This window comes from Oncorhynchus gorbuscha, linkage group LG12 (assembly GCF_021184085.1).
Source record: "Oncorhynchus gorbuscha isolate QuinsamMale2020 ecotype Even-year linkage group LG12, OgorEven_v1.0, whole genome shotgun sequence".
Classification (NCBI taxonomy): Eukaryota; Metazoa; Chordata; class Actinopteri; order Salmoniformes; family Salmonidae; genus Oncorhynchus; species Oncorhynchus gorbuscha.
In genome coordinates this window covers 53,029,567-53,141,240 of record NC_060184.1, presented here as the reverse complement: position 1 = coordinate 53,141,240, position 111,674 = coordinate 53,029,567, and the positions used below count along the sequence as shown (strand labels likewise).

At 41.8% G+C, this 111,674-nt stretch overlaps 1 long non-coding RNA gene across 1 annotated transcript; it reads right to left on the bottom strand.

Moving 5' to 3' along the window:
• Nucleotides 1–26,953: 26,953 nt before the first annotated feature.
• On the bottom strand, nt 26,954–94,778 carry LOC123990339. The gene is made up of 5 exons (XR_006830634.1): nt 94,495–94,778; nt 30,623–30,724; nt 30,233–30,493; nt 27,111–27,407; nt 26,954–27,028 (listed from the first exon to the last, which is right to left on the bottom strand). It is a non-coding gene; the product is annotated as an uncharacterized LOC123990339 (long non-coding RNA).
• Nucleotides 94,779–111,674: the final 16,896 nt, after the last annotated feature.

Here is a 111,674-nt window from a genome sequence, read left to right as displayed (position 1 = left end):
TCAGAGGGTGCGAGTGATGTTGTTAGAGTAGCCTACATATTGCCGTTTCCTCTTCAGAGATCACTGGTGCACAAGTGATAGGCTACAGATCCTTGCAAAAGTATGCACCTCCCTTGGTGTTTTTCCTATTTTGTTGCATTACAACCTGTAATTTAAATGGATTTTTATTCAGATTCCATGTAATGGACATACACAAAATAGTATGTCTTCGGTTGCAACACTCGCTACCAAGTTCCAAACGTACTCTGGAATTAACATTAGCACAATGACTGTTCGTTGGGAGCTTTATGAAGTGCCTTTCCATGGCCGAGCAGCTGCGCACAAGCCTAATATCACCATGTGCAATGCCAAGTATCGTCTGGAGTGGTGTAAAGCACGCCACCATTGGACTCTGGAGCAGTTGAAACACGTTCTCTGGAGTGATGAATCACACTTCACCATATGGAAGTTCGATGGACAAATATGGGTTTGGTGGATGCCAAGTGAATGCTACCTAACCCAATGCATAGTGCCAACTTTAAAGTTTGGTGGAGTTGGAAAAATGGTCTGGGGCTGTTATTCATGGTTCGGGCTAGACCCCCTATTTCCAGTGAAAGGAAATCTTAATGCTACAGCATATAATTCTTAATTTTTGTTTTCAAATTCACAAGTTCTCATGTACAACTGCGACCTGGCCAAGATAGAGCAAAGCAGTGCGACATAAACAACACAGAGTTACACATTGGATAAACAAATGTACAGTCAATAACACAATAGGAAAATCTATATACAGTGTGTGAAAATGTAGTAGGTTTAGGGAGGTAAGGCAACAAATAGGCCATAGAGGCAAAATAATAAAAATTTAGCAATTAAACACTGTAGTGATAGATGTGCCGAAGATTAATGTGCAAGTAGAGAAAGAACAAAAAACAACAACATGGGGATGGGGTAGTTGGGTGGGCTATTTACAGATGGGCTATGTACAGGTGCAAAAATCGGGGAGCTGCTCTGACAGCTGATGCTTAAAGTTAGTGAGGGAGATATGTCTCCACCTTCAGTGATTTTTGCAATTCGTTCCATTCATTCGCAGCAGAGAACAGGGGGGTGACCAGTGAAATATACCTGCTGGAGCACGTGCTACGGATGGGTGCTGTTATGGTGACCAGTGAGCTGAGATAAGGCGGGGCTTTACCTAGCAAAGACTTACAGGTGATCTGGAGCCAGTGGGTTTGGCGACGAATATGAAGCGAGGGCCAGCCAACGAGAGCATACTGGTCGCAGTGGTGGGTGGCACTGTGATAGACTACATCCAGTTTGCTGATTAGAGTGTTGGAGGCTATTTTGTAAATGACATTGCCGAAGTCAAGGATCAGTAGGATAGTCAGTTTTATGAGGGTATGTTTGGCAGCATGAGTGAAGGATGCTTTGTTACGAAATAGGAAGCCGATTCTAGATTTCATTTTGGATTGGAGAATGCTTAATGTGAGTCGGGAAGGAGAGTTTACAGTCTAACCAAACACCTAGGTATTTGTAGTTGTTCATATATTCTAAGTCAGAACCATCAAGAGTAGTGATACTGGAAGTGTGGGAAGAGGGAAGAGATCGGTTGAAGAGCATGCATTTAGTTTTGCTTGCATTTAAGCTGTTCTGGACCAGATCCGACTGTCTTTTTGATGTACAAAGTGAACGTCGTACGGTCCTGTGCCTTATAGTTCAAGAAAGCCCCATCTGTATGCTTTCCTCTCCCACTGTCTCAGCAGAGCTGACTTGAAGTGTCAGGTTTCAGACTTCGTATTTGCATAGGGAGTGATGTGTCACATTTTCTGGCTTATCCAAACAAAGAATCGATATTCTCTTCCTCTGAGCCAGTGAGCCTAGGAAACCGCATATGGATGGTGGCAGTCTAGCAAATCCATCTCGCTGTGAATACAACTTTCCCGAAACGGATATTTGGACCACCACCCAGGACAATGGATTTAATCCCAGTAGCCGACCCAAATCAATTGCATCGCAGAAGGGGCAGACGGAGCGGCCTCCTGGTCAGGCTCCGTAGACATGCACAACGCTCACCACTCCCGAGTATGCTACTCGCCAATGTCCAGTCTCTTGACAGCAAGGTAGACGGAATTCGAGCAAGGGTTACCTTCCAGAGGGACATCAGATTTTGTAACATTCTCTTTTTCACGGAAACATGGCTCACTCGGGATATGTTATCAGATTTGGTACAGTGGTGACATTTGGTGTCTTCAAGCATCGCACCAACAGAAACAAACATCTCTCTGGTAAGAAGAAGATTGAGGGTGTATGCCTTATGATTAAAGATTTGTGGTGTAATCATAACAACATACAGGAACTCAAGGCCTTATGTTCACCTGACCGAGAATTCCTTACAATCAAATGCCGACAGCATTATCTACCAAGAGAATGCTCTTCGGTTATAATCAAGGCCGTGTATATCCCCCCCAAGCAAACACCTTGACAGCTCTATACATAGAGCCCTGAATGGACTCTATGTATACTGGAAACCATATATTCTGAGGCTGCATTTACTGAAGCTGGAGATTTCTTTTTCAGATTCTAATCTGAAAACAAGGCTCCCTAAATGTTATCAGCATATCGAATGAGCGACTCGAGCTGGCAGCATTCTGGATCATTGCTACTCTAACTTACGCAATCCATACAAAGCCCTCATCCGCCCTCCTTTCGGCAAATCTGACCACGACTCCATTTTGTTGCTCCCTGACTATAGACAGAAACTAAAGTCAGGAAAGGCCCGTGCTCAGGTCTGTTCAATGCTGGTCTGAGCAATCGGATTCCACGCCTCAAGATTGCTTCAATCACGTGGACTGGGATATGTTCCGGATAGCCTCAGATAATTATCCTCTTGAAACTAGCAATCCCGGATCTGGGATCGTAATCATAGCCTCAAACTAATTAGCATAACGCAGATGACATAAATACCCCTAGAAACGTTTCCTATTCATGAAAATCACAAATGAAGTGAATGAAATATATTCAAACACAAGCTTAGCCTTTTGTTAACAACACTGTCATCTCAGATTTTCAAAATATGCGTTACAGCCAACGCTAGACAAGCATCTGTGTAAGTTTATCATGGCATAATGCTATGCTAGGCTCTGCTGGCAGCAGGCAACATTTTCACGATAATAGAAAAGCAACCAAATTAAATAATTTACCTTTGAAGAACTTCGGATGCTTTCACTCAGGAGACTCCCATTTAGATAGCAAATGTTCATTTTCTCCCCAAATATTTTTTTTGTAGGCAAAATAGCTCCCGTTTGTTCATCATGCTTGGCTGAGAAATCGACCGGAAAATGCTACCACTAAAACGCCAAACTTTTTTCAAAATTAGCTCCATAATATCGACAGAAACACGACAAACGTTGTTTAGGATCCATCCTCAAGGTGTTTTTAACATATATATTCGATAATATATCCATCGAGGCAATTGCCAGGTCGCAATTTTAAATGAGAACTTGTTCTCAACTTGCCTACCTGGTTAAATAAAGGTGAAATAAAAATAAATAAATAAATTGGTTTCTCATAAGAAGCGATTGGAAAAATGGCTATTTTCTGCGGGAGACACCATCTGACCACTTGCTATATATGGTCCCTTACGGTTATTCTTCAATGGAAATGCGTAAAAAGATGTCACAATGCTGTAGCCACCTTGGGGAATGCATGGAAAATGTAAGCTCATTCGTATCTCATTCACAGCCATATAAGGAATCATTGGCATGAGGCGGTTTCAAAAAATGCTGCACTTCCTGGTTGGATTTTAACTGGGTTTAGCCTGTAACATCAGTTCTGTTGCACTCACAGACAATATCTTTGCAGTTTTGGAAACGTCAGAGTGTTTCCTATCCAAAGCCGTCAATTATATGCATAGTCGAGCATATTTTTGTGACAAAATATCTTGTTTAAAACGGGGAAAAAAACATTTAATAGCGCCCCCTAATGCTTAACTGGATAATAACATTTATGTATAAGCTGACTCGGCGAGCAAGTTTATTAGTAAGTGCATCGTTGATGTTGTACCCACGGAGACTATTAAAACCTTCCCTAACCGTGGATTGATGGCAGCATTTGCCCAAAACTGAAAGGCAAACCATTGCTTTTAAAAATGGCAAGGCAACCGGAAACATGACCGAATTCAAACAGTGTAGCTATTCCCTCCATAAGGCAATCAAACAAGCTAAGCGTCAGTATAGAGACAAAGTACACAATTCAACGGCTCAAACATGAGACGTATGTGGCAGGGTCTACAGTCAATCACGTATTACAAAAATAAAACCATCCCCGTCGCGGACACCGTCTTGCTCCCAGACAAACTAAACAAAATCTTTGCTCGCTTTTAGGACAAAGCCTGTGGGCTCTCCTTCACCATGGACTATGTGAGTAAAACATTTAAATGTGTTAACCCTTGCAAGGCTAATGGCCCAGACGGCGTCCCGAGCTGAGTCCTCAGAGCATGCGTAGAATAGTTGACTGGGGTGTTTACGGACATATCCAATCAATCCCTATCCCAGTCTGCTGTGCCCACATGCTTCAAGAGGGACACCGTTGTTCCTGTTCCCAAGAAAGCTAAGGTAACTGAGCTAAATGACTATCAAGGATCATATCACCTCCACCCTACCTGATACCCTAGATACACTCCAATTTGCTTTAACCCCCCCCCCCCCCCCCAATAGGTCTACAGACAACACAATCGCAATCACACTGGACACTGCCCTAACCGATCTGGTCAGGAGGAGTACATTTGTAAGAATGCTGTTTATTGACTACAGCTCAGAATTTAACACCATAGTACCCTCCAAACTCGTCATTAAGCTTAAGACCCTGGATCTCAACCCTGTGCAACTGGGTCCTGGACCTTCTGACTGGCCGCCCCCAGGTGGTGAGGGTAGAAAAAACAACACTGGGGTCCACAAGAGTGTGTTCTCAGCCCTCTCCTGTACTCCCTGTTCACCCACGACTGCGTGGCCATGCACGCCTCCAACTCAATCATCAAGTTTGCACATGCCACTACAGTGGTAGGCTTGATTACCAACAACGACCAGACGACCTACAGTGAGGAGATGAGGGCCCTTGGAGTGTAGTGTCAGGAAAATAACCTTTCACTCAACATCGCCAAAACAAAGGAGATGATTGCATAGTTCAGGAAAAAGCAGATGGATCGCCCCCCTATCCACATTGACGGGACAGTAGTGGAGGGGTGGAAAGTTTTAAGTTCCTTGGCGTACACATCACGGACAAATTGAAATGGTCCACCCACACAGACAGCGTGGTGAAGAAGGCACAACAGCACCTCTTTAACCTCAGGAGGCTGAAGAAATTTGGATTGTCACCGAAAACACTCACAAACTTTTACGAAAGCATCCTGTAGGGCTGTATCACAGCCTGGTACGCAACTGCTCCGCCCACAACCGTAAGGCTCTCCAGAGGGTAGTGAGGTCTGCACAACGCATCACCAGGGGCAAACTACCTTCCCTCTAGGACACCTACATCACCCGATGTCACAGGAAGGCCAAAAAGATCATCAAGGACAACAGCCTCCCAAGCCACTGCCTGTTCACCCTGCTATCATCCAGAAGGTGTGGTCAGTACAGGTGCATCAAAGCTGGGACCGAGAGACTGAAAAACAGCTTCTATCTCAAGGCCATCAGACTGTTAAACAGCCATCACTAACATTGAGTGGCTGCTGCCAACACACTGACTCAAATCTCTAGCCACTTTAATAATTAATAATTGGATGTAATAAATGTATCACTAGTCACTTTAAACAATGCCACTTTATATAATGTTTACATACCCTACATTACTCATCTCATATGTACAGTATATACTGTACTCTACACCATCTACTGCATCTTGCCTATGCCGCTATCGCTCATCCATATATTTATATGTACATATTCTTATTAATCCCTTTACACTTGTGTGTATAAGGTAGTTGTTGTGAAATTGTTAGATTACTTGTTAGATGTTATTGCACTGTTGGAACTGGAAGAACAAGCATTTCACCACACTCGCATTAACATCTGCTAACCATGTGTATGTGACCAATAAAATTTGATTTGATTGTGATTTGCTACTTTTGCAAGGCACTGTACATGACCAAAATTGATACTGTTGCAAGGCACTGTACATGTGGACACCTGCTCGTCGAACAACTCATCACAAAATCATGGGCATTAATATGGAGTTGGCCGCCCCTTTGCTGATTTAACATCCTCCGATCTTATGGGATTGCTTTCCACTAGATGTAGCAACATTGCTGCTGGGACTGGCTTCCATTCAGCCACAACAGCTAGGCTAGGGTCTATTTTTCTCATTGTCTGCCTGACTGACGTGCCCAAAGTAAACTGCCTGTTGCTCAGGCCTGAAGTCAAGATATGCATATAATGGGTGACATTGGAAAGAAAACACTCAGAAGTTTGTATTAATGTTAAAATAATGTAGGAGACTATAACACAATAGATATGGTAGGAGAAAATTCAAAGAAAAAAAACAACCAGAATTTATTTTGTTTTTGAGAGCCCATGCTCTTAAATTGGAAAGCATACAATGGGGCATATGCAATTCCAGCTCCCAGATTGCAATTCCGATGGCTTCCACTAGACGTCAACAGTCTTTTCAAGGTTTCATGCTTCTAACTTGAATAATGAAGAAGAAGTATGAGTTTTAGTATGAAGACACCAGTTTGGAAATCTGCGCACCTGCTAATTTTGCTTTCCTATTGAACATACTTCTTTCCATTTAATTTCATTTTAGGGTACCTGGATATAATTAGAAACGTATTTTGACTTGTTGAAATAAAGTTCAGGTGTAGTTTTTCGGATTCCTTTCTCTGCATGTTGAATGAGTGATTTACCGAAATTGATGGGGCCAACTAAATAGACTTTTTAGGATATAAAGACACTACATGTTGTAGCTTGGACCCTTTGGATTGCAAATCATAGTAAGATTTTCAAAAAGTGAATTAATATTTAGTCACTATTTGTGAATTTATGAAACCTGTGCTGGTTGAAAAATATGTGGGGCGCCTTCCTCAAACAATCACATGGCATGCTTTCGCTGTAAATCCTATTGTAAACAGGATGATACAGTTAGATTATCAATAATTTAAGCTTTTAGCCGATATAAGACACTTTGTATGTACCTAAATGTTTAATTTCCATATTTTTTCTGATTATTTATTTGAATTGCATGCCCTTCCATTTTCACCAGAAGTTGTCGACAGGTGTCCCGCTGGCGGAACGCATAGCCCTAAACACATTGAATTGAAATTGTATCATTGTTCTGTACTACGAAAATACAAAAATCACGTCGAGACACACATTTTTGAAGTTTTGAAATCAGTGGAATTAGAGTATGATATCTAAAAATATGGAGAAAACACCTGTCTCCGGATTACATCTTCAGACTAAGGGCAACCATGGTATGGCATTCCTGACAGGGAGACACATCCATGATGCATGTTGATGTATGCAGGTAGGATAGTTTAGTGTTAGCTAGCTACATTTTCATGTATGACACATTTCTAATTTTGACAGAAAGTGGTTTCATTTCAAGCTAAAGTGTACTGTTAGCTAGCTAGCTAGACAATGTTAGCTGGCTGGCTCCCTAGCTGAAATGATTTGTTTCCCAGAGCCATTTAATTTTCTAGTTAAAGTCTAATTTTAGCTAGCTAAGATTGTACATGGTTGGTTAGCTCCCAGCACTGTGGCATTGTTTCCACTTTCTTCATTTTTGTTTAACTAGATAATGTTAGCTGGCAGGCTCGTTAGCTAACGTTGCATGAAGTGTGTGAGCTTAAATGTTGTTTACCTCGTTAAGTTCATTGTTTACCTAGCTAGCGAGCTATATGTCTTAAGCAAAATTGTAATGTTAGCTAGCTAGCTAATGTTAGCTGGCTGGCTCCCTAGCGGACATTATTATTAGTTTCCAAGAGCTGTATGCTCCTTTTCTAGTTAGAGCCTAATGTTAGGCATTGTTGTCACTTTGTTCATTGATGTTTGACTTGCTAAAGTTAGGTTTTCTGGCTCGTTAGCTTACATTACGTGACGTGTGTGTGATCTTAAATGTTGTTTACCTAGCTAGGTTAATTGTTTACCTAGCTAGCTAGCTATATGTCAAAATATAAAGTGTACTGTTAGCTAGCTAGCTAATGTTAACTGGCTGGCTCCATAGTGGACGTTATTATTTGTTTCTCAGAGCTGGTTGCTTTTCTAGATAGAGCCTAATATTAGGCAGTGTTGGCACTTTCTTCATTGTTGTTTAACTAGCTAACGTTAGCTGGCTGACTCGTTAGCTAACATTACCTGACGTGTGTACAACACCAGTTGAATATGGCCAGTGTCAGTAAATGTCTGCAAAAAAGTGTAATGAAATTGTTGCCAGCAGAGCTGGTGTCACGCCCTGGTCAAAGTATTTTGTGTTTTTCTTCATGTATTTGGTCAGGCCAGGGTGTGACATGGGTTTTTGTATGTGGTGTATAGCTTAGTGGGATTGTAGCTTAGTGGGGTGTTCTAGGAGAGTCTATGGCTGTCTGAAGTGGTTCTCAATCAGAGGCAGGTGTTTATCGTTGTCTCTGATTGGGAACCATATTTTGGCAGCCATATTCTTTGGTTGTATTGTGGGTGATTGTCCTTAGTGTCTTGATGTCCTTACTCTGTGTTCGTTTGCACCAGTTTAGGCTGTTTTGGTTTTCATTACGTTTATTGTTTTGTTGAGTTTGTGTTTTGATTCGTGTTACGTTGTTTTATTAAACATGGATCGCAATCTACACGCTGCAGTTTGGTCCGACTCTCCTTCACCATATGAAAACCGTGACAGCTGGTTAGGCTGTTTTCATGTTTTCCCGACGTAAACAAATCATCGGCCAGAGCATCAAGTATGTGCTCCGAGAGCGAAACAAGATGGGTGGGTCTAAAGCTTAATAAGAGGGTGTGAACAATGCTGAATGGGTGTAGACAAAGAAGAGCTCTTCACTAGAAACCATAAATATTCAAAGGCGATTTTCTCAAAAGTGAGTTTACAAGTTGATCAACTATCAAAGTAGAATGAATTTCCCATTGTTCCTCAAATGCAGTGTATGATATATGATTTCTCTACTTTTATCCAATGTAAAAAGCACCATTTTCCATTTTGCTACGTAAGACCGAATCCAGCCTGTGAGTCACAATTTAGAATGAATTCAGTCAAGGAGCAGAAGGGACATTTTCACTCATCCTCAACTACTGAGGACAGCCTAAATATGGGTCTTAAGCATGTGATGTACTCTATTTGATGTGTGTATGTATATATTTGTGATATGTTGCACATCAAATCAATTGCATGTGCTCTTGCTCTGAATTTGTTCTCAATTGATAATATTGGAAGAAAAAGTACAACAAATTAAAGATCTGTGGGGCCCTCTGAATGACTATCTCAATCCAAAGTGGCCCCCTTTCAACAAATTGTGAGTAACACTGATGTAGGGAATAGGGTGCCATTTTGGACACATCCCCTGTCCCTCTGCTGCATCCATGCCTCCTTACTGCTTCCTGTATTTAGTTTTTCTGATGTATTTGAGTATCCTGTGTTTTTGAAGCTTTAGTTTAAATGTAACTGTGCATTTTGAATAATTCAGTCTCGTGGACTGCAAGCATGCATGAAATAAATCAAATCATGTGTGGATAGGCTGTTTTCACAAGGAGGATGTGAGCAATGGTGTAGCAATGGAACAAATTGAAGCAGATTGTTTATACTGTGACACGTTAATGAATTCTGAAGTCCTTGTTCTCATGCCGATCATGAGAAAAACAAAAACAATTGTATCATCTGAAAATGATGTGATAATGTATTTTATACTGTTGACTGCATGACTTCTTAGAGGGAAAAAACTCTCATCCCCTCACTGGACCATGAGTGAAATATAGCAACAGATCTGGAAAGACATTACATATGATATTGTTTCACAAATAATTTCATGTCACATTAGGTGTAAAACCGGATATATAATTGAATGGACACAGTGAGTCAGATGAGTATACATTCTAGCACTGATTTCCCACATCAGTGTTTAACATTAGCAATCTGTTCACTCTGTGGTATTTTGTAATATGAAATGATCTCCATAACTCAGAATAAATACAAATAGATGAGTTTATAAAATCTGTTGTTGGCATCCCATATTTTACAGGTAGTTAGCACTGAGAAGCTGAAGTAACTTTGCTGAAGGATGCTGGGCTAGTGGCATATGCAAAATCATCCTCATCTCCCACGATTACGCTCACCTCCAGGACTGGCAGGATAAGAAAGCTGATAAAATTCTAGTCATGCTGTCTTATCGCTGCTACAATTAGTGATTTATAACTTCAACATTACCTTGAAGATGACATCTCCTCAATGGAGTCTATACTCTAGTTCCATTATGTCCTCTTGCTATTTTTCTGTTGCCATGGTCATACACATCCTCCAAAATTACCCTTACATTCACACTTGCCATTTTGATAATTTAGCACACGCATATCCATAATGACTTATTCCCTTACAACTACATTTCCACAATGGCATCCATTGTCTACTACCTTGATGTCCTTTTGCTATTCTTCTGTTGCCATGATCATACTTTATCCCTCCTTCAATTCAACCTATTCTCTGCTTCTGATTTAGCAGATACAGTGCCTTGTAAAGTATTCATCCCCATTTTTATTTGGATTTCATGTAATGGACATACACAAAATAGTCCAAATTGGTGAAGTGAAATAAAAAAAAAAATATTAAATGTATTAAATGTAAAACTGAAAAGCGGTGCGTGCATATGCATTCACCCTCTTTGCTATGAAGCCCCTAAATAAGATCTGGTGCAACCAATTACCTTCAGAAGTCACTTAATGAATTAAAACTTGTGTGTAATCTAAGTGTCACATGATCTCAGTATATTTACACCTGTTCTGAAAGGCCCCAAAGTCTACAACAACAGTAAGCAAGGGGCACCACCAAGCAAGCGGCATCATGAAGACCAAGGAGCTCTCCAAACAGGTCATGGACAAAGCTGTGGAGAAGTAAATATCAAACTTTGAACATCCCACGGAGCACCATTAAATCCATTATTAAAAAATGGAAAGAATATGGCACCACAAAAACCTGTCAAGAGAGGGCCACACACCAAAACTCACAGGCCAGAGATGGAGGGCATTTTAATCAGAGGCAACAACGAGACAAAATATAACCCTGAAGGAGCTGCAAAGCTCCACAGTGGAGATTTAAGTATCTGTCCATAGGACCACTTTAAGCCGTACACGCCAGAGAGCTGAGCTTTACGGAAGAGTGGCCAGAAAAAAGCCATTGCAGAATAAACAAACACATTTGGTGTTCGCCAAAAGGAATATGGGAGACTTCCCAAACATATGGAAGAAGTTACTCTGGTCAGATGAGACTAAAATGGAACTTTTTGGCCATCAAGGAAAGCCTGTCATAGCCTGTCTGGCACAAACCCAACACTCCCCGAGAACACCATCCCCACAGTGAAGCATGGTGGTGGCAGCGTCATGCTGTGGGGATGTTTTTAATTGGCAGGGACTGGGAAACTGGTCAGAATTGAAGGAATGATAGATGGACCATGCCTGGCCTGCTGAGGAGTAACAGACTCCATCCTAGCTGGAGGGGTGCTTTCATCTTATCTACGAACATAGACAGGGCACCAACTCCCTGTGTAACTCCCCTGTCGAACAGACAGACAGCAGGATGTTAGCCAGCCTGCCAGCTTAGTCTGGCACTCACACAGTCAGTGTAGTCAGCTCAGCTATTCCCATTGAGACCATGGCTGTGCCTCAATCTAGATTGGGAAAAACTAAACATGGCGGTATTCGCCTTAGTAATCTCACTGGAATACATACCTCCTCCATTCCTGTCATTATTGAAAGAGATTGTGATATCTCAAAATAGGGCTACTTAATGTTAGATCCCTCACTTCCAGGGCAGTTATAGTCAAATAACTAATCACTGATCATAATATTGATGTGATTGGCCTGACAGAAACATGGCTTAAGCCTGATGAATTTACTGTGTTAAATGGGGCCTCACCTCCTGGTTACACTCGTGACCATATCCCCGGCGCATCCTGAAAAGACGGAGGTGGTGTTAACATTTATGACAGCAAATGTCAATTTCCAAAAATAAAAATGACTGCATTTTCATTTTTGAGCTTCTTGTCATGAAATCTACGCAGCCTACTCAATCACGTTTTTATAACTACTGTTTACAGGCGTCCTGGGCGATATACAGCATTCCTCACTGAGTTCCCATCGGACCTTGTAGTCATGGCAGATAATATTCACATTTTTGGTGACTTTAATTGTCATGTTTTGTCATTTATTATCTTGTCTTGTCCCTGTGCTTCCCATTCTATTCGTTTCCCTCTGCTGGTCTTATTAGGTTCTTTCCCTCTTTCTATCCCTCTCTCTCCCCCTCCCTCTCTCACTCTCTCGCTCTCTCTTCTCTCTATCGTTCCGTTCCTGCTCCCAGCTGTTCCTATTCCCCTAATCAATCATTTAGTCTTCCCACACCTGTTCCCGATCCTTTCCCCTGATTAGAGTCCCTATTTCTTCCTTTGTGTTCCGTTCCTGTCCTGTCGGTTCCTTGTCTAGAATTCACCGTGCTGTGTTTGTGTATCGCCCTGTCGTGTCGTGTTTTCCTCAGATGCTGCGTGGTGAGCAGGTGTCTGAGTCTGTCTGGTTCAAGTGCCTTCCCGAGGCAACCTGCTGTTCACCTGCTGTTCAAGATCGAGTCTCCAGTTTGTCCTCGTCATTTCGAGTGAAAGTTGTGTTTTTTGTTTGTATTTACTTTACTGGATTAAAGACTCTGTTTTCGCCAAGTCGCTTTTGGGTCCTCTTTCACCTGCATGACATTAATATTCACATGGAAAAGTCCACAGACCCACTCCAAAAGGCTTTCGGAGCCATCATCGACTCAGTGGGTTTTGTCCAACATCTCTCCGGACCTGCTCACTGCCACTATCATACTCTGGACCTAGATTTGTCAAGTGGAATAAATGTTGTGGATCTTAATGTTTTTCCTTATAATCCTGGACTATCGGACCACCATTTTATTACGTTTGCAATCGCAACAAATAATCTGCTCAGACACCAACCAGGGATCATCAAAAGCCATGTTATAAGTTCTTGGACAACCCAAAGATTCCTAGATGCCCTTCCCGACTCCCTCCACCTACCCAAGGACGTCAAAGTATACAAATTATTTAACCACCTAACTGAGGAACTCAATTTAACCTAAAAACAAAAAAACATTTGTCATGAGAAACTATCTCCCCTGGTATACAGAAAATAGGAATGGAAATGGCGCTACACCAAACTGGAAGTCTTCCGACTTGCTTGGAAAGATGGTACCATGTAGTATCGAAGAGCCCTCACTGCTGCTCGATCATTCTATTTTTCCAACTTAATTGAGGAAAATAAGAACAATCCAAAATGTATTTTTGATACTGTCGCAAAGCTAACTAAAAAGCAGCATTCCCCAAGAGAGGATGGCTTTCACTACAGCAGATATTCCAGCTAAACTACTGAAAGCTGCTTCCTGTGCTTGGCCCTCCTATGTTGAACATAATAAATGGCTCTCTATCCACCAGATGTGTAGCAAACTCACTAACAGTGTTAGTAATAAAGCCTCTCTTGAAAAAGCGAAATCTTGATCCAGAAAATATAAAAATGATCGACCTATATGAATCTCCCATTCCTCTCAATTCTTGGGGAAAAAGCTGTTGCGCAGCAACTCACTGCCTCCCTAAAGACAAACATTGTATTCAAAACGCTTCAGTCTGGTTTTATACCCATCAAATCACTGAGACTGCACATGTGAAGTTGATAAATTACCTTTTAATGGCATCAGACCGAGGCTCTGCATCTGTCCTCGTGCTCCAAGACCTTAGTGCTGCTTTTGGTACCATCGATCACCACATTCTTTTGGAGAGACTGGAAAACAAAATTGGTCGACACAGACAAGTTCTTGCCTGGTTTTGATATTATCTGTCGGAAAGATATCAGTTCGTCTCTGTAGATGGTTTGTCTTCTGACAAAACAACTGAGATTTCGGTGTTCCTCAAGGCTTTGTTACAGTACCAATATTATTTTCACTATATATTTTACCTCTTGATGATGTCATTCGGAAACATAATGTTAACTTTCACTGCTATGCGGATGACACACAGCTGTACAGTTCGATCAAACATGGTGAAGCCCCAAAATTGTACTCCCTGGAATCCTGTTTTTCAGACATAAGGAAGTGGATGGCAGCAAATGTTCTACTTTTAAACTTGGACAAAACAGAGGTGCTAGTTCTAGGTCCCAAGAAACAAAGATATATTCTGTTGAATCTGACAATTCATATTGATGGTTGTAGAGTTGTCTCAAATAAAGCTGTGTTACTCTGGACCCTGAACTCTTTTTTGACTAACATATCAAGACTGTTTCAAGGACAGCTTTTTTCCATCTATTGAAAAGATCTTAAACCTTCTGTCCAGAAACTATGTAGAAAAATGTATCCATGCTTCTGTCACTTATAGGTTAAACTACTGCAATGCTCTACTTTCCGGCTACCTGGATAAAGAACTAAATAAACTTCAGTTAGTGCTAAACACGGCTGCTAGAATCTTGACTAGAACCAAATGTTTTATCATATTACTCCAGTGCTAGCCTCTCTACACTGGCTTCCTGTTAAGGCAAGGGCTGCTTTCAAGGTTTTACTGCTAACCTGCAAAGCATTACATGGGCTTGATCCTACCTATCTTTCCAATTTGGTCCTGCCATACATACCTACACGTACGTTACGGTCACAAGACTCAGGCCTCCTTGCTGTCCCTAGAATTTCTAAGCAAACAGCTGGAGACAGGGCTTTCTCCTATAGAGCTCACTTTTTATGGAATGGTCTGCCTATCCATGTGAGTGACGCAGACTTGGTCTCAACCTTTAAGTCTTTATTGAGGACTCATCTCTTCAATAGGTCCTATGATTGAGTGTAGTCTGACCCAGGTGTGTGAATGTGAACGGAGAGGCACTGGAGCATGAACCGCCTTTGCTGTCTCTGCTTGGACGGTTCCCCTCTCTCTACTGGGATTCTGTGCCTCAAACCCTATTACAGGGGCTGAGTCACGGGCTTGCTGGTGCTCTTCCATGCCATCCCTAGGAGGGGTGCATTACTTGAGTGGGTTCAGTCACTGACGTGATCTTCCTGTCCGGGTTGGCGCCACCCCTTGGGTTTGTCCCGTAGGGGAGATCTTCGTGGGCTATACTCAGCCTTGTCTCAGAATGGTAAGTTGGTGGTTGAAGATATCCCTCTAATGGTGTGGGGGCTGTGCTTTGGCAAAGTGGGTGGGCTTATATCCTGCCTTGTTTGTCCCTGTCCGGTGGTATCGTCGGACGGGGCCACAGTGTCTCCTGACCCCTCCTGTCTCAGCCTCCAGTATTTATGCTGCAATAGTTTGTGTCGGGGGGCTATGGTCAGTCTGTTATATCTGGATTATTTATCCTGTCTTATCCAGTGTCCTGTTTGAATTAAAATATTCTCTCTCTAATTCTTTCTTTTCTCTCTCTCTCTTTCTTTCTCTCTCTCTCTCTCTCTCTCTCTCTCTCTCTATCTGGGAGGACCTGAGCTCTAGGACCATGCCTCTGGACTACCTGGCCTGATGAATCTTGCTGTCCCCAGTCCACCTGGTCATGTTGCTGCTCTAGTTTAAACTGTTCTGCCTACGGCTATGGAACCCTGACCTGAACCCTGACTTGTCCCAGGCCTGCTGTTTTCAACTCTATAGAGACAGCAGTAGCGGTAGCGATACTCTGAATGATAGGCTATGAAAAGCCAACTGACATTTACTCCTGATGTGCTGACCTGTTGCACTCTCTACAACCATTATTATTATTTGACCCTGCTGGTCATCTATGAACATCTTGGCCTTGTTCTGTTATAATCTCCACAGAAGAGGACTGGCCACACCTCATAGCCTGGTTATAGCCTGGTTCCTCTCTAGGTTTCTTCCTAGGTTATGGCCTTTCTAGGGTGTTTTTCCTAGCCATCATGCTTCTACACCTGCATTGCTTGCTGTTTGGGGTTTTAGGCTGTGTTTCTGTACAGCACTTTGTGACATCAGCTGATGTAAGAAGGGGTTTATAAATAAATGTGATTGAATGATTGATGGCGCTAAATATAGGGAAATTCTTGAGGGAAAGCTGTTTCAGTCTTCCAGAGATTTGAGACTGAGATGGAGGTTCACCTTCTAGCAAGACAATGACCCTGAGCATACTGCTAAAGAATCACTTGAGTGGTGTAAAGGGAAACAATTAAATGTCTTGGAATGGCCTAGTCAAAGCCCAGACCTCAATCCAATTGAGAATCTGTGGTATGATTTAAAGATTGCTGTACACCAGCGGAACCCATCCAACTAGAAGGATCTGGAGCAGTTTTTTCTTGAAGAATGGGCAACAATCCCAGTGGCTAGATGTGCAAAGCTTATCGAGACATATCCCAAGAGACTTGCAGCTGTAATTGCTGCAAAAGGTGGCTCTACAAAGGTTTGAATTTGGGGGGTGAACAGATACGCAAGCTCAAGTCTTTTGCATTTTCAAAGTGGTAGGTATATGGTGTAAATCAAATGAAACAATCCCCCGAAAATGTATTTTAATTCCATGTTGTAAGGCAACAAAATATGAAAAATGCCAAGGGGGTGAATACTTTCGCAAGGCACTGTAGCTAGCAGCAGAGAGTAGCATATAAAACTACTTTCAGAACAACTCAATTTCCGCAATGTACCTTTCCACTTTCCTGTCTGACTAGCAGTGACAAGAGACTGCCAATCCTGTCTCACCCATTAATAAGAGGGTTGCAAATGTCCTCGCTATGGGCTGCCAGAATTCTGCTCTTAGTATTTTCTTTGAGAAGTCATATACAGATAAATCAAATCAGGAAGTATCGAACTACACTGTTCTTTCACACTGGCTGCTCTGACAATGCAGGAGACAAGCTAGGAAAGAGTGTGCATGGCATGTCTACTAGTGGAACAGAAGGTGGCTATGAAAGAGACTTCCCTTGCACTGCATATAGAGAGAGAGAGCATAAAGAAGAAAGATGTGGAGTGACTAAAAAATAGATAGAGGCTGGGTTTTGTGTTGTATGAGACCTCAGAGATACAGTGCCTTTTTTGTATTATGTTGAATGATGGCATTCCAGCCTGCCTGAAAAAAAGTACTTTTTCGTTATTTTGATTTGCATAGATACAGTGCTTTCTCGAAACTATTCGGAACCACATTTTCTTACGTTACAGCCTTATTCTAAAATGGATTAAATCAAAAGAAATGTCCTTGGCAATCTGCACACAATAGCCCATAATGACAAAGTGAAAACGTGTTTTTAGAAATGTTTGCAAATGTATTGAAAATAAAAAACTGAAATACAGAAGTATTCAGACCCTTTGCTATGAGACTCGAAATTTACATCAGGTGCATCCTGTTTCTGTCAATCATCCTTGAAATGTTTCAACAACTTGATTGGAGTCCAACAATGGTAAATTCAGTTGATTGGACATAATTTGGAAAGGCACACCCCTGTCTTTAAGGTCCCACAGTTGACATTGCTTGTCAGAGCAAAAACCAAGCCATGAGGTTGAAGAGATTGTCCATAGAGCTCCGAGACAGGATTGTGTCGAGGCACAGATCTGGGGAAAGATTCCCAAAAAATTCTGCAGCATTGAAGGTCCCCAAGAACATTATTCTTAAATGGAAGAAGTTTGGAATCATCAAGGGTCTTCCTACAGCTGGCCACCCGGCCAAAATAAGCAATCGAGGGAGAAAGGCCTTGGTCAAGGAGGTGACAAAGACTACGATTGTCAGTCTGACAGAGCTCTAGGGTTCCTCTTTGGAGATGGTAGATCCTTCCAGAAGAGCTAATCTTGGTCTAATGAAACCAAGATTGAACTCCTTGGTCTGAATTCCAAGTGTCACATCTGAAGGAAACCTGGCACCATCCCTACGGTGAAGCATGGTGGTGGCAGCATCATGCTGTGGGGATGGTTTTCAGCAGCAGGGACTGGGAGACTAGTCAGGGTTGAGCAAAAGATGAATGGAGCAAAGTACAGAGAGATCCTTGAAAGCCCTCAGGACCTCAGACTGGGGCAAAGGTTCACCTTCCAAAAGGACAACGTCCCTAAGCACACAGCCAAGACAATGCAGGAGTGGCTTCGGGATAAGTCTCTGAATGTCCTTGAGTGGCCTAGCCAGAGCCCAGTCTTGAACACGATGGAACATCTCTAAAGAGATTAAAATAGCTGTGCAACAACGCTCCCCATCCAACCGGACAGAGATTGAGGATCTGCAGAGAAGAATGGGAGACACTACCCAAATACAGGTGTTCCAAGCTTGAGCATATTACCCACAATATTCACAGCTGTAATCGCTGCCAAAGGTGCTTCAACAAAGTGCTGAGTAACGGGTCTAAATGCTTGTGGAAATGTGACATTTCAGTTTTTTTGTAATAAAAGCTGAAATTTCTAGAAACCTGTTTGTGGTCTGTCATTATGGGGTATTATGTGTAGATTGATGAGATTTTTAAAGAAAATATACACTTTAGAATAAGACCTAACAAAATGTGGAAAAAGTCAAGGGGTCTGAATACTTTCCAAATGCACTGTAACTAATGTAAATCAAAATAACAAAACTATTGTTTATTTCATGCTGGCTGAAATGCCATCCTTCAACATAATTAAAATAATAGGTACAAATATTTTGTTTTACCAAGATCTGGGAGAGATGTGTTGTTAATCCATGTTCATGTGTAACCTAATACTGTGTAATACATATAAAAATATTATAGTACATTTTTGGTCAAAAAGTACACTTGGCCCAAGCCAGAACAGCCCACAGCGCAGGAGCCTATCTTCTGTTTTTGTAGCCTAAAACAAAGTACACTAATAGCCTTACATTAATTGGGTTTAATTTCCACCAATTCAGTGCCTTTTGAGAGTGTTACGTGGTCCAAAAAACCATTTGATTTCACCTAATTTTAACATTCTGTCGTAAAGAGCACGTAGTCAACTTCATAAAAACATGTTTTGCCACCGTGAGTTTAATATAAAAGAAAATGACAATAGTAAGTGCCTTACGATAAGTAACAAATAAAGTAACCGGGTTGACAACAGTGTTGATGATTTCATCTTAAATCAATCATAAATCCCCTTGTGACAGAGGGAATGTAAATGTGTTGTGTGCAACAAGTAGGGGCAATTGAATGTAAGCTTCACAAACATTTCGAGCCTGTCTATCTATAGGCAACAGGGTTGACATGTTATGCTCAACTCGCTCAGTGTTCCAACAGAAATGCCCAAAAATAGTAGAAGCAGCGCATCTGCTTTTACATTATGATTTGACCATGAGATGTTCTTTTGTTTCTTAAATAAAAAAATAAAAAAGTTATGTTTTACCATATTCAAATGTCAGTTCACATAACAGGGTTGACCTTAAAATGAAGGACAGGTAATTATTTAAATTAAATAAATAATAATCTTCAGAAGTGATTTTGTCAAAGCAACAAAATAACTAGAAGCTCTACAATGATGGTGAAAACTCAGAAATATTGGGGTTCAGAGGGTTAAAATATTCCTAGAAGTCACAGAGGGTGCAAGGAGGTACACTTGTTTCATATTGAAAATCTGATTTATTGATTTTCCCCTGTGGTCTATGAACTTAAAAGGCACTTTTTTATGACATGCTTTTAAAATTTCATAGGGACACATGCTTAAAATATCAAAGGGATGCAGAAGGCACTCTTTTTTTGGAACGACCCAATTATTGCCTATTGTGCCATAGTTTTCTGTCAAATGTGCTTCCCTGATTATGGGTGAATCCTGTATTAACCACAGAAGGTACTCAGGTGTTGTCGGATCCTGGATGTCTATCACTGGCTTAGAGATAGACCCCAGAGGGACCTCCCAAATGGTGTGTGTGTGTGTGTGTGTGTGTGTGTGTGTGTGTGTGTGTGTGTGTGTGTGTGTGTGTGTGTGTGTGTGTGTGTGTGTGTGTGTGTGTGTGTGTGTGTGTGTGTGTGTGTGTGTGGCACAGACTATGCCTGCTGGGAGGGTTAAGGCTCCTCACTCCTACACCAGATGCTTTCTCTGGCTGAGGAATATTCCACTGGAATAACTCAGGCTTTTATATTTTGATATGTTGCACATTATCATTCACAGCCTTGATTCTTATTGCCTTCAGAGACTTAGGGAGAGTTTGCCTCATACTGTCAGATAGCTAATAAACTACTGCTATAGATTTGTCTTGGAAGAAAATGACACAACATTATTGTTCAAGTAAATTAAGAGTAAGACAGCTCCAGAGTTGTGTCCTCGGCTATAAAAGCGTTGCTTGCAGACAGAGTTCACCTCTGGTCCTTAAGCCACTGCAACCCTCCAAGCAGCATGAAACTTAATACATAGGTTCAGTCCCAAATGGTACCCTTTTCCCTACTTAGTGCACAAATTTTGACCAGAAGCCTATGGAAAGTAGTGGACTAGTAATTTGGGTTACATTTGCAACAAAGCCACAGTCACCAATGTGGTAGCCCTATACAATGTGTAAAAAACAGCTAGTGCCTCTCCAATTACATAAGGAAATGAATCATCCAAATATTTATCAACAGAGAGCATTCTTTTTAATTAGCAGATACAAGTGTTTATTTTATCATTTGGACCGCCTGCTAGTCATGGTGAGACATCTCTTTCGGAGATGGTGCCAAGTAATGGCTGCTTTTTTTCCATATTAAACGGGAGGAAAAGACTGAACATCAAACAATGATGCTAAAGTAATGAAGACAGCTACTGTATGTCACTGCATAGCAACTTCTTCCCTCGCTTTGAAGACAATACAGCGCCACTGACATGGCCCGCTACCAAAACATGCGGACTCTCCTTCACTGCAAACGACGTGAGTAAAACATTTAAACGTATTAACCCTCGCAAGGCTGCAGGCCCAGACGGCATCCCCAGCCGTGTCCTCAGAGCATGCGCAGACCAGCTGGCTGGTGTGTTTACGGACATATTCAATCAATCCTTATCCCAGTCTGCTGTTCTGACATGCTTCAAGAGGGCCATGAATGTTCCTGTTCCCAAGAAAGCTAAGGTAACTGAGCTAAACAACTACCGCCCGTAGCACTCACTTCCGTCATCATGAAGTGGTTTGAGAGACTAGTCAAGGACCATATCACCTCCACCCTACCTGACACCCTAGACCCACTCCAATTTGCTTATCGCCCCAATAGGTCCACAGATGATGCAATCGCATCCAGACTGCACACTGCCCTAACCCATCTAGACAAGAGGAATACCTATGTGAGAATGCTGTTCGACCAGCTCATCATTTAACACCATAGTACCCTCCAAACTCATCATTAAGCTCGAGACCCTTGGTCTCGACCCCGCCCTGTGCTACTGGGTACTGGACTTCCTGACGGGCCACCCCCAGGTGGTGAGGGTAGATAACAACAACTCCACACCGCTGATCCTCAACACTGGGGCCCCACAAGTGTGCGTTCTGAGCCCTCTCCTGTACTTCCTGTTCACCCACAACTGTGTGACCATGCACGCCTCCAACTCAATGATTAAGTTTGCAGACGACACTACAGTGGTAGGCTTGATTACCAACAACGACGAGGCGGCCTCCAGGGAGGAGGTGAAGGCCCTCAGAGAAAGGTGTCAGGAAAATAACCTCATACTCAATGTCAACAAAACAAAGGAGATGATCATGGACTTCAGGAAACAGCAGAGGGAGCACCCCCCTATCCACATCGACGGGACAGTAGTGGAAAGTGTAGTAAGTTTTAAGTTCCTCGGCGTATACATCACGGACAAACTGAATTGGTCCACACACACAGACAGCGTGGTGAAGAAGGCGCAGCAGCGCTACTACCGATCAAAATTTCAGACGCCTCACAAGGCCTCAACTGGCAGCTTCTTTAAATAGTACCCACAATACACCAGTCTCAACGGCAATTCCAGGTTTGCTGGCCTTGTAGGCAGAGTTGCAAAGGAAAAGCCATTTCTAAGACTGGCCAGTAAAAATTAAATATGAAGATTGGCAAAAGAACACAGAAACTATAGAGGAACTCTGCCTAGAAGGCCAAAATCCCGGAGTCACATCTTCACTGTTGAAGTTGAGACTTGTGTTTTGCGGGTACAATTTAATGAAGCTGCCAGTTGAGGACTTGTGAGGTGTCTGATTCTCAAACTATACACTCTAATGTACTTGTCCTCTTGCTCAGTTGTGCAAGGGGCTTCCCAGTCCTCTTTCTATTCTAGTTAGAGCCAGTTAGTGCTGTTCTGTGAAGGGAGTAGTAACCAGCGTTGTACAAGATCTTCAGTTACTTGGAAATTTCTCACAAGGATTAGCCTTCATTTCTCAGAAGACGAATAGACTGACGAGTTTCAGAAGAAATTTATTTGTTTCTGACCATTTTGAGTCTGTATTCGAACCCACAAATGCCGATACTCCAGATACTCAACTAGTCTGAAGAAGGCCAGTTTTTTTTGCTTCTTTAATGAGCATAATAGTTTTCAGCTGTGCTAACATAATTCAAAAAGGTTTTCTAATGATCAATTAGCCTTTTAAAATAATAAACTTGGATTAGTTAACACAACATGCCATTGGAACACATGAGTGATGGTTGCTTATAATGGGCCTCTTATGGAATATCTATATATGCACAGAATAAAAAATCAGCCGCTTCTAGCTACCATAGTCATTTACAACATTAACAATGTCTACACTGTATTTCTGATCAATTTGATGTTATTTTAATGGAAAAAAAATGTGCTTTTCTTTCAACAAGGACATTTCTAAGTGACCCAAAACTTTTGAAAGGTAGTGTATATAGATAAAATTGAGTACATTTTTATATTTTTTTAAACTTTAAACAAATATGCAGGCCTAATATAGGCATTGGTCTCTCCCCTGACTTCATACAGAGAAAATAGGACCTGTGGCAGCCAGACAGATAAGTGCAGTGTACAACCAGACAACTAATACATGAGTGTGCTGGAGAAATACACTCATAGATCACTGCACAAGCTATAGTTCTTTCCCTCGAAAAACAATAGTCAATTTATGTTTCCCCTCCCTACTCCTCGTGTCACGTTTGCTTTATTTTTGTATACACATCTTTATTGCCCCAGCCAGATGACTGGATTGTGGAGATCACGGCGGGTAATTCATCATAATGCGAGATGGCAACATAAGTGTCCTAGATGGCTGCTCATACATCATTGCCATGTTTGCCTGTGGATGATTACATCCACAGGTTCCAACAGACGGGGCGCAGAGGGCCAGTAGAGTTGAATGTGTACGGGCATATGTGTGCATGTGTGTGTGTGTGGGCGAGCGTGTGTGCATGTGTGCGAGCTTGCGTGCGTGCAAGCGTGCTTGTGTCATGTCCGAGGTGCAGGAGGTGTTGATTTGTGCCTTATTGCAGGAGATCCAGCAGGGGACACTAGAGAGAGCAGGGGAGAGAGGAAGTATTGTTTTCCAACACATTGTTACAGTAATGTTTTATCTATGTAGACACATACAGTAATTGGAATATTGATGGGATCATTCACCCAAACATTTCCAGATTTGGATTAAATGTTGATTAGACGGATAAACCTGTAATAGGCCATCTTGATAGCTATTAGGGTATTTTGGGGGGGGGGTACATTTGTATTCACATTGTAAATTAAAATATTTCTAAAGAACATGGATTAAAAGTATTGATAGTGGAAATGCCACCACATATAATTGTATTTCCCAATAATAAGCAGTACTTAAGGTAGTTCCAAATGGGTAGAAAGAGGCTCTGAAGGCCACCATGGACACGTCTAAAGTAAGCTGTATTTGTATCATTCATGCAGCAATCAAAAAGACACTGAAGACACTGATCCTGCGTGGTGCATCATTTTCACTGGAAGGACTGAGAGCTAGCTGGCTTAAATTTGACAGACTAATTACGTTTCTCTTGGCTCTCTTCCGGCGGAGACATCTCTCTGCCTGTCTTTTTATGGGTGATTGTTTGCTGATCTTTCTCGCAAACTCATTGACTATTCACAAATAATTGGTTTCCTTCTAAAGAAAAATCCACAAATGTGACTTTGTTCAAAGAATTCACTGTGTGTGCAGACAAACTCACCCCTTTGTTCATTTGCAGAGAGCTAAGAAGACCTTCTCAGTGTGAGGGCACACTGAATGTCTAAACGTTTCTCATTGCTACTAGTCTTCGAAGAGAGCGAAAAGTCCCCAGAATTGAAAAAGTATCATGCAAATGATATCAGACACTCTCCAATGCTCTTTTCAAATGTCGGACATAAAGAACTCCTGTCAGTTTGATCATTCAGGAAACGCAAAGTAACAAAATATATATATATATATATATATATATATATAAAAATATATATATATATATATTTGTTTCTAAAGTTAAGCTGCTCTCCTCTTTATCCTCATTTACATTGGCAGTTCTCAACAATACTCTAAAAACCGCAATGGATGGCATATTAAAAGAAACTGATTGGTTGTTTCTAATGAGCTGTCATAGAGCTTCCACTGTAATCCCCTCAGCACAGCCATGTAGCACAGAGATTCTGCATTAACCTGTTGATGACAGGATTTAGGTCACTGGGTGCTAATCCTGAATCCACATATTACCCATCATGGCCTCATGTAAAAGGTGCCCGTGTTAGACCAGAAGAGGCTGGTGGGTGGAGTTATAAGAGGATGGAATCATTGTAATGGCTGATATGGAATGATAATAATAATAATACATTTATTATCTATAGCTCTTTTATTACAAACAAGAATCTCAAAGTCACGCTGAACAGAAAAAAAATGTAGGGTTAATGGTCTTCCATTAACCCTATGTCTTGAGGCAGTTCAGAAAGGAATATATGGAATGGTATCAAACAGATGGAAACCACGTTTGACTCCGTTCCATGAATCCCATTACAGCCATTACAATGAGCCTCCCACCAGTCTCCTCTGATGTAGACCTATAGTAACCCAACCGTCACTTGCGTAAAAAAGTTTTGAAATGTTCTTTTGTGCTCTTAAAATTTTTATTTTGACAAAATGTGTGTTTACCGAGGGCAGTATTTTTTTACATATACTATGACCTATCCTTTGAGTTTCCATAAGGCAAATTGTCCAGTGTTAAGTCAACACTGAAAGAGTGGGACCATATACACACTGGAACCAGTGTTAAAATAGCAATGCCATCGCTGAGCCATCTTTCATTTTCCATTGGTTTTGCCTTTATTTTCTGCACACCTGGTTTTCATTGTCCAATCACATGTTCATGTATTTAACCCTCTGTTTCCCCCATGTTTGTTGTGAGTGATTATTTCTATGTTCGGTTCTGTCACGTTCTGACCTTTATTTCCTTTGTTTTGTCATTATTTAGTATGGTCAGGGCGTGAGTTGGGGTGGGCAGTCTATGTTTGTTTTTCTATGATTTGGGTATTTCTATGTTTTGGCCTAGTATGGTTCTCAATCAGAGGCAGGTGTAATTAGTTGTCTCTGATTGAGAATCATACTTAGGTAGCCTGGGTTACACTGTGTTTGTGGGTGATTGTTCCTGTCTCTGTGTTTGCACCAGATAGGGCTGTTTTGAGTTTTCACGTTTCTTGTCTTTGTTAGTTTGTTCATGTGAAGTGCTTTATTAAACATGAATCAAAATAACCATGCTGCGCTTTGGTCTGCCTCTCCTTCAAGTCAAGAAAACTGTTACAGGTTCCTGATGGCTGGTTTTTCAATGGGTGCTTTTTTCACTGGTGTGTAAATATTACCGTTGTTTTTTTTGGTCAAGTGTATTTGTTTACCTTGTGCATTTATTGTTTGAGTAAAGTACGTTGCTCACTCATTTTACTCTCCTGCGCCCAACTTAATGCACCAGCTACCCTCACCTTCTGACAGAGACATGATTGTTGTGTTCATCAATTTCCAATCTTACGAGCTTCACCAAGTGAGATCCAGTGTGAATATGTTATCATAAATACATGTAATAGTGATGGTGAATCGAAACTTCCTGACACGTTGAGGTTTTCCTGACAATTCTGTTAAATACATTCATTACTCAAGGCTTTTATCAACACTTTTGACCTGCTGGTTAAAATAATTTACATTGACCACGCACATACCTTGTGCTTGCTTTTGTTGCCTTTTTTTCCTTGTCTATTTTTGATTTAATAACTGATTTGATCACTTATGATTTATTGACTCAACATTTATTGAATACCTTGCTTTAAACATGATTGCAATCTGAATTGTCCATTTATTTGTTTTTTTCCAAAATTCATTACAGTTTACAATGTTAGACAACTTCCATTATTAATTTAAAATGACAAATATAAGTAAACAATTCAAATTAGGCAAAGCACATGGTCATCCAAACAAAAGCAGTCAATCAAAAATCTGAAAACTCTGTCAGTCAATCAGTCCATTAGTCTGTCTGTCCACAATGTGTTTGTGTGTTTATGTATGGGAGGGGAATGGGTGAGATCTGGGCTGGTAGTTGCTAAAAGGAATTGGTACTTGTGGTTGTTCGGTGCTGTGTCTAGGGTTGGTGCTTATGTTGTGGCTTGGACCGGGACTGGAGGCCAAGGATTGTTGCTGGATGTGGTGCTGAGAACCGAGGAAAAACTGTTCGCTGCTCTGGCCCCCAAATGGTGGAACAAACTCCCTCACGACGCCAGGACAGCGGAGTCAATCACCACCTTCCGGAGACACCTGAAACCCCACCTCTTTAAGGAATACCTAGGATAGGATAAAGTAATCCTTCTCACCTCCCCCCCTTAAAAGATTTAGATGCACTATTGTAAAGTGGCTGTTCCACTGGATGTCATAAGGTGAATGCACCAATTTGTAAGTCGCTCTGGATAAGAGCGTCTGCTAAATGACTTAAATGTATGTAAATGTAAAAAACAGGAACCGGGAACCAGGAACCGGGACTACTGCAGGTGCTGGATCTGGGTCTGTATAGGGGAGGAATGACAACCTGAGAAGCAAGCAGACATTCTAGGGAGCCACAGACCCAGAGGTCAATGGTGGTATTACCCTGTGGCCAGCTCACTCCAGGTGAAGATTTGATCTTTGGTCCCTCCTTCGCGCCTGGTCTGGTGGTCTGTTCCTGGGACTGGCCATTGGGATCTGGATTGGTGCTGGGACTAGTGTTGGATCTGCAGAGGGGAGGAAGGAAACCTTCGGAGCGAGCAGACACACCTAGAAGCACAAGACTCAGAGGTCAGTGATGGGACTCCCCTGTGGTCTGCTCGATCCGTGCATTGGTCTAGAGAGTTGGTCCTTCCTCCGCGCCTCTTCTGGTGTGGTGATGAATGGTTCCCGGTTCTGGTTCTACGTGTACAGGAAGGAAGGGGGAAAGGGATTGAGTGGGAGCAGGGGGGTGGGGGTGGTATATCCATCGGCCTAAGCTGGTGTTGGAGAAGGAGCTATGTGGCGGAAAGGCTAGACGCTGGAAGACAGAGGGAACAATGGATGGGGCACAGATCCACCTGGCCATGGTGAACTCACAAACAGTTGGTAGGTGTGTTCAATGCCTAAATGGGGGCAGATCTTTGTACGTACTTTGTGGCAACTATAGATGGATTCCCTAGTGGGGAGGCAACTATGAACAGCCATAAGGGCAAAATCCTTCTGTTTGGAGTGTATTCTCAATGTCATGGTGATGGGTTATTGGGGGAGATGCCCATGTCTGGTGTTGGCTATGCCATTGCAGATTTGGAGTGCCTCTAGTGGGTCATTTGTGTTGGGTGGTTCTTGGCTATTCACTGATCTAGACATGCCTCCCCGCATACTGCCTGTTGAAAACCTGTATAGTCTTGGTTATGAAATGGGAGATGCTGGGAGGGGTGAAGGTGTTTCGGAGGGTCCGAGGGGTCTGGACTGAGGCTGGCTGGTTTGCTGCTGTGTGGGATCAGGGGCCGGGAGGGGTAAGGGGTGTGGATCTGAATTGCTAGGGAGCATGCTGGAGAAGTTAGGGGCAGTATGGAGTATTCAGATCCCTTCCCCTTTTCCACATTTTGTTAAGTTACAGCCTTATTCTAAAATGTATCAAATTACAGGTTTTCCTCATCAGTACCCCATAATGACAAAGCGGAAACAGGTTTAGACATTTTTGCAAATGTATTATAAAAAAAAAAAATACCTTACTTACATAAGTATTCAGCCCCTTTGCTTTGAGACTCGAAATTGAGCTCAGGTGCATCCTGATCTTTCAACTTCATTGAGTCCACCTGTGGTAAATTCAACTGATTGGAAATTATTTGGAAAGGCACACACCTGTCTATATAAGGTCCCACAGTTGACAGGAATTGTCCGTAGAGCACCGAGACAGATCTGGGGAAGGGCACCAAAAAATGTCTGCAGCATTGAAGGTCCCCAAGACAGAGTGGGCTCCATCATTCTTAAATGGAAGAAGTTTGGAACCACCAAAACTCTTCCTAGAGCAATTGGGTTAGAAGGGTCTTGGTCAGGGAGGTAACCAAGAACCAGATGGTCGCTCTGACAGAGCTCCAGAGTTCCTTTGTGGAGAATGGAGAATGTGGTGGAAATTCTAATCAATTAGAAGAAACTCTTTAAACAATTAGTCTTCAATAAGATTTGCAATAATGAAACTGATCAACCATACACTCTAAGGTGGGGTGGAAGACAGAGCTCAACGAATAATGTTGGGGCACAGCTTATATAGCCAAACTTCTTGTGCAAGCAAATAACATTTACAGTGGAACAGTCACTTTACAATAGTGCATCTAAATCTTAAAGGGGGGGGGGGTGAGAGAGATTACTTATCCTATCCTATCCACACGTACACATACCTATCAAACGTGACGAAACTGGGGTGCAATTGCACCATTTGTAAAGTGTACACTGCAGCAACAGCTGGATATTCTAGTCTCTAGTGAGACCAACAGGTGTCAAAACAACAGGAACCACTCTAGATGCATTTTTCTCTAAAGTCTGAGGCAGTGCTCTTAGCAGCTCGCCTAGAGTATTCGTGCTAACACACACACACACACACACACACACACACACACACACACACACACACACACACACACACACACACACACACACACACACACACACACACACACACACACACACACACACACACACACACACACACACACACACACACACACACACACACACACACACAAGAAAGTTCCAATAAAACAAGCTTATCAAACCATTAAAGAGGTCATTCAATACTTTGTATAGGTGCATAAACATAATGAGGTTGGCACCGATTTGTCCCTCACAAGAACTTTCCAGAAGGACAACCATCTCTGCAGCACTCCACCAATCAAGCCTTTATGATAGAATGGCCAGACAGAAGCAACTCCTTAGTAAAGGGCAAGACAGCCTGCTTGGAGTTTTCCAGAAGGCACCTAAAGGACTCTGACCATGAGAAGCAAGATTCTCTGGTCTGATGAAACCAAGATTGAACTCTATGGCCTGAATCCCAAGTGTCACGTCAGCAAAATCCCTACGGTGAATCATGGTGGTGGCAGCATCATGCTATGGGGATATTTTTCAGAGGCAGGGACTGGGAGACTAGTCAGGATCAAGTGGAAGATGAATGGAGCAAAGTTCAGAGAGATCCTTGATGAAAACCTGCTCCTGACTGCTCTGGACCTCAGACTGGGGAGAAGTTTCACCTTCCAACAGGACAATGACCCTAAGCACACAGCCAAGACAATGCTGGAGTGGCTTCGGGACAAGTTTCTGAATGTCCTTGAGTGGCCCAGCCAGAGCCCATACTTGAACCTGATCGAACATATCTGGAGAGACCTGAAAATAACTGTGCAGCGATGCTCCCCATACAACCTAGCAGAGCTTGAGAGGATCTGCAGAGAAGAATGGGAGAAACTCCCCAAATACAAGTGTGCCATGCTTGTAGAGTCATAACCAAAAAGACTTGAGGCTGTAAAGGGTCTAAATACTTATGAAAATGTGATATTTCAATTATATATCTTTAAAAAAATAAAAACCTTTTTTTGCTTTGTCATTATGGGGTATTGTGTGTAGAATGATGAGAGAAAAAAATAAGAAAAAAAAGCATTCACCCCCCAGACCTGGCTTAGAATCTGATCGGTTAAGCAAATGTGTATGTCGTAGTCCTGTATGGATTCATTGTGAAACTGTATTGTAACTACCTTGGATTCTGTTTTGGTGAGAAGGTATGCTCTGAGAAAAGCCCATACATCTCTGGAGAACTACCCTGCTGAATTCCAGGTGGGTACTGTTTTCAGGTCTGGTGGTAGTAGTTGTTGCTGCTCCCAGGTGATTGGCGGCTCTGTCCTCGGCAGCCTCCTCGTTTGGGATTAGCGTTAGCCTTACCACGTCACATTGCTCATGGGATCATCTAGGTCATCTTGTTCAGCTGGGTGTTGGTGGTTTTTTGGTCTGTTCCGGTCCTGCAGAGGAAGGGAGAACAAACCTCAGAGCGGGCAAACACACCTAGAAGACTGTGACCCGTAAGTCAATGGAGGGACTCCCCTGTAGTCTGATCGCTATAGATGTAAGTTGGTGTCTTTGGTCCTTACTCCTCTCGTCTAGTTCTTGTGGTGACTCTGCTGTCTGGTCTGCGCCAGGTGGTTGGCAGTTTGCTGGTCCTAGTCTGGTCAATTGTGGCCTGAGGAGGGCAGCTGAAGAAAAAAAAACTAAGTCAGAGGAGCAGGGAACAAGGTTCACCTCAAGGCCTTCGCCAAGTGAGTTAGAGTAGATCTCACAAATACCTTTTATGCTCAGTGTAACATTTATACAGGGCACATCAGGCCTGCAAGTAGAGTTGCAAAACAGCTGTATTTTTCTCATGTAGCAGGATAAAGGTTGTTTCTGAATGCAGATAAATGTTACGTAAAATAACTATATTAAACAAGACAAGATTGGAAAAATTGAGAAAGGTCAAATTTACATTTACCTGTTCTCAGAAAAAAATATGCCTTTCATATGACTGTTCTAATGAACAGCAATCTAGTGCACAACGACACCTTGTCATGTATCACAATTTGCCTCACTCTCTCCAACACTTATTTCAAATGTGATCACACGCAAAGTGTTCTAAAAACACATGTTTTCTAGTAACGTACGGTCAGGGTAGGCAGCTCATACCCTATAAAATGAATGAAAAAGAACTGCAATGTAGAATCTATGAACATACATTTTAGCAATAATAATGTATTTTTCTGCATAATGAAATTGATTTCTGAACTAAACTCAACAAAAAAAGAAACATCATCTCACTGTCAACTGGTTTATTTTCAGCAAACTTAATTATCATGTGTAATTATTTGTATGAACATAATAAAATTCAACAAAATTCAAAACAACTGAAACATAAACTGAACATATTCCACAGACATGTGACTAACCGAAATGGAATAATGTGTCCCTGAATAATGTGGGGTCAAAATCAAAAGCAACAGTCAGTTTCTGGTGTGGCCACCAGTTGCATTAAACTCCCTGTGATCGTTCGGGACGCTAGCGTCCCACTTCACCAACAGCCAGTGAAATTGCATGGCGCCAAAATCAAAACAACAGAAATCTCATTATTAAAATTCCTCAACCATACAAGTATTTTACACCATTTTAAAGATACACTTCTCGTTAATGCAACCAAAGTGTCCGATTTCATAAAGACTTTTCGGCGAAAGCAGAACATATCATTATGTTAGGTCAGCAACTAGTCACAGAAAGCATTCAGCGATTTTACAACCGAAGAGAGGTGTCACAAAAAGCAGAAATATAGAAAAAAAATGAATCACCAATCTTTGACGATCTTCATCAGATGACACTCCCAGGACTCAATGTTACACAATACATCTATGTTTTGTTTGATCAAGTTCATATTTATATCCAAAAACCTCAGTTTACATTGACGCCATGTTCAGAAATGTCTTCAAAACATCTGGAGAAATTGCAGAGAGCCACATCAAATAACATAAATACTCATCATAAACTTTGATGAAAGATACATGTTTTACATAGAATTAAAGATAAACTTGTTCTTAACCTCTTCAACCTATGGGGGCGCTATGTCATTATTGGATAAAAAGACGTGCCCGTTTTAAGTGCAATATTTTGTCATGAAAAGATGCTCGACTATGAATGGATTTGACAGCATTGGAAAGACAAAACTCTGACGTTTCCAAAACTGCAAATATATTATCTGTGAGTGCCCCAGAACTAATGTTACAGGTGAAACCAAGATGAAGTTTCATACAGGAAATGCCCCAGATTCTGAAGGCGCTGTGTTCCAATGTCTCCTTATATGGCTGTCAATGCGCCAGGAATAAGCCTGCCCTTTGTGTCGTTTCTCCAAGGTGTCTGCAGCATTGTGACGTGTTTGTATCATTGGAAGAATTGACCATAAGGTCAATCATATCATTGGAAGATTGACCATAAGAGACTACATTTACCTGGTGTCCCGCCCGGTGTCCTGTGTCGAAATTATTGCGTAATCTGTAGGTCAACACAACACAAATCATATTTTTTTGTAAAAACGGAACATTTGCTATCTAACTGAGAGTCTCCTCATTGAAAACATCTGAAGTTCTTCAAAGGTAAATGATTTTATTTGAATCCTTTTCTGGTTTTTGTGAAAATGTTGCATGCTGAAAGCCAGGCATAAATCCTATGCTAGGCTATCAATACTGTTACACAAATGCTTGTTTAGCTATGGTTCAAAAGCATATTTTGAAAATCTGAGATGACAGTGTTGTTAACAAAAGGCTAAGCTTGAGAGCAAATAGATTCATTTAATTTCATTTGCGATTTTCATGAATAGTTAACGTTGTGTTATGCTAATGAGCTTGCGGATAGATTTACACAATCCTGGATACAGGTTTTTTTCGTAGCTAAATGTGACGCAGAAAACGGACCGATTTGTCAACACAAATAATATTTTTTGTAAAAATGGAACATTTGCTATCTAATTGAGAGTCTCCTAATTGAAAACATCTGAAGTTCTTGAAAGGTAAATGATTTTATTTGAATCCTTTTCTGGTTTTTGTGAAAATGTTGCCTGCTGAATGCTAACGCTAAATGCTACGCTAAATGCTATGCTAGCAATCAATACTGTTACACAAATGCTTGTTTTGCAATGGTTGAGAAGCATATTTTGAAAATCTGAGATGACAGTGTTGTTAACAAAAGGCTAAGCTTGAGAGCAACTAGATTAATTTAATTTAATTTGCGATTTTCATGAATAGTTAACGTTGCATTATGGTAATGAGCTTGAGGCTGTAGTCACGATACCGGATCCGGGATGGCTCGACGCAAGAAGTTAATGCAACCGCTGTGTCAGATTTCAAAAAAGCTTTACGGCTAAAGCATAACATTCAATAATCTGAGAACAGCATTCAGCCACAAAATTAAGCCATACAGTTACCCACCAAAAGTCCTAAATAGCTTTATAAATCTTCTCTTACCTTTGCTGATCTTCGTCGGAATGCACTCCCAGGACTCCCACAAGCAATGTTTGTTTTGTTCGATTACGTCCATATTTATGTCCAAATACTCTTTTGTTTGCGCGTTTAGTTCACTATTCCAAAGGCACAATGCGCGAGCGCAAAATCCAGACGAAGAGTCAAAAGAGTTCCATTACAGTTTGTAGAAACATGTCAAACGAGGCTTACAATCAATCCTTAGGGTATTTTTCATAATAAATCTTCAATAATATTCCAACCGGACAATAGCATATTCATTACAGAGGAAAAAGAGGGAACGGCGCACCCGCGTGACTGCGCAGTAAACAACTGATTGGCCTCAGCCTAGTCCACTTGTTGAAACAGCTCTTATTCGACAACCTACCACAATAGAAGCCTCAAACAACTTTCTAAAGACTGTTGACATCTGCTGGAAGTGCAATCTGGCCCCATAGACACAGCATATTGGATAGGCAATCACTTAAATGAAACTACAAACCTCAGATTTCCCACTTCCTGGTTGGATTTGTCTCAGGTTTTCACCTGCTAGTTCTGTTATACTCACCGACATCCTTCAAACAGTTTTAGAAACTTCAGAGTGTATTCTATCCAATAATACTATTATTATTCATATATTAGCAAAACAAAACAACAGCAATCTCATTATTAAAATTCCTCAACCATACAAGTATTTTACACAGGAAATCACACACAGAACAAGCAGTATGGCTGGTGGCATTGTCACTTATTCACAACAGTATCTCGGACCTGCCTGGTGTGTTCCTAGTTCTTCATGATGCTCTCTGCGCTTTTAACGGACCTCTGAGACTATCACAGTGCAGGTTCCTAAAGAAACTGTTGCTATGGTTCATATTTGCACCTTTGGTTAGTTGAGGAGTTCTTGGAGGAAGGAACCTTCAATGATTCAATGTATACTAAACAAAAATGTTTACGTAATAGAGTCAGTAGAAACATGTTGGTCCCATGTTTCTTGAGCTGAAATAAAAGTTCCCATGTTTAAAAAATGTACCATATGCACAAAATCATACTTCTCTCAAATGTTGTGCACAGATTTGTTTACCTACCTGTTAGTAAACATGTATAATTTGCCAAGGTAATCCGTCCACCTAACAGGTGTGGCATATCCAGAAGCTGATTAAACAGCATAATAATTACACATGTGCACCTTGTGCTGGGGACATTAAAAGGCTACTCTAAAATGTGCAGTTTTGTTATACAACACAATGCTACAAATGCCTCAGGTTGAGGGAGCATGCAATTGGCATGCTGACTTCAGAAATGTCCACCAGAGCTATTGCCAGAGAATTGAATATACATGTTTTTTTTTTACCCTCAGTCGCCTCCAACACATTTTTTTGAGAATTTGGCAGTACGTCCAACCGGCCTCACCAGCGCAAACCTCCAGCCCAGGACCTCCACATCTGGCTTCTTGACCAGAAGGATTGTCTTCTGACGAGGGTGTTGAACCTGGCTCGCCAGTGGGTGGGTCTATTCCTTACCAGGCTTATCCATTGCTTCATCCCTGCCCAGTCATGTGAAATCCATAGATTACGGCCTCATGCATTTATTTCACTTGACTGATTTCCTTTTAATATTTAGTATTTTGCACGTTGCATTTACATTTTTCTTAAGTCATCTGTTCTGTTTTATTTTTTTTGTCACATATTCAGGTTGAATGCTGTTTTGCAGCTTCAATGAGGCTAACATAATTTTATGACTTCCTCAAGAGGCTTTTCAATTCTCAGAGTTGGAAAACCTACCACTTTCATAATGTTTGTAATAAGCTTATCTATTTACTATTCTGAAGTAGGTCCAGTTAAATGAGAGATGGGATGAATGGTAGCCTATCCTAACTTCATGTAGGCCTATAGGCTATTTCGTAAGTATGAAACCATCACAGTTATAAAATATTTATTCTGCAATGATCATGGTAATGAAATAAATAGGAAATAGATGCCCATCTCTAATTATTTTTGAATGCAAAGATAAAATAAAGAGATTTTCACTCATCTCAGTAACGGCAAATTATTGCATTTTATTATTATATTTAGCTGCCTGTTTTTTGTTGTGAATAAGAGTGTCATATTATATTCCCCATTTGCAGAAGGCTATTAGGTTACTTTTGCCTTCATGTAATGCAATACTTCAACCACTCAAAACTGTGTACGCATGGTTTAAAGTTTGTGTGGAGGAAAACGCATTCTCAAGTCAAGTTCAGTTTTTATAAATTCTAACTTTTGCGTGAAAACTTGTGCACGCACATTAAGGGGTCTATTTTGTACTTATGATCGGTTTATAAATGAGGCCGCTGGACAGCTCCTCAGCTTTTAGTTCCAGCATGACCTGACACAGACTGTCCCAAGGCAACACAGTTACTGCAGCTGGTCCTCACCGTCAGTCACAGCAGCATCCATTGAGAGGTAATTTTCTGTGCTGAATCGGATAAAGACATACAGTCGAAACCAGACCTATCAAGAACGACTCTCATCTCTTGCCATCATCTCCATCGCATGTCTTACTTTTAAAACTGAGGGCAAACAGGGAGAAGTTTTACAGTCACTGATGTCTTTACCCAGAAGGATAGATGGATGGACTTGCGCCCTTGCGCATTACATGTAGCGCTGACTACAAGGCATTTTGTGTGTGTAGCGCTATCTACAAGTAGGCCTACTTGCTGGCATTTGGGCTGCTGTCTGTGCTGCTGAAATGCTCCTATTCCTGCAGAGCAGATGTGTGGGGCACAAGCTATAGAGTACCACACTATGAGTCATAATACCCATTAAACTTAGCGGTCAAACAAGGAAATGGTACCAATAGTTTTTTCACAATTCATTTTTCCCATATGGGATTTTAGAAACACATAAAATAAGGGCCGTGTTTTGTGTAGGCTTACCCTGGCAAGAAGTTTTGACAACCATGTAAATCTCTCTCAGACAAGGTGACTTTTATCAATATATACGCCTGTATTTACCCCCCAAAAATGAAATGCTAATTAGCTGCTGATGTGACTAGCGTAAAGAACTACAAATGCAATGATGATCTGGACGAGACTGCCGAATCGAGGCAAAGTTAAGAATCTCTGGATTAACTATCTAATGATAGCTAAATGTAGTAATTAATAAATTGGCTACCTTTCTTTAAATGGACAATTATGTGAACTGTCTTGTGCAAAATTGACACAATACCTGTTAGCAAAGAGATGACGAGCAGGAGCTTGCAGGGATTTGGAGTCTTGCATGATGCCTACTTTGATGCAAATTAGCATTTTTCGAATCTGAGAGCAAATACTGCCGAATATATTGATGAAAATCACCTTGTATGAGATTTATATGGTTATCAACATGTCACACAAGGGTACAGTGCCTTACAAAAGTATTCATCCTCAGAGTTTTGCCTATTTTGTTGCATTACAACCTGTAACTTCAATAGATTTTTATTTGGATTTCATGTAGTGGACATACACAAAATAGTCCAAATTGGTGAAGTAAAATTTAATAATTTTAAACGGAAAAGTGGTACGTGCATATGTATTCACCCCCTTTTCTATGGACCCCCTAAATGAGATCTGATGCAACCAATTACCTTCAGAAGTCACAAAATGTGTTAAATAAAGTGTCACCTGTCTGCAATCTAAGTGTCACATTATCTGTCACCTTATCTCAGTATACATACATACACCTGTTCTGAAAGGCCCCAGAGTCTTCAACACCACTAAGCAAGGGGCACCGCCAAGCAAGAGCCACCATGAATACCAAGGAGTTCTCCAAACAGGTCAGGGAAAAAGTTGTGGAGAAATACAAATCAGGGTTGTGTAAAAAACAATATCTGAATCTTTGAACATCCCACGGAGTATCATTAAATCCATTATTATAAAATGGAAAGAATATTGCACCACAACAAACCTGCCAAGAAAGGGCCGCCCACCAAAACTCACAGACCAGGCAAGGAGAGGATTAATCAGAGAGGCAACAAAGAGACTAAATATGTATTATTTTACCTTTATTTAACTAGGCAAGTCAGTTTAAAGAACAAATTCTTTTTTTCAATGACAGCCTTGGAACAGTGGGCTATCTGCCTTGTTCAGGGACAGAAAAACAGATGTTTACCTTTTCAGCACAGGGATTTGATCTTGCAACTGTTCAGTTACTAGTCCACTGCTCTAACCACTAGGCTACCTGCTGCCTGTTACTGAAACCCTGAAGGAGCTGCAAAGCTCCACAGCAGATATTGAAGTATCTGTCCATAGGACCACTTTAAACTGTTCACTCAACAGAGCTGGGCTTTATGGAAGAGTGGCCAGAAAAAAAAGCATTGCTTATTTTTTTCTTTAAGTAAACAAAAGGCATGTGGGAGACTCCCCAAACATATGGAAGAAAGGTACTCTGGTCAGATGAAACTAAAATTGAGCTTTTTGGCCATCAAGGAAAACACTATGTCTGGCGCAAACCCAATACCTCACATCACCCCTACGAACACCATCCCCAGAGTGAAGCATGGTGGTGGCAGCATCATGCTGTGGGGATGTTTTTCAACGGCAGGAACTGGGAAAGCGGTCATAATTGAAGGAATGATGAATGGTGCCAAATACAGGGAAATTCTTGAGGGAAACCTGTTTCAGTCTTCCAGAGATTTGAGACTGAGACAGAGGTTCACCTCCCAGCAGGACAATTACCCTAAGCATACAGCTAAAGCAGCACTCAAGTGGTTTAAGGGGAAACATTTAAATGTCTTGGATTGGCCTAGTTAAAGCCCAGACCTCAATCCAATTGAGAATCTGTGGTATGACTTAAAGATTGCTGTACACCAGCGGACCGATCCAACTTGAAAGCGCTGAGGCAGATGTGCCTTGAAGAATGGGCAAAAATCCCAGTGGCTTGATGTGCCAAGCTCATTGCTGCAAAAGGTGGCTCTACAAAGTATTGATTTTGGGGGTGGGTGAATAGTTATGCACGCTCAAGTTTTCAGTTGTTTTGTCTCATTTTTGTTTGTTTCACAATAAAACATTTAGCATCTTCAAAGTGGTAGGCATGTTGTGTATATTAAATGACATATTTTAATTCCAGGTTGTAAGGCAACAAAATAGGAAAAATGACAAGGGGGGGGGTGTATACTTTCGCACCTCACTGTAAGCCTACACGAAACACAGCCCGTATTTTAAGTCTTTAAAACATTCCCTATGGGAGAAATTCATTTTGGAAAAAAGTTTGGAACCATTTCCCTGTTTGACCATTAGGTTTTATGGGCATTAGGACACATCCACTGTGGTGCTATATTCGGGCCTGTGAATGTGTGAGTAATGTTTGGGCTGATTACCAGCTGTTGTTTGATGGTAAGTTGTGGTTTCTTGGTGAAAATACGAAATGATGATTTTCTGTAATGGTTTGCTTGTTTGCTCACTCTCGGTTGGTCCTCAGCGAGTAAGCTTTGTGATGATCACACATTATCCAGAGATGGCCAGTAATTCTGTTACATGTATTTGAAATACATATTTTAATAATGTTTTACTTAACCCGGCAAGTCACTTAAGAACAAATTCTTATTTTACAATGACAGCCTACACCAGCCAAACCCTCCCCCTAACCCAGACAATGCTGGGCCAATTGTGTGCCACCCCATGGGACTCCCGATCATGTCTGGTTGTGATACAGCCCAGGATCAAACCAGGGTCTGTAGTGATGCCTCTAGCACTGAGATGCAGTGCCCTAAGACCCCTTCTCCACTCAGGAGCCCTGATTGCCTCTGAGTATTTTTAAATTTGAATTACAGTGGGCTGAACTACACTTTAATGTATTTTGTATTTTCAAAATACAAAATAGTTTACTCTACCCTTTTTTATTTAGTGGTCTACATTTTGTGCCCCTCTGTGTACTTTAAGATAAGACTGTGATGTTATCTCACCTAGCTATCTTAAAGATGCACTATACAGACATCGCTCCGCCATTTCCAGGTTGCAAAAATTAGAATAGTTCCCCTACTTTCAATTTAGTGTAGAGCAGGGTGTCCCAACTGGAGGTTTTATTTGGCCTGTCAAGTGTTCTGAGCAACCAATGCATATATTTCTATGAATTTTATTTCATGGTTGGACATAAGACTGAAAACACCAGCAAATCACCATCAAATTTTAATTTTGAAAATCTGTATTGTAAGTATTTCCACACATAATAGAGAGACGTGATCGTATACAATTGTATTCAAGGTTTGAAATGATTATGTTTTAGTCAAATAATATATCTGTAAGGGCTTCTTGCAGTCAATTTGCAGTCTATAAATTATTTGTAATTATGTTCAGGCCCCCAGACCATGCGCTCAAGAAAATAATCAGCCCACTGCTGAATCTAGTTAATGACCCCTGATGTAGAGAATCATTGTACCATCTTAACAGCTGTGAAATATACTTTCCATAACCAAAAATACTTTATTTCAGCTGTTTGAAGCTGGTATACAAAACCCGAAAAAACTAAACTTAAGAATGGGAAGCATAGAAATAGTGCATGTAGAACAGATCTACCACTTCTTAGACTTTCAACGATAATGACAGATCTATAACATAGATTTCTATGTGAATTTGGTTGGTTCGCCCAAAAAGTTGCATATTGCAGCTTTAAGGTTAATGCACTAACTGTACATTTCTCTGGAAAAAAGCATCTACTAAGTGACTAAAATGTAAATATAAAAATGTGCAATTGCAAAGTTTGCTGCGTAATGAGCTTTGCCCAGAAACAAGGCCGAAAAGAATACCCATTATGCTTTGCAGTTCATTTTGGTATGTTAATTTTAACATTTACATTTTGTTAATTTAGCAGACACTCCTATCCAGAGTGACTTGCTCATTGAAGGTAGATAAACAACAACGTATCACACAGCAAGAAAAGCATTTTGTAATAGGTACTGAATGTTGTTGCTATTCGGAACTACTATTTGCTAATATATTTTCGTATTTTAAAATACAAAACACAAGTATTTTAATTAAATACATTACAAAATACAGATATTCTGTAGTCTATTTTGATACATTTGGTCTTTGTGGTATTTTGTATCTGTATTTTGTATTTGCGTTTTGTAAGTTTTGACCATCCCTGTCATCATCCAGTGGTGCAGAGCAGGGTTACCCAAACCTGGTTCTGGGGTCCTCCTGTGGGCACGTTTTGTTTGTTCCCTAGCATTACACAGCTGATTCAAATAACCAACTCATCATCAAGCTTTGATTATTAGAATCAACTGTGTAGTGCTAGAGCAAACCCCTAAACGTGCACCCGGGGGGGGGGGGTATATACAGGTGAAAGCCATTTATACACTTGTTCACAGACTTCATCACTAACTATTGTATCCTCCCAACTGGTGTTGATCACGCAGTTGTTTGCCTTTTCCCAGTTCGAATCTCTCTTCATCAAAGTCAGGAAGGAGTTACTGTTTGCTTGCTGCCATACGAACTCAGACCAGAGATTCATAAAGGCGGATCTAAAAATGTAATATCTTATCTACAGTAGATTTATGCATCATTAACGATAGGTCATTTTACATTTGAAGTGGATAGTTATGTTTATCATTGCCCTTGCCAATCAGGGTAATGTCTCTTCGGCTTCTCTAGATTTTCTCCTCAGTCAATCATCTGGGTCTGACAGGGCAACATACTGTACGTCTGATGACATAAAAATTCTGACACCCTGAGAATCTCAATGTGTGTCCCCCACATGGCACCCTATTCCAATTTAAAGCTTCATGTTCCTCTGAGTATACATCACTGACAATCTGAAATCGTCCACCCACACAGACAGTATGGTGAAGAAAGCGCAACAGCGCCTCTTCAACCTAAGAAGGCTGAAGAAATTTGGCTTGGCCTCTAAGACCCTCACAAACTTTTACAGATGCACAATTGAGAGTGTCCTGTCGGGCTGTATCACCACCTGGTACAGCAACTGCACTCCCCGCAACCGCAGGGCTCTCCAGAGGGTGGTGCTGTCTGCCCAACGCATCACCGGGGGCAACCTACCTGCCCTCCAGGACACCTACAGCACCCGATGTCACAGGAAGGCCAAAAAGATCATTAAGGACATCAACCACCCAAGCCACGGCCTGTTCACCCCGATATCATCCAGAAGGTGAGGTCAGAACAGGTGCATCAAAGCTGGGCCCGACAGACTCAAAAACAGCTTCTATCTCAAGGCCATCAGACTGTTAAATAGCCATCACTAGCCGGCTACCACCCGGTTACTCAACCCTGAATCTAAGAGGCTGCTGCCCAATCTACATAGACATGGAATCCCTAGTCACTTTAAAAATGTTTTCAACTGCTTTACTCATTTAAAATGTATATACTGCATTTTACTGTATTTTAGTCAATGCCACTCCTACATTCCTCTTCCTAATATATTTTTTTTCATAATTCCATTCTTTTACTTTTATATTTGTGTTTATTTCTGTGAATTGTTAGATACTACTGTACTGTTGGAGCTAGGACCACAAGCATGTCTCTACACCCGCAATAACATCTGCAAAATATGTGTACAGTATGTGACCGATACGATTTGATTAAAGTGCACAAAGAAACTAGAGAACTATAAAGGCAATGGGGTGCCATTCGGGATGTAGACCATGATACGATGAGGGAAGTAATTTATTTCCAACTGTATATGAGCCATCACTCTGCGACCTCCTGGTCATTAGTGACTGCATGCACTCCTATTTTCATACTAACCATCCTTTTCACTTTGAGGCCAAATCACATTTTAACAGCCGCAACAGCAAAAAAAAATAATCCTGGACTGAGTTTATCAAGCCAAGAAAATAAGCAATATAAAGGGAGTTTGTGGACAAAAAGTAAACAGATATGCACACACACGTACACAAACTCTGGGGTATATGTCGTTGAGGGGGAGAATGGAGTGCCTAGAGCAACATGTTACACAAGAGGTAGTATCTTGGGGACCTACAGTTACAATTAAGTCTGAACTACATTACTGAGGAAAGACAGGTGGTCAGTGACCTTACAGTACACAGCAAATGATCCAGTGTTAAATCAACACTGAAAGAGTGGGATCATATAATGGAACCAGCATTATATTAACACACTGCTTTGAGTGAAACTTATATGATTTTTTCCCAGAGTACCTTGCCTTTCGATTGAATTGTAGATGTACCGCCCATGACTATATTTGGTAGGGACAGAGATGTTTATTACATTCATGAATGTTTTATCCTATAAACTTCACCAATTGAGATTCTAAGTCAATTTGTCATCCTTAAAAACATATATTCTTTAAAGGTCTGGAACAGTCATTCTTATAGCCTTTTGAGTAACTAAAAAAAATCACCCATAATATTTGTTTTGGATTGAAATGCTCAACATTTTAAGATAAAGAATTTCTCTCCCATGGCTAACTACCAGGAAGTTAAAAAAAACAGGCTGAGAGGGCGGGGAACTTATATGCATGAGCCACCTTGACTGACAGCTTTTTGAAACACCTATGTCAAGCAACTTGGATACAGTGAGCAGCATTGGAGTAAATTCAGCTAATTTAGTGATACACAAAGTAACTCAAACATTGAAATTACATCAATGATGTCAAATGTTTCTTGCAGGGTTGTCAGGTTTATCAAAAAAAATACCCAGAAGGCCTGAAAACCTAGCCCACATTTCTTTACACAAGCTAGAGAGGAGTTGCCACATTTAAACAATATTTTTTTTTCCATAATGTTATCAAGCCAATTAAGAAGTAATATCGACATAACTTGTAATGAAGTTTGAAGCAAAAATGTGGTATTCATCAAAATAATAATTATTTCGAACTATGACATGACGTAATAAACTAATTTGAATTTGTAGCAAGTGAAAATATAATTTTCCCTTATTAAACTCGCCAGATCATTCTCCATCAATGACTGTTGATTTAACTCATTTGAATGCTATGATTAAATAAGCAATACGGCATCAGGATGTATGGTATTTTGCCAATATACCACGGCTATGGGCTGTTCTTAGGCAACACAGAGTGCCTGGATACAGCCGTTAGCATTGGTATATTGGCCATATATCACAAACCCCGGGATGCCTTATTGTTATTATAAACTGGTTACCAACGTCATTAGAACAGTAAAAATACATTTTTGGCATACCCATGATATACTGTCTGATATAAAACATATTTCAGCCAATCATCATTCAGGGCTCGAACACGGTTCCTAATTATAACTTTTTTGCGCATGTGCTTAACTATAGATAAATCCAATGGGAGAGTTTGAGTGATGAAAGTTGGACAGCGGATCTTGAAAGCATCCAGTCAACATTAAAGGCTTGAACCCGGTTTATAATTGTAAATAACCTGGTTTATAATTGTAAATGAATACCTTTTGCGCATGTGCATAACTATAGATAAATCCGATGGGAGAGTTTGAGTGATGAAAGTTGGACAGAGGATCCCGAAATCTCTGAACAAGAAACACTTGGATGAACTGAAAAAACTAATGTTAGACTATTTCTGGCAATTGTGCTGTTATTATATGCCAAATGTTAAGATCACAAACAGACAAAAATGATCACTTTCTGAGATTGACTAAAATCTGGGTTTATGAATGTAATTCTACTTTGTCATGGTTTGCTTCGATAGATACAGGCAGACAATAGTCCCTGATAGGCTTGCATCTTATGTCAGATAGTCTAAAGTATCCTAGGTAAAATGTAGGCAAGGTTTAAACTGAACGATTTAGCAGCTTGCATAGTTCAAATTAACAGACTAATTTAATCAACATGAATAGCTTGGCGATTGCAAGGTAACAAGTGGTTGTGTTTCCCAATAGCCTGCTGGAATAGCCTTCCATCAGATGCAAATGTATCACCCAACAAATTTAATGTCAGTTTCATTGAGGACTTTTCACCATAACAGAAGCACACGAAGGAGTTCCAAACCTTCTGTCCCGCAACTTCCATTTCAAATGTACACTCGTGCATAAGTAAACGTTAACCCATAAGTGTCTACACCCAGTCTAAGCCAGGGGAAGGGGGTATACTAAGCTATATGGAATCATTTAGCTATTTGATTTAGAATTTTAAGACCCCTTGAAGTATAAAAAATACATATATTTTTGGACTTGCTTTTATTAACCCATACAAATGCATTGAATAACAGATTCACTACATGGAACATGTTCTGAAGTGTATGTCCTATACCTTTCCCCCTTCCTCCCTCTAAACATATCACTCTCGCAGAACCAGACCAGAAGCAGGAACCATTAATCACCACACTAGAAAAGGCCAGGAGGAAGTACCAGAGCTCTAGACCTATGCCTGGAGCAAGCAGTCCACAAGGATTATCATCACTGACTTCCGGGTATTGTGCTTCCAGCTGTGTCTACTCACTCCTCAGGTGTTCCTTCCTTCAATCTGCAGATCCAGCAGCAGACCAGACCCAGTTCCAGTACCAGACCTAGTCACAGCACCAGAACACACAGGAAGAGGCGCGGAGGAGGGACCAAACACCCAACATTCACCTGGAGCGAGCGGACAACAGGGGTGTGCAACATTTGACCTCTGGGTCTAGGGCTCCCTTGTCAGTCTGCTTGCTCCTCAGGTTTCCTTCGTCCCATCTGTAGATCCAGTACCAGACGAGGCGTGGAGTAGTGAGCAAAGATCCAACCTTCAACCAGAGTGAGCAGGCCACAGTACCAGACCCAGCACCAACCCCTGGTTTTCCTACCCTGGTACCAGCACAATTTCCAACCCGGACCAAACACCAACCCAGGTTTTCCCATCCCAACCCCAAATCCAACCTTGGACACAGCACTGACCTACCAGATCTGCCACCTTTATCCAGAAACTACAAGCCCAGGCAACATCCCTTCCCCTCCTCCAACACAAAGACAGAAACATTGTAGACTGACTGACAGACTGACAGATTTGTATATTTTGATTGATGGATTGCTTTTGATATTTTTTTTATTTGATTTGATTGGATTACCATTTTGTTTGCCAAATTTGAATAGATTAATTATTTAGAATTTTCCATGATGGCTGAAGAACTAGCTTGCCAGTAACTAGCTAACACCACACACAGATGAAAGGGGAAACATATAAGTATCTTTGCCATGGAGTAAAAGGTTCAACTTTAAAATCATATTACCTGACACCCTACAGTCAAACTTTGGCACCAGTAGAGTAGACATCTAACTATATAAACCAAGCCCCTGTGCAAATACGACCTTCTCTGATGTTGGTTACAAGGCAAGTAACGACTTGTAATTAACATTGGAGAAGGTGTATTTGCAGAGGGGTGTGTTTTATATAGCTAGATACTGTAGCTACTCTACCGGTGGCAAAAGTTGACTGTAAGGTGTCAGCAAATATAATTAAAAGTTTACACTAGATTAAAAGATATGTATATGTATCCCCTTTCATCTATGGTTGGTGTGAGCTAGTTACTGGCTAGCTAGGTCTTCAGCCAGCATAGAACAAATGGGGGGAAGGGTGGTTCAAAACTCTGACACAGTTGTCATGTCAACACATCCATATGTGCAAATGTGAACCGCATCACAAGAAACATGCCAAGTAGGAGGTGTATGTGAACTCGACACAAAAAAGTCTCTTTTTCAGGACCATGTCATGGATGTGGATGTGTATGTATCCAATTAACTTCACAGATCTTCATTGTAAAGGGTTTGAACACTGTTTCCCATGCTTGTTCAATGAACCATAAACAATTAATAAGCTTACAGACAATAGACCATTAAGGTCACAGTTATGAAAACTTAGGACACTAGAGAGGCCTTTCTACTGACTCTGAAGAACACCAAAAGAAAGATGCCCAGGGTTGATGCTCATCTAAGTGAACATGCCTTAGGCATGCAGCAGAGAGGTTTGAGGACTACACAGGATCGGTACATCCAAACATCACACCTGCGGGACAGGTACAGGATTGCAACAACAACTGCCCGAGTCACACCAGGAATGCACAATCCCTCCATCAGTGCTCAAACTGTCCTCAATAGGCGGAGAGATGCTGGACCGAGGGCTTGTAGGCCTGTTTTAAGGCAGGTCCTCAGCAGACATCACCGGCAAGAACGTTGCCTATGGGCACAAACCCAGGACTGGCTAAAAGTGCTCTCCACTGAAGAGCATCACGACCATCAACAATGGTTTTGTCTCACCAGGGGCGATGGTCGGATTTGCATTTATCGTCAAAGGAATGAGCGTTACACTGAGGCCGGTACTCTGGAGCGGGATCGATTTGGAGGTGGAGGGTCCATCATGGTCTGGGGTGGGGTGTCACAGCATCATCGGAGTGAGCTTGTTGTTATTGCAGGCAATCTCAACACTGCATTACAGGGAAGACATCCTCCTCCCTCATGTGGTACCCTTCCTGCAGGCTCATCCTGACATGACCATCCAGCATGACCATGTCACCAGCCATACTGCTCATTCTGCACGTGATTTCCTGCAAGACAGGAATGTCAGTGTTCTGCCATGGCCAGCAAAGAGCCCAGATCACAATCCCATTGAGCAAGTCTTGGACCTGTTGGATCGGAGGGTGAGCGCTAGAACCGTTCCCCCAGAAATGTCCAGGAATTTGCAGGTGCCTTGGTGGAAGTGTGGGGTAACATCTCACATCTCACAGATGCACTGAAATACCTAAAACTTCTTGCAGATCAGTGGGATGCTAGCGTCCCATTTCGACATCTTCCGGTGAAATTGCAGAGGGCAAAATTCAAATTAAATTTTCATGAAATCACAAGGGCAATACATAAAAATAAAGCTTAACTTGTTGTTAATCCAGCTGCCATTTCAGATTTCAAAAAGGCTTTACGGCGAAAGCAAACCATGCGATGATCTGAGGACAGCGCCCAGCACACAAATGCATAACAAATAATTTTCAACCAGGGAGTTGTGACACGAAAGTCAGAAATAGCAATATAATATATGCCTTACCTTTGACATTCTTCTTCTCTTCTCACTACAAAAGGTCCCAGTTACATTACAAATGGTCGTTTTGTTCGATAAAGTCCTTCTTTATATCCATAAAAGCTTCAGTCAAAAATCCACTCGGTTTCCCTCCTTCATAATGCATATAAAATTAATCCTAAACGTTATCAATGAACTTATCCAAACAAGTCAATCAACGTTTATAATCAAACATTAGGTACCCTAATACGCAAAAACAAACTATACAATTTAAGACGGAAAATAGTATGTTCATTACCTCCACGCTCATTGGAAACACTACAGCCAAAATGGGAGCCAATTAGAAAAACTTCAACTTCTCCCTCATTTTCAAAAAAACAGCCTGAAACTCTTTCTAAAGACTGTTGACAGCTAGTGGAAGCCCTAGGAACTGCAATCGGGGAGGGTTTCGCCTTATTATAATCGTGCTAGCCATTGAAATCAGTGGTAGGATAATTTTTTGGGGGGGAGATTGTTTGTCCTTGGGGTTTCGCCTGTCATTTCAGTTCTGTTTTACTCACAGACATTATGATAACAGTTTTAGAAACGTTTCTGTCTAAATCTACTAAGTATATGCATATCCTAGCTTCTGGGCCTGAGTAGCAGGCAGTTTTCTTTACTTTACGTCAAAAGTTCGTGGCCACACCAGTTCGTGGCCACACCAGATACTGACATTTACTTTTGATTTTGACCCCCCTTTGTTCAGGGACACATTATTCAATCTATGTTACTCACATGTCTGTGGAACTTGTTCAATTTATGTTCAATTTATGTCTCAGTTGATGAATCTTTTTCATACAGATATTTACATATGTTAAGCTTGCTGAAAATAAACGCAGTTGCCAATGAGAGGACATTTCTTTTGTTGCTGAGTTCCCTCAAAAGGCTATTTTACATTGGAATCAGAATGACTATATGGGACGTATAAGATGATTTTGGGAAACCGCCCTGGACAGGACTCTTACTAATGGTTCCAACAATTATATCCATTTACAAGGCATGCCTTGTAAAAAATCTAGAGTCGATTGACAAACAGGTGCGTCAATCTAAGTTACATAACATAAAAATCCCTATCAAATGATGTAATTTTAAACTACAGATATATTTAAGTCTCAAACCACCGCATTCGCCAATGTGGCACTTCCGCAACTGCAGTGAAAGGTGGCAGAGCTAGAACGCTGTTTGTCAGACCATGAGGTTTGACATATGGAAAAGGTAGACTCTCACGAACAAAATGTTATTTTCCTTTTTACTCCAGGACCCCCAGAATTGTCAGGGATTTCATCTGAAGGTTATCAGTACTGGTTAAAAAACAAACAAACAATGGAAGTATGAAGGTAGTTTTGTGCCTACCCAATAAAGGGGTCAAATATTTGTATAAAAACAAACATATTTCCTGAGTTTTTTTAAATATCTCCTAGATTTAGGACAGACACTTCAAAACTTTGTTTCGTGTGATTTATCTTTTGACTGTCCTTTTTGACATTGATGCATTTCTATGGGCTTTAGTAGTAAATACCAAAATCTAGCTAGCTAGCTGCAACCTGAGTGGCTACTGCTGGGTTACGCCTCTGTTCCGAAGCAAGCACCAGTTAGCCTTGAGCTAGCCTCAAGCTAGGCCCATCGCCCGGCTAGCCGAAGAAGTCTACCAGCTAATACTTGGGCTACAATACCTCTTTTGCCAATTGGTCTGGGCCCTTAATTGTCGACATGGAGCCCCGCCAATCCATCACGACTGGTCTGCTGACGTAATCGTCCGAGGAGGTTTCAACAGGCTTTTCCATTGCGACGTTGCCGGAGACCCATCTGCTAGCCCAGGCCTGCTAGCTTTCTGAACCGCTGTGTCTTCAGCTCGCCTAGTGTAGTAGCGACTACCGAACGGCTCCCTTTCTCACCTATTGCTGCTCATTGGACCCTACGATCACTCGGCTACACATGCCTCTCTCTAATGTCAGTATGCCTTGACTACTACAGTTTAGATTAGTTATTATTGTTTTTTTCACAGTAGAGCTTTCAGCCCCGCCCAACATGCTTTAGATAGCTCTTTTGTCCCACTCCCCACATATGCGGAGATCTCACCTGGCTTAACTGGTGCCTCCAGAGACACAACCGCTCTCATCATCACTCAATGCCTAGGTTTACCTCCACTGTACTCACATCCTACCATACCCTTGTCTGACAGGGATGGTGGCTGTTTCTGAGATATCTTGGGAGACATCTTGGGTGGTTGGTTGGGCAGTGCCTGTGGAAAGGTCTGGGTCTTCTTTGTTGTTGTCTGGTAGAGGGGTGTGGGGTTGTTGGTTTTGGTTTGAGTTGGTGGCGATGACCCTTGCCCTGCCGGCATAGGAACTGTGGAAGGTTCTGATGAAATGACACTCTTCCCCACACAGGTTGTAGGGGCGTGTGGAGGTACAGTCTGAAGTGGGATGGTTGTCTTCACAGATCTTGCCACTAAAGATTTGAGACTTGCTATCACTCGTTCTGTCCCTATACAAATTAAATTGTTAAACAGTACCACTACCACATATCAGTTATGTTCATACAGCAATCTCATTAATGGGTGCAAAAAATATAGCCTCTTATAAGACACACTGCAAAATATGTTAATGAGTAAGAAACAACTACACCATGCACCCAAGGTTTTTGGCGCTCCCAAAATATGGTATGGTACTGTATTCTGAATAACAGTAAATTACTATCAATTTTCATTCTGTATATATATAAAAGAGAGAGACTGACTTTTTGTCTTTCTTTAATGAAACATAATTTCATTAACCTCAACACCCCCCTTAAAATAAAACACCAAAATATATCCTGTACTGCATACATGTACCATACTTACCTTTCCCTCTACCACACAATACAAAACACCACACATCATAATAACACAAAAACCTCACCACTTCAACCACCGTATATCCAAAATATCTTCCCCAGCTAAACAGACAGCCCCCACAACACACCATATCTCCTGAAAAATCTCCACACTTTTTATCATTTTATAGAACTCAAATTCTACCCTAAGACGTGCAGAGACAATCCCATGAAATAATAGTAAAGGGTCTGTTATTCCCCACCTTTGACCCTGTTCTTCTTTGTTATCCAATTAGCCAACTTTGCCTGAGCAAACAGAAAATTCAACCAAACACATTTGGCCTTCTTCTTATTTGAATACCTGTACCCCATTATAAACATCCCAACAGTAAAGACCACCCCCAACCTCTCACAGACATTCCAACAGAGATATGAATGGCATTAACCTGGCGCACCCTGAAAACACATGAATCACAGTTTCTCTCATAACACAGAAAGGACACCCCTGCCCAACTCCCGGTTCAACCCGTGCCAACCAGCTGTTAGTGGCCAGGGCTCCATGTAGAACCCTCCACCGGAGGTCCCCTGACCTCTTTGGTGCTGTGGTTTGTAGAGTCTTGCCAGTTTGTAGAGCCTTGCTCCCTTGCCAGTCCCCTGTCTCTGCTGTCACCTGCAGTGGAGGAAACATTGGTGCCGCCCCCCTTTGGCCGCTCAAACACCCCCCTTACCAGGAATCTCTCCAGCAGCCTAAGATACGTTATTCCTGTGTTATGGAAGCACTTCCAGGGTTTTCCACCCCTCCTCTCCCAGCAGTCGTAGGTCACCCAGCTTTTGTAAACCCGCTGCTATCAGTTTCCTCTGCAGGGTAGCAGACTGAACTGATCTCAAAGGGATGGCTGGGTTGTGGAAGATAGGCTCCTCCCACACCCACAGCCCAGGCTCCTCTCACAACAACAGCCAAGGTTCCACGCCCTCTTCTTGTGTGGGCCTTAGAGCTGCCAGGCCCTCAGAGTAAAAATCAGAGAGAACTTCTGTACTCAGCCCCTCCAGTCTCATGAGGAACAGCTGCCGGTCCAACCCTATTCCAACAGCTCTCCTTAGCAGTGCGCATGCTGGTTCCCTCTGGTTCCCTCCAGTCAACATCAGTATGGTGCGCCGCCTTTAGTCGGAAAGCAGCCACCCTGCTCTACAGTTCCAGGCCCTGTCCTCCTTCGTGGACGGTCAAGTACAACACTGCCGGGGGGGGGGTTCGGACAGCCAGTTTATGCCACAGGGAAGATGCCACCAAATGCCACAATGGTCCTTATGGCCAAACATTTATATTTTTGCTTCATCAGACCAGAGGACATTTCTCCAAAAAGTATGGTCTTTGTCCCCATGTGCAGTTGCAAACTGTAGTCTGTCTTTTGTATGGCGGTTTTGGAGCAGTGGCTTCTTCCTTGCTGAGTGGCTTTTCAGGTTATGTCAATATAGGACTTGTTTTACTGTGGATAGAGATAATTTTATACCGGTTTCCTCCAGCATCTTCACAAGGTCATTCGCTGTTGTTTTGGGATTGATAAACACTTTTCGAACCAAAGTACGTTCATCTCTAGGCGACAGAACGCGTCTCCTTCCTGAGCGGTATGATGGACGTGTGGTCTAATGGTGTTTATACTTGCGTACTATTGTTTGTACAGATGAACGTGGTACCTTCAGGCATTTGGAAATTGCTCCCAAGGATGAACCAGACTTGGGCGGTCTTGTGAGGTCTTGGCTGATTTATTTTGATTTTCCCATGATGTCAAGCAAAGAAGCAATGAACTTGAAGGTAGGCCTTGAAATACATCCACAGGAACACCTTCAATTGATTCAAATGATGTCAATTAGCCTATCAGAAGCTTCTAAAGCCATTACATAATTTTCTGGAATTGTCCAAGCTCTTTAAAGGCACAGTCATCTTACTGTATGTAAACTTCTGACCCACTAGAATTGTGATACAGTGAATTTTATAAGTGAAATAATCTGTCTGTAAACAATTGTTGGAAAAATTACTTGTGTCAGGCACAAAGTAGTCCTAACCGACTTACCAAAACTATTGTTCTTAACAATAAATTTGTGGAGTGGTTGAAAAGTGTATGTAAACTTCCGACTTCAACGGTAGCTGTTGTTCATTGTTATTCAGAAACCTGAACACTTGCCTCCGGAACGAAACAGCTTGCTTTACGGCATCTGCCTCAAAACCTGCCGACAGTACACGAAAACCGCTAGCAAACCTACCAAAATGACTCAGCTCTTTCCTGATTTGATCATCTGTTATAAACGGCGGCAAATTTGAAACTACCACCCTTGTGGAATGGGTAGAAAAAGGTGGAATTGGCACGAACACACCCCTTACAAGTATTCCACTAGCAATTAGCCAACCAAATTTGCTCCTTTCTGGAACACAACCACACCTTTGTTCATTATGGAAGCAGAATGTATAAATTCAGCACGTACCTGTTCAAAGAGAGTGAGCTGAACCTCCTCCACTTTAACTCCATTCTCAGGAACACACCTGAATCCATACCGTATCAACAGCGTCTCCTCCGCGTTAGGCTGAGAAGCCACCGCATCTTCAAAACCCCAGGAAACTAACTCTGTCCTCTTCCACCCTAACTTTGAAAAAACCTGTGGATACTGCTAAAACAAATAGTGTTAACCTGTTATGGCTGCAATCCCCCTATCGGGATAAGTGTCATCAACAACCACTGAATAGCATAGCGCTACATACAATAAATATTACGATAAATATTTATATTCATGAAATCACAAGTGCAATGTAGGAAAACACATCTTAGCCTTTTGTTAATCCACCTGTCGTGTCAGATTTTGAAATTATGCTTTACAGCGAAAGCAATCGAAGCGTTTGTGTAAGTTTATCGATTGCACAATAAAACATTAACTTCATATGGTTGCAAGGGCAGCATTGAGTAGCTTGGATGAACAGGTGACCATTGTAAATGGCCAGCTCCTCAGTTGCTAATATATGCATATTATTATTAGTATTGGATAGAAAACACTCTAACGTTTCCAAAACTGTCAAAATATTGTCTGTGAGTATAATATAACTTATATTACATGCAAAACCCTGAGGAAAATCAAAACAGGAAGTGGCTTCTATTTTGAAAACTCCATGTTCTATAGCCTCCCTTTGCTGGATTTAAAGGGATATGAACCAGATTCCTTTTCCTATCGCTTCCTCAAGGTGTCAACAGTCTTCAGACATAGCTTCAGGCTTTTATTTTGAAAAATGAGCCAGAACGATAACATCGCCTCAAGTGGTCACCTGAGTTTTGCTTGCGCAACAGAATTTGGACAGCCATTGTTTTCCCCTCTCCTACTGTGAAAGACATTTGCGGTTGATATATTAACGATTATATATTTTAAAAACAACCTGAGGATTGATTATAAAAAACGTTTGACATGTTTCTGTGGACATAATGGAAACTATTTTGATTTTTTGTATGCGTTGTCGTGACCGCTCTTTCCTGTGGATTTCGGAACATAACGCGACAAACAAACGGAGGTATTTTGGATATAAAAATCATCTTTATGGAACAAACAGAACATTTGTTGTGTAACTGGGAGTCTCGTGAGTGAAAACATCCGAAGATCATCAAAGATAAACAATGATTTTGATTGCTTTTCCGATTTTCGTGACCGAGCTATTGAAAGAAAAGAAGAAGAAACAATACGTTAGGACAGAGTCCTCCACACCAAACACTCAAACTCCAAAAAACTCCCAGCATGCACTGCGAGAGCGGAGAGGAGAGGAGAGACTAACAGTTCTGATTATCTACCTAAAATCTAGAATTTCTGAATTCACAGAACTAGAATGAGAATGACACATATGCAAGGTGGCAGCTTTGTGAAGAGCTTGAATAAGAAATTCCTGTTGGGACTTCTATGACAAACACAGCCTCCGAGCCTGAGGATCCCGACATTGATTGTGGATCAACTGAACTGTTATCTAAGTAGTAACCAGGGCACCTTGTGTAATCAACACATCAAATGTTCCATTCCAGAAATTTGAATTCAACCAAGTTCATTGGTCCGACAAAAACAGCCACCGTCGAAAATCAGCCTTGAATCTCATCAAATACAATATTATTTGTGTATTTAAAATGCAACACCCTTATTTCATTTAAAAGTAAGCAGCACCACGGGCTAAGATTATTTTAAAAAGCCCCTCCGATTTGATTACAGAGAGAAAGTCTGAGGAAAAAGACAGCAACTTGTGGCTTACCCTCCTAGCATCCCTCCCTCTTGTAGACCCTATTTCATTTTATTTGGTTATTCTAAAATTCAGTACAAGTAAAACACTTCTATCCGTTGTTAAAAGTTAAAATAATACACAATTCAAACAGTAAGTAATCAATCCAACTTAATCCAACCAGTCAGTTAATTGGTTATTCAGTCCGATACTTGTCTGACAGTTTTGTTAAGGAGTGGATTTAGATTGGTTTGGCTCGGAGTCTTCCTTACTTGGTTGGTCTGGTGAAGTGGTTGATGGTGGGTTTGTGTTGGGGTGGGTGGGTGGGTGTGATGGAGCCCGGGTTGGCATTTGCTGTATGGAAGTGGCAGTTGTGGGTGGTCGGTGCTGGTGTTGACTCTATTTCAGGTCGCCACTGTCAGCCTAATCAAATAACAGCACTACCAACACTCCTCACTCTCATTCTTCTCTTTTCAAATTTTTGTCTAATATTACACACCGTTTATTAATTTGAGGCCAAATGGACATTTTATATTCACTTGCTGATTGGTGGTGATGACGAACACTGAAAGTATCTGAGGAAGTGTTTTTATGATGACAAATTACTAAAAGTGCATGAATTAAAGTTTTTTGGGGTGTTCCATACTCAATCAATCAGCTTTAACATTAGCGATAGAAATCACAATCTTTCAATGGTATTGTCTGCATCATTTCCAATTTCCAATATATTTGTATTTTTCTTTTTAAAATATATTTTCCTTCTATGTTACTTTATCCTAACCCTACCAGACCTCCCCTATTTGGAGTAAACTAATCTAGTTTGAGAAACACCCTGGAGTCCCGGAGTCACCTCTTCATTGTTGACGTTGTTTTGTGGGCACTATTTAATGATGTTGCCAGTTGAGGACTTGTGAGGCACCTGTTTCTCAAACTAGACAGATTAATGTACTTGTCCTCTTTCTCAGTTGTGCACCGGTGCCTCCCAATCATCTTTATATTCTGGTTAGTGCCATTTTGCACTGTTTTGTGAAGGGGAGTAGTGCACAGCGCTGTACGAAATCTTCAGGTTATTGGCAATTTCTTGCATGGAATAGCCTTCATTTCTCAGAACATTAATAGACTGACGAGTTTCAGAAGAAAGGGATTTGTTTCTGGCCATTTTGAAAAAATAAAAAATAATGCAGTTGTTAAAAGTGATACATTCTGGCAAAATGTTCTGATCAGTGGAAAGAAATGAGCCAACTAGACAAGATGAGCAGCACTATGTACATTATAATTGTCATATGAAGAGATCATCTATGTTCTATACAATAGGTAATGACCAATTTAACATGTACATCCTATAATATATATAATAATATATGCCATTTAGCATACGCTTTTATCCAAAGCGACTTACAGTCATGTGTGCATACATTCTACGTATGGGTGGTCCCGGGGATCGAACCCACTACCCTGGCATTACAAGCGCCATGCTCTACCAACTGAGCTACAGAAGCTTTCCCCTTCTATAGAAAAGAGCATCCATTAAATGGGACAGTATGTGCACTACGGACATTCTCCATATCTGGGCAAGGAATGGGCAAAAATACCAAGATCAATGTATCAAAATAATACTTGTAGTTTATAATGCAGGTTTTGCAAAACTGGGGTAGGTGTTTTCAAACAGTCCATTTGTATTTTCCAACGGGGCTATACATTTGGGTGAGTTTTGTTTCTCGCCTGAGTAACCTCGTTTCACTGCTGCTCATTCCATTTGCTCGAAAATGGATAAACGGTTAAAAAAAGTAAGGCCCACATCCATAGAGACACATACTGTACCAGCTCTACTGTTTGTACTGCTTCTACCATCAGTACTACACCTTCACCTGTCGACAACACACAGGTCTTTCCATCATTGTATGATTTTTTGTGGTGTGTAAATGCACCTGAGTGAGTTGGGTGCGCAATTACACAGGTACTTTCCTGAAACGGATGACACAAACAACTGGATAGTTATCCTTTTTATTCCCTGCCTCCAGTCCACTTACTGATATCTGAACAAGAGCGCTTCATCAAAATTGCAACAAGCGGTTCTGTGAAAATTGAATTGAATCAGAAGCCATTGACAGATTTCTGGATTGGGCTTCACTCAGAGTATCCTGCCTTGGCAAATCGGCTGTTAAGACACGGATGCCCTTTGCAACCATTACCAATGTGAGAGTGGATTCTCGGCATGAAAACTAAATAAAGGCACAGACTGTGTGTGGAAAATGATTTAAGACTGAGACTCTCTCCAATACAACCCAACACTGCAGAGTAATGTGATTATTTTCAAGCACACCCTTCTCATTAGCCTGTGGTCAGTTATTCACAATTTCCGATTAACAAATAAGGTTTTAAATGACAGATGGTTAAATAAAGAGCAACATGATTGATTATTATTATATTATTATTTGTGTCCTGGTCCTATAAGAGCTCTTTCTCACTTCCCATGAGTAGGGGTTGTGACAAAAACTCACACTCATTTGTATGTTTAATAAATGTATCATATAATGTGGCTTTACAATGATGGCAAAAAAACAACATTTGAGAGTGCGCTGACCCTGGTGCTAGAAGGGGTACGCAGCTGGAGGTTGAATGTTTGAATGGGTACGGGACTATGAAAAGTTTGGGAACCAATGTTCTAATGTATTTAATAAAAATACATTGATTTTATATTTTAAAATACATTTGCAAGTAGTCAGCCCGAAAAGATAGATAGTAGTACTCAAGACCAGTTTCGAGACCACATATTGAGTGTCTTGGTCTTGTCTCGGTATTGGATACATTTGTACTCGGTCTTGACTCAGTCTCAGACTGTCAGGACTCCTAATTTCTCTCAGAGACCAGCCATGACCAGCAGAGTTAAATACTCGTAATTCAGTCAGTGCATAAAACCACTTTGTCAGGCCAAATATGTACAATTTTTTCTTAAAACATGAATATCTTAACAGCCTTACCTATTATACGCATGTTTGTGCAGTGGCAAACCTATAGACCTTCAGAACGCGACAGGTTCGTGATTCTGAAAGGACAGGAATAGTAATACCAGCACTTTTTTGTAAGGGTGCACTTTTTGTAAAACAGAAAAGGTCCAGTGGTGTAGTGGAGGGTATACTCAAGAATAAATCGTAAACCCACTTTTTTTATTCTGACTTCTTAATTCCTACTGATGCGTATTAAAGAAGTGTAGAGGAGGTACGACTTATCAATTATGCATGTAGTACAATAGACAAGTCATTCACAAAGTAGCCTACACAATTGCAAAACACGTGAAATATGTTCACATACCCGCCTCACCCATAGCCTAGTTTCAGCGGAATATCATCTTTAGGCAGCAAGAGTGTGCAGCTCTGAACTGTTTTGGCATGGAGCTACTCACAGAAGAATGACATCAATAGCCGGTAGGGTAGGAAAGATGTTTCAACTTATAATATCTACCAGTAAATGCTAACTAAGACAAAAATGGTTATTCAAACCAGGAATTGAAAAAGGTTAGTCCGAGTGTTGTTTAGTAAGCTAATTGTGATGGGCAATTGTCATCATGTGCTGTTTGCATCAAGAGTGTAGACATGGATGGACCTGGATAGACACAGGCCAACTCACTGGGGAGCCAGGCCTTCACAGGCCCACCCAATCAGATTGATGTGGTTTAAGCATTGTTGTTTATTTTTCTATTTTAAAAAGTGTGATTTTGAGAGTGAAAATCTGAAAAATCTATAGGAAACTCACACAAAAACCATTGGAAAACCTATGATTTTTCACACAGGGTGCATTTCCTTCGATCAGCAGATTTTTATTTAGTATGCCTACTCCTCCAGGCACTACCACACCATTGCATAGGGCTGATGGAAAGACAGCAGTCACACACAGCATGATGTTAAAGGATAAGCAGTCCATATACTCGACATAATAAGCCAGTAGATCCCAATCATAAGAATACAAAAGCACAACCATTAAGCATTTCCCAGTCGAAATGTACAACTATTACTTAGTTGTTTGCACACAAAGTAAAGTACACAAAGTAACCGGTGACCTAAAGTTTGATATGGAACTGACAGCATTTGAACTACTTAGCAGACATGAAACATACAGACAATCATAATATCAGTAAAAATATCAAAATCCCAGTTCATGCTACTAAACCAGCTTTACAAGAGGTTTATATTTGACCCAAAGTTCCATGACGTACAGAATAGATGGATGCAGTTCAATGCATGGTTAATATAATTCACCAATACATTTCTTGGTAGTCCCAAACAATATTGCTCTCAGGTTGTAAATCACAGCTTATTTGCTGCTACCATTCGGGATGCACTGTTTTAGTTTCAATTACTCAATATTCTGGACAAAAATGGACGAATGTAACTAAGGCCAAGAATGTTAATACAATCAAACTTGCAAGGGCAATGATCACAAGTCAGTCATAACGTGGCGAATAGGCGAGTGTATCTGTTTATGAAGGAAGCTAAAAACATGGAGCGTAACGTTAACTAGACAGCTAGCTGCTAGGAGGATGTTATGTCATGCCATTGGAGGAGTTGGTTCAGTGACTGACTTTTTCCCATTATATCATTTTTAGTGATTAGTGATGCAGGCGTCATTTGATTAGCTAGTAAGAACTTGAACGACTGTTATCCAGTTAGCATATCTCTTGTGTTCGCAAATTCACTCTGGCTATCTACTCTGATTTCAGAGCACTCGTCTGAGTGTGCCAGAGCGCTGAACAATATGACCGGTGTAATTAAACGTAGGCAAAAAAAGTAATATCTACTCAAGAATGCTCTAGAGATAACATGTAAACAGCCTAACCAGCTCTGTTACGGCGAGTAAAATGGTCAGAGTATGGTGTTCTCTCATTTGTTTCTGGAAGTAGCTATTTGGCAAGTTAGCCAATTTTTTAACCAGTTAGCATGGGCGTCATGATTGGCTGGGACAAGCATGCATTCTAATGATCCAAACTCATGCTGTTGCAACTGCCTGGAAACACACAGTCCAGTCCAAAGTGAATGATGACAGGCCCCTGTGGCAAATGGCAAGTTTGTATAAATGTCTACTGTAGCTCTGATTGGCTATAGGGCACATATCTGTGCATTTCACAAATGCCTTAGTATAGGTAATTTCCAAACATTCTAAGAATTTATGAAAATGACCACATCGAAGAGGTGTCATATAAATGTGTCATATTCTTCCTGGGGGTGTAAATTAACATATTTGAATAACATGTCATATTGCTAATGTAGTGTCTGTGATCTACATCTGTTTATATTAGTTACTATGCTGTTACTAAGCAGTAATGTATTACGGCAGTGTTACGTTACTAAACCTAATATGAAATGCACATGCGGACGATTGTGTCGGGGGCTGTAGATCAAATCAAATCAAATTTGTCACATACACATGGTTAGCAGATGATAATGCGAGTGGAGCGAAATGCTTGTGCTTCTAGTTCCAACAATGCAGTAATAACCAACAAGTAATTTAACTAACAATTCCAAAACTACTGTCTTATACACACAAGTGTAGGGGGATAAAGAATATGTACATAAAGATATATGAATGAGTGATGGTACAGAGCGGCATAGGCAAGATGCAGTAGATGGTATCGAGTACAGTATATACATATGATGTCATGTATTGTCATATATTGTCATGTCTTGTCCCTGTGCTTTCTCTTCTATTCGTTTCCCCCTGCTGGTCTTATTAGGTTTCTTTCCCTCTCTCTATCCCTCTCTCTCTCTATCGTTCCTGCTCCCAGCTGTTCCTCATTCTCCTAACGACCTCGTTTACGCTTTCAAACCTGTCCCCTATTTTGCCCTCTGATTAAGTCTCTATTTCTCTCTCTGTTTCTGCTTCTGTCCTTGTCGGATCCTTGTTCGCTGTGCTGTGTTCTTGTTCCGTCCTGTCGTGTTTTGCCTTCATCAGATGCTGCGTGTGAGCAGGTGTCTCTGTCAGCTACGGCCTGCGCCAACCCGAAGGGACCTGCAGTCTGTGGCCACTTATCCTGTTATTCCCCTCTACAGACTAGAGGATTTCGGTTATCCCCGTTTGGACATTTCCTGTTAAGGATTCAGGATTTGTTATTTTCTGTTTGGACTTGAATAAACTCAGTTTCTGTTAAGTCGCTTTTGGGTCCTCACTCACCTGCATAACAGAAGAATCCGACCAAGAATGGACCCAGCGACTACGGATTCTCTCTACTCTGCTGTCGAGTTCCAGGGAGCGATGCTAGGCAGACACGAACAGGAATTACATTTACATTTACATTTAAGTCATTTAGCAGACGCTCTTATCCAGAGCGACTTACAAATTGGTGCAATCACCTTATGACATCCAGTGGGACAGTCACTTACAATAGTGCATCTAAAACTTAGGGGGGGTGGGGTGAGAGGGATTACTTAACCTATCCTAGGTATAGGAATTGTCTGCTGCTCGACATGCCGTTGAGACCCTGGCCGCCCAAGTCTCCGGCCTCTCGGAGGAGATTCACAATCTCCGCCTCGATCCACCGGTTACCTCCTGGGCTTCCGGGTCTCCGGAACCCAGAATTAATAACCCACTGTGTTACTCTGGGCAGCCCACTGAATGCCGCTCGTTTCTCACCCAGTGTGATATTGTGTTCTCTCTCCAGCCCAACACATACTCAAGGGGAAGAGCTCGTATCGCCTACGTCATATCTCTCCTTACTGGACGGGCTCGTGAGTGGGGCACGGCTATCTGGGAGGCAAGGGCTGAGTGTACTAACGAGTATCAGAACTTTAAAGAGGAGATGATACGGGTTTTTGATCGTTCAGTTTTTGGGAAGGAGGCTTCCAGGGCCCTGGCTTCCCTATGTCAAGGTGATCGATCCATAACGGATTACTCTATAGAGTTTCGCACTCTTGCTGCCTCCAGTAACTGGAACGAGCCGGCGTTGCTCGCTCGTTTTCTGGAGGGACTCCACGCTAAGGTTAAGGATGAGATTCTCTCCCGGGAGGTTCCATCCAGCGTGGATTCTTTGATTGAACTCGCTATTCGCATAGAACGACGGGTAGATCTTCGTCACCGAGCTCATGGAAGAGAGCTCGCGTTAACTGTGTCCCCCCTCTCCCCGACACTACCATCTTCCCCCACTGGCTCAGGTGTTGAGCCCATGCAGCTGGGGGGTATTCGCATCTCGACTAAGGAGAGGGAACGGAGAATCACCAACCGCCTCTGTCTCTATTGCGGTTCCGCTGGTCATTTTGTCATTTCATGTCCAGTTAAAGGCCAGAGCTCATCAGTAAGCGGAGGGCTACTGGTAAGCGCTACTACTCTGTCCTCTCCGTCAAGTTCCTGTACTACCTTGTCGGTCCATCTACGCTGGACCGGTTCGGCAGCTTCCTGCAGTGCATTAATAGACTCTGGGGCGGAGGGCTGTTTTATGGACGAAGCCTGGGCTCGGGAACATGACATTCCTCTCAGACAGTTAGGGGAGCCCACGGCCATGTTCGCCTTGGATGGTAGTCCTCTCCCCAGTATATTATGTGAAACACTACCTTTAACCCTCACAGTATCTTGTAACCATAGTGAGACCATTTCTTTTTTGATTTTTCGTTCACCTTTTACACCTGTTGTTTTGGGTCATCCCTGGCTAGTGTGTCATAATCCTTCTATTGATTGGTCTAGTAATTCTATCCTTTCCTGGAACGTTTCTTGTCATGTGAAATGTTTAATGTCTGCTATTCCTCCTGTTTCTTCTGCCCCCTCTTCACAGGAGGAGCCTGGTGATTTGACAGGAGTGCCGGAGGAATATCATGATCTGCGCACGGTCTTCAGTCGGTCCAGAGCCACCTCCCTTCCTCCTCACCGGTCGTATGATTGTTGTATTGATCTCCTTCCGGGGTAGACTACTCCCCCACGGGGTAGACTAGACTCTCTGTCGGCTACCGAACGTAAGGCTCTCGAAGATTATTTGTCTGTAGCTCTCGACACCGGTACCGTGGTTCCTTCCTCCTCTCCCGCGGAAGCGGGGTTCTTTTTTGTTAAGGAAGAGGACGGGACCCTGCGTCCCTGCATAGATTATCGAGGGCTGAATGACATAACGGTTAAGAATCGTTATCCGCTTCCCCTTATGTCTTCAGTTTTCGAGATTCTGCAGGGAGCCAGGTTCTTTACTAAGTTGGATCTTCGTAACGCTTACCATCTCGTGCGCATCAGGGAGGGGGACGAGTGGAAAACGGTGTTTAACACTCCGTTAGGGCATTTTGAATACCGGGTTCCGCCGTTCGGTCTCGCTAATGCTCCAGCTGTCTTTCAGGCATTAGTTAATGATGTACTGAGTGACATGCTGAACATCTTTGTTTTTGTTTACCTTGACGAGATCCTGATTTTTTTTCACCGTCACTCCAGAATCATGTTCAGCACGTTCGACGTGTCCTCCAGCGCCTTTTAGAGAATTGTCTTTATGTGAAGGCTGAGAAGTACGCTTTTCATTTCTCCTCCGTCACTTTTCTCGGTTCTGTTATTTCCGCTGAAGGCATTCAGATGGATCCCGCTAGGGTCCATGCTGTCAGCGATTGGCCCGTTCCTAAGTCACGTGTCGAACTGCAGCGCTTTCTCGGTTTCGGGAATTTCTATCGGCGTTTCTTTCGTAACTTCGGTCGAGTGGCAGCTCCTCTCACAGCCCTTACTTCTGTCAAGACATGCTTTAAGTGGTCCGTTTCCGCCCAGGGAGCTTTTGATCTCCTCAAGAAGCGTTTAACATCCGCTCCTATCCTTGTTACACCTGACGTCACTAAACAGTTCATTGTCGAGGTAGACGCGTCAGAGGTGGGCGTGGGAGCCATTCTGTCCCAGCGCTCCCATACTGACGATAAGGTCCACCCTTGCGCGTATTTTTCTCATCGCCTGTCGCCGTCGGAACGTAACTATGATGTGGCTAACCGCGAACTGCTCGCCATCCGCTTAGCCCTAGGCGAATGGCGACAGTGGTTGGAGGGGGCGACCGTTCCTTTTGTCGTTTGGACTGACCATAAGAACCTTGAGTACATCCGTTCTGCCAAACGACTTAATGCGCGTCAGGCTCGTTGGGCGCTGTATTTCGCTCATTTCGAGTTCGTTAATTCTTATCGTCCGGGCACTAAGAACACCAAGCCTGATGCTTTATCCCGTTTCTTCAGTTCTTCTGTAGCCTCTACCGACCCCGAGGGGATTCTCCCTGAGGGGCGTGTTGTCGGGTTGAATGTCTGGGGAATTGGGAGACAGGTAAAGCAAGCACTCACTCACACTCCGTCACCGCGCGCTTGTCCTAGGCACCTTCTTTTCGTTCCCGTTTCTACTCGTCTGGCCGTTCTTCAGTGGGCTCACTCTGCCCAGTTAGCTGGCCACCCCGGCATTCGGGGTACGCTTGCTTCTATTCGCCAGCGTTTTTGGTGGCCTACTCAGGAGCGTGACACGCGCCGTTTCGTGGCTGCTTGTTCGGACTGCGCGCAGACTAAGTCCGGTAACTCTCTTCCTGCTTCTGCTCCTGCCCTTGCTGTGTCTCAGTCTGTCCCCAGCCACCGCATCTCTCCTGGTCCTGTTCCTGCACTTGCTGTGTCTCAGTCTGTCCACAGCCACCGCCTCTCTCCTGTTCCTGGTCTTAGCCTTGCTGTGTCTCAGTTTGTCCATAGTTGTTACTCTCCTGGCCTGTTTGGTCCTGATTGCTCTAACTCTTACAGTTCTCTACCCGTGTCTCATTTTTATAATAGTAATTGCACTAGATTCCCTCTTCATCGTTTCCCGTTACGGTCCTGAGGAGAGGAGTTGGGCTCTATCTCGGGACGTGCTGGACCGTTCGTTGATCAATGATTTCCTCCGTTGCCGCCAGGGTTCCTCCTCGAGTGCGCCAGGAGGCGCTCGGTGAGTGGGGGGGTACTGTCATGTATTGTCATATATTGTCATGTCTTGTCCCTGTGCTTTCTCTTCTATTCGTTTCCCCCTGCTGGTCTTATTGGTCTCACCTGCATAACATATGAGATGAGTATGTAAACAAAGTGGCATAGTTAAAGTGGCTAGTGATACATGTATTACATAAAGATGCAGTAGATGATATAGAGTACAGTATATACTTATACATATGAGATGAATAATGTAGGGTATGTAAACATTATATTAGGTAGCATTGTTTAAAGTGGCTAGTGATATATTTTACATCATTTCCCATCAATTCCCATTATTAAAGTGGCTGGAGTTGATTCAGGGTGTTGGCAGCAGCCACTCAATGTTAGTGGTGGCTGTTTAACAGTCTGATGGCCTTGAGATAGAAGCTGTTTTTTAGTCTCTCGGTCCCAGCTTTGATGCACCTGTACTGACCTCGCCTTCTGGATGATAGCGGGGTGAACAGGCAGTGGCTCGGGTGGTTGTTTTCCTTGATGATCTTTATGGCCTTCCTGTAACATCGGGTGGTGTAGGTGTCCTGGAGGGCAGGAAGTTTGCCCCCGGTGATGTGTTGTGCAGACCTCACTACCCTCTGGTGAGCCTTACGGTTGTGGACTGAGCAGTTGCCGTACCAGGCGGTGATACAGCCCGCCAGGATGCTCTCGATTGTGCATCTGTAGAAGTTTATGAGTGCTTTTGGCGACAAGCCGAATTTCTTCAGTCTCCTGAGGTTGAAGAGGCGCTGCTGTGGCTTCTTCACGATGCTGTCTGTGAGGGTGGACCAATTCAGTTTGTCTGTGATGTGTATGCCGAGGAACTTAAATCTTACTACCATGAGAGCATTTGACTAAACAAAACTAACTTGTACTCTCGTCTCCTGCCTGGTAATTTCTCCACAACAAATATTACAGCTAAAATGCTGCAAGTTCCACTTTACATGCAACAATATTTCACACACACGTTATTTTCAAAGAGAGGCTAACAACAGCAAGTTTGTTACAATAAAAAAGTATGTTCCACTCACCAGATGATGATCACTTGAAACTTAACTTCTTGAAAATGGAGACGTTAACAAATTAGCAACAACATCCTATTTGATAACACCTGCTGCAGCCACTGCAAACTAGCAAACAACAAAAGCTAGCTAGCTTGACTGTTGGAAAACTACTGATCGCTATTGTGCAGTATCCTGTTGGCCTTCAAGAAGGCAGAAGTGTCCATAGGTTTTTGTAAAAACGGTCCCACCCATTAAGTCAAAATTTGATCGATTGATTCCACTGTCACTTCAAAATGTTGTACTACTAGACTTGAATGGCAGATGCCTTTATCTGCACGTTATCTACCATCTGATGGCCTAGCCAATGGCTGACTTAACTAGCTTGATTTATCTCCCCAGAGACCAGCAAAAGAAAATCCTCATTTTAATTTTTTTATCTCTTCGGCGTTAACCCTTTCCGTTCCAATAAAAATGAAGAGATTAAATCAGAACATTATTGAAATAGTGATATAATTATACTAATATTATTGTTATTATAATTATTTTATAAATCCTTAGCCCTTCTCTGTGTAACGGCGTTCTTCGTTTGTCGAAAGAGAGTCGGACCGAAATGCAGCGTGGTTGTTACTCATGTTCTTTAATGAATGATCGCGATACATTGTATAACTTAATAAATACAAAAACAACAAACGGAACGTGAAACCTAATTACACACTACACAGAGACAGGAACAGTCACCCACCAAATACACAGTGAAACCCAGGCTACCTAAATATGTGTAACGGCGTTCGTCTTTTGAAGGAAGAGAGTCGGACCGAAATGCAGCGTGTTTGTTACTCATGATCTTTAATGAATGAAAAGTGACGATACATGAAATAACTAAATACAAAAACAACAAACGGAACGAGAAACCTATTACAGCCTATCTGGTGAACACTACACAAAGACAGGAACAATCACCCACGAAATACAAAGCGAAACTATGGCTCCCTAAATACGGTTCCCAATCAGAGACAACGAGAAGCACCTGACTCTGATTGAGAATCGTCTCAGGCAGCCAAGCCTATACAACAGCCCTAATCAGCCGCGATCCCAAAACTACAAACCCCAATACGAAAAACAACATATAAACCCATGTCACACCCTGGCCTACCCAAACATTTAACAAAAACACAAAATACAATTACCAAGGCGTGACAATATGGTTCCCCATCTGAGACAACAAGAATCACCTGACTCTGATTGAGAACCGCCTCAGGCAGCCAAGCCTTAACTAGACATACCCCTAATCAACCACAATCCCAATGCCTACAAAAAACCCAATACGACAACACAATAAACCCATGTCACACCCTGGCCTGAACAAATATATAACGAAAACACAAAATACAATGACCAAGGCGTGACTCTCTGAAGGCGTATGACGGCCTATTGTTCCCCACTGTTTGAGTTAGTAACAATTTGTAGGAGTCTATTTCACTCAGCATGCATTTTTTTCTCACTATTATTAATGTCTAAAGAATCCATATGTTGTTCTGAAATAATGGACATTTTGAACTGTTATTACGGTGATGATTTAACAAAATTACAATCATGGTTTTGAATTGACTACACATTTATATGGTCTTGGTCAAACACAACACTGTTTCACAGTAACGGATACAGAAACTAGTTTTGACTTTGATATGTTGTTGTTTATCTACAGTAAATAACCATTATAAAGAGGTCAACTGGTCTATTCCTTTTCAATGTTGTCACGTCTGTATTCCAGCTAACTGAAGGGGATACGTGTAGATAGTAACACAACCGTACTAGCTGTGGTGCGGACAAAGCAATGTACAGCCTCGGCCTGTGGTACCAGACTCTGAAACCCGCCAATTGTGTTCCTATTGATTTTAGATACTAGCTCCATTTCATGTTCGATTGCTCAAATGTTCATGTGCACACAGTCCCTACTACCTTACATTTATAAAATATGATGATCCTTTATCATATTTACAAGAATAATAAAGCCTATAATTATCATGGGAAAGAGCCAATCCATTACAAGAGCAATTTAGGCACCAATACCTTCTCAGACAATAACCATCAGTCTCAGTGCACAATAAATCAACTAATTCTCATTACGAGCATACATTTATTGTCTGCTTTACACAATTATTGATAGGGCTCATTTTGATGCTGAGATAGGTGTGACTCTCTGTTATAAGCAGCCAACAAATCAAATATGGGAGCGGAAAGCCAATTCATCAGCCAGTAATTATCGGGGCCTTATCACGCAATTTTAAAAAAACTCAGAGAAGGACTTGAAAGAAATCCTAATTAATTACATACTTTGTGGCATTAGGCTGAGCTAATTTCACAGCCATTATTCTCAGAGGAACAAACACAAGGTACACCGGCCTTATATTAGGAGAGTGTTAAATACACTGAGGGTGTTAAATCAACACTGAATGTGTTGAGTATGTGGATCCATATAGACACAGGAACAGTGTTAAATTACCACTTCTTAGTGTAAAGCCTTATTCAAATATTTCCCAAAGTGACTTGCCTTTCGAGTAAATTGTAGGGTTACCACCCATGACTGTATTTGTCTGTGACAAAGACATAGCTTTTGCAATCATCTATCTTTTACCAGATGAGATATTAAACTATTATGTTATAATTAAATTAGGCCTCTTTTTGTTATGATAATATATTTGCTCAGGATCTCACTTGGTGAAGTCCATATATCCAAAAAACAATTTAATGCAACAACTATGTCTCTGTCACTAACAAATACACTCATGGGTGGTAACTCTACAATTTATTTGAAAGGCTTTCCACTAAGCATTGTGTTAATGTAACACTTTTCCAGTGCCTATATGGGTCCACATACAGGTTCAGGGTTGATGTAATGCTCTCAGTGTAAAATATATATTTTTTTACATTGGACAAACTGCTGTGTGGCTATTCTGAATCTTAAATTACAATTACAATGTAAATGTATTTTACATGTTAAAAACCTAGCCAGAGGACCCTCACATTTCTATGTACCCCACATGCCTGTTTCTTTCTATCTCACTCTTCCTTTCTCCCTTGCTTTTCCATCACTGGGTAAATCTGATAGAAAGTCATAGATCACCAGGGACGTCACAATGATTTACATGCAAATCGGATGCCATCTATTAGCCTTTCAAAAAATCAGTTTAGATTATTGGAGAAACTGAGTAATGCCCGGACCTAAACTTCAGTACTGTGGATCCCCCCAAAGAGGGAAGTATATTGGCATAAAACCCAATTACAAACACCTGGAGATGTTTTAACAGATTACTCATGGTCCTGATGCAATTTTACATCATAATCTCCATCTCCGGGGAAAAGTTGATTGATGTGCGATGGAAATATTGTCAATAAAACCCTGAATGCCATTGCAATATCTTTGTGTGGATGCAAAATACCCACCTTCTAATTGGTATAGGCTATATGAACCGTAGCTGGATAGATGGATATTCTACGTAGAATTCACAGTCAAATGAAATCATCAATTGACAAGTACTTTGTAAGAAATCCCACAGCAAATGTGAGTTTAAATAACATGCACACTTTTTTATTTATTTTTTTATTTCACCTTTATTTAACCAGGTAGGCAAGTTGAGAACAAGTTCTCATTTACAATTGCGACCTGGCCAAGATAAAGCAAAGCTGTAATGTTGTTCGTCTGCTGTTAGAAGAGAGACAGACCGAAATGCAGCGTGTAGATTACTCATGACCTTTAATAAAGATAAAGCGGTACATGAAAATAATTGAAAATACAAAAACAACAAACAAGTGAAACAAATTACAGCCTATCTGGTGACTAACACAAAGACAGGTACAATCGCCCACGAAATACAACACGCACTCAGGCTACCTAAATACGGTTCCCAATCCGAGACAACTAGAATCAGCTGACTCCAATTAGGAATCGCCTCAGGCAGCCAAGCCTAACTAGACACACCCCTACTAATACACACTCCTAATAAATACAAACCCCAATACGAAATACAACATATAAACCCATGTCACACCCTGGCCTACCCAAACATATAACAAAAACACAATGACCAAGGCGTGACAGAACCCCCCCCTAAGGTGCGGACTCCGGGACGCACCTCAAGAGCATAGGGAGGGTCAGGGTGGGCGTCTGTCCATGGTGGCGGCTCCGGCTCGGGACGTGGACCCCACTCCATCAATGTCCTAGTTCCTCCCCTTCGCGTCCTAGGATAATCCACTTTCTCCGCCGACCATGGCCTAATAGTCCTCACCCTGATCCCCACATAACTGAGGGGCAGCTCGGGACAGAGGGGCAGCTCGGGACAGAGGGGCAGCTCGGGACAGAGGGGCAGCTCGGGACAGAGGGGCAGCTCGGGACAGAGGGGCAGCTCGGGACAGAGGGGCAGCTCGGGACAGAGGGGCAACTCAGGATAGAGGGGCAACTCAGGATAGAGGGGCAACTCGGGACAGCGGGGCCGCCCGGGACAGAGGGGCAGCCCGGGACCGAAGCAGCCCGGTACTATGGGGAAGCCCGGTACTGAGGGGAAGCCCGGTACTGAGGGGAAGCCCGGTACTGAGGGGAAGCCCGGTACTGAGGGGAAGCCCGGTACTGAGAGGGAGCCCGGTACTGAGAGGGAGCTCAGTACAGAGAGGAAGCTCAGGCAGGTAGTAGGCTCCGGTAAATCCTGGCTGGCTGGTGGACCTGGATGATTAAGGTTGTCTGGCCGATCTAGAAGATCTTGGCAGACTGGCACTTCTGGCGGATCCTGGCAGACTGGCACTTCTGGTGGATCCTGGCAGACTGGCACTTCTGGTGGATCCTGGCAGACTGGTGACGCTGGGCCGACAGGAGACTCCGGCAGCACAGGAGAGGAGAAAGGCTCTGGCTGAGCTGAACAGGCTGGAGACTCCGATAGCACAGGAGGGGAGAAAAGCACTGGCTGTGCTGAACAGGCGATGCGCACTGGACGCGCTGGGCCGACTGGTAGCACTGGTGGCGCTGGACAGACAGGAGTCTCCGGCAGCGCCGGAGAGGAGAACAGCTCTGGTTGCGCTAAACAAGCGGGAGACTCCGATAGCGCAGGAGAAGAGAACAGCTCTGGCTGCGCTAAACAAGTGGGAGACTCCGGCAGCGCAGGAGGGGAGAAAAGCACTGGCTGTGCTGAACAGGCGATGCGCACTGGACGCGCTGGTCCGACTGGGAGCACCGGTGGCGCTGGACAGACAGGAGACTCCGGCAGCGCAGGAGAGGAGAAAAACTCTGGCTGCGCTAAACAGGCGAGGCGCACTGGAGGCCTGGTGCGTGGTGCTGGAACTGGTGGTACTGGCGCGAGGACACGCACAGGAAGCCTGGTGCGGGGAGCTGCTACCGGAGGACTGGTGTGTAGAGGTGGCTCTGGATAGACCGGACCGTGCAGGCGCACTGGAGCTCTAGAGCACCGAGCCTGCCCAAGCTTCCCTGGCTCGATGCCCACTCTAGCCCGGCCAATAGGAAGAGCTGGTATGTGCCTCACCGGGCTATGCTCCCGCACTGAAAACACCATGCGCTCCATAGCAAACCACGGTGCCTGCCCGGTCTCTCTAGCCCAACGGTGAGCACAGGGAGTATGCGCAGGTCTCCTACCTGGCATAACTATTCTCCCTTCTAGCTCCCCCCCAATAATTTCTTTGGGCTGTTTTTCCGGTTTCCTTGCCAACCGTGTTCCCTCGTATCGTCGGCTCCTATCTCCCGCTGCCTCTGCTCTCCTTAGTGCCTCCACCTGTTCCCATGGGAGGCGATCTCTTCCGGCCAATATCTCCTCCCAAGTGTAACAACCTTTACCATCCAATACGTCTTCCCATGTCCATTCTCAAAATAATTCATCCACCCTTTGCTGCTCCAGCTGTCGCTGCCTGTTTAAACCAGCGCCCCCCCCTTTTTTCCGGCGTGTCTTTTTCATTGATGCGATTCGCCTGTAGCCCTCTTCGCATTGCTGTAGGGAATCCCAGGCGGGCTCCTGCACACGCCCTGGGTCTGCCGCCCACCTGTCTATTTCTTCCCACGTAGTATAATCCATATCGTCCTCCTTCAGATCCTGCCAGTTCACACGCTGCTCGGTCTGTGAATCGTGGTGGGCGATTCTGTAATGTTGTTCGTCTGCTGTTAGAAGAGAGACAGAGCGAAATGCAGCGTGTAGATTACTCATGACCTTTAATAAAGATAAAGCGGTACAGGAAAATAATTGAAAATACAAAAACAACAAACAAGTGAAACAAATTACAGCCTATCTGGTGACTAACACAAAGACAGGTACAATCGCCCATGAAATACAACGCGCACTCAGGCTACCTAAATACGGTTCCCAATCCGAGACAACTAGAATCAGCTGACTGCAATTAGGAATCGCCTCAGGCAGCCAAGCCTAACTAGACACACCCCTACTAATACACACTCCTAATAAATACAAACCCCAATATGAAATACAACATATAAACCCATGTCACACCCTGGCCTACCCAAACATATAACAAAAACACAAGATACAATGACCAAGGCGTGACAAAAGCAGTTCGACACATACAACGACAGAGTTACACATGGAGTAAAACAAACATACAGTCAATAATACAGTATAAACAAGTCTATATACGATGTGAGCAAATGAGGTGAGATAAGAGAGGTAAAAGCAAAAAAAGGCCATGGTGGCAAAGTAAATACAATATAGCAAGTACAGTGCCTTGCGAAAGTATTCGGCCCCCTTGAACTTTGCGACCTTTTGCCACATTTCAGGCTTCAAACATAAAGATATAAAACTGTATTTTCTTGTGAAGAATCAACAACAAGTGGGACACAATCATGAAGTGGAACGACATTTATTGGATATTTCAAACTTTTTTAACAAATCAAAAACTGACAAATTGGGCGTGCAAAATTATTCAGCCCCTTTACTTTCAGTGCAGCAAACTCTCTCCAGAAGTTCAGTGAGGATCTCTGAATGATCCAATGTTGTCATGAAGAACAAGGAACACATGAGGCAGGTCCCAGATACTGTTGTGAAGAAGTTTCAAGCCGGATTTGGATACAAAAATATTTCCCAAGCTTTAAACATCCCAAGGAGCACTGTGCAAGCGATAATATTGAAATGGAAGGAGTATCAGACCACTGCAAATCCACCAAGACCTGGCCGTCCCTCTAAACTTTCAGCTCATACAAGGAGAAGACTGATCAGAGATGCAGCCAAGAGGCCCATGATCACTCTGGATGAACTGCAGAGATCTACAGCTGAGGTGGGACACTCTGTCCATAGGACAACAGTCAGTCGTATATTGCACAAATCTGGCCTTTATGGAAGAGTGGCAAGAAGAAAGCCATTTCTTAAAGATATCCATAAAAAGTGTTGTTTAAAGTTTGCCACAAGCCACCTGGGAGACACACCAAACATGTGAAAGAAGGTGCTCTGGTCAGATGAAACCAAAATTGAACTTTTTGGCAACAATGCAAAACGTTATGTTTGGCGTAAAAGCAACACAGCGCATCACCCTGAACACACCATCCCCACTGTCAAACATGGTGGTGGCAGCATCATGGTTTGGGCCTGCTTTTCTTCAGTAGGGACAGCGAAGATGGTTAGAATTGATGGGAAGATGGATGGAGCCAAATACAGGACCATTCTGAAAGAAAACCTGATGGAGTCTGCAAAAAACCTGAGACTGGGACGGAGATTTGTCTTCCAACAAGACAATGATCCAAAACATAAAGCAAAATCTACAATGGAATGGTTAAAAAATAAACATATCCAGGTGGTAGAATGGCCAAATCAAAGTCCAGACCTGAATCCAATCGAGAATCTGTGGAAAGAACTGAAAACTGCTGTTCACAAATGTTCTCCATCCAACCTCACTGAGAGCTCGAGCTGTTTTGCAAGGAGGAATGGGAAAAAAAATTCAGTCTCTCGATGTGCAAAACTGATAGAGACATACCCCAAGCGACTTACAGCTGTCATCGCAGCAAAAGGTGGCGCTACAAAGTATTAACTTAAGGGGGCTGAATAATTTTGCACGCCCAATTCTTTAGTTTTTGATTTGTTAAAAACGTTTGAAATATCCAATAAATGTCGTTCCACTTCATGATTGTGTCCCACTTGTTGTTGATTCTTCACAAACAAATACAGTTTTATATCTTTATGTTTGAAGCCTGAAATGTGGCAAAAGGTCGCAAAGTTTAAGGGGGCCGAATACTTTCGCAAGGCACTGTAAAACACTGGAATGGTAGATTTGCAATGGAAGAATGTGCAAAGTAGAAATAAAAATAATGGGGTGGAAAGGAGCAAAATAAATAAATAAATTAAATACAGTAGGGATAGAGGTAGTTGTTTGGGCTAAATTATAGGTGGGCTATGTACAGCAATCTGTGAGCTGCTCTGACAGTTGGTGCTTAAAGCTAGTGAGGGAGATAAGTGTATCCAGTTTCTGAGATTTTTGTAGTTTGTTCCAGTCATTGGCAGCAGAGAACTGGAAGGAGAGGCGGCCAAGGAAAAAATTGGTTTTGGGGGTGACTAGAGAGATATACCTGCTGGAGCGTGTGCTACAGGTGGGAGATGCTATGGTGACCAGCGAGCTGAGATAAGGGGGGGACTTTACCTTGTAGGGTCTTGTAGATGACATGGAGCCAGTGGGTTTGCCGACGAGTATGAAGCGAGGGCCAGCCAACGAGAGCTTTGGTGACAAAGCCAACGAGGGCTTTGGTGACAAAACGGATTGCACTGTGATAGACTGCATCCAATTTGTTGAGTAGGGTATTGGAGGCTATTTTGTAAATGACATCGCCAAAGTCGAGGATTGGTAGGATGGTCAGTTTTACAAGGGTATGTTTGGCAGCATGAGTGAAGGATGCTTTGTTGCGGAATAGGAAGCCAATTCTAGATTTAACTTTGGATTGGAGATGTTTGATATGGGTCTGGAAGGAGAGTTTACAGTCTAACCAGACACCTATGTATTTGTAGTTGTCCACGTACTCTAAGTCAGAGCCGTCCAGAGTAGTGATGTTGGACAGGCAGACAGGTGCAGGTAGCGATCGGTTGAAGAGCATGCATTTAGTTTTACTTGTATTTAAGAGCAATTGGAGGCCACGGAAGGAGAGTTGTATGGCATTGAATCTTGCCTGGAGGGTTGTTAACACAGTGTCCAAAGAAGGGCCAGAAGTATACAGAATGGTGTCGTCTGCGTAGTGGTGGATCAGAGACTCACCAGCAGCAAGAGCGACCTCATTGATGTATACAGAGAAGAGAGTCGGTCCAAGAATTGAACCCTGTGGCACTACTGTGGCAACTACAAACTTTGGATGCATGATGTACTGTACCACACTGATAAATGATACAAAAAATATAAATGTGAAAACTATAAAGTGAAGAGAATACAATGCATACTAGAATAGGCCTAACACAGAACATACAATAATAAGAATGATATCCTGTATAGATTCAATAAGCCTAATACTCTAACCCCAGCTTCATTAAACCTGCAGTGATATATAACATTCGGCTCATCTGCAGAGCATAGTAATGTTTTCAGTCATAAATTATGTCCATTTGGGATAGTGCCATGGGAGAGTGATGGGCTATGGGCTTCTGTGTAGCTCCTCTCATAATTAAATGATGGAGACTAGGCATATGAGAGAAATTGTTCAATTTTTCTCAGATGACGTGTAATTTAGAATCATTTTGAACCAAATATCAATGCATGTATAACAGGTACACTCAAATTATTTATCATAATTAGCCTACAGGGCCTCTAATAAACCTTTTTTGGTGAAATGTTGCTCCTCTCTCTGTTGTCAAATCATCTACCCAAATATGAAGAACATATCATATATTGTGTACTGCATAGTCTATTGCTATCAAAATGCAGTATTTGTGCCATGAATGGGAAAACCAACCCAACCAGTTTATAGCTTTTTATTTTCCTTTGCATCAAGCCTTTGATTGATACTTACCTTCAATCTGTGAGGCTTGACAAAAAGTACTTGACCACATCAACATTGACATTGATGCATTCAGTTGAGATTGCTGTGGAGCAGAGCTCTTTTGAGAGGAAACTATCATTGCACAGCACATCTGTACTCATGCCGTCCTTCCCAACTGCATTGTACCTCTTGTTTATTAGCCACAGCTGTCAATCAAAATAAGGCATGGTCTCTGAGAGAAGAAATGACTTCCAAAATGATATAAGTATAGTCTACCATATTGACAGTATGTACTGTAGCTTTAAAGTAAGTTAGCAATTTGTATAGTTATCATTATTTTCAGTTGTAGCATTATTGCTGTTTTATGACAACAGTGATATGTAAACAGTGATACATTTTCCAGCTGGTAATAGTGTAATGGAGAAAAAACATTAGACTTAGATAATCCTTAGCACAGCAATATGATTGCATTACTTCATTTGTGACCCAATCCCGGAAACTAGGCGTACTGTATGTCGGAAGTCACGACTTCATTGGAGAGCCTTTTGAAAGTATATATACTGCTCAAAAAATACAACACAATGTAACTCTAAGTCAATCACACTCCTGTGAAATCAAACTGTCCACTTAGGAAGCAACACTGATTGACAATACATTTCACATGCTGTTGTGCAAATGGAATAGGCAACAGGTGGAAATTATAGGCAATTAGCAAGACACCCCCGATAAAGGAGTGGGTGGTTCTGCAGGTGGTGACCACAGACCACTTCTCAGTTCCTATGCTTCCTGGCTGATGTTTTTGTCACTTTTGAATGCTGGCGGTGCTTTCACTCTAGTGGTAGCATGAGACAGAGTCTACAACCCACACAAGTGGCTCAGGTAGTGCAGCTCATCCAGGATGACACAACAATGCGAGCTGTGGCAAGAAGGTTTGCTGTGTCTGCCAGCGTAGTGTCCAGAGCATGGAGGCACTACCAGGAGACAGGCCAGTACATCAGGAGACGTGGAGGAGGCCGTAGGAGGGCAACAACCCAGTAGAAGTACCGTTACCTCCACCTTTGTACAAGGAGAAGCAGGAGGAGCACTGCCAGAGTCCTGCTAAATGATCTCCAACAGGCCACAAATGTGCAAGTGTCTGCTGAAACGGTCAGAAACAGACTCCATGAGGGTGGTATGAGGGCCCGACGTCCACAGGTGGGGGTTGTGCTTACAGCCCAACACGGTGCAGGACGTTTGGCATTTGCCAGAGAACACCAAGATTGGCAAATTCGCCACTGTCGCCCTGTGCTCTGCAGTGCCAGCTGTGCCACCAGAGACTCTGGGTTCTTGCCCAGGCTCTGTCATAACCGGCCGCAACCGGGAGGTCCGTGGGATTTTTAAAAACAATTTTGCAAGCTTGAACATTTCAGTTGAATAATTGGGACAGTAGTACCTCGGATCGGACTCTTTTTTTTAAATGTTCGCCTAAAATGACAACTGCCTGTAACTCAGTACCTGTAGCAAGGATATTCATTTTCTTGATATCATTTGAAAGGACACATTTTGATGTTTGTGGAAATTAATGTAGGAGAATATGACACATTAGATCTGGTAAAAGAATATTCAATAAAAAAAAACGTTTTTTTTTTTTCCCCCATCATCTTCGAAATGCAAAAGAAAGGCCACACATTGAGATATGATTGTATGTGTGAATGTAGATGTTGTCTACAAGATGGCCGCTGTGTGTGCGCAAAGTTTCAGACTGATCAAGTGAAGAATTACTTCACTACACAATATTTTGTATCAAGTGTGCCAGGAGTTTGCCAAAATGTGCCAAAGTGGTCAATTTATACATTTTCAATGAAATAACTATAGAGAACATACAACAATGCTATAGTAAAAAAATAAAAAATTACACAGAGACAGCAGTGGGGACAAACTGTAAAACCTAGTTCCTACATTTTAATATAAAAGTTGATTGATATAAAAATTGATTTTATCAAACAAACTATGCTACATTTTATCTCTGGGACCCTCGGGATGACAAATCAGAGCAATATTATTAAATATAAGTACATTATTTACCTTCAGAGGTGAATGTATCATTAAGTAATAATGCCAGCTTCTAGGGCATGATCACTTTTCTACAACGGGTTACGAACAGTTTCAAATAATGTTTGACATGTTTTCCTTAATGTTATTTTGATTAATTTATTCATACTATTTAATTCTTCCACAAGACATAGTCCCGACACAAATCTAGGTATGCTACCCAAGCCAGCTGGCCATTCATTCTATCGGTTTGGGTGCCAGAGACGCAAACCCAGTCATTCAGTCTTTTTTTTTTTTATCTATTGATGTGACCCAGTCGTTTGTTCTAAATGTTCCATTGCCATATTGGCTGGCAACGTTCTTATTCCTTACTTGCTAGCTAGCAAACTACGGCTAACTTACAGTCACGTCAAAAAGTGCAGTCAGAATAACAACAGTAGCTGCACTTGCATTTGTTAAAGCTGTTTGCTAGTGACATTCATTTTGGTATATCCATAACAATGAGCTAATGAGGCACGATTACGCCTGGCATAGAAAATGTGCTCTCTCGTCAGGACACTGTTGTTCAGAGTAGATAGCCAACAACACATCGAACACAATCGGTTCAAATTGAAGCTGGAAAGACTGCAAACTAGTTGCACTCAGTTTTGTTTGACCCTTTTTTCAATTGACATTTGTTTGTAATATATCCATAAAAATGATGCCTGCTGATTCATGATTTCGACTGGCTAAGAAACACTGTCTGTCTGTCTGTCTCGGTCCAACTCCTGACACATTCATTTCTATGGGACAGCTGGGGATCAAATTTGAATATTGAAAAAATATTGCAAATGTCGGAGAGACAGACAGCAAGGTTTACACAAATCTCTGCTGTTGACAACTAAATGTCAGTCTAAAAGAAATGTGAGATGTGAGATAATATCTAGATGCTTTTCATAGTGGATACAGTGGAATGTGCAGTCAGATGGAACAGACTAAATAGGTATTTTAACTTCATAGATTTAGTTGGTGGTAAGTTATGGAATAGATACCTGCTGGAATGCGGTATTAACCAATCAGCATTCCGGATTAGACCCATCCATTGAATAATTAAAATTAAACTCTTTATGATGATACGTTACATATGTCATAAATAGGGCCAGGCACTTTGGTTATTTATTTTGTGTTATTTGTCTTTGTGGTATTTCCAGCATTATACACTGGATTTGCTGGCTGCAGGCAGCATTTCCAGAAAATGCTCTTTAATTGACACAAGCTGTCTCCAATCAATCATTCAATGTCTGGTCGTGCATGAGTGTTTGGTGGGGGGGATCACCTAAACCAGAGAAAGCATGGCATACAAATCACAAAGTATATTATTTGTCAGGGAATACTATTCGTACATCAGTAATTATATACTTCACTTTGCTCAAGCTGATCCTCTCCAACAGTCTAAATCCCTGGTCATCAGAAGTTATACAAATGGGGCAATTAGGATAGTTAAAGGGGAGAGAATATGAATATAGTCAGAAAATACCAACAATTAAAAATCACTATCACATGAAAAAAATAGTGTGCCAATACCCCGCTGGGATACTCTTTGCAGACAACAATATATTCTGCAAAACCTGCATTGTAGCATTCATTACATTATTAATGGAAAGCCAGGATAGACAGTCTTAAAAAATAAATAAAAAAACAGTAAGCTGTCTCAGACGAATGTTTCTACCTTAGAAGGCTGTGGAAGGGATTGTGAAACAGTCTCATCCTTACATAACATCAATCAACAAAAATATTTTGCAACAATTTTTGTCTGTTCTTTAACATACGAGTATGATAGACATTTTTATCTCAGAAAATGTAGAGTGGGAAATGTAGACTATTTTCAGAAAATAAATGGCTAGCCTATTTTCATTCTATATAAAAATAACAACTTCAACTTCACTATTGAGACTGCAGTATTCTGAGAGATATGCTTCTCTGACCTCCATTTAGCTTGTGTAAAAGCGCATCACTCGGAATAATGACGCTGTTGAATAGTTCACTGCCTGTAAATACACTATATCAGCCAGAACAACTTGAACGTCTTCACCCAGCTCTCTTACAAAATGTGAAGAACATATTGGTCTTGTGTGTCAGCGGATCAATCCATTATTACGGAGATACTTTCAGTTGTTTTTAACAGACTACACCTCCATTGTTTACATGTATTATTAATGAATGTGCACATTTTTGGGATTGTGAACTTTTTCAAGAGGGATGTTGAGCATTTTTTCAGCATTTATGTTTTTGGATGTATTTCTATTGCAATGAAAACGGCTACATTTTTCTTAAATAGGCTAGATGCCTATTATTCCCATATAATGTTGATAACAGAATATTAAGGGAAATATTTATGTTAATGTACTAAAGATAGGCCAATATGGTGCAATAGGCTAAAGCGTAGGCTGCTGATGAGAATGATTGTTGGCAAAAATGTATTTTAGGAATTTATTTGTCACTAATTGGATAATTATGTCAGATGATCAGGGTATGCACACATTACAATGAATTCACATGGTGTGACAAGGTGCTTTATTGGTCTCTTGAAGTCGGATGATCAAAATGCAGGGTGAAAAACAACTTTTTGAGGTCTAGTTTTCACCCTATTACAGTGGCCACATCAGGAGGGTTGCAAAATTCTGATAACTCTCCCAGAGTGTTCCGATTTTCTAGAAATCCCAGTTGGGAGGTTTCTGGAAAGCGGAGAGAATAAGCAGGAAATCCAGAATCCTTCAAACCAAGATTTCTAGGAAAGGTTACTGGAATTTTGCATCCCACACAAGTCGCGTTATGCTGGTTTGCAAAGTGATGTGTAATTCCTATTGGAATTCAGCCAGTGTAAAGCTGTCCATACATTATACAACTATAAACTGAGATTTTGCCACAATTTGGGATCCATGACACATTTCTGGGATTGCAAATAAGCTTAAAGTCGTAAACTCCAAACAGGACTTCATAAGTCACGCAATTTGAGTGGTGAAAGAAGTGCGATTATGGGTCTTCCGCTCACTTGATCCACATCTTAGGTACCAAATATTTTTCTGATATGCCATATATTTTCAGTTGTATCTTGTGTAGTGAGAGGGGTGCTATGTTTCGATTTGCAACTTTTCCTCCTTTGCTCATCTACAGCCACAGATCAGAAGGCGGGCCAAAACACATCTGGAAATCGCAGGACAGGGAGGGGTCGCAATGTGAACAAACTTGTGTAATGTAAGCACACTGGTCGCAGACTTCAGGGGGAGAAGATTATGCAGACAATTCACATAATGTGAGTGCTCCAACAATGTAACTATTTTTATTGTTGTCTAATGTATGCCTAGCTATAGGATAGCCAACATTTGGAATTTGTATTCCCCCTGCAACCTGCATTCAGAATTAATGTCAATGTCAGGAACATTGATTAAGTAGGCTAGCCACACCCATTTAAAGTGGAAGTAACGTTTGCAATAAATCTAGTTGGATTTGGATTTGTTTAGATAAATGCAAGTTATTTATTTTAGTGTACCATATTTAATAAATAAATAAATCAATCACTAGAGCATGATGGGAAATATGATAATGATACTGTAGTTATCTTTACGGTACAAGGGGCGTGCGTTTACAGTACAAGGGGAATTCCACAAGGGCCGTGCGTTTTACGCGTTGCTCCTATTTTGTGTGTTTACTTTAAACAATGGGAAACTATTTTTTTGTTTGATGTGCCATTCTGATTGTATTTTTTGGGTTGTTAAACATTACATTAAGCTGGCTTTATTATCATTTTTTAAAATTTATTTCACCTTTATTTAACCAGGTAGGCAAGTTGAGAACAAGTTCTCATTTACAATTGCCACCTGGCCAAGATAAAGCAAAGCAGTTCGACAGATACAACGACACAGAGTTACACATGGAGTAAAACAAACATACAGTCAATAATACAGTATAAACAAGTCTATATACAATGTGAGCAAATCAGGTGAGAAGGGAGGTAAAGGCAAAAAAAGGCCATAGTGGCAAAGTAAATACAATATGGCAAGTAAAACACTGGAATGGTAGTTTTGCAATGGAAGAATGTGCAAAGTAGAAATAAAAATAATGGGGTGCAAAGGAGCAAAATAAATAAATACATTAAATACAGTTGGGAAAGAGGTAGTTGTTTGGGCTAAATTATAGGTGGGCTATGTACAGGTGCAGTAATCTGTAACACAGTAATAACTGTTTTAACATAGTAGGTATATACGTTTTACTATGTCTTTACCTGGTAATTTGGTTGTTGCAGAATAATTTATTACACAATTGGAACAAGGAATGTGTAATTAGACATTTACTTGCTGAAGATTATTCCAAATGTGTAAATATTGAGGTTATTACACATTTTCATGTTCCACTATGCAACTATTGTTTTGTAATTACACATTTGAAAGTCAACTGGGATTTTTTAAAATTATAATAATAATTAAATAGTTTGACCACCCTGAGTGTAGGCTTTAAAATGATATCAAGCTGTTAATCGTTTCCAGCGATGAAGACATGGATGATTCATGGTATGGTGGGGTATGCAAAATGGGTCAACTTTGAGCACCTCTATTTCCTGAATGTTTTGGCATTCAGGTCCAAAAAGTACATTTCTGACCACTTCCACCCTTGGCAAATATGCATTGAGGTTATGTTCAAATCAAAAGTTGTGCTGTCAAAATGGGATTGAAATCAAATGGAAAGACCCACATGGCAATAAGACCTGCTAACAACCTAAAGTACCCAACCAGTACAGAAATTAAGCTCTCTCTTCCAACCAGGTCCCAATAACTTTTTTACAGATGAATGATTTAGTTAGTTTACCAATTTGGTTTGGAAAATACTTATTCAGTTGATTTGCAGTTGAGGAAACCTGAGTCTTGTCTAGGGTGATGTTTGATGGCTACAGGATGTCCCTCTGAGACCAGTCCGAAATGATCCAAAGTTAATGTTACAATTTCTGATGTATACATTTTATTTGTTGTGTAACTATAATTTGATTATATAAGTAGACAGTCCAGGATTTTTCCACAGAGAACTAAGGTAAATATAGTTGTGTTGAAACAGTAACTGCAATGGAATACATTTGGACTGCCTCTCTAAGAAGCACACGTGTGGAGGAGGTGAGCGGCTCATTATGGTAAAATATTTCTAACGGCGAGCCTTTGATAAAGAAACTAGGCTTTAGCAGGGAAGCTAATGAGACTGCAGGATCTGAGGCAAGGCTGCACTGGAATGCTTTTCAAGGTTGGTGTGTTGGGTGTGGGCTTGTTTATCCTCTATCACTCCCTTTCTCCCTTCATACACAGGACTAAAATCAAACTGAGTGGTAAAAGAGATCTGCCTTCGCAGTATCCGTCACACAGAGAACGAATGCCGATCAGTCTGCTTTTGATCAGACGTCCCATGCTGTTTTGTGTAGTTGACCATGTCCCTTGTTGGCCCATCGCCAGGGAAAGCTGTTTCATCTGCGTCCACACAGTAACTTGAAGCGAGTTGCGGAGGACTTTCTGCACCGCGGAGGGCCGTAATGCTAATTAATAGTGATGGAAGCTCAAGATAGGGATATAAAATATAATGCTGATGTACTCTATAGCAACAACTTTGAAACTAAACGTTTGCTATGCTAGCATTGACAGAAGTCTGATACTGCAGCTTGTAATGTACTCTGTGATAGTGTTTTTAGTTTGGTTCTTATTGTTACATTTGAGCCATAAAGGAATGCTACAAAAGTTATTTTAGGAAATAGAAACATAGACAAAGTCAGTTGTAAACCAAAGATGTCACATTTCAACTGTTGTTGTATTTCTTTTGAGGGGATTTACTGTGGAGCAGCAGTAAGTATCCAAACATATTGAAAATAGCTGCAACAATGCATAAACTGTCTAAATGATGTAAACTACTCTAATCCTACAGTGCATAGCATATTCTGTAACGTACCATTCATACAAAGCAGATGACAATTTATTCATGCAGGTATATGAATAAGTAATGGAGGCCTGTGGTCATTAAAAATAGTGTGACATTCATTTGATATCCCAGTCAATAATTGTACAATATTGATTTAGTATTAGCATCCATTTTTACCTCAACCCTTTTTAATGTGCTGAGCCCTAGCATTGCTTGACAGCAATGTGATGGGATTAATTTAAGTACAATGGTTTACCACAACTGTAATGGGTTCAAATGGAAATAAATATGGTGATTTGTCCGTTTTCCCCCGACATAATCAGACCTGGGCAGAAAATAGTATATTGTAGTTTATTTGATAATAACATTTTTAAATCAAGCCATATTTTTAAATCGAGCCAGGCGCATCTCCCGGCTAGCAAATGAAAATACTCCAGCTGCCATACGTCGTTTGTCAACTGGCCTGGACCCTTTGTCGACATGGAGCCCCACCGATCCATCACGACTGGTCTGCCGACGTAATTCCATTTGTTGTGCCCTCAACCGGCCTTTGCCGGACGTCGATGAAGACGATTCTACTAACCCGTGCTGCTAACTTTCAAACGCTGTGTCTCAATATGGCTTGATTTGATTTGATTCCTTCTTCCTAGCGCAGTAACGACTACCTAGCAGCTTCCCCGTTTAATCTATTGCTGTTCATTAATCACGGGACTCCATTTTGTTAATTATGTTTAGCTGTCTGCCCCAGCCTCGAACGCAGGCCCTATATGTAGTCAACTGACCCTCTCTGCCCATTCATCGTCATTTTAACTGTTGTTGTCTCAGCTAATTAGATGTTGTTGTCTTACCCGTTGTTGTCTTAGCGAGCTCTCCCAACAACACCTGTGATTTATTTATGCCTCGCTTTATGTCTCTCTCTAATGTCAACATGCCTTGTATACTGTTGTTTAGGATAGTTATCATTGTTTAATTTTACTGCGGAGCCCCTAGTCCCACTCAACATGCCTCGGATACCGATTTCATCCCAACTCCCACACATGCGGTGAACTCACCCAGAATAACTGGTGGGTCCAGAGATGCAACCTCTATTATTGTCACTCAATGCCTAGGCTTGCCTCCACTGTACCCGCACCCTACCATACCACTGTCTGTACATTATGCCCTGGATCTATCCTACCACACACAGAAATTTCCTCCTTTTATTCACTGTCCCCAACGCACTAGACGAAAAGTTTTGATAGCCTTTAGCCGCCCCTCATCCTACACCTTTTCTGTTCCTCTGGTGATGTAGAGATGAACCCAGGCCCTGTGTTCACAGGCACTCTCATTTGTTGAATTCTGTAACCGTACAAGCCTTGGTTTCATGCATGTTAACATTAGAATCCTCCTCCCTAAGTTTGTTTTATTCACTACTTTAGCACACTCTGCCAACCCGGATGTCCTTGCCGTGTCTGAATAATGGCTTAGGAAGGCTACAAATTCTGAGATTTCCATCCCCAACGACAACATTTTCCATCAAGATAGAACTGCCAAAGGGGTAGGAGTTGCAATTTACTGCAGAGAGAGCCTGCAAAGCTCTGTCATACATTCCAAGTCTATACCCAAACAGTTCGAGCTTCTGATTTTAAAACTTATTCTCTCCAGAAATAAGTCTCTCACTGTTGATGCCTGTTATTGTTAAGCAGGTGAGTGAGGACCCAAAAGCGACTTAACAGAAACTGAGTTTATTTAAGTCCAAACAGAAATAAAATAATCCTCAATCCTTTACAGGAAATGTCCAAACGGGGAAAACAGAAATCCTCTAGTTGTAGAGGAGAATTGCAGGATAAGTGGCAACAGACTGCAGGTCCCTTCGGGTAGGCGCGGGCCGTAGCTGACAGAGACACCTGCTCACACGCAGCATCTGAAGATAAGGCAAAACACGACTGGACGGAACAAGAACACAGCAAACAGCAAACAAGAATCCGACAAGGACAGAAGCAGAAACAGAGAGAGAAATAGAGACTTAATCAGAGGGCAAAATAGGGGACAGGTGTGAAAGAGTAAACGAGGTCGTTAGGAGAATGAGGAACAGCTGGGAGCAGGAACGGAACGATAGAGAGAGAGAGGGATAGAGAGAGGGAAAGAAACCTAATAAGACCAGCAGGGGGATACGAATAGAAGAGAAAGCACAGGGACAAGACATGACAATATATGACAATACATGACAGTACCCCCCCACTCACCGAGCGCCTCCTGGCGCACTCGAGGAGGAACCCTGGCGGCAACGGAGGAAATCATCGATCAACGAACGGTCCAGAATGTCCCGAGATGGAACCCAACTCCTCTCCTCAGGACCGTACCCCTCCCAATCCACTAAGTACTGGTGACCACGTCCCCAAGAACGCATGTCCATAATCTTCCGGACCCTGTAGATAGGTGCGCCCTCGACAAGGACGGGGGGGGGGGGGACGAACGGGGCGCGAAGAAAAGGCTTGACACAGGAGACATGGAAGACTGGGTGGACGCGACGAAGATGTCGCGGAAGAAGAAGTCGCACTGCGACAGGATTAACGACCTGAGAAATACGGAACGGACCAATGAACCGCGGGGTCAATTTGCGAGAAGCTGTCGTAAGGGGAAGGTTACGAGTGGAGAGCCATACTCTCTGACTGCGACAATACCTAGGACTCTTAGTCCTACGCTTATTGGCGGCTCTCACAGTCTGCGCCCTATAACGGCAAAGTGCAGACCTGACCCTCTTCCAGGTGCGCTCACAACGTTGGACAAAAGCCTGAGAGGAGGGAACGCTGGACTCGGCGAGCTGGGACGAGAAGCCCGGTCGCAGACGAAGGAAGCGAGTTGTGAGCGTATTCAGCCCAGGGGAGCTGTTCTGCCCAAGACGCAGGGTTTCGAAAGGAAAGACTGCGTAAGATGCGACCAATAGTCTGATTGGCCCGTTCTGCTTGACCGTTAGACTGGGGATGAAAACCGGAAGAGAGACTGACGGAAGCCCCAATCAAACGACAAAACTCCCTCCAAAACTGAGACGTGAATTGCGGACCTCTGTCCGAAACGGCGTCTAACGGAAGGCTATGAATTCTGAACACATTCTCAATGATGATTTGTGCCGTCTATTTAGCGGAAGGAAGCTTAGCGAGGGGAATAAAATGAGCCGCCTTAGAGAACCTATCGACAACCGTTAGAATAACAGTCTTCCCCGCTGACGAAGGCAGACCGGTAATAAAGTCTAAGGCGATGTGAGACCATGGTCGAGAGGGAATGGAAAGCGGTCTGAGACGACCGGCAGGAGGAGAGTTACCTGACTTAGTCTGCGCGCAGTCCGAACAAGCAGCCACGAAACGGCGCGTGTCACGCTCCTGAGTAGGCCACCAAAACCGCTGGCGAATAGAAGCAAGCGTACCCCGAACGCAGGGGTGGCCAGCTAACTTGGCAGAGTGAGCCCACTGAAGAACAGCCAGACGAGTAGAAACGGGAACGAAAAGAAGGTTACTAGGACAAGCGCGCGGCGACGGAGTGTGAGTGAGTGCTTGCTTTACCTGTCTCTCAATTCCCCAGACAGTCAACCCGACAACACGCCCCTCAGGGAGAATCCCCTCGGGGTCGGTAGAGGCTACAGAAGAACTGAAGAGACGGGATAAAGCATCAGGCTTGGTGTTCTTAGTGCCCGGACGATAAGAAATCACGAACTCGAAACGAGCGAAAAACAACGCCCAACGAGCCTGACGCGCATTGAGTCGTTTGGCAGAACGGATGTACTCAAGGTTCTTATGGTCAGTCCAAACGACAAAAGGAACGGTCGCCCCCTCCAACCACTGTCGCCATTCGCCTAGGGCTAAGCGGATGGCGAGCAGTTCAGCGGTTTCCCACATCATAGTTACGTTCCGACGGCGACAGGCGATGAGAAAAATACGCGCAAGGATGGACCTTATCGTCAGAATGGGAGCGCTGGGACAGAATGGCTCCCACGCCCACCTCTGACGCGTCAACCTCGACAATGAATTGTTTAGTGACGTCAGGAGTAACAATGATAGGAGCGGATGTAAAACGCTTCTTGAGGAGATCAAAAGCTCCCTGGGCGGAAACGGACCACTTAAAGCACGTCTTGACAGAAGTAAGGGCTGTGAGAGGAGCTGCCACTTGACCGAAATTACGAATGAAACGCCGATAGAAATTTGCGAAACCGAGAAAGCGCTGCAACTCGACACGTGACTTAGGGACGGGCCAATCGCAGACAGCATGGACCTTAGCGGGATCCATCTGAATGCCTTCAGCGGAAATAACAGAACCGAGAAATGTGACGGAGGAGACATGAAAAGCGCACTTCTCAGCCTTCACATAAAGACAATTCTCTAAAAGGCGCTGGAGAACACGTCGAACGTGCTGAACATGAATCTGGAGTGACGGTGAAAAAAAATCAGGATATCGTCAAGGTAAACGAAAACAAAGATGTTCAGCATGTCTCTCAGTACATCATTCACTAATACCTGAAAGACAGCTGGAGCATTAGCGAGACCGAACGGCAGAACCCAGTATTCAAAATGCCCTAATGGAGTGTTAAACACCGTTTTCCACTCGTCCCCCTCCCTGATGCGCACGAGATGGTAAGCGTTACGAAGGTCCAACTTAGTAAAGAACCTGGCTCCCTGCAGAATCTCGAAGGCTGACGACATAAGGGGAAGCGGATAACGATTCTTAACCGTTATGTCATTCAGCCCTCGATAATCCACGCAGGGGCGCAGGGTACCGTCCTTTTTCTTAACAAAAAAAAACCCCGCTCCGGCGGGAGAGGAAGAAGGCACAACGGTACCGGCATCGAGAGCAACAGACAGATAATCTTCGAGAGCCTTACGTTCGGGAGCCGACAGAGAGTATAGTCTACCCCGTGGGGGAGTGGTCCCCGGAAGGAGATCAATACTACAATCATACGACCGGTGAGGAGGAAGGGAGGTGGCCCTGGACCGACTGAAGACCGTGCGCAGATCATGATATTCCTCCGGCACCCCTGTCAAATCACCAGGTTCCTCCTGTGAAGAGGGGACAGAAGAAACAGGAGGGATAGCAGACATTAAACATTTCACATGACAAGAAACGTTCCAGGATAGGATAGAATTACTAGACCAACTAATAGAAGGATTATGACACACTAGCCAGGGATGACCCAAAACAACAGGTGTAAAAGGTGAACGAAAAATCAAAAAAGAAATGGTCTCACTATGGTTACCAGATACTGTGAGGGTTAACGGTAGTGTTTCACATAATATACTGGGGAGAGGACTACCATCCAAGGCGAACATGGCCGTGGGCTCCTGTTCCCGAGCCCAGGCTTCGTCCATAAAACAGCCCTCAGCCCCAGAGTCTATCAAGGCACTGCAGGAAGCTGCCGAACCGGTCCAGCGTAGATGGACCGACAAGGTAGTACAGGATCTTGATGGAGAGACCTGAGTAGTAGCGCTCACCAGTAGCCCTCCGCTTACTGATGAGCTCTGGCTTTTACTGGACATGAAACGACAAAATGTTCAGCGGAACCGCAATAGAGACAGAGGCGGTTGGTGATTCTCCGTTCCCTCTCCTTAGTCGAGATGCGAATACCCCCCAGCTGCATGGGCTCAACACCTGAGCCAGTGGGGGGAGATGGTAGTGATGCGGAGAGGGGGGACACTGTTAACGCGAGCTCTCTTCCACGAGCTCGGTGACGAAGATCTACCCGTCGTTCTATGCGGATGGCAAGTTCAATCAAAGAATCCACGCTGGAAGGAACCTCCCGGGAGAGAATCTCATCCTTAACCTCAGCGTGGAGTCCCTCCAGAAAACGAACGAGCAAAGCCGGCTCGTTCCAGTCACTGGAGGCAGCAAGAGTGCTAAACTCAATAGAGTAATCCGTTATGGATCGATCACCTTGACATAGGGAAGCCAGGGCCCTGGAAGCCTCCTTCCCAAAAACTGAACGATCAAAAACCCGTATCATCTCCTCTTTAAAGTTCTGATACTCGTTAGTACACTCAGCCCTTGCCTCCCAGATTGCCGTGCCCCACTCACGAGCCCGTCCAGTAAGGAGAGATATGACGTAGGCGATACGAGCTCTACCCCTCGAGTATGTGTTGGGCTGGAGAGAGAACACAATATCACACTGGGTGAGAAACGAGCGGCATTCAGTGGGCTGCCCAGAGTAACACGGTGGGTTATTAATTCTGGGTTCCGGAGACTCGGAAGCTGGTGGATCGAGACGGAGATTGTGAAACTGTCTTGAGAGGTCGGAGACCTGAGCGGCCAGGGTCTCAACGGCATGCCGAGCAGCAGACAATTCCTGCTCGTGTCTGCCGAGCATCGCTCCCTGGATCTCGACGGCTGAGTTGCGAGGATCCGTAGTCGCTGGGTCCATTACTGGTCGGATTCTTCTGTTATGCAGGTGAGTGAGGACCCAAAAGCGACTTAACAGAAACTGAGTTTATTTAAGTCCAAACAGAAATAACATAATCCTCAATCCTTTACAGGAAATGTCCAAACGGGGAAAACAGAAATCCTCTAGTTGTAGAGGGGAATTGCAGGATAAGCGGCAACAGACTGCAGGTCCCTTCGGGTAGGCGCGGGCCGTAGCTGACAGAGACACCTGCTCACACGCAGCATCTGAAGATAAGGCAAACACGACTGGACGGAACAAGAACACAGCAAACAGCAAACAAGAATCCGACAAGGACAGAAGCAGAAACAGAGAGAGAAATAGAGACTTAATCAGAGGGCAAAATAGGGGACAGGTGTGAAAGAGTAAACAAGGTCGTTAGGAGAATGAGGAACAGCTGGGAGCAGGAACGGAACGATATAGAGAGAGACGGATAGAGAGAGGGAAAGAAACCTAATAAGACCAGCAGGGGGAAACGAATAGAAGAGAAAGCACAGGGACAAGACATGACAATATATGACAATACATGACAGTTATAGTCTCCCATCAGCTCTCAGCTGTGCCCTGGACACCATACGTGGATTGATTGACCCCCATCTATCTTCGGTGGCATAAACTGGGATATGCTTAACATCCCGGCAGTCCTACAATCTACTAGATACCCTCAATCTCACACAAATTATCAAGGAACTCACCAGGTACAACCCTAAATCCGTAAACATGGGCCCCCTCAAAGATATTATACTGACCAACTTGCCTTCTAAATACACCTCTGCTGTTTTCAATCAGGATCTCAGCGATCACTGCCTCATTGCCTGCTTCCGTAATGGGTCTGCGGTCAAACGACCACCGCTCATCACTGTCAAACGCTCCCTAAAACACTTCTGTGAGCAGGCCTTTCTAATTGACCTGGCCCGGGCACACTGGAAGGATATTGACCTCATCCTGTCAGTAGAGAATGCCTGGTTGTTCTTTAAAAGTAATTTCCTCACCATCTTAAATAAGCATGCCCCATTAAAAAAATCTAGAACTAAGAACAGATAGAGAACTTGGTTCACCCCAGACCGCCTTCGACCAGCACAAAAACATCCTGTGGCGGACTGTACTAGAATCGAAGTCCCCGTGATATGCAACTTACACACAGTCAGTTAGGAAAGCAAAGGCTAGGTTTTTCAAACAGAAATGTGCATCCTGTAGCTCTAACTCCAAAAAGTTTTGGGACACTGTAAAGTCCATGGAGAAAAAGAGCACCTCCTCCCAGCTGCCCACTGAGGCTAGAAAACAAGGTCACCACCGATAAATCCACAATAATCGAGAATTTCAACAAGCAATTGTCTACGGCTGGCCATGCTTTCCTCCTGGCTATGCCAACCCCGGCCAACAGCTCCACACCCCCCGCAGAAACATGCCCAAGCCTCCCCAGCTTCTCCTTCACCCAAATTCAGATAGAATCCAATCAGATGTTCTGAAAGAGCTGCAAAACCTGGACCCCTACATATCAGCTGGGCTAGACAATCTGGACCCTCTATTTCTAAAATTATCTTCCGCCATTGTTGCAACCACTATTACTAGTCTGTTCAACCTCTCTTTCGTATCGCCTGAGATTCCTAAAGATTGGATAGCTGCTGCAGTCATCCCCCTTTTCAAAGGGGGTGACCCTCTACACCCAAACTGTTATAGAGCTATATCCATCCTACCCTGCCTTCCTAAAGTCTTAGAAAGCCAAGTTAACAAACAAATCACTGACCATTTCAAATCCCACCGTACATTCTCCACTGTGCAATCCGGTTTCCGAGCTGGTCATGGGTACACCTCAGCCATGCTCAAGGTACTAAACGATATCATAACCGCCATCGATAAAAGACAGTACTGTGCAGCTGTCTTCATCGACCTGGCCAAGGCTTTCAACTCTGTCAATCACTGTATTAATATCGGCAGACTCAACAGCCTTGGTTTCTCAAATGACTGCCTCGCCTGGTTCACCAACTACTTCTCAGAATGAGTTCAGTGTGACAAATCGGATGGGCCTGTTGTCCGGACCTCTGGCAGTCTCTGTGGGGGTACCGCAGGGTTAAATTCTCGGGCCGACTCTTTTCTCTGTATATATCAAAGATGTCGCTCTTGCTGTGGGTGATTCCTTGATCCACTTCTATGCAGACGATACCATTCCGTATACATCTGGCCTTTCTTTGGACACTGTGCTAACAAACCTCAAAACGAGCTTCAATGCCATACAGCATTCCTTCCGTGGCCCCCAACTGCTCTTCAATGCTAGTAAAACTAAATGCATGCTCTTCAAATGATCGCTGCCCATACCCGCCCGCCCGACTAGCATGACTACTCTGGACGGATCAGACTTAGAATATGTGGACAACTACAAATACCTAGGTGTCTGGCTAGACCGTAAACCCTCCTTCCAGACTCATATAAGCATCCCCAATCTTCAAATTAAATCTAGAATCGGCTTCCTATTTCGCAACAAAGCCACCTTTACTCATGCTGCCAAACATACCCTCGTAAAACTGACTATCCTACCAATCCTCGACTTCAGCAATGTCATTTACAAAATAGCCTCCAACACTCTACTCAGCAAACTGGACACAGTCTATCACAGTGCCATCTGTTTTGTCACCAAATCCCCATATACCACCCACCACTGAAACCTGTATGCCCTCATCGGCTGGCCCTCGCTACATATTCACGCCAGACCGACTGGCTCCAGGTCATCTATAAGTCTTTGCTGGGTTAAGCTCCTCCATATCTCAGCTCACTGGTCACCATAACGACACCCACCCGTAGCAAGCATTCCAGCAGGCATATCTCACGGGTCATTCCCAAAGCCAACACTTCATTTGGCAGCCCTCCCTTCCAGTTCTCTGCTGCCAATGACTGGAACAAATTGCAGAAATCGCTGAAGTTGGAGACTTTTCTCTCCCTCACTAACTTCAAGCATCAGCTATCTGAGCAGCTTACCGATCGCTGCAGCTGTACACAGCCCATCTGTAAATTGCCCATCCAACTACCTACCTCATCCCCATATTGTTTTTATTAACTTTTGCACACCAGTATTTCTACTTGCACATCATCATCTGCACATCTATCTTGTAATTACTTCTTTACTATGGCCAATGTATTGCCTTACCTCCTTACTCCATTTGCACACACTGTATATAGATTTTTCTATTGTGTTATTGACTGTACTTTTATATATCCCACGTGTAACTCTGTGTTGTTTGTGTCGCACTGCTTTTCTTTATCTTGGCCAGGTCGTAACTTGTTCTCAACTGGTCTGCATGGTTAAATGAAGGTGAAATAAAGTAAAAAATAAAAATAAATTCTCATGGTAGTGAAATATAGAGAATGTAGAGAATCAATGAAAGGCAACTACTGGCAACAATTTCATAGGATATTCAAATACAGGTCTATTTGAAAGTATTTTGAATACCTCGCAGAAAACAAATATATGTTTTTTTTGCATATATGACAGTTATTTCAAACCAAAATAATATTTTACGGCTGCGCAATATTTGATGAAGAACCAAAAACTAGAAGTTGAATTAGTCTAAGTATATTATCATTAGCACATGGTTTGGAGGGCTTTCAGATATAAATCTTAACAGCCTCAGAATTAAATGTAAACATGCTAAACATTAACATTTCTCAATTGAATTAATGGAAAGTAATACAAATATAAACCAAACAGATTTTGTTTTATTGTTTAAAATGTATATTTCAGATTTTTGTTGCATTACATTACCCTTTACATCATTGTCATAGCCAATGGTTCATTATCGCTCATTTTAGATATTGATTAATTATTTAAAAATGGCATTTCCATTTTATGAACATCAGGGCCTCAAACGCTTTGTCACTCATTGAGCAATGGTCAGGCCTGAACGTTCTCCAAGCGATGCTGAAACAAACATAATTTCCTTATTCCTCACTTAAAATGCATCTGTCCAATGCCATCAGCTATGTAGCTTCAGGAATATCCCTCATTCCCAAATGAATGGAATAGATAAGCACAGAATGAAATCAGGGAATTATATTGAACTTATATTTCCAGTTAACATTGAGTCATATATATTAGTCCCTCCAGCATTTTGCGAATTTTTTTGATGATTTCTGCGCCCAAAATGCTTGATTTTGAGGATGCTTTTCTGAAAAAAAATTCACATTAATTTCATATAAAGCAATAAAAAGTAATATGTGCTCAGTTTTAGGATGATATTAAGCAGAATACATACTGTAATAGAAAAACAAATCAAAACATATAAAGTGCTCAATTTAGTTTATTTTCCTGAACAAACAGCTCTGTCATAATCCATTACCATTCACTCACACACACACCTCTTTATCAGGCTTGGGGCTTGCTATCAACACGAGATGCTCATCCCCTTCCCACTCACACTCTGGAAAAAAAAAAGATTCAAAGCCGATCAATCACCTTCAATTTTGAAATCAATATTTCTTTTCGCAAAAATTGTCTTCAAAACACTTGATGGTGATTTTTTCTGAAAGTGTCTTAAAGGAGATAAAGAACAGAACACGTAAAAATATAGTATTGTGGGTGATATGTACTTTTAAAAGAGTATTACCATTTCTAAAACATCCAGAAAGATTGTGCTTTCATGATCCGTATTAAGTTTTACAGAGAGTTTAAAACGGCAAAGCTGACAAATTGCACTCAGTGCTATGAGCAGCGCTCTCCATAGACAGACTGGGGAGAGCAATGCCGACCAACCTAATAAGTCAAGATTGGCGGAGTAAAACACCACTCACCTTGATTCTTTCAGCGCTTGCCACAGTCTTCTTCCCTGCTACCACTTCAGTCATGGGGACTGTTCTGACATGCTCATATGCTTTGCTGATTCGAAGTGACTGTTGATTGTTGACTTTCTCTCATTTCCAAAAACACTTGGTAATTGTTTAGCACGGTCATTTGCTGTTATTTTTGTAGACAAATTAGATTGACTTCTGTTCATTGTACTGCCTGTCAGCTATCAACAATCACGCGTTATCTTCGCATATGAATATGCTGACAGGCCAGAGGGAAAAATCTTTGTTGACGCGTGGTTGAATTGGGCCATTTTCCATGGTAAAAGAGCAGTAATTGGTCAAAATTACGAATCCGCTTTTGATTGTACCCTTTTATGCGCTAAAAGTGCAGGGATTGGTCTAAATTGCGAGCTTTCGCATAATATGCGCTGATTGGTTGATTTAGCATTGAATTATGCAATCTCGGAATCATGTAGTGACTGATATATGGATCAACACAACAAATGGCCTCGGAGATGGAATTATGATGACATGTTTGTAGTTTTTACTTCATTAATAATTATAATAATAATTAAAGCTGAGTGCTAAAACAACACAGAATGTGTGGCGTCTACGGACCCATATAGACACTGGAAAAGTGTTAAATTAACACACTGCTTAGTGTAAAGCCTTTCGAATACATTGTAGTTACCACCCATGACTGTATTTGTTAGTGACAGAGATATAGTTATTGCATTAATCTTTGTTTGTATTCATGGACTTCATCAACTGAAAACTTAAGTCAACATGTTATCGTATATAAAAAAGTATTTCATGAGGGCCTAGTTTTACCTTAATAGCGTGTCCTGAAACTCATACACATCACTTTGAACCAAAAACCACACCCAACATTATCCTACTTCCCAGTATGTTCTATTGCAGATAGATTTTTGTAAATTATTTGTTTAAAGATATACTGTATGTTTGTGGATGTGCATTGATTGATTGATTAATCTTATCCTAGACAGAAATAAATAACATACATTTTTCTAAACTAATCCAATCGGTTAGTTCGAATTTGTTTTGTTGTTGCTCCCGTTACTGAAATGTTTGTTCCATTTTATTTGCATTAGGTTTTCTCCTGAAAATGTCCTTTACCCTGACACTTGTTCTGAATTAAAATGCCAATTGTTGGCTAGCAAAGCTTTGGCTGGACTCCAATAGGAAGTATTCATCACTTTGCAAGCCAGCATAATGTGACTTGCAGGTAGGATTTTCGAATCTGGAAACCTTTGAAAAACAACAGGGTTTTCTGAAAATCCTGGTTGGATGTTTGCTGGAAATGGAAGTAGAAAATCCAAAATCATTTAAACAGGAAATTTGCACCCCTATTCGCAGGCCAATTACTAACAGTTACTAACAGTACAAAAGATAACATTTCTTGGTACCACTACATGGACAGGTGTTTGTACACCTTTCAGAACAAATCTAAACATGTTTTTCTTAATGTAATACAATGTCCTGAAACTCATGGTTTACAGGCAACATCAGGTCTGCAAGTCACAATGCGCTTGCTTACAAGGTGATGTGTAATTCCTGCTGGAATCCGGCCAGTGTGCGGATATCCAACTTTTATCAATTTTAATTATCCGCAAACTGTATACAGAATGACTACCAGGATTGGGAAGACTAAACTATAAGACTACTTAAAGGATCTAATCTGGAAAACACATTTAAGTAATGGGTTCAATAAATCCATATACAATATTGGATTAGTTAAGAAACTGTTTGTAATTTACATATATTTGAGTAGCATAGAACTAATCAATCAATCAATCAGTGTACATGCAAAAACATAGATAATGAAACAAACTATTCTCAATAGTATAATGATGGGCGTGGTTTTCGTTAAGTGTATGAGTTTCAGGTAAAACTAAACCCTCATTATAACGCCTTTTGAAATATGTATAGTATTTTGTTAATATTTTTTTATGATGACATATTTACTAAAAATCGCACTAGTTGAAATCAGTTGGACCAAAAATCAATGAATGCAACAACCATGTCTCTGTCCTGAACAAATGCTATCATGGGTGATGAATGTACACGTTACTCAAAAGGCAAGGCCACTCTGGGAAATATTTTAATAAGGTATTACACTAAGCACCAGATGCCATCCATACCTGCAAGCCAGATAATGCAGCTTGCAATGTGAGCTGTTATTCATATTGGAGTCCAGGCAGTGTTAGGACATCCAACAGTTGGAATTTCTATTCACCTGCTACCTTAATTTTGAAATTTGTAAGGAGACTACCTAACCCATTAAAAATATTACCACTGTTAGTAATGTGTGAAAAAAATCGAACTGATTGAATTAGTTTAGATAAATGTATGTTATTTATCTTTCTGTTGCGTAAGAGGAATCAATCAATCAATGAAAAATTAAGAAGAATATAAATGCAACGTAAAGTGTTGGTCCCATGTTTTTAGGATGCCAGAAATTGTCTATACATACAAGAAGATTTTTTCTCTCAAATTGTGTGCACAAATTTGTTTAAATCCGTGTTAGTGAGCATTTATCATTTTCCAAGAAAATCCATCCACATATCAAGAAGCTGATTAAACAGCAAGATCATTATACAGTTGCTCCTTGTGCTGGGTACAATAAAAGACCACTCTAAAATATGCAGTTTTATCACACAACACAATGCCACAGATGTCTCAAGTTTTGAGGGTGCATGCAATTGGCATGTTGACTGCAGGAATATCCACCAGAGAAACCGGCCCCAAAACCACGTGTTACCGCGCCAACCCAGGACCTCCTCATCCGGCTTCTTCACTTGCAGGAACATTTGAGAACAGCCACCTGGACAGCTGATGAAACTGAGCAGTATTTCTGTCTGTAATGAAGCCCTTTTGTGGGTAAAGCAAATTCTGATTGGCAGGTCCTGGCTTCCCATTGGTTGGGCCCATTCCCTTCCAGGCCCACCCATGGCTGTGTTCCTGGCCAGTCGTTTGAAATCCATAGCTTTGTGACTAATGAATCTATTTCAATTGATTGATTTCCTTATATGAATTGTAACTCATTAAAATCATTGAAGTTGTTGATTTTATATTTTTGTTCAGTATATATACATGCAAAAACACAGACTGATAGGGTTAAATACTATTTTAAAATATCTACTTGCAGTAGAGCTTTTTGCAATATGATGCAATATGATACTTATAATGATTATGGTAATAATGTGCCTAATAAGGCTAACTTCTTTAAAACTTTTCAACTTGATATTTTGATAAATCAGGGCTGACGCCATATTCAGATAAACAATACATGTACTTTGTTTCTTGTTTCGTATTCCTCCGTTCTGGCTGGCTGAGGCTCACTCAAGGGGCCTTGGTGTGGGGTTGTGGCAAAGATGCATGAACACTTCAGATCCGCAATGTGATTGGTCAATAATTTAACACATTTAGGGTGTATTTTATGTTTTTCACTTTCAACACATTAATTTCAGGAATTGACACAATGTGCTGAAAATTTTACAGAAATAATTTTGTGCCAACACAGTGATTGTGTTAATATTAACACGTGTCATCCCTAACTAGACACACAGATGCGTTAAAAAATAACAGAGTGTATTGGATCTGTATAGGGTAGTCTAAAAAGCCATGTATTACTCAAACCTACTGAGTGTGCTGAGGGAGCAGAGAAGTTGGGAGCAGTTGGTGTGCTTGTGTGAAAAGGGAGGGAAAGAGTGGATGAGTGCTGGTGGTGGGGGTCATTTTTTAATGTTGCCCACCTTGGCACACAACTGGCTTGTCTTCAGATCAGAGCTTTGCCATGAACCAGAGGTTGGCACTGAATCCAAGTGGCCGGGGGAGATAAGGAAACCACTGGGACATTATAGATTCAGGCATTAGCCAAGTGGAGACTTGATGGAGAGCAGGGAAAGCTGAAGTTCTTTGATAACACCTTCTGATTTTTCCTGTGACCATTCAAGAAAGTGGACAAATCTCATCTGTTGTTTTAAAAAATATATATTTAACTAGGCAAGTTGGTTTAGAAAAGAAATTATGATTTACAATGACGGCCTACCCCAGCCAATCTCAGAAGACGCTAGACAAATTGTGCGCAGCCCTATGGGGCTCCCAATAACAGCCAGATGTGATACAGCCTGTATTTGAACCAGGGACTGTAGTGACATCTCTTGCACTGAGATGCAGTGCCTTAGACTGCTGCACCACTACCTGTTAGCTAGCTTATTGGCCAAGAGGGACACCAGAGTGAGCACCTCATTGCCTGACACAACTGTTGTCTTCACCCACCCTGGCAGTCCTATGGACACATACAGTATTTAGTGTAGTCCCTGCTGAGAAAAAACAGTATACACCAGCTGGTGACCAGCCTTCGCTGTGTTTTTGTTGGTCTCCAGCTTGCCAACATATGCTGCTTACCCGCAAAACCAGCATCAAGTCACATTATGGTGGCTTGCGAAGTGATGTCTAATTGCTATTGGAATCCAGCCTGAGTGGGGATATCCAATTGTAACTTTTATTTACCACGAATCAGCATTCGGAGCTCCAAGGCCTGCGTCGAAATCGCTAAGCAGTTTACTTAGAAGCTTTGTTTTGTCAAACAACCACCGGATTGGTGTGGTATTGTTTTAGTAAATGAAAAAGGGCTACCATGCGCTTACGCTACTGTGTGTGCGACATCTTCTAGAATAATGTGGTTGTTATAAATTATTTTGACCAGCAGATGCCACTAGTGTACAACGTGTTGATCAAAGCCTCAAGTAATGAACTTATTTTCGAAACATTTGGCTGGCTCAATGCTTCAGGAAGCTAAGTTTCTCCATCACTACTAAAATGGATGTTCCAATTTAGATGGTTTAGATAGTGTCATTTATTCATCGTTCTAATCCTGGCAGTCTGAATGCAACTTGTGGGAATTCACTCTGGCTGGATTCCAAAAGGAATTAAACATTACACTGTAAAACAGCATAATATTATTTGACGTTGGTCACCAGTGTCCAAAACTCCGCAAAGGCTGGTTACCAGCAAAAAAACACAACGAACGCTATTCCCCAGTTAAAACACAATGAAGGCTGATCTGCCAGCGAAAGCACAACGGAGGCTGGTCACCAGTGAAAACACAACAAAGGCTGGTCTGCCAGCATCACCAGCTAGACCATGCTGTTCAGAGACTTTGCATAAATCGGAAATGCCAGAACTACTCATGGCCATAGAATGAGGCAGGGGGATGGGAAACAAAAAAATAAATGATACATGCAACATGCAACACTTTCAAAGATTACAGTTCATATAAGAGTTAGGTCATATAAATAAATCAGTCAATTTAAACATATTCCTTAGGTCATAATCAATGGATTTTACATGACTGGGAATACAGATACCAGTCATACAGATTTTTTAAATATTTTTTATAATTTATTACATTCAATACCATTCATTCTTTACAAAATCATAATTCTCATTTAAACTAAAACAATGGTATTTTACTTTAACAAACAAAACGAAAACCCCAAAACAAAAACCTCAGGGGAGCCATGCCCCATGCAGTGTGACACATCTCCTTCGCATAGCCTTGATCGGGCTTTTGATTGTAGCCTATGGAATGTTGTCCCACTCCTCTTCAATGGCTGTGCAAAGTGGCTGGATATTGATGGGAACTGGACCACACTGTCGTACACGTCCATCCAGAGCATGACAAACATGGTCAGTGGGTGACATGTCTGGTGAATATGGAAGAACTGGGACATTTTCAGCTTCCAGGAATTGTGTACAGAGCCTTGTGACTTGAGGTGATGGTGGTGGATGAATGGCACGACAATGGGCCTCAGGACCTCGTCACGGTATCTCTGTACATTTACATTTCCATTGATAAAATACAATTGTGTTTGTGTCCATAACTTATGCCTGCCCATAACATGACTCTGGGTTGGCAGGTAGCCTAGTGGTTAGAGTATTAGGCCAGTAACCAAAAGGTTACTGGATCAAATATCTGAGCTGAATATGTAAAAATCTGTTCTTCTGCCCCTGAGTGAGGAAGTTAACCCACTGTTTCCTGTGTGCTGAAGATGTGGATGTTGATTAAGGCAGCACCCCCCCACACCTCTCTGCGGAAGACACATTTCAGTTGTACAAATGACTAGTATCCTCTTTTTTTTTACCCCGTCGCCACCATGGGGCACTCTGTTCACAACATTGACGTCATCGAACCTGCTCGCCAATACAATGCTATACAGGCTGTCAAATATGGCTGCAAGAGCACAGCGCAGAATGTTCAATGAGGTTAAGAAGAATCCTAGTGTCAGCTAAAGACTTACCGAAATCTCTGGAACATGCTAACATCTCTGTTGACGAGTCTACGATATGTAAAACACTAAACGAGAATGGTGGTCATGGGAGAATATTACGAAAGAAGCCACTGCTGTCCAAAAGAATCATTGCTGCACGTCTGAAGTTCGCAAAAGAGCACCTGGATGTGCCACACAGCACTACTGGCAAAATATTCTGTGGACAGATGAAACTAAAGTTGTTGTTTGGAAGGAACACACAACACTATGTGTGGAGAAAAAAGGCACAGCACACCAACATCAAAACCTCATCCCAACTGTAAAATATGGTGGAGGGAGCATCATGTTTTGGGGCTGCTTTGCTGCCTCAGGGCCTGGACAGCTTGCTATCATTGACAGAAAAATGAATTCCCATATTTATCAAGACATTTTGAAGGAGAATGTAAGGTTGTCTGTCCACCAATTGAAGCTCAACAGACGTTGGGTGATGCAATTGAACAACGACCCAAAACACAGAAGTAAATCAACCATAGAATGGCTTAAACAGAAGAAAATACGCCTGGAGTGGCCCTGTCCGAGTCCTCACCTTAACCCGATTGAGATGCTGTGGCATGACCTCGAGAGCGGTTCACACCAGACATCCCAAGAATATTGCTGAACTGAAACAGTTTTGTAAAGAGGAATTGTCCAAAATTCCTCCTGACAGTTGTGCAGGTCGGACACCCAACTACGGAAAACCTTTGTTTGAGGTTATTGCTGCCAAAGGATGGTCAGACAGTTATTCAATCCAAGGGTTCACATACTTTTCCCACCCTGCAGTGTGAATGTTTACACAGTGTGTTCAATAAAGACATGCAACCTATTATTGTTTGTGTATTATTAGGTTTTTAAGCAGACTGTGTTTGTCTATTGTTGGACTTGGATGAAGATCAGGTCAAATCTTATGACCAGTTTGGAATTACCTGGATTTCTGCACAAAGGGTTCACATACATTTTCTTGCAACTGTACATCTATTTTACTTTACAGTAAAGTATTCCAATATTATAGGTTGATACCCACATTTGTGTCTGTTTTTACAGTAGCTATGGGTGCATGGATGTACAAGGATGAGTGTAAGAACCTTATCCCTTTGTCACACCAGATTGTCTCTGAAGACCCTAGTGCAGGTTTTCCCAAACTCAGTCCTTGGGACCCCAAGGGTTGCACGCTTTGGTTTTGGCCTCAGCACCACACAGCTGATTCAAATCATCAACTTGTCATCAAGCTTTGAATCAGCTGTTTAGTGTTAGGGCGAGAAACAAAACGTGCAGCCCTTGGGGTCCCGAGGACCGAGTTTGGGAAACGCTGCCCAAGTGTCACTCTTCTTTTACTCCCTCTGCCCTGATCTTTTTTCATCTTTCTGACATGCAGATAAATCCCAGGGGAATTCTAGGTTGCTACGGTTTCAGCCTCCCTCTTATCAGTCAGGGACAGTGCCTGTCCCTACCTGAATCTAGCATTTACCATCACCCTGACTCTTTCAATGTCACCGAGTAGCCCTGCCATTTCCTATTTGTGCCAAGTCTCCAAAGCCGGAAATGATCGAGACCACTTGGCATGGATTTCAGCTGCCTTCATTGTGCTTTTACATTATGTTTATTGGTTTGTATCTGACCTATGTGTTAGAGTTAAGGTTACAAATAGGGAAATCTATAAATTCCTCTGGAAATCAATAGATTCTCTGTCAACCTGGTAAATGTGTGGATTTACGTTTCTCAGCTGTAAATACATAGATTACCTATTTTACACATTTGCATTTAGATTCAATGATAAAAATACAACCCAATACACAATAGAAATAACGTAACTTGCAGCAAGAATAGCTAGTTGTATTACACTCAAAAAAGTGCTGGGTTAAAAACAACCCCATAAGAGTCAATGTTGGACATCAGTTGGGTCACAAACAAACAATTGTTTTCTTTAAATATTGTTGTTGATGCTGAGTTATTGAGATATAATCCTCAGGGTCAGACCAGAAGACTGGGGGTGTGGTTTAGTAGATGCCTTGCTTTCAGATTGTTATTTCTGGTCACCCATGAGAGTCAATGTCATTAAGGTTAATCTGTCCTGTTGTATTGTCAGCACATCTTAAAGCTGAGTACCGACACTTTTGTAGCTTTTATAATGATTACACAACCACTGCCAGCCAACACAAAGACTCAAATAGACCATCAGAAACTTCACCAGACCAACCAAATAAGATAGGGTTAGAATCTATCTACACTCACTCCTCAACCCTCCTGCTGTTCTTTCTCTGAAAAATGTAGTTCATTTAATCTGATTATCAAAAGGTTCCATGACTTTGTCCACACAGGGCATTAATTACATTTTGGGTGTTTTATTTAAGTTTTGTACACATGTGGTGTACCCGGTCAACATTAGAAATGAATGGGTGAGACTACAATTAGTGTATCCAATTGAGTTTAGGCACATGCCCATTCATCAGATAAACACACTCCCTCTCCCAGACCCCCAGAAGCATATGTGCATAAGAGTGCGCACACACACACACACACCCTTTCTTGGCAACCCCCACTGGAACCTTTTCCCAATAGAATCATTCCCCCATGGGACCCACACCTGTTGGCAATCTCACAAACATTTTTTTTTCACTGCTCTGGTACATTTTAAATCAGAAGTTTACATACAACTTTAAGCAAATAATTTTAAACTCAGTTTTCACAATCCCTGACAATAATCCTAGTAAAAATCCCCTATTTTAGGTCAGTTAGGATCACCACTTTATGTTAAGAATGTGAAATGCCAATAATAGTAAAGATAATTATTTCTTTCAGCTTTCATTTCTTTCATCACATTTCCAGTAGGTCAGAAGTTAACATACACCCAATTAGTATTTGATAGCTTTACCTTTAAATGGTTTAATTTGGGTAAAACATTTTGGGTAACCTACCACAAGCTTCCCACAATAAATTGGGTGAATTTTGGCACATTCCTTCTGACAGAGCTGGTGTAACTGAATCAGGTTTGTAGGCCTCCTTGCTCGCACATGCTTTTTCAGTTCTGCACACACATTTTCAATAGATTGAGGTCAGAGGTTAGTGATGGTCACTCGAATATATTGACTTTGTTGTCCTTAAGCCATTTTGCCACAACTTTGGAGGTATGCCTGGGGTCATTGTCCCTTTAGAAGACCCATTTGTGACCAAGCTTTAACTGGTCTTGAGATGGTGCTCCAATATATCCACATAATTAGCCATCCTCATGAAGCCATCTATTTTGTGAAGTGCACCAGTCCCTCCTGCAGCAAAGCACCCCGACAACATGATGCTACCACCCCCGTGCATCACAGTTGGGATGGTGTTCTTCGGCTTGCAAGCCTCCCGCTTTCCCCTCCAAACATAACGATGGTCATTATCAAACCGTAGTCTGGATTTTTTATGGCGGTTTTGGAGCAGTGGCTTCCTCCTTGCTGAACGGTCTTTCGGGTTATGTCGATATAGGACTCATTTTACTGTGGATATAGATACTTTTGTATCTATTTCCTCCAGAATCTTCACATGGTCCTTTGCTGTTGTTCTGGGATTGATTTACACTTTTCGCACAAAGGACGTTCATCTCTAGGAGACAGAGCGCGTCTCCTTCCTGAGCGGTATGGCGGCTGCGTGGTCCCATGGTGTTTATACTTGCGTACTATTGTTTGTACAGATGAACGTGGTACATTCAGGCATTTGGAAATTGCTCCCAAGGATGAACCAGACTTGGGAGGTCTGTGAGGTCTTGGCTGATTTCTTTTGATTTTCCCATGATTTCAAGCAAAGAGGCACTGAGTCTGAAGGTAGGCCTTGAAATACATCCACAGGTACACCTCCAATTGACTCAAATGATGTCAATTAGCCTATCAGAAGCTTCTAAAGCCATGTCATCATTTTCTGGAATTGTTCAGTTTAAAGGCACAGTCAACTTAGTGTATATAAACTTCTGACCCACCGGAATTGTGATACAGTGAATTATAAGTGAAATAATCTGTCTGTAAACAATTGTTGGAAAAATGACTTGTGTCATGCACAAATTAGATGTGCTAACCGACTTGCCAAAACTATAGTTTGTTCACAAGAAATGTGTGGTGTGGTTGAAAAACGAGTTTTAATGACTCCAACCTAAGTGTATGTAAACTTCCAACTTCAACTTTAAATTTACCTCTTACACAAGTGTCTATACATGTCTCAATGTTGCGATAGTTACCACTTTATATTATTGAAATAATAATTGGTGGGGGGAGGGGTAACTTTCAGGTTGTCATTTTTGGTCACCCATGAGTATAAATGTGAATTACTGTTCATACACTGCAATTGTGCTTCAATATTTTAATATACAATTAACAACATTATTAATTATTATAAATAATGTCTTACTATCCCACATAGGCATTTGCACTTCACTTGTGTAAACTGCATTAAACTACCATAGTGTCGGTGCTTATCATGGACAGATGAACCAGAATGACATTTACTCTCAAGTGTGTCCAAAGATAACAGACCTATTGTTTGACCATGCTGGTCATTTATGAACATTTGAACATCTTGGCCATGTTCTGTTATAATCTCCACCCGGCACAGCCAGAAGAGGACTGGCCACCCCTTATAGCCTGGTTCCTCTCTAGGTTTCTCCCTAGGTTTTGTCCTTTCTAGGGAGTTTTTCTTAGCCAACGTGCTTCAACACCTGCATTGCTTGCTGTTTGGGGTTTTTGGCTTGGTTTCTGTACAGCACTTTGAGATATCAGCTGATGTACAAAGGGCTATATAAATCAATTTGATTTGATGACAATACCCCTACCATTCCACACCTCTAGCATTCTGATCTGACTCGGTGGAGCACAGAGCAATAACCCAACTAAGTGACCCAACTGGCTGGGTCAAAAATAACCCAACTTGTGTTCTGTCCACTATTTACCCAGTGCCGGGTTGTTTTTAACACATCATTTAAAAAAATGTACATAGGCCTATGTGTGCATAATATAGGATTAATCTAAAGGAAAGGCTGATGATTTGATTATATTTCATTTAAAAGATGAGAGCGATTTATCAGCCAAAGTAACACAGTTACATGCTTAATGCTGTCCAGAATTCATAACTCATTTCCGCTACAGGGCAATGGCCAGCCAAATCAAATACTGCAATATATTGTCCTCTCAGCAGCCTTTGTTTCATACTCTATAGTTTCAGTCTAATATGGAAGGTTAAAAATATATTACATGTATTTCAGAAAATGAAAATTCACCTAATATGAACATGTGTATTTTGTACTCTTCATACTTTAAGGGTCACATTTCTATCAGTAAGACTAATAGGATAAGTAATCCTTCTCACCCCCCCCCCCTTTAAGATTTAGATGCACTATTGTAAAGTGACTGTTCCACTGGATGTCATAAGGTGAATGCACCAATTTGTAAGTCGCTCTGGATAAGAGCGTCTGCTAAATGACTTAAATGTAAATGTAAATAATACAACATTTTCCATCCAATATTAATATGAACTTTCTTTGTCTTACCTGAAGAAGAGTAATCACATATCCACTTGACTTTAAAAGAACTTGTTGAAGGGTAAGAGTTATTGACATCCATCCGTCCCTATTCCTTATTCCCCCAAGCTCACCAACTTTGATTCATCTTGTTTCAATTGACTGAGTGAAACAAGTCCCTCCATCCCCTAAAGACATCAGTGGCTCTGGCTGTGTTGAAATGAGAGCAAAAACACTGTTTTTAATCATACTGATCATTCAGTTGGCTGATACAACATTAAATTGTGCATCAATGACTGAGCGGAATCGAACCAGAGATCACCTAACAACATTTTTGGAAAGCCAAATGGGAGCAGTGTAGTTGTGTAACTCGGATAAAATATCTTAATCTGCATCCCAAATGGCACCATATTTCCTATATAGTGTACTACTTTTCACCAGAACACAATGGGACTTGGTCAAAAGTTGTGCACTATATTGGGGGTAGGGTGCATTTGAGATGCACCCCTGCAAATGTTTTTAACAGGCAAGGAGGGTGTTCAACAAGTTTAACCCTGGGTGACTCCACATTGGCTCAGATCACCACTGGCCAAGCTCTCTTGTACACTACATACACTATCTAACAATAGACACAATCAGTCAGTTGACCTAAAGACCATATTGATGAAGGGGAGGTTTTGTAATAAAAACTATTCATATTGTTCCATTATGGAGTAAGTCAAAATATTATATATTACATACGGTATATGCAGCCATTGTGTACTATAGTCCTACCCACAGTACCACAGTCTTATCGCCTTAACCGGTAGATGAATATAATACACTGTGCAGAATCATGTTTGTGTTTGTTGTGGTGGCTCTGTTCTCATGCATTGCCTGCATTGTGAACTCTAGCCTGCATGCACTGAGGTTGTGTCTCCAACAAATCTGTGTAATTGCAGGGCACTCCATCTTACCGCTGCCCCAGTTCCTAATCACACACTACCTATCAATCTAATGGAAGGAGGATTGAGGGAGATGGACAAAAAAATTGAAAAGTTTAATCTGCCTAGTGGCAAGAGAGTCATTCATTGTTAGAGACTCTGCCAGGAGGCCAAGGGAAGTTTTTCCACTTAATATTTGTATTCCCTTTCACAAAGGTCTCGCCAGTAGCTCTACATGCCTGCAGATATTTTGTTTTCTCTGGTGACTCCTGGCAATCTTGTCGCCACTCCCAAAAGGTTAGAAGAGCCCAGAAGAGCCCATTCCCTGCTCACAGTCTTGTCTGTCTTCCCCAGCCAGACTTCTCTTAACAGTTCTCATAATTAACTCTTAGTGCTATGAGGCGTGACATAACATGCATCCTGCCCAAACCTAACAGGTCTCCAGCTGCTAATTGGTCTCTACATTATTAAGGTATATGAACAGGGGGAAAAAGAAGCCAAAGCTATATGATGTTCAACGTGTATACAGTGCATTCGGGAAATAATCAGACCCCTTGACTTTTTCCACATTTTGTTATGTTACAGCCTTATTCTAAAATGGATTACATAAAACATTTGCCTTATCAATTTATACACAATACCCCTTAATAACGTCAAAGTAAAAAACATTAAATACCTTATTTACGTAAGTATTCAGAACCTTTGCTATGAGACTTGAAATTGAGCTCAGGTGCATCCTGTTTCCATTGATCATCCTTGAGATGTTTCTACAACTTGATTGGTGTCCACCTGTGGTAAATCCAATTGAATGGACATGATTTGGAAAGGCACACAACTGTCTATATAAGGTCCAACAGATGACAGTGCACGTCAGAACAAAAACCAAGCCATTAGGTCGAAGGAATTGTCTGTAGAGTTCCGTGACAGGATTGTGTTGAGGCAAAGATTTGGGGAAGGGTACTGGAACATTTCTGCAGCATTGATGGTTCAAAAGAACACAGTGGCCTCCATCATTCTTAACTGGAATATGTTTGGAACCACCAAGCCTCTTCCTAGAGCTGGCCGCAAGGCCAAACTGAGCAGTCGGTGGAGAAGGGCCTTGGTCTAGAAGGTGACCAAGAACCCGATGGTCACTCTGACCAGGCTCTATAGTTCCTCTGTGGAGATGGGAGAACCTTCCAGAAGGACAAGCATCTCTGCAGCACTCTACCAATCAGACCTTTAAAGTAGAGCGGCCAGACAGAAGCCACTCCTCAGGTAAAGGGACAACAGCCCGCTTGGAGTTTGCCAAAAGGCACCTAAAGGACTCTCAAACCCTGAAAAACAAGATTCTCTGGTCTGGTGAAACCAAGATTGAAATCTTTGGCCTGAATGCTAAGCATCACGTCTGGAGGAAACCTGGCACCATTCCTACGGTGATGCATGGTGATGTCATCATTGCTAAAGGTGCTTCAACAAAGTGCTGAGTAAACAGTTTGAATACTTATGTAAATGTCATATTTCAGTCATTTTTAAAATTAATTTGCTAAAATGTCTAAACTGGTTATTGCTTTGTCATTATCATTATTGTATGTGGATTGATGAAGGGGGAAAAACAAAGTAATCAATATTAGAATAGAAGGCTGTAACGTAACAAAATGTGGAAAAAGTCTAAGGATTCTGAATACTTTCCCAAATGCACTGTATGTGTGTAAACGCCTCAAAGTTGTCCGTAATAGCAGTGATTTGCTTCAAAAATATATCGGAATTCGATTTTTCAGAATTTCAGTTATTTATTTTTTACCACATTTTTATGAGTGTAATGATTATGGCAGCAATAAATAGCCTAACTGACATAATTTTGTCTTTGTGGTAAAAAAACAAAATCATTCTGCTTTATGCTATTTAGGCAACTTCCAAACTCTTACATTTTAAGTGAATTTCGAAGTAAACCACTGATCCAGTTATATATGTTAACCCTTCTAGACCAATGTGATGTGCAGACCCTCACAGTAAAGGTTGCATCTCAAATCACACCCTATTCCTATATAGTGCACAACTTTTGACTAAAGTTGTGCACTATGTAGAGAATATGGTGCCATTTGGCATCCAGTCAAAGAAACCGGTTTGATTTAGCTCTGATTAAGTGCTAGTTGGTTGGAGACTTTGAGTCGTAATAGTCTCCCTGGGCTCAGCTGCTCCCTAGCGTCTTGGTCAAAGTAAGGCTACATGGACAGGGAGAAACTTATTAGGAATTTTCTGATGTGAGCAGGTGGCTGTGGAGGTCTTTCTGTCCAATTTAGGAGGGCATGGGTGACTACTTCAGTGAAGAAAATAATATATCAGGTGGAGATGAAATGGAGAGAAATTCTTAGAAATAGTTCAATGTTTAAAAAAATACAATTATAGTTTAATCTCTTCCATAGTTGGAACTGTTGGATCTGACTGACATAAGTCACTGCTAATATCAATAGACACTATGGTCCTGTCTAGGGGATGTACTTGTACATCAAGCTTCCTCACGCTACACAAACAGGAAATAGGCTCCTGCTCTTATATTTAGACCCTTAAAACGTTCTTCGACTGTTCCCATCAAAGAACCCTTTGAATAATTGCTTTTGTTTCCAGGTAGAACCCTTTTGAGTTCCATGTAGAAGCCTTTTTACAGAGAGTTCTACATGGAACCAAAAAGGGTTCTATCTGGAACCACGAAGGGTTATTATGTGGGGTCAGCTAAAGAATCGTTTTGGAACCCTTTTTTCTGATTGTGTATGGGCAATTATGGTTTGGACAAGGCTTTTTATACTTTAATATTAAACCCAATGACCTATTTGATTCTGGCCAGGCAGATGGGAGCTTCCCATCATTATCAATAGGATAATGAATTCAGTAGAGTGATGTTGTTTTTCTTCTGGTGCAAAGTGGAAAGGACCTTTGAGATCGTGACTTACATTTGGCTGATGCAATCATATTTCCCAAAATACTTTAATGAAGAGGGGGCAATTGGATATTGTAAAGTGTAATTTAAACATTCCAGTCATCACATTTTTGGTGTAATTTTCTAGTTTCCAGTCATCAAATGTACAATTTATTTTAATTATCAAGAAGGTATCCACTGTAATTGCACTTGGATCAGACGAGGAGAGACATCAGACGGTAATTTGTATAATACTTCCCTTCTGCACTGTGAAGACTGACTAGGCATTAGCCGCAGTTACTGACATGTGAAATGACACCATTGAGAATGCTGTGATTAGGCTGACCTTTTGGTGAGAGGGCAGTACGCTGTTGCACAGTCCAGGCTATGCTAATGTAATGTCAGACGGTGGTAACAGATTCATTATTACAATTATTTAAATGCAAATTACTACCTTTAGACCCTGAATTAGTACAGCACTGATAGGGATGATAGTAGACAGTGGTTTCCATTTCTACACAGGAACATATTACACTGTTCTGATTGCATCTGGTTTAGAACTCAACAATTGTATTGGTTTCGTCAGTAAACAGTGGCAGGCCCAACCTGAATATCATCAATTTCAACAAGATATATTTAAAAATCCAATCTAACTCAGGTGCTAGGAGGATAGCAGGTCTTGATTGAGTATTGTGTCAGTTTAGGAAAAAACACATTTTGCACATGTAAAAATATTATCACATGTGAAACAATGTGGTTTTGGAACACTTCACATTTGATGATATTGCATATGGAATATTGTCCCACTGCTCTTCAATGTCTGTGCAAAGTTACTGTCTATTGGCGGAAACTGGAACACGCTATAGCACACTTCAATCTAGAGCATCCCGAACATGCTCAATGGGTGACATGTCTGGTGAGTATGCAGGCCATGGAAGAATTGGGACATCAGCAGCTTCCAGGAATTGTGTACAGATCCTTGCAACATGGGGCAGTGCATTATCATGCTGACACATGGGGTGTAAGCAAATTTGTGCACAGAATTTGAGAGAAATAAGCTTTTTGCGCATATGCAAATGTTTTGGGATCTTTTGTTTCAGCCCAAGAAACATGGGATCAAACTTTACCAGCGCTTTATAATTTGTCTACTTAGCGAAAATTGTGAAATTATTTTATGTCCATCTTTAGGACAGTTTTCATTTATTTCCTTAAACATGATTTGACATTGCTATACAGTTGAAGTCGGAAGTTTACATACACCTTAGCCAAATACATTTAAACTTACTTTTTCACAATCCCTGACATTTAATCCTAGTAAAACTTCCCTGTTTTGGGTCAGTTAGGATCACCACTTTATTTTAAGAATGTGAAATGTCAGAATAATAATAGAGAGAATGATATATTTTAGCCTTCATTTCTTTCATTACATTCCCAGTGGGTCAGAAGTTTACATACACTCAATTAGTATTTGATAGCATTGCATTTAAATGGTTTAACTTGGGTCAAAGGTTACGGGTAGCCTTCCACAAGCTTCCCACAATAAGTTGGGT